General features: G+C 42.4%; 4 protein-coding genes and 2 long non-coding RNA genes across 9 annotated transcripts; 4 read left to right on the top strand and 2 right to left on the bottom strand.

The window, feature by feature from the left end:
- The first annotated feature begins 1,243 nt into the window (after positions 1 to 1,243).
- Positions 1,244 to 5,454, top strand: commd6 (COMM domain containing 6). The gene is made up of 7 exons (XM_022195231.2): positions 1,244 to 1,495; positions 2,282 to 2,340; positions 3,095 to 3,160; positions 3,259 to 3,335; positions 3,490 to 3,658; positions 3,755 to 3,907; positions 3,987 to 5,454. The coding sequence occupies exons 1-7, from the start codon at positions 1,474 to 1,476 to the stop codon at positions 4,035 to 4,037; spliced, it is 597 nt and encodes a 198-aa protein (XP_022050923.1). The 5' UTR covers positions 1,244 to 1,473; the 3' UTR covers positions 4,038 to 5,454.
- A 1,656-nt stretch (positions 5,455 to 7,110) lies between these two features.
- Positions 7,111 to 42,051, top strand: tbc1d4 (TBC1 domain family, member 4). Of its 4 annotated transcripts, none has more exons than XM_051959099.1 (23): positions 7,111 to 8,155; positions 15,334 to 15,462; positions 15,544 to 15,775; positions 16,445 to 16,689; positions 18,551 to 18,640; positions 19,078 to 19,182; positions 19,262 to 19,394; positions 19,528 to 19,619; positions 19,804 to 19,914; positions 22,177 to 22,299; positions 22,762 to 22,821; positions 25,551 to 25,765; positions 26,181 to 26,333; positions 30,699 to 30,850; positions 32,065 to 32,277; positions 33,534 to 33,695; positions 34,190 to 34,348; positions 34,557 to 34,657; positions 34,779 to 34,922; positions 35,950 to 36,109; positions 36,216 to 36,385; positions 38,581 to 38,757; positions 39,396 to 42,051. In XM_051959099.1, the coding sequence occupies exons 1-23, from the start codon at positions 7,775 to 7,777 to the stop codon at positions 39,624 to 39,626; spliced, it is 3,738 nt and encodes a 1,245-aa protein (XP_051815059.1). In that variant the 5' UTR covers positions 7,111 to 7,774; the 3' UTR covers positions 39,627 to 42,051. The 4 variants fall into 4 exon arrangements, with proteins under 4 accessions (XP_051815059.1, XP_022050921.1, XP_051815060.1 ...); XM_022195229.2 differs by having other exon boundaries at positions 25,548 to 25,765; XM_051959100.1 differs by lacking the exon at positions 26,181 to 26,333 and having other exon boundaries at positions 7,112 to 8,155; positions 25,548 to 25,765.
- A 20,484-nt stretch (positions 42,052 to 62,535) lies between these two features.
- LOC127537198 (uncharacterized) lies at positions 62,536 to 64,289 on the bottom strand. The gene is made up of 2 exons (XR_007946815.1): positions 64,189 to 64,289; positions 62,536 to 64,089 (listed from the first exon to the last, which is right to left on the bottom strand). It is a non-coding gene; the product is annotated as an uncharacterized LOC127537198 (long non-coding RNA).
- Positions 64,290 to 71,606: 7,317 nt separating this feature from the next.
- klf12b (Kruppel-like factor 12b) lies at positions 71,607 to 114,353 on the top strand. The gene is given in 7 exon segments (XM_022195227.2): positions 71,607 to 71,631; positions 86,619 to 86,701; positions 94,492 to 94,699; positions 94,702 to 95,043; positions 98,240 to 98,375; positions 105,782 to 105,939; positions 110,050 to 114,353. Coding segments are annotated over 6 exon segments (1,092 nt in total). The 5' UTR covers positions 71,607 to 71,631; positions 86,619 to 86,635; the 3' UTR covers positions 110,232 to 114,353.
- A 1,455-nt stretch (positions 114,354 to 115,808) lies between these two features.
- Positions 115,809 to 120,048, bottom strand: klf5b (Kruppel-like factor 5b). The gene is made up of 4 exons (XM_022195225.2): positions 119,706 to 120,048; positions 118,068 to 118,977; positions 117,899 to 117,958; positions 115,809 to 117,523 (listed from the first exon to the last, which is right to left on the bottom strand). Exons 1-4 carry the CDS (start codon positions 119,883 to 119,885, stop codon positions 117,345 to 117,347), a joined length of 1,329 nt encoding a protein of 442 aa, XP_022050917.2. The 5' UTR covers positions 119,886 to 120,048; the 3' UTR covers positions 115,809 to 117,344.
- On the top strand, positions 117,395 to 122,764 carry LOC110951948 (uncharacterized). Its single transcript, XR_002595760.2, has 2 exons — positions 117,395 to 117,509; positions 121,000 to 122,764. It is a non-coding gene; the product is annotated as an uncharacterized LOC110951948 (long non-coding RNA).
- Positions 122,765 to 135,675: the final 12,911 nt, after the last annotated feature.

Genomic DNA, 135,675 nt, shown 5'->3' with positions numbered 1-135,675 from the left:
TTTTGTGTTTCAAAAGGTGTGGCTGCAATAGACACAAATAAATACAAACTATATATTTTTTGTTTATTGTTTACAAGAAAAAAAAACTAATTTCTACCAACATGACCATTGTCAATTAATGGCTTTTTTAGGTTTTGTTTAGGACAATGGCTGTGATTGTCCTAAAAAAATTGCACTTGAAGACCTAAGAGTGATTCTTAATGCAATATTTGAAATTGCATGGTGTATGAAAACTTTTTCTTTTACTATTGTTCGTAGTTCTCTTGCTTACATTGGCTTTCTATTCTGGGGCATAAAATGCATTGCTTGCTTGCCCATTCTCTAGATTTATTCTGCACATATTGCCCATATCATTCATGTAAAACAGTGTTCACGTAATCCTGCATTTTTTATATGCTTTTTTAAAAATTTGAATTAAAAAGAATCAAAACTGAGAAGCCATTATAAAACAGCTGGTATTAAAAGAGTTTCTAATTCCTGAATTATATCTGATATGATTGTCCAGTCATGCTCCTTTTTAGAATTTTGCTACTTTCCCTAAACCTATACAGAACATTTCCAGTATGTATATCCTGTAACGGATTAATTCTTTTTTTCTTATTAATTTAAAAATGTCTGCCTTTTCTTCTTTCTTTTTCTTGATTATCAGCTCTTGGCCAACACCTTATCAAATGTATTATTGTTGCCATCTGCTCTGGAATGTGTGAGATTAAATCCTTCCCATGAACCCAGTTGGAAGCTTTCCTATTATTCTGTATGTGTTGCTGTTTGAATTGGAACGGTGAGTTCTTAATCTGTTGCAGATTATCTCTTATTTTCTTGCCCCATACATTATCTATTGACACTGATTTAGGAATAAAAACCTGGTTGTTCATCCTCATTCATTCATTGTTCAGCTGTCCACCTATTTGGAGTTGCAGTGCATGACAGAAGTCCTTTGCAAAATCACTTAAATGTGATATTGCACAAGGCCTGAAAACAACAAAAATGTGAACTATGACACCTGTCAACTGTTATAAAAAGTCCCACAATTATATATATTGACCCATGTATTCACTTTTGCTGCATTAAGCTTCTATTTTATAGGCCACATTGCGCTTGTTATTTGTTTTTGATTGTTTATCAGAGGAAATGCTGTACTTGTCAGCTGGGAAGTGATGCACTCATTATGAAGTGAAGAAGAAGAAACCTGCAGGGCAAGAATAAAAGAGAAGAAGAAGAAACTCCAGTACAGCAGGTGGCGGTGTGCACCTTTGGTTTACCAAAATAAACACGGAAAAGAAAAATATCGGCGGCTCTTGTTAAAGGGTGACGGCTTGCCCGGTTAAAGTAGTACTTTACTTATAACCAGCCGTCCTGAATTCAATAATAACATTGTTTTTTAAGTTGTAAAGTCGCTGAAGGAACCCGGAAGTTGGACGTCGCTAAGTTGTCAACACTGCTACGGCAGTTAAAGGCTGACAGACAGAGAAGATGCCAGCAGCAGAGTCATGTGGTGGGTTTAACCTGCATCCTACAGCCTTATAGTGTTTTCAGCTGCTTCTAGTTTAATTATAAATAAGATAAGGCTAGACTTTTCACGTTTGCTTTTCATGTGCACAGTCCAGTGAATATGTGCTAATTTAGCCGCTAGTTAGTATTAGCTCAACGTAGTAGCTAACAGGAGACGATATGTTTTCACTTCCCTAAAGCTGAATCAAAACTCTGAGTATCTCTGGGATACTCAGCCTGAATGATCCCAGCCTCAGTTGAACCCTGATTATTTACCCCTGCTAGACCTTAAAGCCCCACTTTGTGTCCCTGGTGTATTAACATTAGCATCTATGTTCATCACTGCTGCAGCCGTTAGTTGCTCTAAAATACTGCGTTTAAAACCTTATTTTCAGAATCCTTTAAGCACTTTTAGACGTCAGATTGAAAAGTCTTCCCTCAGTTGCACGATAAAATGGATTTTAAGCCCATTTCCCAGGTTCTACTAAGGTTTCTGTAGGTCAAATGGCTCTTGTATATTTGACTAATGTATTTACTAACTGTGTTGACATCAATAAATAATTCATATCACAAATTCCTTTGCAGTTGCTTATGCTTGGGGGGAAAATGCAAAGAGATACCATGATTACCGTGGTCTTGCATCGTTTTTCCAGCCAGTTCTGTCGTGCATGATGACCACAGTTAGACTCACATGACTCTGTGTCTATTATGCATTTTGCCACCAGTGGGTCAGTCCACAAAAGACTGGGAAATCTTGTGGTAAAGTAATTGCTTCACTTCTGTATTTCAGCCGCCAACAATGTTGTGGACAACATTTGTAGGCTTTCTCCGGATCTGCTGGCTGAAACAGTGAGTGTTCTCTATCTTTAGTTGTCCCCATGCAGGTCAAAAACAGGTTACATAAAGACAGCTAAGCACACAGCGCAGACCTTGATTCTTATTTGAGCGAGTGATATTAGTGCTTACAGGAGAAGTGTCACACCGGTCGTATATCATGCTGTTATTATTGGTCTCCAGTGTGCGAACTGCCGGGGAGCTAAGGACAGCTTTACATTCTTAAGAAACCATTAGGTCATCTGAAAACATCATTAGTGACATTTGAAGGGGCGGTGTAGTGTTGGCATGCTGTTTCTGCTATGTATTTCTATTTTTCTTTATGCTCGTCGTCATGGATCATGCGTAAAATAAAGTAAAAATGAAATATAAAGCATTTTTTTCTTGTTCCTCACTGCTCTACACACCTCTGTGGTGCTGAAAGATGCACAGCGCTGGCTCATTTTCCTATTCTTATTATTCATAGTAAGGATAAACCAAAAAATAAAGCTCAGTCAAAAGTGGGAAAAGGTGAGCTTCCCAGAAAGCCATGGCATAGCTGGCATGCTGTTGGCCTCTTATTGCTTTGATTGGTACAGTCACAGAGTGAACTTCTAAAAGAGTAAAAATGCAATTTATTTTCAGATTTGCTGCAGAGCAAAGTTGGATGTGAAGTACAGAGTAGAAGCGTTTATTTTACAGCACACTCTGTTCGAGTGACACAGGATGTGGTGCTGTTGCCATGGAGGTTGAACTGTAGTTCTGATAACTAATCTTATAATCTCCACAGTGTCAGCACATTCTGACTTATCTGCAAGGGCAGACGAGAGGAGTAGATTCAGCTGAAATTTCTGATGTGAGTCAGTATTTCCGTAGATGTTTTTTTCCCCAATATATAGTAACGCATTTTCCCAAGTTCCTCTTTCGTGACCTTTTTGTTTTTGTACTTGGCAGAGATTTCAGAGCGCTGGGGTCAGACTTGACCATGACGCTCTTCAGGACATCATTAGGTTTCTCTTGCTGACATTCAGGTACCTTTGATGCTCATTTTTCTATATGATTGAAGTGTTTTTTTTTTTCATGTTGCAACCGTTTATTCCTGTTCGGCCTATCAGAAACCAAATCACACATGAAGAAGCACATTGTTCTGCTTTAAGGAGCGATAGCAATGCTTTATATCGGCAGGTCAGGTGGGAAAAGCAACATCTCTGGGGATGAACTTGTGTCGAAGTTGGAAGAAGGCAGCAATAAATGGTCCAAAGCTTCCCTTCAGGTGTTGCACAAGTTGTGGAGTGAACATGGAGCGTTGGTCCACACTCAGCAGGACGTCCAGGCCATGCTCAGCATCGGCCAGGTATGTCCAGTTTTATTTCTCACTTGAACATGTAATTTAATCTAATTTTCTTCTTTGTCAAAGCCTATGAGACATCCCTAGTTTGTTTTGCTCTAGTTAGTGGACATGCAGTGGAAGCTGGGCATGGCAGTGAGCTCAGACAGCTGCCGATCTCTCAACTCTCCATATGTGACCTTACTGCTAAAGATCGTCGAGCCCTCTGGACAGATCTGTCAGAGGTCTTTTGAGATGACTGTCCCACAGTTCCAGGTTCGTACCGGTCAATGCGAATTCTGATTTCATTTGTTTCCGGCTAGATTTTGAGTTTCTTCTTTGTTTCCCTCTGCAGAACTTCCACAAGCAGTTCAAGGAGATTGCCGCCGTCATGGAGACTGTATGATGGTTGCAGGCACACTTAAGTGCTCATCACAGTTATACAACATTGATACTGAGCCAACGGAAGAGCAGTTTGACACGTGTTTGTTTGCTGGCTGTCTCAAAATGGATGTCCGTGGCTGCAGATGCCAATTCTCAGCTTTGTACTTGTATTTTTCCACAGATTGCATAAGCTTCTAGATGGTCCAGCTAGAATAAAAACAGCTGAGAGAAAAGCTGTCTTCAGTTTGAGTGCAAAGATTTAACTGTACCTCCTCCTGTTAACGTATCCAGGTATGGAGATTTTTAGGGTTTACTCTTACGCCACATCTGTTGCAAAATGTCTACGATATGGTTTAGGTAATCACAGTTCGTACTAAATTGCACTTTGTCGATGCATTTGTACTTTCAGGCTGAATGAGAATGCAGGTCCACAGTGAGCACATCCGTTGCTGTATTTTTATCTCTGCTCTGAGACTGTGATTACCTTCCACTATACAACATTATCTGCACAGTTACTGATCATATTTGAAATTTGTGTTTACTCTGCGCCACAGCTCTTAGTGAGAAAAGCTTGTGGAGGTAAACGGTCCATGTGAGCTTTTCAGGCGTTGTGTTTGCTTTTTTTAACCTTAAATACATTCAATCAAAAGCTGTGCTAGAATACTTTTTCGTGTACTTTATGCATATTTAACTTCAATTTTAGGTCATGTTTTGCTTCTGCTCCATTACAGTCAAGAGGATAACGTTATACTTTTCACATCAGTGCATTTTATTTAACAACTAGAATGACTGGTTAATTTGTCCAGTTAAGGGTTTACAAGAAAACCTCACATAATACAACACATTGTCAGTGTTTTTGGTTTGTGACCCGTTACAGTAAAGCGATTATGTGTTGTAATTGTGGCTGCTTGACTTGTTAGTAGTTTTCCCTTCTCAAATGGTTTCATTTAAAGAACAGTTCAAGCTGCAGAGAGGTGAAATGATCTCCTATTTACTCATCTGAAATCATCAGATTCATGTGGGGATCCTTTGGAGGAGATCAAAGTTTACTACCGAATCAAATCTCTACCTGCCTCTTATGCATGAGTAGTTTAATGAGTTTGTATTATTTTTTGCAGACTAAATACGTTTCCTTTTGATAGTAAGGGGGGTAGGAGTTTTATAAGTTTTACACTTCTTCCTACTCCTTTTCGGACATTGCTGATTTGTTTCTTTCTTTTTCTCTCTTTTTTTTCTTTTTGTTTTAATCAATGTTCGAAATAAACTTTTCATTCATTCATTCATTCATTCATAGTTGAAGTAAATTTTGCTAATCGTTATGTTATTCTGAACACTTCTGCCTGTACGTTGTTATTTTGGTGCTTCAGTCATCTGTAGACTTCATCCACAACTGCAGTGATGCAACAAATAATTAAACATGAACTTCAGTTGCATGGTTATATGCTCTACGTTTGTTGTTTTTGCAGATTAGTTAATAAAGCCTATGAATTAGTAAAAGTAACCACATAGAAATTAACGAACAAAACTAATTTTGGGCAATTTTATAGTCAATTAGGTGGAGATTCTGAAGAGTCTGTAGGACTTTCGGGGATGTTTTAATCACTCTGTCAGGATTATGCATATTTTAACAATGGATTTCTATATTTTTATATGTATGGTTTTGCATGGTAGTCATTGGATTCAGTATAATGTGAACAATCAGCTCACTCTGATTTCATTAAAATAAGGGTCTGGAGCAGAGGTGTCAAACTCATTCTAGTTCAGGTTCCGCATTCAGCCCAATTTGATCTCAAGTGGGCTGGACCAGTAAAATCACAGCAAAATAATCGATAAATAATGACGACTCCAAATTTTACCCTTTGTTTTAGAGCAAAAAAAGTACATTGTGAAAATGTTCACAATTCAGGAATTAAAAAACAAGACACAAAATGTCAAAAGTGAGAAACAAAATGACAAAAAAATGAGACATTAAACAAAACAAAGACAAAAAATTTGACTGAGAAGTTAAAAATCAACAAAAAAGTAGTCAAATGACAAGCAAGACAAAAAATGACAAAAGTGAGAAACAATGCTAAAAAATATGAAAACACAAGCGAGACTAAAAACAAAATGACAAAAATAAGTCAAAAAAACACAAGTTAGACAAAAAGGAAACAACATAAACGAAAAACAAAATGACAAACATGAGACAAACGACATGAAACAAAACAAAAAAGGCAAAATTTAGACAAAGTTTCAAAACAACAAAAAATAGACAACACAAGCGAGACAAAAAAGCACAAAACGATAGAAATTATACACAAAATAAAGCAAAACAAAAAATGACAAAAGATAGTACAAGAAACACAAGCAAAACTATAAGGAAACACAAAACGGCAAAAACATGAGACAAAAAGGCAAAAAAAAAAAACAAGACAAAATATTACAAAAATGAGACACAAAACAAAAGAAGAATGAGCAACCTAGGATTTTACTTTATGATCAAAACAACTTGCCATGGTCTAGAAATTATTTGAAACGTATAGTTGTACAAATTTAAAATTTGAAAGTAATGTCTTCTCTGTAATTTTCACTTTGAGGGCCGGATTGGACCCTCTGGAGGACCTGCGGGCCGCATGTTTGACAGCCCTGGTGTAGAGTCTGATGTTTAGTGGCCTTCCTGTAATACGAAAGTTGTTTACAGCTGAAATGGGTGCGGAGCAGCACTGTGAGGTTCTCCAGGATGGAGGTCTGCTGGCTGCTCCCTCACCCATGAGGTTATATATGGCTAAGGGTCTATTCTAGGGACAGGCGGAGTGCATTTAGTGGATGGGAACTCCTCAGTGCTTAAAGCATCAGATTACGGCTATGATTCAGCACTGCCTGCTTGTAAACAGCCGTGAACTTCCTTGGTGAATTTCGTAAAGCCCCTCGCTTTAACCTGGTGGTTTTGGGGATTACACCCAGCGCAGTTTGGGGCCTGGAGGATCCCGCAGGAGCTACAGGGGCTGCCAACACTTTCCCCACTGTCTGCCATGGAAGATACTTTTCCAGTTTGTGTACCGCGGAGAAAGGCGGAGCCACCTCCTGTCACGTTCCGTCCAGCAGCCCTCCCTGCCCACTCCTCCAGCACATGGGATGGTTGGGTAGTTCGTCAAAGCGCGCAGCCGCTCCGCCTCCAAGACGTCGTGGAAGAAAGGATCCCAGACGAGAGGCTGCATTTAAAAGACAATCAGTTTATGTATTTTATAGTTCACATGGAAGAGATTTACCGTAGAGCCTGCTGAGCTTATGCGTTTCTGGATTTCGGGGCTGGGACGGTGTGAACGCGCCGCCCCGTGTGCGCAAAAGGAGCAGCGCGTCAAAGAAATCAGGTTTCTCTGGGCGGCTTGTGTTTACACAGGAGCCATCCAAAGCCACGTTTTTAGCCAGGAACAGTGCACAGGAGTGTTCAGCGTTTGACTCTCTGTCCGTGCAAACATCGGAGCCGAGCAGGGACCCCAGCTGCGAATACGTGGCCTTATAAGTCGGTTTACTTGAAGCCCCTGAAGGAAAAGCTGCCGTCGGAAGCGTTTTTTTGGGGGTTTATTATGGAGAGCTGCAGCTGATCGAGGGGGTGAGCACATGTCCTGCATGTAGCTAAAGCGTGTCGTTGTGTGAACTTTAAGAATGGAAACTGTTGCAAAGTAACCACAACTGTCCTCGGCAGCGGGGAATGGTATACGAATAGCAATATCTTATATCTGAAAGTAGCATTTAGTCGCTGTCATCGAGTGTGACATGGAGATCCAGGAGGAGAAGACAGAGCGGAGGTTCGCCCTGAGTTACATCGGCTGGTCGTCGCTCGACAGGCGGGCCACCCTGCCCATGCTGCCGTGGCTGGTGGCCGAGATCCGCCGGAGGAGCGAGAAGGGCGACTGCGGCCCCATGATGCAGCCCAGAGAAGTTCAGCTGGTCCTGTGTCCCCCCTTCGTCCGATGCGTCCCGTCCAGCAGCAACAACTCCTCAGTGTTCATATTCGAGCACAAAGCGCAGCTCATCACGCGATTCATCCACAACAGCAACGACCTCACCTACTTCGCATATCTGCTCCGGGGCCAACCGGACAATCCCGAGGCAGAGATGTCCTGTCACGTCTTCAAAGCTGCAGATCCCAACCAGGTAGGCCTGCTGAGGGGGAAAACATCCTCCTGATACACAACAAGCAGAGCAGGAACAAGAGGGGCAGGAGTGTGGAGAACAGACAACCAGTTAAAGAAGAAATCTGACTTTTGACAGAGTTTTCTGTGACCTGCTCAACTCAAAAGTCCAGTTTAAACAATAACTTTCAGCAATGTTTTCATAATATCCCATTGAGATTAAAATTTAATACTCCTGAGAGTCCTTGGCTCTAAATTATGTCAGGTTTTGCAATAAGGCACACCTGTTTAAATGCTGTTATGATGGACCGAGTTTCTCTTTTATAATAAACAAAAGACAAAGGAGAGTCCAGCAGCAGCCTGATTTTCCTTAAGGTGACAGCTCTGTAATTTAATCTCAGACACACACACTCACAGTATTAGATTAGTCAATGGTCCAAACATGTTTGTTTTGGCATTAAGTATTTAGGCCACCAGTTGGTGGAGATGATAAACCAAGCACACTGGGTTTTTTTGTGTGTTTTCATTTTGTTACAGTTAATCCATCGCTGTTTTCCTCCTTAGGGCATCAGTATTGTGTCCCTGCAGCTCAATGCACTGCAGTTCACCAAAACTCCATGCAATGTCACCAACGTGGCTGCACAAATGTAATGTGTTTGGTTGGATTTTCAGTGTTTTCCCACTTTGCAGCATCATGGTGTCTGTGTTTTCAGAGGTAGCCGTGCCATGAGCCCTCTGGGCCGCCGTAGGTCAGACATCTGTCTGGTGCCTGTGCTGTGACAACAGCTGGATAGGCACAATATCGAGTCAGCACATTTACATGCTGATCAGCATCCACCTCTTGAGTAATAAAGCGAAATGTTGTAAACAGTCAGAAAAATCAGGAACATGGGAGTCAGTGTTTGGATCCCAGCGTGCAGTCAAAGGCGGTTCAGGTCCGAAGAAGCTGCGTTCAAGAGCTCACCTCAGTGCCACTGATGTGTCTGTGAAGAATTTCTTGCATTTTTTGACAAAATGCTCAGAAACATATCAAATGCAGCACTCACAGTTTCTGATAAAATATTAGGAACAGATATATAAAATCATTTTCCAGTTTTAATCGAACCTGCCCCCACTCAAAACAAACCTGCTGATATTTTTCTTTATTTAGCTCCTTAAACCTGTCCGATGCGTTTTCCACTTCCCATCAATCCAGTGTTTTACAAAGACCGAGCCGTTGTCGCTAGCCTCTCCTTCAGTGTTGTGTTTCAGTTAAATCGATGTTTGGTGGATGATAAGGATTTTTCACTTTGACGGTTTTAGATGCTAAACTCATTTGCACCAGTCGTACCAGTGTCCATGGCATAAATCAGCATAATTCCAAACAAGCCTATGTGCAGCCCCAGAGGTCACATGATCCACGTTAAAAAAACAGTTTGAATTACCACCAACCTGTTCTTCATTTTACAACATGGTCTTCATTTCATCACTATAGAAAATTCCTTCATAATCACAACCAATAAAGCAGCAGCAACCCACAATCTTTTAAAAAGTGAAAATAAATCATGCACATCTATGATAGGTTGGTTTTTTTTTCTTCAAATCCAGCTGATATTGGTTCATCATGTGAAAACACTGGGCTTTATTAAGCAATAATGCATGGAAAAATTAATATACAGATAAGAATTAGAGTAAGTTCCTAATACATGCTTTTTGGGTTGCGCCAGCGTCACTCTGCACTCCCCTTTAACACAATCTGAAGTCTTCCACTGGCTCATGTTATCGTCGTTTCCCCGGCGACCGGGTCAGGAATCCTTCACAAATAGTGTTCACAAACAGAAATCCACTTATGCTCACATTTTGCATTGATCTAAAGCACGCCTGGGTTGTATCATCTTTCCCGTGGCGTGCACAGAGCCTGAGCACACTGTTTGTCTGCTAGTGAAAGCTGAGAGCAGAAGAGGCTACGAGCTCGAGGCAGGCGCTCTTCGAGGTCCGTGGCCTCTCTGCAGCAGTTAGAGAGGCATCTTGAACATTCCTCGTTATTACACAATCAAAACTGGTTTGGCAGCCAGCAAGCGACTTAGCAACATGTGCAAGGTGAACCATGTGGAATGCATGGGTTGTTCTGTCAGATGTCGTGTTCAACACCCTGTTGCACCGATTGTTAACTACGGGCTCGGTATAGTTCTGCGTTTTAGTTCAGCCGTTCTCATTGTGCTGCTGTGGATCTTCTCTTTGTCACAGCGGAGTTTGAAGACCTGATAAAATACTGCTTTATTTTTGGGCGACGGGAATGTATTCACATCTATTCTTAGCTGCAGACATGACAGGGGTACATTGTGCAAAGCCTGAGGAAGGAGCCCTGGCATCTATCAGAACGATGTGAAAGGTGAAAGTGAGAAGACGCTCGTGGTGTCTTGAAGAGCGGAGAAGCTCAGTCGGATCAAGTTCAGTTTGTCAGGTTTTGTGTGCGTGACATGAAAAGAGCTTCACGTGCGGAAATGCCAAGAAAATCTGTACATTAACATGACGTGTCTCTATGAGTGTGCTGCTTAAAATCAGGCTTGACTCCCTGAACTTGAAATACGACTTCAGTCTTTGTGTGCATAGTAAATTTTATTTATAGGCTTTAATTAGTTACACGTAAGGTATAGCTGTTCAAGGCTAGCACATGCACACCTAATATTTTGCCAAAAATGAAACCAAATGTAGGGTTACACGTGAGTTAAACATCTTTTTGAGCTTTTCCTGGCTCAGAGTCTGTGATGCTCATTTGTGTTTTCGGTGAGATGAGAAAAAGCACCATGGTGTCATTATCAAGCCAGTTATAAACAGTCAGAGCTTGCACTGTTTAAACTGCAGCACCCTTTTTGTTTCCCACCTTTGCTCTGACTTGGAACGGAACCACTCTCTCACTGGGTGACCCTCCGCTGTCTCACGGGTGCTGCTCATCATTCTCGGACAGTTACGCATAACAATGATGAGCCAAGTCAGGGCACAGGTCATGCATTTTGCTCAAATTATAATTCAGACTGTAACGCCTTTGTGCTATAAAGCCAGGTTTGGACAGAAACCTATTGTCTGGCTACCTGCTTTGCATCAGGTGTCACTATAAAACATGGACATCTTGTGTTTCCATGTGGAATAAAACACATCTTTTCCTTCTTGTGTCGTAGAGAGGCATGAAAAGGTTGTTCTTTGATTTACTCGTGCTTGTTGCCCAGTCACTGTCTGTTAAAATGATCACATTACTTGCAAAACAAGACAATGAAGACCTCAGATTCATATCTGGACATCATGGTGGATTCTGCCAAAGTCAAGAACAGTGAATGGGAAACTACATTTATTCACATTTACAAAGTTGTATGTCATACCCAAGCACAGTAAGTAGCGTTGCAGGCCTGTCGATATTGCGTGCATTTTCCGTTTTAGTTCTTAGCAGAGGCACATTCAGCTGTTGTTGTTATTTACATCGTGTTTAGCTACATTGAAATTTGGCTTCACGGTCAAATCCTGTGTCAACTCGCACCAAAATAAGTTTAACTCCATGATAGTTTTTCCCCAAAATGAAACTCCAAACACATAATTTGCTGCAACATGTGTACAAAAAGAAAAGGAAAAAACACTTTGTGTTACTGCCATCATTGACATGACTCCCACTTTATGTAAAGGTGACACACGGACATTTTAGTTTCACATTCTAGAATGAACTGTATTGAACTTTGCTGCCCAGTTTGCCCTCAGGCAGGTGGAAAAACACTGGGTGTAGTGAAAGCTACTAAGTGTCATAAGGACCAATCCTTGGAGAGCCTCAGCAGCATAGAAGCAGATCCACATCCACAGCCCACTTTACTCTGTCCACCTGTGAAATCTAATGCAACCCAATACAACAGCTCTGCCATAAATTCTTCTTTTATGACAGCTTTGCTATTTCAGGTTACAGTAATGTTGCTAACATGGTGATAATTCTACTGTACGTTTGTCATTGGGTGCATTGTGGCTGTGTGCTGGACGACATTACGCTTTAAAGTAGTGCTTTTCTCTCATGTATGATAGTGGAGTGGACAAAATATTCAAAACACACGGACAACAAGCTCAGTAGAGACTTCATCTTACCTGACAATGTTGACAAAAAAACTGAAAATGTCGAAGAAAAGTAGAATTTATGAGAGCTGTTGTTGTGGATTAGTTTTTACAGATGTGCAGTATATTTAGTAGTGGGTGTGTCCATTAAAGCAACAGCTTTTCTGTAGGGCTGCAACTAACGACGCATCGACTAGTCGTCTGAGCACGATACGTCATCAAAAGCGGAAGTGAGCGCGCAATGCAACAGAAATCAGCGTCCGACCGGAGCGCGGAACACGGACGGACGTCAGCGCTGCATCGTGCATGTATTATGTATGCACGATATGTCCGCGTTTAGATACAGCTGTATAGTAAACGCTGACATCCGTGTTTACGATAGATGGCGGATGTCCGCGCTGTGTCGTGCATACATAATCAGCCGATTCCGTCCGTGTTCCACGCTCCCGTCGGATGGTGATTTCTGTTGCATTGCGCGCTCACTTCTGCTTTTGATGACGTATCGTGCTCAGACGATTAGTGGACGCGTCATTAGTTGCAGCCCTGCTTTTCTGCAGGTTTATGATTGTTACCTGATAAACCACATATTTATTTCAGTTTCCTATGTTTCATGAAGTGTTTCACTGATTCACTCTCACTTTTTTTGGCTCCCTAAGTTGAAAAGGAACGTTTGCACAAGTGAAATTCAGCATTAATTGCTTTTTGGTCTTTTATTTATTTCTCTTTTGTAACTCTCCAAGAACTAATTGCTTCCAACGTAAAAACCATGTAATCTTCGATTGTCTCTGGTCGGACACGAGGAATTATCTTCCATGTCTCTGATGTTTCCACTCTTATCTTGTATTGACACAATGATAACCCGTGTGTCTCTAATTAGTCCGAGTCTCAGACGCTGTGTGTGCTTGTGCAGGTCCCCACTCTTTCCCAGTGGTTTGGCTTAATGGTGTCGACAAGAGCAACCAAACTATGTGCCAGCTACTGTCTTATCTGATATTATTGGGGCCTATTGTGCAGAGGTTGGACACTGTGTGAGAGAGCTCAGGACTCCACCGAGCTCGGAGAGGACAATCCTCGTGTTTGTTCTCCTCTAAGCTCTAAAGCTGCGCTCGGCTGCTGCTGTGTATGCAGACAAGCTCCGGCTCAGCACCGGTGTCACTGAGATGGTTTAATAAAGCCAGGCAGCGATGGCTAAACCAGTTTGGAGAGGAGTTTTGGTGGCTGGGTATGTTTGAGTAGGTTTTCGATGGAAAAACCCATCGGCTTTCCTCCGTTGCCCAACAGCTCTCTGCCTGTCCGAGCCTGCCTCCTCCCAAGGAATGAGCACCTTTCCCAGCTCTGTATTGGGTTAACTACAAATAATTAATCAGATCAAATGGTGCCCTGGCGTCATCTTGCTCATGTATAATACAGCAGTTCCTTTAAATGTTAAGACGGCTCTGTCATTTTTTTCCTGTGTGACAAAGTGGCGTGTGAAGCCGACATTGCAGCTGTGATTCTCAGTCAGGAAGGCCTCTGAATTCCCTTGACCTCGTAGTGTCAGCACCGTCTTTGCCAGTGCTGAACTCCCCTTTTTTTTTTTTTTTTTTTTTTTTCCCCCTCCGCCAAGGTATCCTGTTTGATTTCTGTTTGTTTTTTCACCCATGGCAACTTATTCCAGCAGGTTATTTTGTGCAATTATTTACAGTGCATTCCATTTAAACATCATTTTAAAGCCTTCAAGGATTCCTAACGCATAGAAAATCGGTTACACTGGCCACATTTCTGAGTAACTATGTGTGACCAGCCAGCCTCCACCCCTCACCACCTGCGCTCCCCCTCATCTCAATGAAGCCCTCTGTCACCAGCACAGGCACAGTGCAGCCCTTGGGAAAGCAGACGCTTGGAAAATGGGACTTTAAAATAGCTCGTGTAGCCGCACAACAGCAGTGATCTTTGTGTCTTGTATGTAAATCAGGGTAGACTTTGCCAGGATGTTTGTCTGCCCTCCTGCTTCTCTGCTGTTGTTCTGGTCACACCTCAGGACTAAAACTGATGTGTTTGGTTGCATAACTTCCCTCCCCTGCGTACATTATAAACATATTTGCCCAGCGGTCAGTATGCAGCTCTTATCTGCTGTGATAGATGTGTACAGTCAGTGTGTTGGAGCCTCAGTTTGTTTTAGCGCTCATTGTTGTCTTAAACAGAGTGTTCGGCTGACCTTGGCTGTGGCACTAGTTAGAGGCCCTCTGTTTTATTTTTTTTTTCACAGAGCTGGAACTCGGAGGCTGTCGGTCAGTTTTTCTGCCAAAATTTCAGAATGATTTAGTGCTCCCTGAGTTCAGAAGTTTTCCTTCAGCCTCGATTGTTAAAGTGTCTCGAGCCCAAAGGATGATCAGGCTTCATACTGCCAAGTGCTGCTCATGAAATAGTGTGGAAAGACTTACAGTTTCTGTCTTTTGTGTAGTTTTTTTCCCTGGATGCGTGTTAGGAAAGCATAATTTAGTGGCACTGGCTGCTTCTTGCACGTGTTGAACGCAGCGGAGCAGAAACAGGCAGAGTGACCTTCAAGTCTCTGATTTCTACCAGTTCTCTGTTTTGTCTTCAGTCCTATAGAGCGTGGGCGTTCCCTGGCTCCATGCCTACTTCTGATACCATTGTAGCATTTGGTCTGTCTGTTGTTGACTCGCTTTTGTTCAGATCTTATTCTGTTTTTTAGCCTCAAGCTATTTGAAGTCGCAGCATGAAGTCGGATTTTGTTATTTGTCAGTCATCTGGAAGTGTCAGCTAGACATGGTTGTATTTGTTCTGTCTTGTTTCAGGTTGTTTTCATTCTTCATTATGCCTCAAACAGCTGTTTTGATGTGATGCCACTGTTCTCTGTGTGAGGGATCATGACCTTCAAGCTGCAGAGGTTATTTCACTTCTGCCTTCAGGATATCTGGATTATCATTGCAGTTTTTGAGGCTGAGTTTAACATGAAAATGACGTTTTTTATTTCAGAAGCAAGTTATGCTATGTAGTTTTAGGTATTCGGACTAAGCACACTTTAGTTGTGGGAGGAGATGGGGCTCCATGTGACTTCCCAAGCCTTTTGTTTTCCTCATTCGTGTCTTTCCTATCCATCATATCCGTCCATTCCGCTCTCCTTCCTTACAGGTCCCAGAGGTAATCACCAGTATTCGCCAAGTCTCCAAATCAGCCCTAAAGGAAGATGCCAAGCCTAAACAGGAAGGAGACGAGGCCTTCTACAACTCACAGAAGTTTGAAGTGCTTTACTGTGGCAAGGTAGACACCAAAACATCTGCCTCAAATGTGGTGTGTTTTCTCTCAACAAGTAGTTTTTTTTAAAGTAGATTCTCCTGTTAGGTGACAGTTTGCCACAAGAAGGCTCCGTCCACCCTCATCGATGACTGCATCGACAAGTTTCGTCAGCATGAGATTGAGCGCAAGCGCCTGAGACTGCTCAACGGTCAGCGGGGCTCCACAGAAAATGCCCCGGTGGAGATTCTAATGGGGGCAGAAGGAGACCCGCTGTCCTCCGCTCTGAATGAGAGCACTGAGGACTCTGCAGCGGTGGAGGACTTGACCACAGGTGGAGGTAAAAGTTTTACTGAAATGATGCACATGTTTACAGCAACGGCCATAAGATGGTGAGTTTAGACCGACTTTTTTTTTTAAGGAGGATTCCATTTTTTTGAAAGAAAAGCAGTTTTAACATTAAATGAATGCTAAATCCAGTGTAGACATTGTTAATGTGGTAAATGACTATTCAAGCTGGAAACAGCTGATTTTTCATGGAATATCCCCATAGGGGTACAGAGGAACATTTCCAGCAACCATCACTCCTGTGTTCTAATGCTACATTGTGTTAGCTAATGGTGCTGAAAGGCTCATTGATGATTAGAAAACCCTTGTGCAGTTATGCTAGCACATGGATAAAAGTTTGAATTTTCATGGAAAACATGGAATTACCTGGATGACCCCAAACTATACTGCACAATAATGACAGATGGTTGAAATGATGGTAAAAAAAAGCAACTGTCAACATTATAAGTTTTAAATGAAGGCCATAAATTTACATTCAAGAATTAAGCATCAAACAGAATTATGTATGATCACTAAATAGTACAGTTAAACTTGTCTGATTGGTTCCATGGTAAGTCTAATGGCAAGAAACAGAAAATGTCCAGTTTGTAACAAAACCTACAAGTTAAAGTCATGCTATCTGAACAAACAGCTGAGTGTGTCTTTTCTGTGTCTGGTCCAGGTCAAGGCCTGACCAGCAGCGCCAGTCAGAGCAGCCTGCGAGGAGCGTTCCCCGAGTGCATCCTGGAGGACTGTGGATTCGAGGAGCCTCAGGAGTTCCGCACTCGCTGCAGCAGCCTGGCAGGGAGTCTGCAGAGGAAGCCAGGGGAGGGGGTCATCATGGGTCCCACGCGACGCAGACATGCCAGCGCTCCGAACCACGTTCAGCCGTCTGACGCAGACAAGAACCGCACTATGCTCTTCCAGGTAAAGCAAATGTGATGGAGAAAGCCTCACCTGATATCCATGTAGAGTAATCTTGCTGTAATGATGTGGTGCGTTGGTTTGACAATGAGTGTAGCAGCTCAGAGGATTCTTATCTCTTCGTCCAACTGACTCAGAAAGCTGGTTGGAAATAGGAATGAGGAGCACTAATCAGAACAGTAAAATAAAAGTTGTGGTTTATTGTACTCTGAAGTGCCAGGGCCGGGCCAAGAGATCGCTTATATGTGCATTAGTCATACTTAAAGACATGTCTGCTATGTGTGATTGTGGTATGGCTGATCAACATGTAACGTACAGTTATGCTGTCTGGATTTACTGCGCCCTAAATACACTCTCTTTGTCAATGAGAAGGTTGGGTGTTGTTTTTGTCAGTTGCTACCAATAAATCATAATGTGTCTCGAAGAGTTTGATTCCATCTGTCACACCAGAGAAGCCCGACGCTGGCCAGCTCCAGCGCTGTTTGTCATTGAAGCCCCTCTTCTCTCCGTTCATTCGCCCGAGCTCCGTGCTACTGCAAATCATTTTTATGTGCTCGCAGCTGGCATTTATAATGTACCGGCTGGCGCGGCCTTGTGTAACTGCTTCAGTTAAAAAGGCTGTAACTGCTGTGTAGAATTTGTGAGTGCAGCACTACTCCCGTGGAAGTGCTTCATGAAAAACATGCGGGCGGCAGCGAGAGCCAGCAGCCATTCCTCACACACCATGCCCGTTTCCTCATGAAGCTAAATTTAAAAACTAGAGCACAACGCTCAATATGATACTCCACATAGCAGTCAATTATGGGAAAAATCATTGCTGCCGACTAGTTGACCTTGATTTTGAGCGTGGATAAGTGTGTTTATGTCAGTGAACGGGCCTCAGAGTAGCCGGTCTTTGCTGTGAGATACCTGACAGTGAAGGTCCGTGCGGTGCTTCATAGTTCTTTGTTGAATTTGGACTTTCAAAATGAAGAAAATGAAAAATGAGTCTGAAGCTTTCACAAATGGATAATTCTCTCTCATCTCTGTTTTTAAGTGTTCCCATGTGGATTTTTGCCTCAGAATTTAATGATTTTTTTTTTATGAATAAAATAAAATGACCGGTCGTTCTCATGTTCCAGTTCTGTTTTGTGCTTGTGGTTGGACTGTACCATCGCGCCCGGGGGAGTCCACAGCTAGCCACAGACCCAGCGTTGTGTTTAAGGCACATTAGGCCATGCGATAATTAATTGGCTACACTGTTTTGAGGATATATGTTAGTATTACTTGTAGACCGGAGCAGGAAGCAAATATTAGACTGAACAAAGAGTAGCAGCCCAATCCACTGCAACTGACCCACATGGTGTCTGTGTTTATAAAACAAATCTTTATATGCAGCCAGGAATGAATAAATACATGAACTAAAGTAAAGACAAGATTGTTTTGATAATATTAGAAGACAGCATGATGTGTATAGAATTTTATTCATGCATAACTAAATCTGTGGCTAAATGTAGACTCCCAGAGGTGCTAATGGTACAGTCCAACCACAAACACGGAAAACACAGTAATTTAAAATTACAATATCGATTTTTTATTATTATTGTTGTTGTTGTTCAAAAACATCTAATTCTAGAGCATCAGCTTAAATGTGCATCATTATGATTTGAACAGAGAGGCAATTATTTGTGATTTTCGATAATTAAAAAAAAAATGAGATGACGTTTTTAAGTCACTTTTCATTTGATGCAATTTAACGATGCAAATTTAACATGGCTACACATTTTACCTGCGGTTGCATCCATGATCCACAGACAGTATGAAGATGTTCTGGTTCCTGTGAGCAAATTTCATGCATCTGCTTGTGTTCTTTTGTGTTTCCCAGGTTGGCCGTTTTGAAGTAAACCTCATAAGTCCTGACAGTAAAACAGTGGTGCTGGAGAAGAACTTCAAAGATATCTCATCCTGCTGTCAGGTTGGTTTATTTTTACTGGCTGTATTTACACTAAAAGCTTCTCTCTGGTGTCTTGGTTGCAGTATAACCGGAGAATAAACTCAGAGAAACTTTGTGTATTACTTTATCCGGACATCTAATGCGTTATTGCCCATCTTTATGGCAACTAAAATCTTTATCGGTCATGTGAAAATACTGTCCTTTTTTTCTGCTGCTCAGTGCAATCCAGTTTCCTCCAATAGACACCCGGCAAAAAGATAATGCACTGTCTAGTGGTGGTCGTTTACTAATTGAATGGAGAATTGAAATGGAAAAAGAGCCATTATGGCGTCTTAATACTGTCTGAGCTCTTCTTAGTTGCAGCTTTATCATCTGTAATTCTCAAATGAACATCCTAGAGTGTTCTCATCCTGTCCTGTGCTTATTCTAGTCTGCTGTGTGTCTTGTCTTTGCCTCAGGGTATCAAGCAGACCGATCATTTTGGATTCATCTGTCGGGACCAATCGGAGGCTGGCCCCAGTCACTACATGTGCTTCGTTTTCCAGTGTGCCAGTGAATCCTTGGTGAGTCACAGAAGAGTAAAAGTCATTTTCATCTGCATCAGTGCAGAAGCTGAGGGTCTTGTCTTTCTCCGTGTGCCAGGTGGATGAGGTGATGATGACCCTGAAGCAGGCCTTCACCACCGCAGCAGCCTTACAGAGCAACAAGACTCCTGTCCAGCTGTGTGAAGCCTGCCCCATGCACGACCTGCACAAGCTCTGCGAGAGGATTGAAGGTAGGCCGCGTGAACGGAGTCACACATCCAGCGCTTCTCCCCCGGCTCGGCTCACCAGTGCACCGATGCGTGGTGTGTTTCTCAGAGTTAAGACAAGATAAAGGAGGACTCTTATTTCCTCTTCTGTTTCCAGGTCTCTACCCACCTAGAGCGAAGCTAGCCATCCAAAAATATCTCTCCCAGCTGACTGACAATGAGCAGGCTGAGATTTTTGAACGAGTTCAGGTGAGGATTGGCAGGCTCTTCTGAAACAAAGCACTCTGTACGCTGGCAACATGAGGGACATGCTAATGTTTTGGGTTTTTTTGGTGACTGATTGGGAGGTTTATTTTTCAAGGATGTTACATCTGCTTTAAAGCAATGTTTTTTCAGGCTTGATGTTTGTGTATTTGTGGGTCCATATCTGCAGAAACTGAAGCCTGGGTCAGACCAGGAAGAAAACGAGCTGGTGATTCTCCAGCTGAGACAGCTCTGTGAAACCAAACAAAAGTCCCACCTCCACATTGGAGAGGCCCCTCAGGTGAGTGCTTTACTCTGCAGAGGATGAGGAGAAATCACAGCCAAAAAACAAGAACAGAGGTTGATTTCTGAGGTTTATTACGGAACTGATGATGCAACATTTTCACTGAAATTTCTTCAAAGTCAAGTGGTGTAGTCTAAGGCCTCTGCATATTTTTGCCTCCAAGGCCTTGTAATTCTTGTTATTCTAAGATCTTCGATTTTTGTATCGATACAGCAGCAGTTTTAAATAGACAAGGCCACAGAAAAGACCGATCAAACCAGGACACTTTGAGTGCCTTTGTTTTCAGTAAACACTCTGTCACACTCTGTCTGCTACTGATGATACTTCTCAGCAAAAAATCAGAAGGGTGTTTTACAGTTTAGTGCTTTGTCATGGCCGGTACTAAAAGAGCTGTTTTTCAGGCTGCGGTCTTAAACGTTCAAAACAGTGAAAATCCATTTCAGACAGATGTCGGCGCTGCATCGTGCATGTATTATGTATGCATGAGGCAGCACGGATGTCCGCGTTTAGATACAGCTGTATAGTAAATGCTGACGTCCGTGTTTACGATAGATCGTGGATGTCCGCGCTGCATCGTGCATACATAATACATGCACGATGCAGCGCTGACGTCCGTCCCTGTTCCGCGCTCTGATCGGATGCTGATTTCTGTTGCATTGCATGCTCACTTCGGCTTTTGATGAGCACGTATTGTGCTCAGACGATTAGTCGACGCGTCATTAGTTGCAGCCCTAAAATGGTGAAATAGAGCGAAAAGTAGAAACAATAGTAAGTCTATACTGTCAGATGCAGAGAGAGTCTTCTTCCTGAAGGGGGTGTGGCAGCTTATCTGCATTTAAAGCTACAAACACTGAAACGAACCTTTAAGAAGAGGACTAGAAACACACGTTATGCAGTCATGGTAAAATGAATCGTCTTTGCCGCATTTTGAGATGAAAAATTAAGAGACGTATTTTGGACGCACGTAAGACTGAAAAGGGAACAAAATAGGACCTTTTAATGTAAAGTTTATCGCTTTCCCTTTGTATGAATAATGGCTGTGGTCCAAAGACCTGAAATGAACCACTTGCATACATTCCATGGGTTGCTGAGGGGAAAACTTGACATTTAAAGGGTGAAAGAGTTGTGAATTATTGCTTTAGAATGATCCAGCCTGGGGGGTTGTATGTTAAATATTATCACTAAAATGGCAGAACTCCAGCAACGGTTCCAGTGTTGTTGGATCAGTCGGCAGCCTTGGCCACGTGGTCAGACACTGTATGGCAGGGGTGTCGAAGTCGTTTTAGTTCAGGCTCCACATTCAGCCCAGTTTGATCTGAAGTGGGTCGGACCAGTAAAATCACAGCATAACAACCTATAAATAACCATAACTTCTAATGTTTCCTAATTCAAAAATGCGCATTCTGAAAATGTTCACATTCAAGGAGTTATCATTTTACAAAACATCATGAAACACCTGAAATTTCTTCAGAAAAATAAGTTCAATTTCAGTAATATTATGCCTCAGTTTATCATTTACACATTGCAACTTACAGATCACAGTGTTTCTGCAAAGGAACAAAACATTTAGGTATCTGGAACTGAATGATGTAATATTTTACTTTATGATCAAAATGACAAAAGTCACACAAAACAAGACAACAAGGCAAAATATTACAAAAATGAGACGCAAAATGACAAAAATGAGACAAAATTACAAAAAAATGAGGCCAATGACACAAAACAAAAAAAAAGACACAAAAATTGATCAAAAAGTTACACAAATGACACAAACAAGAACAAAAATAACAAAAGCGAGAAACAAAACAACAAAAATTAGACTAACAACACAAGTGAGACAAACCCCGCCCACAAAATGACAAAAACGATAAAAAACATCGAATAAAGGAAAACACATAATGACAAAAACATGACAAAAAAACACAAGTGAGACAAAAAGGAAACACAAAACGACAAAAATGAGACACAGAATGACAAAAGAACAATGAGCAAGATAATACTTTAAGATCAAAACAACCTGTCTTAGTCTAGAAATTATTGTTAATTTATCATTTTACTAATTTACAATCAGCAGTTCATGTCTTCTCTGTAATTTTTACACTTTGTAAAGTCATCCTGCAGGCCTCTCTGGAAGGTCGGTTTTGGCCCGCGGTCCACATCTCCCCCCCCCTGCTGTATGGGAACACTGAATCTGTATCATGAAGCTGTGTATTAATGTGTTAATTGCTTAACTCATTTTCTGGTTTTTCTCTCTAACAGAATGCCGCAAACAGCTCGTCGGCAGGAGACGGCACAGCCACCAGCAGTCGCTTCAAACTTGATATTCTCAAGAACAAAGCGCGCACCTCCCTCACCAGCTCTCTGGAGAACATCTTTGCAAGGGTAGGTCAGAGCAGAAAGAGGTTGTTTTTTTTTAGCAGGATTCCTTTATCATTATTGAATTCCCTGCTGTTGTCTTATCACGGCCACTTCTCTCTTTCTCCAAGTTTATCCTCGTCTCTGTGTCTTATTTACCCCAGACAGAACGTAGCCGCTGTGCTGTGAACCCTTATTTGTCTCGCTGCTCAGTCCTTGTGTCACTTGCTGTTTCTGTGCCGCTGTCATCCAGGGGATTTGGATTGACCCATATCTGCCAGTGAGACAGCAGAATAATTCCTGAGTAGAAGGATCCGGGCGGTCTGAGAACACTGCCGCCATCTGCTATTGTCTCACAAACTGACAGTGATACTGTAAATGTTATGAAGCCAACAAACAGCTGTCTTTTTCATTCCTTTTCTTATGTCTGTCAGTAATGGGAAAATAACGGTTGCATAAGGCGGTTCTAATCACCTCCTCTCTCACCAGGGTGCCAGCCGAATGCGAGGCCGTTTGGGAAGCATGGGAAGCATGAGCAGTTTTGAAAGAGTAAGTGTCCTTGAGGAAGAACATGAGAATTCCCAAAGCCTCGGTCGGGGGACTCTGAGAATTCTCACTTTTTACCCCGTGGCTTTTAAAAGCATGTTATTTCCCAGCTCCGTCCTCAGAAAAGGGAGAGTGTGATAAGTGTGCTTTCACTTTCATCAATGTCAGTCGCTGGATGAATGCTAACACTCCTGCTATCACTTGACTTGACTGTTATTCCCACATTGTTTTATGCTGAAGGTGAATGTAGCAAAAGGCAGAACAGTACGGCGTGTTTACCGAGCTGTCAGTTAGCAGTTTGAGGTTGTTGGCGTCGGTGTGTCACTGCCGTGCAGAATGTGGAGTGAACGTGTGATGCAGTCCGTCGCACTCGGTCATGTTGGAGTTAAGAGCGCTACGCCCATTTAGCATTTAGCTCCTGTAGCATAATGACTCATGATGGATGTTGAGAAGGAAAGGATGAAAGGAGCTGTAGGCAAAGCAGGAGATATCACGTTTTTTTTAATTCCAAGCACACTTTTTTTCTTAATCTAGCACTTAGATTTCCCAGAATGCAACTTGATTCACATGAATTTGGTCGGCTATTTGGATAAGTTTTGCTAATGAGCCTCGACTCGAGATTAAGTGCAGACTACAGAGCTCACATACCTTCACCCCAGATTTTCTACATTTTCAGACTTTAGCTCCTCAGTTCCATTACTTGAGATAATTTAATGTAATGTTTAAATGTAGTTTTACTACAACAGTTACTCTTACTACCTGTCAAATCACTCTAGATCGCTTAAATCACCTTTTAATCACTGTGCCTTTAATGTGTAAATACTGCATATTGACTCTTAGTTACATTTAGTATTTCTATAGATTTTATTTATAGTATTGCTTATAGTATTTTACAGCAAGTTTTTTAGAGTTTATACTGACCTTAATGTTAATCTGGTTACCAGCCTGCCTGTTTTGTCTTCTTGTATTTTTGTTAGTATATGTAAGCAGCTGAACACTTGAATTTCCTGCAGGATTGATAAAGTATCTATCTGTCTAGCTAACTAGCTGGCTAGATTTTGCACAGCAGCCTCTGAAATCCACTATTTGTTTTTAGTTTTCCTGCAGTAGTGTTTCCCAAGAACTATAAACTGCTTTATTATACCTCTGAATGATTTGGGGAGGATATTTAACAGTGATTTGTTGACCGATATTACACTTTGCGATGTATTTATTTTAATTTCAAGCTTCTGTATTCGCTGTAAACATCTGATAGAGTATTACCAGGAGGCACCATCAAAACTGTGACCGTCACACAAGGAGAACGGCATGAATCTGTAACAATCACTCGCACGACGATTCAAACTCCCGCTCAGCCACATTACTTCGCTTCTGTCCAGCAGCCTTTTGCGATTTGCAGATTTGTTTTTCTTTTTCAAATTGCAATTTTGTTTTGAAATCGAGTAATTGCTCAGCTCTGCTTTGATGTGTGAAGTCGGTGGAGTTTCCCTTTAGAGATCTGAACATGTGTGAAATAGAAGCTGCTCCTATGCTGTCATATGACCTACTTTGAATGTTGCATCAATCCTGTCATGTCAGATTTACTGGAAATGTGAACTGCCAAGTGAGGAGAAGCAGCTCCAAGTCCTGCTGTGTGTCTTACCTTCTACCAGCACTGCCTGTGGCTGATTTTAAACAGTCAAATTGATCATTCATAGCCACAATCACACAGACTACCTTAGTCTATGAGGTGCACTGAAAGGTGTTTTCAAAAGCAAACTTTGCTACATTAAGAGGCCTTCCTGTTGTCAAAAGATCAGCCATATTATTTCTATTTTTAACAGAGTGAAATAGTTGTTTGCATTGTTATTATATGAGTAAGTGGTCTTGTGGGGATTCTGCCAGCATGCGATGTCCTGGCAAGCAGGAAATCCCAGTCAGGATGTCCAGTTATGCATCTGCTGAGCCACGCTTGTCCTGGCTTCGTCTTCTCAGGCCGGAGAAAATACTACAGGAGTGTCAGATCTGAGACACTTTATCTGCTCGGTGTTTCCCCAAAATCACGATTAAGCCATTTAGTTGGCAGAGATGTGATTTACATGGCACACAAACCTTTTGCTGTCTCCAGCGTGATCAGCAGCGTCAGGACTTTTTAGATAGTGGCTGTAACTAGATCAGACCTCTGAGCACACGTATCGCTGCATGTCCCGTGTTGTGACAGATTCAGAAGAGGGAGGTCTCCAGAAGCATGATAGGAGGAGATTGGAGAGTTTTCGTGTGGAGTTGTGTCACAGAAGTCCTCCCCGCCAATTGTGTGTGATGCAGTGAGTCACAGGACATTGTCCATTAGAATACAATGGATGTGGGAGTCGTACCAGCAGGCATGAGGCAAAAAGGAGTGCAGGAGTGTCGAGTCGGAACGAGTCTCGCTGTTGGGTTTTATTGAATAGGTGAGTGCAGATGTGTAACTTGAGTCATTGAGTGTTTTATGTGGTTTTGGGCTACTGGAATAGAGTTTCTAGTTGTGTGTGGACATTAACCTGATTGCCTTTTGCCTGCTTAAACTCACTTTATTGGCCTGTGGAGCTTTGACGAATGTTTATTCCTTGCCATTCTGCCACCGTTTCTTCCTGTCCTTACATCAGGAAATCCAAACATCTACATACAAAGCTTTATACATGTGCATTACTTTAAAATGCTTTTACATATGATTGACATCTTTCTCCGCTTTTTCATCCCGCCCTCCTCAGCAGGATGAGGAATCTCCTGGACACTCCCCTCCAGGTTCGCCTCCGGCCTTCCCTGACGACGACCCGGAAGACGGAGTGCAGTTCCGTCGGCGAGCCCACACCTTCAGCCATCCACCAGTGAAGAAGCGCATCTCCTTCGAGGGCCAGTCGATCAGCCAGAGCAAACAGGCGCCTCTTCGTAGACAACAGTCTGTTAACCCCGAACTGCTGCAGAACAGGTAATTTAACCAGTCGCTGCATTTCTGGTTTAAACTTTGCGAGAAATGAATGATCAATGCATCTGTATTAATACTGCAGGAGTTAATTTTGCAATATTTCTTTTGATTTTGCTTCGAGATCAGAACTTCTTGCTTCCCATGTAATCACTTTAACACTGACTAAATACTCCATTGACCTTTTGATGAATGCACAGGCAGTGTAATCTATTTGCAGCCCTTTGATCAGCCTGTAATCCCTTCACCTCCTGCTCCACTGTCCTCACACAATAGCATCATACGTTTCCTGTCACTGTTCTGATCCCTCATAATTTCCTCAGTGTGTTTTTTTTTCTTTTCTGTGCTCTGACCAGAAGCTCTTTCCTTTTGTGTAACGTTTGTTTTTATTTGTGGGCGTTTCATGTTCGGCTCGCCCCAGTCCCGTGGCCGTTTCGAGAACGCGCAGTGTTTCCGAGAGCGAGTCGTCCTTCAGCGTCCCCTCCTCCTTCTCTGCCCCCACTTTCCTGAAAAGCTTTTACCAGGGCTCACTGGGCTCCCTCAGCTCCCTGGCAGACAGTGGGAGCCTCAAGAGGTGAGAGGGGGTAGCTCAGATCACCCCCCGTTTAGACTCAAGGGCTTCACAGAGGGAGGGATGAGGCGGGCGGGAGGGTAGACCTAATGTGTTGGCTGTCGAAACCTTTTAACACCCAGCTTTAATGTTCTGTATCTTTCTACTTTCCCCCTCTCTGTCAGCGTTTTATGAGTGAAAATATTTTCCAGCTATTTCTTTTTCCCCCATCCTCGTGCAGTTGGACCTGCCCTCTTCCTGTTTCTCTCAGAAGTAGAAGGGGATGCTGATACACCCCTCCCTTACTGTATTTGCATGTGCATTTTCAAGCTTTTTGCACGGCAGACTATATCTAACCCAGATCTCTAGCCTTTATTAACCACATTTCACCCTTGGACCGTCTTTCCTGACTCATGATGCCTCAGGATTGCTGTTCTGAGCATCATGCTAATTTACTTCAGTGATGTATTTATACTCAAAGGTTGCTGTAAACGCTCAGCCTGCTCATGCTAATTAGCTAATACGATGTGTTCAAGAAATCAGGACGTACTGCAGAGTGCCTGAGAGTCTCCTGATTTCTCCGTCAGCGCTGTGTTGACATGGTCTGGGTGTCCGGATGGCAGAAAGCAAAGGTTAACATTTGCATTATGAATGAGATTCAGTGGAGCGGATCGTCGTGAAGTATCATTTCCACAGGAGGCTTTCTTACCCCGACAGCAGTCCAATCCTCTTAGAGAGTGCAGTGAAAGGATCAAGGCTAGTTTTTCTGCACAACTTGCCCCGAGGTTTTAAAGACAGCTCGCTGAGGAGCCTTGACCGGCCGGGTATTTAAATCTGAATATGCCAACATCCCCGTAGGCAGGTTTGTTTTCTGCAGCACTGTGAGATAACTTCACCCAAGTGAGACTTTTTTTTTTTTTTTTAAATAAGAGGTAATATGCCAAGTTAGGAACTTCAGGCTGTTAAGGAGGCAGAAGCTGTCCAGAACTGCTGTACGAGCAGAACTGCTGTCTCAGTGACATTTGTCTCAATCTGAGGTCCCTTCCTGTTTTTCTTTGCCCACATGATCAGGCAGGCTCTTGTGTGCTGACGAAGCTTATTAACTCCTGTAACTATGAAGAGATCCCCCATTACAAATACTACAGGCTTCTTCTGGCTGCTTTTTAAGATCGTTTGTGGCCGCAATATAAAGTCCTGCATCTCTATGAAAACAGCTCAACCATGGCTAAAAGTAGAGAGACTCAAAATGTCTTCTGTACAGTATAAAAAGTTAGAATGCCATAAATCATTTGGAAAATAAATAATTACATTTGAATTCCATTTCAAAACAAACTGAAACAAAATCAGCATGAACAACAAGTGTCCACAGGTAGAAAAACAGAAAGGTCACTGTACGTGTTGTAGATATTTAACAGCTTTTAGCATGTTTCCATACTTTTCTCCTATCCACTCAATGGAAACACATCCTGCAGTTCATCCTAATTGAGTCAAATCATCGACTATTTTTTGTCACATGATGGTTGCCTGCAGCTGAGTGAGTGATGGCTTCCTGGTTTTACCAAGAAGTGCAGACATTTTCATTCTTTACAGGATCTGACAAGTGCAAATGCTACTTTTTTGGGACATTTTTAATTGACACACATAGAATAAAGTGAATTCAATGAAATAGTACAATTGTATGCTTAGTTTTGGTAAAATTTTTTTCAACAAATCAGCTCAGATGAGTTCCTCAAGGACGACAAACTTTCAAACAAGTTTAGGGCTTATGAATGACGAAAGTATCAAAAAAGTTATAACGCCATAAATCATTATATTCAGACTTATCAAATCTGAATTTGATGAGTCCACAGGAATTTAGATTTTATTTTTACTTTTCATGACTTTGGTCTTTTATCGACAGGGCTTGAAATACAAGTTAAGCATCCAGTCTAATCTTTCAGTTACGGCTGGGACTTTTACGTGCTAATTTTGATTAATTAATTACAGACAAAATAACGCGTTAAATAAATTAACGCATTTAATCACATCTTTCTCAGTTCCTTTTTATGTGGCACATCGGTCACACTGATGAACACTCCAGCCCAGTAGGTGGCGCTAATGAACCTAAAGTCTGTGCAGCATACGGTCTATGGTCTGCAGTGAAGAAGAAAGACAGGAGTGATGTCAGAGCATAAGGAGGTTTGGTGAACAGTGAAGGAAGAGGAGACTCATGGTGCTTGTTAGGAGGAAAGTTTTCTTTTAAAAATTGTCCCATTGTTAGCTTGGATATAAGCGTGGTTGTTTGCAAATTTTCTGGTCACTTCATCACTTCAAGCTGACGTCATCACCTCAGTGTAAAACATGTTGCTGTTAGCACCAGAGCTAATGTTAGCTACAACGTTAACGATGTAGCTATCCCATAGTAGACCACTTTAGAAGACACTGAAAGGGCTTTAGTTCACAAAAAGTCATAAACTGTTTAATATAATCACTATAATTGGATTTTAAGTTTGCAGTAATCTGTGAATGTAGCAAACAGATGAAAAATGCACATAAATAGAAATTAAATATTTTTGTGGTTTTACACTGCCAAGGAGGTGGAGCAAAAACTAAAAAAAAAAAGTCTGTCTTTTGATAACTTAATTATAAACTTTTAGTTTATGAAAAATACTTTTGTTCATAAATAAAAATGTATAGCCCTTAAAAAAAGAAACGTGAAAATGACACCATTTATCAGACCCAGAAACTATGAAAACAGAATGAATCTGTGGCTTTTCAACTTTTTGAAGGTCCTTGAACTACTTATGCTTTTGTTATAGCCATACAGTGGGAAAATCAAACTAAAGCCTAGCCTTAAATCATCCAAATCACTTTTTTCTATTTGTCCAATTTTCAAAGTGTAATAATTTTATACATTTTGAATTATAGAGACGTATGTCTATTCATTGATTCAACTGTCAATCAAAATTGATTTGAATTGAAAATAATTACTTATTGTGTCAAATATTGTTATTTGAAATGCGATTAATTTCGATTAATTACAAAGCCTGTAATTTTTTTTTTTTTGGGGGGGGTGCGTCCTACCACTACTTTAAATATATGTTTTAAAATACACCAGGTCATATATGTGTATTTCAGTATTTTATTTGTACAGATACATACTTACTAGATATTTGTGTAATACAGCATCTAAAAGCTGCATGACAGCTTATTTCTCGCAATTTATGAGGCAGAATATTGCATGTGCTTCTATTCCTGTATGGTGAAAATTGCTTTTTATTTTTTTTTGTGATTGTTAAAAACTTGAATGTGTGCCCACATTTACTGCATTTTAACAAAAATGCTCTTATTTACATAATTAAGATTATGCTGTTTAATTGAAATTTCTGTTACAGCAGAGCAAGCATGAAAAAGTGATTAAAAGGCAGAATGTTCAGTCGACATTTATCTGGCAGTCACTTCGAAGCCGTTTCCAAGCTGCTTCTTTAGACTGTGTGCTGTGAATGTGGTCGCATTTCCTCCTAAACTGATGCAGAGAGAGTCTTCTTCCTGAAGGAGGTGTGGACAGCAGCGAGTTAGTGGTTTTCAGAGTTTTAGATGCCGGCTGGCCTGAACCAGGGGTTATGCAGTCAGAGCAAAAGGAAACCTCTTATTTTGGAATGAAAATTGGAAGACAAATTCTAGGAACATCTGAAACTTCATTAATTTGTTGAAAAGTGACACAATGTTGAACCTTTAAATCTATTTGAATGCCATTCTCTGAGAAAACAACCAAGGCTGCAAAATGTGGATATTTTCTTCCATTTTACTGCTGCTACACTCATTATATTGTGCTACAAAGTTAGTGATTGAATGATTATTTAGAAAAATGCCTTCTGTACTTGGTTCAGCAGCAGCTACGTCTTCAGCATCAAGTTAGTTTTTACACTGTTCGCTGGGTTGGCAGGTATGACTTTTTCAGCCGGCTTTTTATGACTCTATAAATGTAAAACACAAGTAACATGAGGCCGTGAAGTTTTTAAGTACCTCTATTAACCATTTGTTCTTCTTCTTTGCTCATTAAAGCCACTTCTTTTCCAGAAGATGAACGAGCGTGCATGCGCCTCAGCTGTAGAGGATGTTTGTTGTCACTTTGGACACTGACTGTGCTTCATTAACACGGACTCTGGGAACTAGTCAGCGGCTGACACATGCTTTTTTTTTATCAGTATGTTTAAGGTTCATCTTGACATTTCTCATCAACCCGCAGTTTGTTGATGAGAAGCTCGTCTGAGGCTGCCACTGTTGGGTGTTCACGTGCTGAAGGATGCGTGTGCCTGCATTTATAGAAGGGTGCTGAAAGAGTGTTGGTGTAAGTCGACACCCGGGTCTTTAATCAGGTGTCTCTGACGCTGCTGTCGTCTCTTGTAGCAATGGGGAAGGCAGGAAGAGGACCCTGTCCGGCTGCAGCAGCGACTCTTTGAGCCTCCCTCCCACCCCACGCAGGGTCTCCTGGAGACAGAAGATCTTCCTGAGGGTGGCGTCACCCGTGAACAAGCCATCTGCATCCATGCAGCACACAGGTCTGGTAACACAATCCTGCAGGCAAGGCGCAACGTGATGCACAATGAGTAAGCTCTGAATAATCCACAAGTGCACAGGAAATGAAGGCAAGGCAGGAGGAACGTTCTTCTGGTCAGTTGTCATCCTGGAACTGATTTTCTGAAGCAGGAAGGGTTGAAAAGGAAAAGAAGTGTATCTGCTTTTCAGATAGAGACTGACAGAAGGGCTTTTAGAAGTGGTTTGTCATGGATGGATGTATTTCTGGCACTAAAATGTACGGAATACTTAAAGAAAGGTAATAAAAATAATTGTAATATGTAACATGCAAAATTAACAGCATAGAAGATATAAAGTGTCACTGGGGAGAACTTTACCCTCAATTCAAGGTGTCAATTTATCAAAAGTTACAATGAGGTCATTGCTAAACATTTTCAGGATTTATCCCTTAAAATGTTAGTTTGTTTATATGATAACATAGTTGTTAATGGAGAAAAGATAAAAATGATTTATTTTGCATATTGTAATTGTTAGGTGGAAAATTCTTTTTTTTTTTTTTTTTTTTTTTGCTCATCTCAGCTTGGGATGTGTCAGTGATTACCCCCAGCATTGATTCTGGTGCACTTTTTTATGCACTTAGTCAGAACCTCAAGGACAAAAATGTCCTCATGAGGGTTAAAAATGTAGCTAGCATTACAAAGATCATGGAAACAAGGATCCTGACATTGTGCTCTTTTTTGTTGTTGTAAGTATTGCTTTTGTTGTAGACAGATTTTTTTTCATCTGCTTTGAGTCCAGAAACAAAACAAGCTCGTGGCAGCAGCTATTGTGTTTGCAAATAAATTCTGGCTCCAGCAGAGACATTAATTAACAGACTTCTTTCTGATGAAGGAAAATAAAAGTGCAGAATTGTTTCTGGCTTGGTCTCCGACTCGGAAGAACAATGTCTGTCTCTTTAGCTGTGAAATGCTTCCCTTTGTTTGGCGCTGGTCAGTTACAATGGGTTTATTGGAGGTTTTGTTGGTGCGATCAGCTGCCTGCTGTGTTGTCATGATGAGAGCCGGGAGACTGAACTGCATGCTAAATATGCCATAAATAAACAGAAACTGAAAGAGTCTAAAGATCCTGTTGAGCTGAAGTGTTGGCGGATATTACTGTGTGGGCCATTAATTGTTCAAAAAGTGACTTGCATCATGTATATTTTTCACATGTATTTTTCTTGGATGTCGTGTTTTAGACCACTCTGATGCCAGGGAGCTGCTGCCTCTCTCACCTCGTGCCTTGGACTCAACTCTGGACCATTTGGGGCGCCTGTTGCCCCCAGCAGGTGACCCCCTGTCTAAAGAGAGACCTAAAAAGATAGCGGCTGAATACCGGGCCCTCTGGAAAACTGCCATCCACCAGCAGATCCTGCTGCTGCGCATGGAGAAGGAGAACCAAAGACTAGAGGGTGAGAATAATTTACTACTGTGCATATAAAGAATGATTCTCAGCCTAGAGCGAATCCTTTCTTGGTCACATGAATGACAAACAGAAAGAACACGATGTCTAAAGTCCTGTTGCTGTTCAATCAGAAAGTACTCTTTGATGTGTGGTGCATTTTTCTCTGAGATCACTGGTAGCATTTATACATTTCTCACGAGGATGTTGCTGAAATCTGCTCCTATAGATTCATCTGCCCATGAAGATTTTTGCTCCAGTAATAAATCACCCTTCATTAAAGTTTCACACTCACCGCATGCTCTGACACGTAAAGTCTTGCCTTGCTATTCCTGACAGGAGTTTTATGAGCGTGGACAGAGATGAAAGGCTCAGAGTTAGCGGCTGCTTAAGCTGTCGGTTCAGTTTTGAGAAGTCAAATGTTGCCGTATTGGTTTGGGGATCTTGACCGCAGCTAAATTTAGAGGTTTTGACGTTGCAGCATATGCAGATTCACAAACGTGTGTGGAATGAGTGGAGCTAAGTGTCAAAAAGCAATCTCTAAAATGAAGTTAAGCCCACATTCAAAATGTTAAAGGACTGTCAAGTTTGTATGCATGTGTAGCTCAGATCATAGACAAAACATGAGTAAAAAGGAGAGATTCTTTTTCTTTTTATCCTTGGGATGCGTCTGCTGTGTGTATCCTTTTTATTCTGAACACCAACACGTCTTTCCCTTTGTCTGTTACTATGACATCAATGCTGGTCTGAGGACCTAACTGTGAATAACTGTTTTCAATAGAAGGTAAGCACCACAAAGGAAGCCTTGGGATCAAGGCAGATGTTTTGCATGATTTTGGTGGCTGGTTATTATCCTCATTCAGTGCAGCTTCTTTTGTTTGCATGTTCAGGGACAATCATACTTGATGGTGTTTGTGTTTCTTTTATCCTTTGTCCATCTTCCCACTGTGTTGATGTAGCCTCTACGTGCATCTGTCACAATAAAGCTGGATATTTGGTGTCAGTGTGGGTATTGTGGCCTGTTTTTATGTGCTGTGCTTTCCATGGTAACTAGTGAGGAAAAGATTAAAGGTGCAAGGGTCTATCTCTCAAATGTGACCTCTTTTATTCAGCTACATTCCCTCTTACAGAAGCAAAAACAGAGAGGCTTTTTTCTATTGTTGGCCTTCGGTGTTGATTTTCCTGGTGTGAGAAAAGAATTTGCATCGACAAAAGGATGTTGAATATGCTCTCTCATCTGTTTTTACGCTGGCGATTGTGTTGCAGCGAGCCGAGATGAGCTGCACATCCGCAAGATGAAGCTCAACTACCAGGAAGTGAGCCAGTGCTCCAAAGATTCACAGGCATTGTGGGAGAGAAAACTGACAGCCCCAGGCCGAACGACGGTCCCACAAGACCAGGAGGAGATGTATCGCGCTCTCTGCCAAGGTAGAAGATGAGCAGAGGACACTGAAGGCAAAACAAAATCAAGTTTGATGAAGGAAAATAAGCTACATAAACAGAACACAAACAGAGCTGTATGAATAAACACGACACAGTTAACTCTCTGCTGTCACTTTTTTTTTACTCACCGTGAGCTCATTTTTCACTTCAATATCAAGTCTCTCACCTCTGTGGAATTAGAGAGAAATAAAAACAATTGAAGAGTTTATTTGCAAAAAACAGATAAATCAGAAAACTTATTCTTTATTGTTTACTTGAGATAAAAATAATAACAATCGTTTATTTTTTTCTCTATTTTCTCATGTATTTTTCTAGAGTCAAATCCACTCAACTTCAGTTTTAATAAAAGTTTAATATTCAAATAATTGTCTTTATTTTAACAATTTCTGACTTTACGACAAGCAGCCAATGCATTTTGTGAATCATAGACTTTTTTTTCAGTCCTGATGAGTGCATGTCATTTTAATCTTTGCCTGCAGGGGTTCCAAAGAGCAGGCGTGGGGAGGTCTGGTTGCTTCTTTCCCATCAGCACCGGCTGCATCACAGACTGCCTCAGCGGCAGCACGCCCCCGACACCCCCTACCATGACCTGCTGAAGCAGCTCACTGCACAGCAACATGCCATCCTGGTGGATTTAGGTGAGTACGCTGAAAAAAAGGGCTTCCCACGCTCACTGAGAACAAAGAGGAGTCATGGTGTTTGACTGGTTTTTTGTGTCTAGGCCTGTGAAATGTGCTTCTTCAAATAAATGGGCTAATTTCTCCCTACAAAAAAAATCTCCCTAATGCTTCTTCTTGTCATGCTGAAAACTCACAGATGTTAAATCACACCTGTCTCCCTCATTAGGCCGGACCTTCCCCACTCACCAGTACTTCTCAGCTCAGCTCGGCGCTGGGCAGCTTTCCCTCTACAACCTGCTGAAAGCCTACTCTCTGCTGGACACAGAGGTACATGCTGTAATCCTCTTTGCTTTCCCCGCAGTGCAGCACTGTGATGATCGTCATGGAATCTGCAGTAAATGTGTGCTCTTCCTTTTTTTTTTTTTTTTTTTAAATTTGCGCTGCTCAGGTCGGCTACTGCCAGGGGATCAGCTTCTTGGCCGGGGTGCTGCTGCTCCACATGAGCGAAGAGCAGGCTTTTGACATGCTGAAGTTTCTCATGTATGACCTCGGCATCAGGCGGCAGTTCAAACCCGACATGGTCTCCCTGCAGGTCAGTACACGAGCGGGTGGATCGACCACTTTAAGATGTTATTAGAACATAATTACTATGTGGTTGCGTTTTGGCTACAAATATCTGCTGTATTTTACTCCTAAAAGATAATTAAAGGCTCAGGATTAGACTTAATGACTTGTTGCACCAATATTGAATTTCAAAAAGGTCACATTAGAGACAAATTACACCTTGCACCAGACCAAAGTGGTGTTCATTTGCACACTTGGTGCTTCCTGGAAAAAATATGTATAAAATTTGAGCATTTTAATCTGTGGTTGCATCAAAAGAGACGCTGTAGACGGTAATACATGCAGATACCCTTCTGCACGCAGTGGCTTTGAATTTACATAAATGTAAAACTTGTTTGAAACAGTGTTTGAGCAACAAGCAAGCCAGAATTCACTGTGCCGCTGTTATCTACCTGCTGCTATTGTGAGTTTTATTAGTGGGCCACAGCAAACAGCAGTTTGAGTGTCTCCACCTCCCAGTGAAGCCACACCTGCTCTGTTAGCTTCAGTTAAACATCAGCTGACCCCGGTCGAGTTAAAGCATCAGCAGGCGTGGTAATGTTTAATCTGCATCGGGCAACCATTTAGCCAAGCCCTTCACCGCAGTTCCGCTTCTCTTGAGGCTAATCCAGAGTTTGCAGACGCGAGAGGAATCTGTGCCGTTTTCTTCAGGAGGTAAAGGTGTTGCGTGTCTTCTTTGTAACTGTCAGGAAACTGTTAGAGTGATAACAGTCTAATTTTAGCTTCGGCTAACTTCTGCTTCTCTTTTCTGCCTGCTGTGCTTGCCACTATAATATATTGCTAGATAGTTCATCAGATGCCTGGCCTTGATGCGTGTCTGAGCAGGTCTGTAACATAGCACTATTAAAGGAGCTGGATGAAGGTTCATGTGCCACTTCTTAGACTGTGCTGTGATATCCTGTCTGCCACAGATCCAGATAGACCAGTTTGCTTTGCGTGTTTTGACCTGAGTTTGTGTTGTCTTCTTGTGCGTGCTCACGCTGGTTCATCCTCAGATTCAGATGTACCAGCTCTCCAGGCTGTTGCACGACTACCACCGTGACCTCTACCACCACCTGGAGGAGCACGAGATCTCCCCGAGCCTCTACGCGGCGCCGTGGTTCCTCACCCTCTTCGCCTCGCAGTTTCCCCTCGGCTTCGTGTCCCGCATCTTTGGTATGTTCTCTCGTGTGCTTAAATGTACCGTTCTGCTTTGCGTGGGTGACATTTAGTAATAATTACAGCTTATTTATCGATTGTTTTTTTTGTGTGTCTTTTTCAGATTTTGTGTTTGCACAGGGGACCGAGGTGATCTTTAAAGTGGCCCTCTGCCTCCTGAGCAGCCATGAGGGGGAAATAGTGGAGTGTGACAGCTTTGAGAGCATCGTGGACTACCTGAAGACTACACTCCCCACCCTCACTCAGACACAGATGGAGCAGACCATCGCCAAGGTACAGAAAAGAAAGCTATCTAAAACACAGTCGCAGGTTTCCAGATTATGAAGTACTGTGGTCCATGTAAAGCTAGTAAACCTCAGCTTTGATGCCACTACTACTGTGTAAAGTGCGTTTAGAGGTGCGACATTGTTAAAGGTCAACATTCTTACTTTCCATAACGCAGCAGCTCAGTGAAACCCAACAAAGTTTAGCATTAAGCTGTGAAACTGCTTGGTCAAGGTACAGCAGACTGCCAGTTCCTCACATGATCTGGAAGGGAGAGTAGAAAAGTCAAGCTTTTATTGTCAGATTTATTGCAAATGTTCAGATTTTATAAGTATTCACACACCAGGAGAACTTCAACCTCATTACAGAAGAAGGTGCTGCTTCATGTTTAAGCACAGTCATGGATGATAAATGTAGGTTAAGTGTACGTTTTAAAAAAAAAAGTAACATATTTGTTGTCATGTTGTGATGTACCTGTGGCTCTAAGAACAGCTGGCCTTGTTACAAATACTATTCTGAGGACTAACTTCTCTCGTTTCCTCAAGCATCTACAATAAAACACATCAGTTCATTAAACAGTCAAGCTCTGGAAATTATGGATAAAAAATCTAATTGCTGGCATGACTGTCTTATTTTTTTTTTTTTTTAAAAAAAGGAATTTATTGAGTTTTGAAAGCTTCATAGATCTTTGTATCATCAAATTAATCTCAGTAAATCAGCGCCACAGACAGGACGGCAGCAGAAGCTCCACCAACAACAAATGCAAAATATCTTACATCTGGACCGACAGTCTTTCCAGTCAAAGGCTGTCACATCTGGATACCAAAGGAAATTAATATGTTAGTAGATTTAAAAACTTTTACAGCGAAAGCTACGACATCTCTAAGGTCCGACTGGCTGTGGATTGCGTCATTATGTGTGTTATGCCGTTTATAATGTTATCTGTGCTGTTTTTATCTGTGTTGTTGGTCCTCTTTGTCTACCTTTACTGAAAAGCCCAACCAGGGACGGGAGTTGAAAATCAGCTTAATGCTGTACACTCCATACACATGACGTCAGATGTTTTCTGTTGCAGAAAAAGTGCATGGTTCCTGATCAAATAAGTAAATAAATAACATTAACCCTTTGCGCTTCAGTGTCCCGCCCGCGGTACACTTTGAGATGCGCTAAAGTATTTCGCTTAATTGACCAAAGCTGCAAACTCGATTATACAAACACTATAGGCCGATGGAAAGCTTAGATTCTCATGAATCCGCCGGTATAAACCACTTTCAGATGTGATTACCACAGCGGGTAATATAAACACATTTGTCCGACAAACAACGAATATCCATCCATCCGTTCTCTATACACGGCTTCAACGCACACAGCGCGACTCACATTTCCGGGTTCATTATTACACACAGATGAAAATATTCCACAAAAAACGGCCATAATCCAACCTTGGACATCCAGACGACACAAGCCAGTAAACTGTTTTGTCCAAAACATGTCTTGAAGTCGGTATAAAATCCACGAATAGGTCGTTTTCAAGGAAATGCACCTCGTGATGTGCGTCCAATATTCCCTGTATTTCTCGTCATATTTTTATTTGCAAATAGAATATTAGCGATTTTTTGTACTGAAAATGGCTGGAATTGACTGCAGCTTAAAGGGTTAAATCATGTGGTTGTCACTGCTAGTATTTAAATGTGTTGTTTTGTCAGGAAGTCCAGTGAAAAGACCAGAGGTCAACAATGTGTTGTGTTTGTGTGACATTTTGGTCAGCACTGTTAGGAAAGCCTGCGTCTTTCTCCTCAAACGGCTGAGCATACATGTCTGTTCAATGAAGCTGCAAATGTGGTGTTTTAGTGAGTGTTTCCAGCCCCAGGTTTGGGCATGTCAGACCAGCTCAAAGCTTAATCTAGAGCTAATGCTCATTGAATGAACTTGTCATCCAGTGCAGCCTTGTAGCTCACTTGTGTGTTTTCTTTTCACTGTTTTCTTTTTTTTTTTTTTTTTTACTTTTTTTGCAACAGTGCAGCCTTGAAACTGTTTGTTGAATCAGTTTATTCGTGGTTTTGGGCTTTTCATTTTGTCAGAAAAACACAACTTCACCAGCATCCAGTAAGCGTTTCATGCTGATTTTGCTGAACCTTGAGACAAAAGATAACACCATAATAAACCTGTCATTTGTCGGCACCTGCCTCACTGTCGATTACCAGGTAATGGAGATGGACATCTCAAAGCAGCTGCACGCATACGAAGTGGAGTATCATGTCCTGCAGGATGAGTTATTGGATGTCGGACCGCTGCCCGATGACTCCGAACGACTCGACAGACTGGAGAAGACAAACACACAGCTGAAGAAACAGAACATGGACCTGCTGGAGAAACTTCAGGTAAGTGAGGGAAGGACCAAATTTACACTTTAATCTACAAAAAGAGGACCCTCCAATGTTTTACTATTACTATAGTGGGAATAACTTTCCAAATATGATGTTTGGTGTCTGATTTATTCGATAAAATCCTGGGGAGGCTTCATGTGTAACTATGGAAAGAAATCTTAAGTCAGTGGTAGTGCCTCAGTCTACCCATAGATGGCACTAAAACCTAAGTTAAAAACACAATAGAAGTGCTAATAAAACAAAGGGATTGAGAGCTGTGTGTTCTCAGAGTACTCCTGTCATTTCAGTAATGTGTGAATCTGTGAAGAAGGGTTAGTTAAGTCACATATGGTAGCACCTATATTAATGAACGTTAAAGAGCTGTGGAGCTGCTCTGATATCTCATGTAATGAAACATTCTTTTGAGTCTTTCACCTCATGGTGTAAGAAATCTGCTGCTGCAACATTGGCCAAGTGGTTTACAATAAAACCTTGGTTCTGTGTGAAATGTAGGCATATTTGACTGCACTTTTTAAAGGTTTGTAGAGTTGATTTATCAGAATTTGTAACATCTGTGTCTCTTTGTTCACCCTGTTTCCAAGTGTCAGACTCTGTATTTATTGCTTCACAACGTGTGTGTGTGTGTGTTCCAGTCTGCACGGCAGAAGATTCAGACGCTGGAGACGAGCGTGGAGAACTTCCTTTCTCGGGAGAGCAAAATGAAGCACATGATTCGCTCTCTGGAGCAGGAGAGGGCAGCTTACCAGAGGACCATTGAACGCATGCGCTCGTGCCTTCCCCCTGACGCCCTGACAGATGTGGAGATGACCCAGATCAAAACAGGACCCAACGGGAAAGCCAAAACTGCAGCCAAGAAGCCCTGATGGTAACCAGGGGGCCGGCTGCTCTGGGCAGACGCACAGGCAGAGACTGAAGTGAACAAATGGAGACGTGCTTTGTGGAAGGCTGAGGAGCTCCTCTGCATTGTTGTACTGCTGTACAAGAACATTTTGTAAATGTCTGGACTTGAGACGTGCAGGCTGTATGGGGAAAAATCTACGTGATATTTGTCAGCAGATAACAGAGTGGTGGGAGGATGGCTTCGGTTATATTAGCAAACAGACTGTTCCCGGAGTGCATCAGAGCTGCTGTTTGTTCTCATCCGTTTCACTGCCGCTTTGACGGTGAGATCAAGATGCACATCATCCTTCACCATTCAGATCTTTTAGGTAATCACAGGGGAATTTTTCTAGATTGACATGAGTGAGAGATGTGTCTGTCTCTGCGAATCTTTTTCGAGCACTGCCTTGATGTGTTTACTACCAGTAGCACCACAACAGTAGTGAACAGAAGGTGCCTGTTGGCAAACAATCCTTTGGACCTCAGGGTCAACTTATAGCCATCACCAGTGTGTGTGATCCTGGAGTGGAGCCTGCATTGTTTGTGTTTTTTTGAACTCGTGTCTGCGATGGAAGCTTGGCCTCAGGCTGGTTACGTTGCTTTGTTATTTCCCTTTATTCACTTGAATTTCTGTGAATGTAATTTCCCTCCAAAGATCATTGTGATAGGATTCTCCTTTTTTTTTCCACCGCAAAGACGTCTGGGCACACGTCTGCCATATCAGGCTTTCGTTTTCAGCAGTACTATAGTATCTCGTTGCTCATCTCTCAGCACTGCCTTTACGTGAGAGATCTTTAGTGCTTGCACTTGCCGCTTTGTGAGGAGGAAGTGTTTCTTCCAGGCAAGCTAGGGCAGGATGTGAGGTTGTCTGCCTTCTCTGTTTCCTGTGTGACTGACCGCGGTGGCGCCTCCTTTTAGCGCTATGTTGAGACAGTGAGGCAGAGTTCAAGCTGCCCAGGAGGCACCCAGTAACAGACTGAGGTGGGGGAGTGATCTGAATGTACATCACATGCTTCTGTTCCAGAAGCCTGCATGACAATGTTGTTTTTGTCAGAGCGGGCAACAACCTCTGCTGTCATTTTGAAACAGAAGTAGGTGTTGTTTGGCTCAAGATTTCAAGACAACACGTACCTGCAGATGCATTGCAGTTAAATAGCACTTGAGTTTCCTTTTTTGAAGCGGGGGGGGGGTCTCCTCTGATATCGGTGTTAGCAAATACAGTATAAGCACACGGTGTGCAGTGAGCTGGCTCCATACAGTAACTGTATGGACAGACAGTGTATATGAGTTCAAAGTGATGTCCCTGGCTCCCTCCTCAGTATTGTTTTTGTACCACCTCCGTGTCTGAGTCACCATCATCGTTTCTGATTGAAAGCAAACCAGTCCTGAGCTTGACTTCACTTTCAGAAAACACCCTTACAATAAAACCAAGGTGATGTCGTCTGTCAGGAAAAAAGTACTTACTTGCAGAGTCAATCAGTCTTCCTGTCCTTGGTGACAAGTTGTGGTGACACATTTGTGTCTGTTTCTGTGTAAAGTTTTTATTCCCAAACTTTGGTCCAGATGGACACATCTTTCAGCAGACAATGCAATACGTTTATGTTTATCAGTCCTGTGCCGTTGCGCATACCCGGAGCACTTGTCGACTTTTTGCTAAGCTACAATGGCTAATTCACACAAGACTTGATAGGTTGATAAATCCAGCCTGACGTTCCCTGTCAGTGGGAAACGTTCTTCTGGTAATTGAGGTGACATTGTTAAAGTTTGCACCAAACTTCTCATGCATAATAGAGAAATAGTCACCTCTAAACAGCAGGGATTCTCGCAGCAGTTCAGCAAATGCTACATATCATTTTAAAAGCTGCTGACGGAAACGTAGGATTCAATTCTACGCAGCTTTCCTGCCTCTCTTTGGCTGTGTTTTGCTTCACTCCAGTATTTGTGCATCTTAGAAACAGACCGTTGAACCAAAGATGTGCTTGTTTTCCCAAAAATCAATGAATGAATGAATGAATTTAACCCAAAATGCAGCGATGTATTACACCTTATTTCACTACGTCTGTTCAGCTTTCTTTAGGTTTCTACAAAGACAACAGCTTGAACCGATACCAAATGTTGGTAGTTAAAACTTGACCTGTTTTTTTTCCTCATGATGTTGTGGTGTTTATTTCTTGTGCCAAAACTTTAAGATAGCCTTTATATCTGAGTTAAAAGACCATTTTTTTCACTGTAAAGCACATTGGTCGGTAAAGAGTCTTTATTTTACATCAGGTGCTCTGATTCCTGACTACTAAGAAGTGCTTGTATCACTGTGTTTCAACAAAAGGCTGTCAACATGAGGGCTACACAGAAACAAAGGAGCTGTCATGAATTCTTCAATAAACCTCACCTTGCCTTGTTTTCTGTCTACTCATGTCCCAGTGTCTTTCCTGCCCGGTAAACGCTCATAAAGAAATCATGTTCCTCTCGCACTCCAAGTGTAGGATGTAGCCTCAAGCTGAAGTGGTCTGTGTGTAGACGTATTTTATTGCGTAAAAGGCCAAGGTAAGCTTCGACAGTTTTAGAGAGTCTATTTAAAGGCCTTTCAAGAGTTGTTCTTTTGTTAACGCCTTGGGCAAAGAGAAGTACGGGTCTCGAGTGGGGGGGAAATAAACCCTTAGTGAAATTGTCGTCTGGTGAGAAAAGGAAAAAAAAACATTTGACCTCATGTACGTTTCTGAATTAACAATAATAGAGTGAATGGGGTGGAAATTCATCAAATGCTTGACTTCTGATGAAAGAAATGCGAACAAATGCCCTGACAGCTGAAGATGTCTCTGTTGCAGACTGCTGAGATGATTTAGTGGAACTATTTAGATGTACAGAGCAGTGACAAGGTAAAGGAAAAAGCATCATAAAGTGGTTTAATAAGGTGTCACCATCAAAACAGCTTCAGTGCGCCTTGGTATTAATGAACCACCGTTGTGCTCCCTCGTTTGGTGTTTTGATGATCGTTGTGGAGATCTCTGTCCAACACTCTGGTCCGAAATCTTTGTTTTTGTCCAGCTGGGTTGAGATCCGGTGACAGCGAATGCCATAGCCAATGATTTAAATAATTTTCATACTCATCAAACCATTCAGTGAGCCCTCATGTCCTACGGATGGGGGCATGGTCATCCTGAAAGACACCACCCATTACATCAGGATAGAAGTTTTCATCACAGGATAAATATAATGTTTTTATTGATTTGCAGTGACTATTTCCTCTTCACGTCCCAAACAATGCCCCTGAGAGCAAAACAGAGCCACTGATTGCTACCTGTTAAATTTAAAATCATCCTCTAAACATGCAAAGCCCTTAATAACCAGGCTCCATTGTATCTTCAAGGTCTTATTGTACCATGTTGTCCCAGCAGAGCACTTTGCTCTCAGAGTGCACACTTATTTGTGGTTCCTGAAGTTCCAAAAGTAGAATGGAAGGCAGATCCTTCAGCTATCAGGCTCCTCCGCTGTGGAATCAGCTCCCGGTTTGAGTTTAGGAGGCTGGCACCCTCTCACCCGTTTGAGATCGCTCTTAAATTTTTCCTTTTTAGGGTTATAGTAAAGGCTGGTGACCTTGAACCATCCTTTAGTTATGCTACTCTGGGTCTAGACTGCTGGGGGACTTCCTGTGATACGCTGAGCACCTCTACCTTACTTTCCACTCTTTCTCTCTCAGTGCATTTATGTGCCGTCGTTACATGTCATTAACTTTGTGTCTTCTCTGCAGGTATCTCTGGGTACGGACCTCACCACATCACTCTTCGCTGTTTGCTTCTTTTTCTGCATTGTTTGTCTGATTTCTATCTACCGTCCTGTTGTCTCTCCTCTTTACCTCCACCCCAACAAGGCGAGGCAGACAACAGTCTTCTCTGAACCTGGTTCTGTTGGAGGTTTCTTCCTATAAAATGTGAATTATTTCTTCTCACTATTGCAAAAGAGCTTTTTCTTTATTTTAAAGGGAATTTTTGGCTTTTAAATGTTTTTTTTCTACAATTTAATACTCGAAGGTCTTCATCTGACAATGTGAAGTGCCTTCAGATGATTTACGCTGTTAATGGGCACAATTTAAATAACTTGAACAGGTCACTTGTTTGAAAATATCACCTTGCCACTACTCACTTCAATATAAACAATATCCAGTTTAAGACCAGTTTGAATAAACGCATTTGGAACGTGATGGGTGGCATCTGCGAGGGGGCACTTGAGTTCATTTGGCAGCTCTTTAGGGGCACATCCAACCATAAAGGCTGGCATCCACTGGTGTAGATGCCTTCCTAGCCTTTTGTTTAATGTGTAGTTTGCGAACAAGAGCCACAGGGAGAGACCAGCAAGTGCTCCGTCAGCCAAGGAGGGGCTTTGAAAGATAGCAGCCATAACACCAGTCATTGTTTTCCTAGGAGGGTCTTACCCAGAAAGGACTGTTGCTCTGATCAGCCTCTGCCAAGCCTGGAGCTTGTCACACATAAGACACACAAATGACCGCCAACCAGGAGCCTATCACACGCTAAACAAAAGGGGCTGCATTCCTTGTGTATTCCCACACGAGGACACATCCTGCAGCAGGGGGAAGAGTGGGATACTGGGAGTCCACGGGGGATTGGCCCAGAGCGACGCTTCCTCTGCCGAAGGTCTTATCAGCTCTGTTTGTGTTTCTTTTTCCCTCTCTCTCCATCTTCACTATCTTCATCCTTCAATCCATCTCTGCCTCCCACTCTGCTTCCCACTCTCCTCATCCCTCCCATTGGATTTGGGAGGCTTGATCTGCAGCTTTGGTGTAATGATTGCTGCACCGTGGAGAAGGAAAATGCAGCAATGCGGATGGCCGAGCAGGTATTTTTCGATGAATGGAGAGACACAAAATGACACAAACCGAGAGAATCATCAGTGCTTGAAACAGGATTGTTGTTCTCTGACAGTTCCTTATAAGATATTTGTGTGTATAGGGCACCAGACCACAGTCTCAACAGAAAGGGGGGAGTTAGCTGACGGCATGAGCTAGTCGTACTGAAGGAGTAAAGGGGTAGAAGAGAGACATGGGAGGAGGAGGAGGCGGTGGAGGAAAGAGGTTAAGAAGGGTCCTCCTGCCTTATATGGGAAATTATACTGCTCTGCTTGTGGCGCAGTCTAAAAGCTGGAGCCGTCTCAGTAGAAAACACCGGGCCGCAGCCCTCAGTGCAAACCATTACATGTCATGGAACATCTACGCAGTGGCTCGACTTTAACTAACCAAAATTCTAAGCAATATTGTGGTTCGCAGGCAAAAACACCAAGCATCGCACTGCTGCAGGAAAACATGAGAAGCGTTAAAAGAGAGGCTCCAGGACTGCAGATACAAAGTTAGTGGATTTGGAGGACAGAGGTTGGGGCGACAAGGGAAGATTTGGGTGTAGTGAGGGGAAACAGCTGGAGGGGTGGGAGAGAGACTCAGGTGGGCTCAGTCTAGTCCAGAGAGAGGAGCTGGTTCCCCTGAGGACACAAACACACACACACACGAACACACACACACACTCGCAGACGTGATACATTTTGGTGTGTCTCATAGTTCAGCTGTGCCTTGATTTCTCTCCACATCTTTCCCCCCCTATTTTCCCACTTTTGCAGGAGCACCGGCTGTTCCAGCTCTTTCAAAAGCTCCTTCCTTGTCTCGAAAGCTATGAAATAAACTCCTCACTGTAGCAGCCCTGCATTCCAATCAGCTGTCCACACGGCACACAGGCATGCACACGGGCGCACCGAGACACAGCACTACTACGCTGACATGTTTTAGTTAGCACTGTGACAGATTTGCTTCCTACAGAGTGCTTTTCTCTCTCTCTCTGTACCTGTCATAGATGTCGCTGCCAGAGGGGGTGATGGTACACGGCCAGAGCCAGGAACGACAGAAGGAATAGGGAATAGGGCAATAATGAAGCGGCACAAGAAACACAGAACTAAACACACTGATGCACACACTTTTCCCTATTCCCACAGCTAGTCCAGTCCACTCCTTTGGTTGGTTCCATTCGGAGCAGGTACATCCACAAATACTGCCTGGAGAATCTTGTGATTAATGACACGCCTGTCATGTCTAAACCCTCTTCATCTTTCTCCTGACGAGAGCCACTCTTACTTCCCTCACCTTCTCCCCTAGCGGTCCTGCAGACGCACTATCAAAAAATTCCCCGGGGCCAGCTGCTGCACATGCTGGAGAATAATGTCTGGCTTACCTGATCCAATGCTTCATTCATCTGTGAAGCCTCTGGAGGCCTCCAAAAACACACGCAGTATCCTTAGGACGCAGGGGAATCACAGATTTATATGTATGTACACACATATGCACTTTAAACCGCAACAGACGCGCTTGCCCATGCCCAGCCCCCTCCCTCTATATTCCCTTTTGGCTCGGGCGCTCGCAGACATCTCAGGCCGAGCTGGTGCACACATACTGACACATTTAAAAACAAGGCTAAAACGAGGTGAAATTCACACACCATAAGTAACATGTCTGAAGATCTTTGCAAGGCCGTTTTTCCGCCTGGAGATCCTACGACAAATGTAGCCGAAGTCCCAGGTGACTGAAGTGATCAGTGTAGAGGCTTTACGCCTGAGCCCCCTCTAATCACATTATCCAGTGGCTGTGCCAGACCCACATCACCTCAGCAATGATTAAGACAAACACAGGAGGCAAGAGAGGAGGAGAAAGAGACAGTGAGAGACACAATGAGAGTGCTGGCAGGCTGGAAGGAGGGGGTGGTCAGACAGACAAGGAGTGAGTCAGACAGGCAGATATCCTCCTACATGTAGGTCCGTCAAATAAAAGTGCAGATAATATGTGAGGATCAAGCACAGCACCAATAGTCCTTGAAGCGGGCTGTTTATGTCCTCGGGGGTTAAGGCCTGTGAGGCCTTGGGTGTATGGTGTCAGCGATAAGTGACTGGGCGTGACATGAGGATGGAGAATCACGTCTGACATCATGCCGTATGTGTGTATGTACATCCTCTTTCACGGGGCCACAAAGGGCACAAACACAAAGACTAGTTGGTGGGCAGAGCCAGCATATGTGTGACTCACTCCGAACACATTCTGACGTCAGCCCTTTGGAAACTCGATGAAAGCAAAGTTATTTGTCCAAGAGGAGGCTGCCAGAAATTTAAGTGTCCACGACCCCCTTTACAAACTGCAGCCTCTCCGGGTGTTGCTGGGTTGTGTTTGAGAAACTCAACAAGTTCAGTGCAGGGATGATAAGATCTGCTGTTGCACACTTCCCTTCTCCCTTGTTCGCTTTTTCCCCCCCATATTTTTCACCAAGCCACCCAGCTGTTCCTGTGAGCACAAACCAACACACTGGGTTTTATTATGCTGATCTGACATTGCTGAAGTTGGGAGGGGAGACAGCTGTACTTGTGTGGCCCTGGGCGCACCCGTCATTAGTGCCAGCCTCCCTCCACTCTTCCTCCATCCCTCCCTTGTTCCAGAGATCTCTCTCCCTCCCTGACATTGTTTCCAAAACAACACCACACCCTTTTATAACATTTTCTGACCTCATTTCTGCCCGTCTTCCCACCTGTCTCTCCATCTTGCCAAGACTCTGCGCCCTCGCACGTCTTCACCTCCCCACTTTCTGCCACCGAAACGACGGCGAAAAAAGCAAAAAAAAACAACCTACATTGTGTTGGTGAAAGGCTGAGTGCTGTGTGCCTTCCACTCAAGATTTCTCTTGAATAGATAATTTTGAAATTGATTCAAGCTGGGCTCACATCTAATGGTCTGTGTGGGCTCTAATGTGAACAGGAGATAATCAACACCCTGCGTTTCCGAGCTGTTTGTCAGTCATTTATATTTCTGTGACTGTCTCTCTCTGCCCATACCTTCTCAAGGCTTCCCTTCGTTTTCCTTTTTATCATCCTACCCGTTCTCTGTCACCTCTATACCTCCCTATCCATTTCCTGTGATGCTCTGTGTGATACTTAAAGGTTGATTTCCCAGTGTGCATCATTAACCTTTTCTTTCTCCTCTTGGTTAAACCCGGTGAGTGCATTCTGCAGTTGGAGTCGGAGGAGACTGCTGTGGTTATTCGAGTGGGATGGAGGTTTCGCCAATGATCAGATCTACATCCTTATTACACAGAAACACAATTTCTCTCAGAACTTTATTTTTGCATCTGTGTGTGCAGAGGAGATACTTCAGAGGTGTCAAAGAAAATTACCTTACGTGACACCGATATCACCTCCTTCTATGTGTGTTGCGACACAAGAATGCAGTCACATGATATGACCCAGTACTCGATAAGATGCTTCAAGCCTCCGGGGGAGAGGAAGATCATCTTTGTGCATACAATAAAGTCTGTCATCCTCCTCTAAAAGTGTGTCTAATCACGAGTGAGGTGTAATTGTGCAGTAGGTGTATGTGCAGTCGAGGACCGTGGGTGAGAGGATGTAGTGTGCGGTCTCTCTAACAAGCTCCCACTCACCCCAGTGGAGGCAGGCAGGAAAGGCTGGAGTGACTGCAAGGCTGTTAGTGCAAGTGGGTTGCGTTGGACGTGTCCATGTCTGTGTGTGTGTCTGTGTGTGTGTGTGTGTAGATCTGCGCGCTTGTCACTGAATGTGTGTTAGCGTGTGAAAAGAGTGCATGTGTGTCCTTTTGTGTGTGCTGTACTGGGATGTGGAAATTGAATGGAGCCTTTCAGTTCTACTGCTCGTCTCCCCGGGGGTGAGAGACTGGTTGCCATGGTTATCCTGGAATCCTGCCGCTAATGGGTGGGAGTTTGTGTAGCTCTGGCAACCTGGCCTGTCTAGGTTGGAATACGTGTGCGCTTGTGAGTGTATCTATGCGTACGTGTGTGTGTATGTGTGTCTGTGTGTGTGTGTGCGCGTGTGTGTGAGTGTGTGTGTGCACCGGGGGGTGTGGTTGTGTTGGGTGGAGGCAACATTCTAGGACACAGGAGGTCACACATGTGAGAACACGAGCTTTCATTCCCTTACGGTCCTGCATGTACAAACAAAGAGTCTTGTCATGTATACATGCATGTTCCATACTGTTGATACTTAGCATGAAAAAATATCAAACGAAACCTCCATGTCTGCTGACAAGAGACAGATCTAAATGAACAGCGCAGTACTGCTCGAAGTCATAGTTTCAAGATGAACATGATGTGTCTGCCAGTAGCTGTCCACCATTGCTACAATCTTTGATTTACTCACTCTACAAAGTGAAACTACAAGCACGGTGGATATCATAATCATGCCGTGATGAAATTATCTTCTTCTTTTACAGCATTATTGCAAGTGTAAAGCATAACGCTGTGAAACAGTTAAGCTCTGCTCTCTTGTCATCGCCATCACCATCCTTTTACCCTCAGGCTAGTGGGACTCTTAACTGGGCATAGAGACCCCACTGAACAGAAACACAGTGGATAGTGGATAATGAGAACCTCCACACAGAGTAGATTAGTGTGGGGAGACTGTCACTGAGTGCTCCCCATCCTTCACAATATCCAGATATGATTATATATGCTTGTCCACGACAAGATCCACCTCACAAATGTGTGTGTGTGTGCGTCTAACAGTACGTGCTAATTGGGTTGTATTATTGAAATTGCATTATGAATTTGCCACAGAGCACTTGGATCACTTTGAGGCAGGGCATGTACAATTGTGCTGAGAATATATGCCCATGATATGCAATGTGACCAGATAATCCTGGTTTTCCTATTCCCAGTGTTCTGGTAGAGGGGATCAGTCCCTGCTAGTCACACAGATGTCTTGGCTCCTGTTCCTCTTGGAAGACTGATCCATGCGCTGCATGAACCCCTGTGGATTTAAAGGAACTTGGCTTAGGAATTTTCTCTCCTCCATTCCAGTCATTATGTATGGCCAATTCACTGTAGCCTGGAAACATTAGGAGAAATGTGCCTTTTGTACAGCATCCAGCATGCACAAAAATAGAAAATAAAAGCTGTTGTGATTATGATCACGGATGATACTTTCAGTGTGCGTTCTGGATGAGAGACCTGGGGGCCTGAGATCATCTGTCAGGCCGCTGACAAGGTCGATGTGGTTTCATTCATTTTTTCATGTTTTGTGAAAAGCAGACAGATCTCCTCAAAACACAGTGAGCAGAGGCTTAAGAATGTGGGCTGGACTTGTGGTCAAACCCGGCGAGTCATGGGGGGTAGATGGACCCTGTAGATCCACCCCTTGCTCCTTCGCCCAGATTTATGCTGAACAGTTACATAATTCAATAAACACTTCCAACTCTGTCGCTGAAGTCCAGCCATAGGCCGTCTAGCACTCAGACGATGACACGATCAGCATTTTCACTTGTACTACGACCAACTAATTATAGAGCTACTGGAAAAAACGAAGCAACCATGACAGATTTTGGCTGATGGATGCTGTTTTTATACAGGAGTTGGATAATAACTGGAGATATTCTGCAAACTATGTAGCTACTTTCGGTCTCTACTCTGTTCTAGTTTAGATGACCACTGAACATTCTTTGTGTATGTCTTGTTGAGTGAGTATCTTATCGTCTTATGTAATGCATTCCTTCCCACTGTGCTGCAATAGCAGCAGGCAACGAGCAGTGACAGTAATTGTAATAGATTAGCAGTACAACAGAAAACACCCACATCTACTTTGTTCCTTTCACTCAGCAAAATCCCAGAAACCTTTTAACCAGGTCACTAAAATAGTTTCCTTTACTCCGTTAGTTTGTGTGTTCCCTCCTCCCCTCCCCACCCCTTTAGTCTTTTTTGATATTTCCACTCACTAGTCCAGACAGCCTCAGTCTTGACTCGGGGCCACCCCATGCTCTCACTGTCCAACTATTTAACTAACCACAGTGAAACAGCTTTAATTTCAGCTTGCTGCTCAGCCTGGCTGAATGCAAGATCGCTTGGGGGTCTTTCTGGAAAGCCGTGGTATGGGGTCCAACGGGCCAGGCAGGCAGACGAGGGAGAACAACGGCCCTGTGCAGTCAGGTCTCAGAGACCCCAGAGACATATATCGTCTGTCAGAGCAGCCTCCTTCAGGAGTCGTTCAGTTAGTTATGGCTCTTTTAAATGCTTCTCCCCACATCTGCCCCGTACATGGAGGTGAGAGTTACTGGATAGCCAGTAAGTGACGACTGAATGAAAACACACACACATTAAGGTCGTCTATTGAGTGAGCTGAATGCTTTGCCTGCTGTGCTTTCTGACAGGGTAACTTTAGTTTCCCCTTGTTCTGTGGCATTGTGGCTAAAAAATCTTGGGTAAAAAGGCTTAAACGGAAAAATAGAAAACAAGACATGGGCCTGTTTTCGCAGACATGACCGTCGTTCTTTTTAGTTGTTGTGATGTTTCGCTCACCAGATTGTATTGCACGGACACGGGCACATGGTGGCATTCCTGACCTGGCATTGGTCAGGTAGCACGAGTGTTCAGAAAACTGGACAGATTTTAAGCAAAATTTCCACTTCTTTAATAAGAGAACAACAGTGAATGAACAGAAATGGTTAGTCATGATCTTCAGTTGCATTAAGAAACGTTTAAAGTTACTTGAAAGTAAAATAAAAAAAAAAAATCAACATTGTGGGAATTATGCAGTTTTGTTCAGTCACGTGTGTGTGAATAAGTTAGTCAGTTAGCTTAGCTTAGCATAAAGATGGAAAACAAGGAGAAACAGGGAAGCCTAGCTCTTAACAAAGGTAACTACATTTGCCTACCAGCACCTCTTTTTCTGTTGCAGGACCAGGAACTTTCTCTGCCGGTTGCTTGGCAACTGGTTCTGGGCAAGCAATGTTTTAGCACATTACCCCCTGTAAAAATGGTGAGTTTTATTCTTCATTTTTTTGGTACATATTAAACAAATGAGACATAACGTGTTAGTGAGCTTTCGAGGTGCTGCCTGGTGGGCGGACTCTGTTGCTTTTGGACAGAGTCGAGCTAACTGTTTCTTCCATTTCCAGCTTAAACTAAACTTACAGCTGCTGACTCTGGCTATATTTATCGTACAAACTTGGTGGTGTTATCTTTTCATCTATCTCCCAGCGAGAGAGAAATAGATTTACTGCCCAAAATGTTTACCTATTTCTTGTTTCATTGCCCTCATTTTAAATGGAAAAAGACCACTGGGGGCCAGCAGAAACAAATACCTCATGTGATATTGCTCTTTTTGAATAATTTAGACTAGTTTTATAATCTGGCAGTCACCGTTTCCACGTCTCTTATCCATTTAGAGATTGAGAAATCTGTTATTGTAAAAACAATCAGGCTGAAACTGTAATTTTTTCCCCTCATCTTATATTCTAAATTGCGAAGAAGTATGAATGTATAACAGAAAGCAAAGAATCAAGGTTCCAGCAAAGGTATGTGTGTGTGTGTGTGTGTGTTTTTGCTGACACAGTAGACTTTGGATTTGTCTGGATGAAGGGGAATACATTTATGGTCCCACACCAGCCACCCTAGGGTCTTGTTATCCTCTCCTATGCCTGTGCTCTTGGGGCGACTATAATGAACACTCCTGTTCCAGGCCTCTTCTGGCTCCAGTCAGGCTATCTACAGGGCTGCTCCCCTCCTCCCCGACTGCCTGTATGGCAGAGCAGGTCCTTCTACAGCGAGAAGAAATAGTAAGATGGAGACAGCGAGGAGGCTAGGTGATCCAACTGAATAATTGATGTGCAGAGTTCGCTCGGGAACACCTCAAGAGTTTGTCTGAACACCACATGTGTCCCTGTACAGATTTGAAGGAGACGGTGTGTGGCTTCAAACTTTTGCATGGCTCAAATTTATTGTAGTAGTCCAACATTAGGTTTTGCTTATTGCACAAAACACAGGGTCGCATGAGAATATGAATGAAAGAAGAGCGCTAGTAATTAATTCTGTCTGTCTGGACTGATAAAAGACAAAGAGGATCTGAAATGTGAAGGCCACAGCTGATAGGGCCGAGCAACAAGTTCAGGCCCACCTCCCATCACCTCACGGATAATAAGAGTTGACAGTGTAAAACCACGAAGAAACGCAAGGCAGCAACACGAACTGAAGAAATGTCTCAACACAGCATCTCCCTCTTATGATGAAAACAGCCAAAAGCCACTTCACAAAGTTTTGTAGCTCGTGTGTGTCAAGGAAACACTTGATTTGTGAAGTCGAGTGATGGATGAAGCAGCTCGTAAATGTGATGTCACGGGAACACTGATCGGTGAATGATTCACGAACATCTTGTGCAGCACGATGCAGAACCAAAGCCGAACATTTAAGCTTAAGTAAACACCTCATTTAGTTATTGAGCCACCTGCACTAGCTCAGCACATTGTATCTTGTGATTAAATCAAAAGAAATCGAAAGAATCAACAACAGCAACAAATAAAAAGATTCATTTTGGTATCATTTCCAACAACTGGTCCATCCATCCATCCATTATCTAAACGCCGCTTATTCCTCATTTGGGTCATAAGGGGGTGGAGTCTATCCCAGGTGACTTGAGGTGAAGACAGGGGACACCTGGACAGGTAACAGTCTGTCACAAGGCTATGCATACAGACAAACAATCACACTCGCATTCACAAGTACAGACAATTTAGAATCACCAATTAACCTCAGCATGTTTTTGGACTGTGGGACGAAGCCGGAGAACCTGGAAAAAACCCACATTTACACAGGAAGAACATGCAAACTCCATGCAGAAAGATCCCAGGCCAGGACACAAACAGGGGATCTTCAAGCTGTGAGGCAACAGTGCCAACCTCCAGCCCGCTTTAACAACTTATATTAAAAGAATGCGCTTAACTATCCTGATCCCCAAAACTCTCCGTCAGGTAAAAGCAGCATCAAAACAGCACCGATAAGTCGAGGCAGTAAACCAAAACTGTCAGATTTTCAACTTTCCATGAACATGTCATTCGTCAGCCGGTGTGCTGTTCCTTTTGGAAAAATAACCAAATCTGAGCTTGAAATTGTGATATTTAATTAAAATCCAAATTATTTTTCATGGCTCTTTTAAAACAAAAAAATGAAAAGTTCTCTGTAAGTGGATTTTTAAAAAAGCAAAAAATTGTGCTCTCCTCAGCAAAGTTGGGAGGATATGATTGACTCAGCTGCAACCAACAGTCTCCTGACAAAAATTCTGGGAATTTCCAGCTGAGCTAGGTTGAACTGCATGCATAGCAGAGAGGAGACAAGTATGCAAACAACTGCAATGTGCGAGCAATTTAAAAACAGAAGTAAAATGATTTTTTTTCCAGTGTTTGTAACAGCTGTGACACTTTGAAAAAAAAAATCCTTAATAATAATAATTTTTTGCACAATGTTTATAAAATCGATCATTAAAGACATTCAACTTTAGTTTTTCCTTTTCAAAAATGATTTCTAGCAGTATAACTTTGATGTACTGCACATAACACATTTTTGAATTCTCTCTTCTTCTAAAAATGGTCGTGCTTTTTCCACAGAGATGCAGGACTTCATTTTGCAGAAAATATGTAAACACAAAATGCCCCAACACTGTTTGGATTTCAGAGGGTTAATACATGTGTTCTAATTGCTCCGTGTTTCAAAAGCAATAGACCCAGATAACCACTTTGGTCATTTCAATTTCCCTTTAGACCTTTCTTGTGACCACAGACTCGAAATTTTGTGGAATATTTTTCTCTATTTTGACAAAATTAAAGCCTTTCTAATGGTAGTGCTGTCTATCCCCTACATATAACAAGCAATATGCACATTTTAGCGTACAAACGATACACCTTGGGCTGCACAGTGGGCTAGTGGTTAGCACTTTCGCCTTGCAGCAAAAAGATCCCCGGTTCAAATCCTGGCCTGGGCCTGGGATCTTTCTGCATGGAGTTTGCATGTTCTCCCTGTGCATGCGTGGGTTTTCTCTGGGTACTCCAGCTTCCTCCCACAGTCCAAAAACATGCTGAGGTTAATTGGTTACTCTAAATTGTCTGTAGGTGTGAATGTGAGTGTGATTGTGTGTCTGTATATGTAGCCCTGTGACAGACTGGTGACCTGTCCAGGGTGTCCCCTGCCTTCACCCGAGTCAGCTGAGATAGGCTCCAGCACCCCCCATGACCCTAGTGAGGATAAAGCGGTGTATAGAGGATGGATGGATGGATGGATGGACAATCCACCTAGTGGCAAGAGAAGAGCATCCTATCAAACTTTGTCCTAAATGGACGATGCCTGCACTCTTTAGTGAGCCTGTATAACAGGGAGATTTCCAGTCATCTTGGACTTTGGAGCAACTTTTTCCATCAGAAGAGACTAGCACATCTTTTAGTTTCCTGCATCTCTTATATGCAAGAAGAGGCAAGTGTTTAAGCAAATTCCCAATTTTGTCTTCAGGATTCAAAGACTGCCAAAAAAAACATGGACAAGTGATGAGCGTATAAAATTAACCCAATTTGAGTTCGAATGATTCCTGTTCGAATGGTCTGTTGCAGTGTGTAAAGCGCCAGTGTGTTTTTCCTTTTCCTATTTTTAGGGCAAGGGTAACAGCACAGTGTGTGTGAACGTACTGTATATCTGCATGTGTGTCTTTGAATGTGCAGGAAGGCTCAGAAAACTAACACTTCTGGAATGCCCCCTGCAGAGCGAGGACTTCAGGGTTGGATGTGTGTTTATGGGAGGGCTTTGGCAGGAAGAGGCAGGGACCCTGTCCAGAATAACGGAACAACAGTGGAATGTGGTGCGGCGGGGAATATCCTGAGTCAAACACAAGGCAGTCCCGGGGTCTGAGGAGGAGCACTTTGTGGCAGCACTTTTAGAATCTGTGTTTTTATATTAAGACAGATGACACCAGGCGCACTATTCACTTGTGCGACTGACAACGCAACATGGATGCCTGCAATCGGCATTCATTTGACTCTTTTCATTTCACACCACAACTAAATTAGAAGACCATGTCCCATGGAATATCTTTCAAACCTGTGACTCATTCACTGAAAATCTCTATCCAAATGTGAGAGCCTCAACTGTGGCGGTGTTGAAGTCACAGTGAATATGAAGTGTTAGTATTTCTCTTCAGGCTGTGCATTAGGCCGGATGCCACGCACCTTCGCCCACATGCCTCCCACAACCCAGCACCCGTATATAGAGGGCAGAATCTGAGCCCAAGCTGCAAGCAGGCAGATAAAGACAATCTCATTGATGTAGGAGCAGCTCACTGGTAAAAAGAAACATCTCTGACACAACCCTGCCTGCGTTACCCTTGCTACAGAATCAGATTAACCACCGCAAAAATATTGTGCTAAGGCTCGAAGGCGTAGAGTCAGCTTTTACATACATTTTAAGCAGTTATGGTGTATCTGTATCTGTGAATATGTCTGTGTACGGCGGCATAAACCTGGTGGTTGAAGGGAAATACCTTTAACTGAAACACTGACAAGCAGCTCAAGCCATCAATTCCTTCAGGAACCATGTCCTTGCTTGTAACGACATAAATATGCACTGCAGAGCCGGTGAATGACATGTTCCACCCACAATGCAATCCGAAAACTACACACATTATTACTTTCTTTTCTTACGTGAGAGAGGAGGGATTTACAAAGAAAGTTAAAATGTGAACGTTTCTTTTGGGGGATTCAAGGTGCATTTTTATCCTACCTGGTTAGCGCAGTCACGTTTTTATATCATCTCCACAGCACCACCCACATCACACCAAACATTCCACATTCTTTTGCTGCCTCTTTCGCTAAAAATGCTCTCAGTAATGTTTCACCTGCTTTGTCTGTAGTCTCTCATCACGAACACGATTCGTACAGAGTGTAATGAGTAATGGTTGAGTGTGAGCCGGGGCTGGACTTGCTTGCCTCTCTCAGTTTGCCTCTTTCTCTCCAACTCATATGCTTTCCATCGTACACTCTTTTTCACCTCTCTCTCTCCTGCTCTGCTTCCTCTCACTCTCTTTGTCTTTGCAGTTTTCTCTTGCTCTGTCTCTGCCAGACCTTTACTTTACACTCCCTCTTCTTCCTCGCCTCCTCCCTGAAACCAACTCCTTGGCAACCAGTTGCAACGTCTCCCAGAAAGGTAGACAAGCCTCTCTGTGGTGCCACAGCAACCCAATGCAACATCAGACGGTGAGACATGCTACATTATTAAGCAGAAACAGCCAAGAGGGGCTGTCGAGGAGCGGATAGTGGACAGGAGGGAGCGAACGAGAGGGAGTGGGTTACAAGTCCCCAACCGCTGCTCGCTGCTGTATGAACTTCAGAGGGGGAAACAACACTTCCAGCTTTGGCTTGCCATGCGTGACTGGACATGCATGACCACACACATGAGCAGAGAGAGGAGCACACTTGCACAGAGTGTGAGCATGCAAAACAGAGAAAAAGGGAAGGAAACAGAGAGGAAGAGCGAGAGAGAGAGAGAAATTTTGGAGCGGTTACATTCAACCAAATCCACAGGGGGATCAATAAGGAACATCTGGGTCTGGGGTGGACAGGGCGGCTTTTGTTTGCAGGCAGTACATTGGCCTGACACCTCACCCAGATTCTCTCTGGGTTTCTACACAGGAGGAGGGAGGGCGGGAGGGCGGGAGGGAGGGTTTGATGGAGGGAGGGAGGTGAGGGGAAGCTGTTGGGGGTACAATCGGGGAGGGAAAGGTGTTTGCTTTACTGCAGGCTAAAATTTGCCTTTCCGAGGCCAAGGATATATTACCACGAGCGCCCCTGCCCATTGTGTTTGTGAGAAAATTGGTTCTATTTTTAGGGAGAAACAGCCGACTCTGTTTTCATACGCAAATGTCTCACTACTTCGGTTTTTCACCAAACATAATGAAATGAGGTTTGAGCCTCTAAGCAGAGCCATGTGTGCGGGCTTTGCGATGTGTCAAACTAATATCACGACGGTCAGTTATTCAAAGCAGAAAATACATTTCAGTACGGGACACGGGCTTCACTGCTAGTTCTGTCAGGCAGAAATTAGGCACAGCAGCACTTTGAGGTAAATTCGCAGCATTTTAACATGATCACAGTGACAATGCTAAAACGCTAAGCAGGTGTAGTTTACCATGTTTGCATTCTTAGCATGTTAGCATTAAGCCAAATAAACACAAAGCACAACAGAAGCTGATGAGGAGTTTGCATTAAACGGTGCAAAATGAAAGTAAGATGATTAATAAAGTTGCTTTTTTAACCTCATCCCATTGATGTTGGTAGCAAATTTTATGGCAAATTGTTTTTTGATAGTTAGCGAGACATTACATGTAAAGCCAAAAACTGGAAAATAAGACAAAGGGATCGCCAAAATCACTACGATTCATCCTCTGAGGACCATGACTTTCTGTATGGAATTACACAGAAATCCATCCTGAATTCACTGCGTTATTAAGGCAAACTTTATGAATAAAATAATGTTTTAATGTTGGGTAGCTGTGCAATTAGAACTGCTGCAGCGACCCTGGTTGGAATAACCTGCTGGGGGCCACTGGGCTAAAATGAAACTGTTGGCCTCAAAGTTCCCACCACTCTCCGTGTGTTTTATTTATCTGAGTTTGCCTTTAAGCAGCCAGCGCACATTGCAGACTACACATAGCAGTGTCTGAAGTCACACTGTGCCCTACATTTACCCTTTGTGTGAAATTTATGTACTATGTTATACCTCAAAAGGCACCCACAGTGGAACAAGAAAGAAGCGTAGATGGCAAGACACGCAGTTTTCTGCTCACAGTCCAAAAACACAAACACAGACTGCGTTTTAGAGATGCAGAAAATCTATATTTACGGCTCACTTTTCAGCAAACTATTGAGTAGCAGGAATAGCATGAGTGATTAAAAGATTTGATATGATTAGACACACTTTGATTTCAGTACTATATGACATTTATTAAGAGTAGCTTTCTGACAGTGTCCTGTTTTCAAGTCAGGATTTGGTTTGAATACACACGTCACCTTGAGTCTGTTCTAATTTCAATTAATATTGTGCTTGAATGCTAAATGTTCCCAAAAGACTTGAGGTCGGTCAGATTATAATTGAGCTGTCCAAGAGAGCTACAGATACACAATCTCCAGGAGTCAGAAGTGAATACATCTCATTTGAGGAAATTCATCAGTAAGACATGCAGTCAGAGTATAAAAACTATTCTGCAGCGCACGAAAGAAGTGTGATGGCACAAACAGCATAGCTCGAAACAGTTTCACGTGCTTCATTGTTGACCACAAACAGTTAATATACATTGAAGCGAATGTTTCACCAAAGGTCTGAATAAAAGTAAAGGGAAAGCTGAAAAGGATTTCTCTGTTGCATTTACATGAAAATTCACACAGTATCCTTGACTGCGCTGAACTATAGAGCTCCGCCGAGTCACAGCGACAAAAGGGAAACATCATCTATTCTTCATCAGGTAGTTGAGTCTCTCAGCCGTCCCCCACATCATGTTCCTGGAGATGAATACATTCTCTCCCTGTCTGCTCGGCGCTTTAAACAGGAGGAAAATACACAAATGTTGAAACGGAGAGACAGACAGAGGGAGCACAAATAAAGGCTGGGGGATTGAAATGGAAAAAAAAAAAGTGGAGGAGATGAGAGAGGCTGAAGTGGAGAGACAGAGAGAGAGAGAGAGGGAGAGGGAGAGAGGGGAAAAGTAAAAAACACAGAGAGAAAGAGTTGCAGGAAGGTTTAGTCACAGAGAGACAGAAAGGGGGAGAGCGAGAGGAGGAGAGAGGAGAGGTAATGAGGCCAGTGACTGGCTTTACACCTCGTCTCTGTGGAAACTAATTGGGAGAGAGCTGGAGGGCACTAATTTGAGCACTCTGCTGGGTAAATGTAGTGCAACGAACTATGAAGGGTAAATCAATGTACTACCTCTCCATACACCTCGCTTTCTCTCTTTCTCAACCTGCACCCTCCCTCCTCCCTTCAACTCCCCCATTAATGTTTCATAATAAAAATTCCATCGACTTCAACAATGGATGTGTGCATAAAGGTATTGACCCGGATGGATATCATGCGCGCTGATGAGGTACAGCTCACCAGAGAGGAGTTCAGCTCGTTACCCGTATAGAAAAAGAAAAAAAAAGGCAACAAATCCATCAGCTCAATCCAACTGGTGCCATGTGGTGTCGACATGTGGGAACAGCGAGCTCAGCTTTACTGTACGTACCATAAGGGTTGTAGTACTGTATGATCTACAAATACACTCCTTTCGGCCTGAAGATACATTTTCTTCCCACAGTGGCTGAGTGTCAGTGGGAGGGAGTGATCGAAGCTGGAACTTGGAGAGTATTACGGACAGCATGTGTGTGTTCTCTCTCCCAAGGAGGTATGGTGTCTGATGGGAAAAAAAGGAGACAGAATGTATAGTTACCCCCTGTAGTGAGCCCAAGGGTGATTGAACAAGGAGCCAGAATTTGGGGGGTCTTAGGGGGAATTATCCTCACCCTCAGGCTTGGGGATACAGCGAGCTTTTCAGCATCACATAAGAGAGGAGCCCCGCTCTCGTCGACAGTGAGATTCAACAGAAAGAAGAGGAAAAAAAGCGGGGAAACAAAGACAGAGCAATGCCATTTATTAGATACAGACTTGGTTGTTTGTCAGACACATGTGTACAGTTGTTTGTTTTGCTTTATGTGCGGGGAAATTTAAAATCAGACGAGCCAAAACGTTGCCGCCGTTGAGAGCGATTGCACTAGACTGAGTGATTATGTGTGTTTGTCTAACTCCACCTTTCATTGTGGTACTTGGAGTATGCTGATCTGCTCCGTTCAGCACCATCTGCCCCCCTCTCTCGGCGACAGTGCCTTGCAGCTCGGCCCCCTGGGAAATAGCTGTGGATAAGTTATTCAATTAGAGGGGCATTATTGGCCCGCTCTCTCAGAGGACAGAGCTGATGATGCTGTGATTATACCGCTCTGCATTCCTTTATGGCTCGGCACCCTCTGTATGCATGTGTGTGTCTGTGTGTGTGTGTGTGTGTGTGTGCGTATTTCAGCACACACACTTTTGCGTGCGAGTTTCTGAATGTATGTGTGTAACTGTGAATCAACAAATAATGCTTGTAGGATGAATGGATGTGGAGAGGAGGTGGGGGGTTAAAAATAGAGGTCTATCAGAGATGCTTGGGTGATTTTAAATGAGCCCATCTAAGTTTGAGTCGAGACACACACACACACACTCACTCACACAACACATATGGGCTGACCACGCATCGTCTCAGAGGATGGAGATGTGCTCCCATCTGAGTGACTAATCAGTGCGAGATGGAGAGCCTCAACAACTCTCTCCGGCTTGTAATTATTCATTTATTTAAAAAAAAAAAGATCTAAGTTGCAGTGTTTCCATACAACCACTTACCACTATCATTACCAGCTGACTGGGAGTTTGCAGGTTCATGTCGGAGTCGGGCGATTTCTTTTGTCAACAGAATTGTGGTCGGAAAAAGAAACAGCACCACTTGAGACAAAGAAATGGAAGGAGAGACATCTCAGCAGGCATGCACAGAAACCCCCCCACACACACCCAAATCCAAACACATTGCCTCTCTGCGGACCAGTGAGGTGGTCTTTAAAGCGCTGCCATGATGGGTCTGCCCTATCTGCCCAGTGCAGACCCACAGATGCCCTCCCGAGGGGACAGGCTAGAGGGGAGCAGGGCAGTGGGCCTGGAGCCTCATCTGCTCTGCCCAGAATACAAATAGGTCAGTGTGTGGTTGGAGAGGAGGGGCACGGGGAGGCTCACACACACACACACTGACCACGAACAAGAAGGGGTCCTGCCAACTGAATTCCTCCATTGGCCGTGATGGGAAGGGCCATCTGGTATCAATGTGGGGAAGTCAAGCAAGCTTGTGAAAGAGCACACATTCAGAGCCACACACGCAGCGAACATGACTTTGTTTCATCTGAAAGAGATTCGTGGCGGAACCTGAACATCATGTCAGTGACCTCTCATTGAAAGTCTGCAGCGTTCCTGACAGAGCGAGAACGTCTCATCATTAACAGTAGAAAGAGTCAGGATAGATAGATAGATAGATAGATAGATAGATAGATAGATAGATAGATAGATAGATAGATAGATAGATAGATAGATAGAAATTCAGGGTATCCAATCGCTCACATATGTTATATTCAGTATAGACCAGGCGTGAACTAACCGTGACGTCACCCGTTGGTTTCAATGCCGAGAAAATGAAACCCGGATTTTGCTACTTCCTGGTCACCATTTTGGATTTTTTGGAGCCAGTGACGTAAAAAGCGTCATCAAACAGACTGGACCGGAGAGCAACTAGGAGCAGGACCAGTCAATGGGACTGTCAATCAAGTATAGCCACGCCCCCTGGCTCCGCCAACTTTAACGATTTATTTAAAATTCAGTATTGATTTATTTTAAGATCGGCCACCTGATCTCTCATTTTGACCATGAAAACTAACAGGAAAAAATCCTGAGCTGTAGAACATCAGTCTATCAAATTTTATTTTTTCCAAAAATGAATTGGGGTCTATGGAGCAAAAGCTTTTTTGGAGCCAACCCTAGGGGACGGCGTGATATTGCAAGTTTTTGACACTTCCAGGTGGGCTTCAATTTTGGAGCTAGATGCTACATCCATCTTTATATACAGTCTATGGTATAGACAATGTACAATTGTGCTGGCAGAAAAAAAAATGAAATAAAGTGCCAAAAATGCTGGTATTTGCAAAAAATGGTTGTTTGTTTTATAACAAAGTACAAAAGTACTATCCTTGTACTGATGTCATGTATTTACTTCTACATTTGTAGTTGTCTTTGTGGCTAATTTATTTATTTTTATCTGTTCAACCTTTATTTAACCAGGTAAGTGAGTTGAGAACTGATTCTTATTTTAAATAATGACAGGACCAAGAGGCAGCACACGAACAAGATGAACAACAAAAACAGATTACATGTGCAGCAAACCACACAATACTGCAAAACAAATTACGCGGTGACTTGTACAATAGAAAGGCTAAAAACAGGTGCAGTGGTCCTGTTTTCTTTATTATTCGGTATGTACAGGGATAAGGTAATTATCAGTAGAATCAAACTAAACCAAGTCAGTATCAGCGAGTAATTACACCTGAAGTTATTTCCTTTTTTACACAATAGGCCACAACTTTAATATTACATAAATTGAAAAACACTGATCATCTTGTTGCAGTGAAATGTTCTGATGGGATCCTTTGCGCTCTACATTCATGTGGATGCTGCACCATCCATTTAAACACTGATGCAGACCGACCACAACCCCTCATGGCAACATCAGCCTCACGAACTTGCCACACTGTTTAAGAACTGCTCGAGGAACACGACAAAGAGCTCCAAGTGTTGATTCTGCCTCCAAACTCTCCAGATCCCCCACGGTATCCCAAAGAACCCGAAAGATTTGCTGCGATCGTCCCAGCGCCAGGGACCTGTAGAGGTTTTGTGTCCATTCCCCGACTGTTCAGAGCTTTTTTGGCAGTACAAGGTTCACTTACACAATATTAAACAGGTGGTTTCAATGTTGTGGCTGATCGGTGTATATATCAATGTATTACAACTTCTTCAGCAAGACGGATGTCTGAGACAAAAACCTGCAACTGGTTACCTTTACGGGGACTCCTAATCCTCAAAGATCTAAATTCCAAACGCCGCTGGAAAACGTTTAATCCTCGTTTTGACCCTGCTTTTATGACTGCAGTTTAATTCAATTTTTTGCAGCACTGTGCTCAATCTTTTCAGATTTCTCCTGTTTTGGAAATTCCTGGATGTAAGAAAAACTTTAGCCGGGGTAAAAATAGACATTGTTTGGCTGTGATGTAATCCCGTGGCTGTATCCTAAAGTTTTTCTTTCTGCAGTTGGTGCAGGCTCAACATACCGCTGAAAAGGGAAACTGATTTATTTTGGCTTAATATCCAAACCCTGACCTGATGAGGGAAGGCTTGCACGGAGTAAATCAAGTAGAAAATAAGCAGGGTTGAATTATTTTCAAAAGCCACCACGCTATTAAGCCAGAGCAGGCCCGTGGCAGCAGCTCATGAAAAGAAAACATTTCAGGCTTTTCCATCATACACTTTCTTATTCTTAATATCAGCACCTCTTTGTAGATACATAAACTTTCAGAAGGACACCAGGAGCTTTACATCAGCCTGCTGCAGAAGCCTGTGTGCTTCATATACAGTGTGCAAGACCTGCAGTATAGTATATCTGCCAGAGGCAAGGTATGAGGAAATGAGAGTTGAAGAGGTCTGGATAAGCACTGCTGCTCATGTGCGTTGTGCTGATGTTTCAGACATTAAACTACAAGTTACAGAGACGGATCTGGAAACGAACCTTCAAAATCACATTAGCAGTGAGCTTGGAACAAGGAATTGATTTGTCTCCCAGACATTTACATCCCCTCACTAAGATGCTGCAATTGAAAATATTACAAGTTGAGCCTTCTCCTTTGCACTCGCATTAGCAAGATAAGTTCTGCACCATGGTTCGCAAATATCTCAAGCATCCTTGTCTCCACCCACCACAGTCTTATGTCTGGAAAAAAAAGAGAAAAAAAAATCATTTGTTGTGCAGCAATCTGCCTCTTTTTGATTAACACCCCCATTCTACTTCCTTGGCATGCCCCAGCCTCACCTCTCTTTCTTCCTCCTTCTCTCTCTGTGCACATCCATCTCTATGATTATTTAAACGGGTGCCAGAAAAACACTGTGACCCGTCTAATTTGGGCTGTGTGAGAGCGAAAAGAGGAGAGAGGGGCCCTGCGATTCTCCACACTCCCTTTTTACCGAGCGGGGAAGTGGCGGGTGAGAGAGAAACTGTTGCCATGGCTACCTGCTGGCAGCTTCTGTCCTTGTGTTTGGAGAGCACTGGCTGTTCCCTCTCTACCCAACGCCTGGGAGGGGAGGAGAGGGGAAGGAGGTGAGGAGGTGGTGGAGGAGGAGGAGGTGAGCTGGTGGTGGTGGTGGTGGTGGTGGTGGTGGGGAAGATGTCTGGGAGGGGTCCAGCTGCCAAAGGGGAACAACACAAGGTCTTTCCGCCACAAAACCAAAGGGCTGCTGGCTGGGAAAAGAGCAACAAAAGAGCAACGCTGAGGGCTCTGGTGGCTGATCAGCCCCTGGTAGTTACAAACACACACACACTAGTGCTGATGACAGGGTTGACAGCAGTGGGGGATGTGGAGGAGTGGCAGCGGATAATTGCCTTGGTGCTTCCATACAATCCAGGTGTCTCAATTGCAGCACGAAGAGGCTAATCTGGGCACCGATACTTAAAATTCAGTTAAGATGTCTAAGCAAGCCAGATCATTTCAATTTCCCATCATCATCATCATCATCATCATCATCATCATCCTCATGGCTCCTCTACAGGTTTGATTCAACAACCGCACCCCCTCAGGTGTCAAACAGTCTCGTTCTCACTTTGGTTTTGTGGATGCCTGATATTTTAATTACAGCCTCTTCATTGTCTCCCCTTAGCTGAGTTTCTTGTGTGTACATAAGTGACTCAGGTATTTCAGGGTGGCTTCGGTATCGCAGGCTCCACCCTCGAGTCTAGCCGCCCCAGTAAGCCGATCCAGGTAATGGATAGCTGTGGAATGGACATAATACGGCAGCGAGCAGTTTTAAAACACACAGGTCTCCTTGTTACTTTCCTAGCCACCCTTTCATTCTCTTAAGCTGGGAGAGATATGGTTACTTCATCAACTAATCCAACCTGCCTATTTCGTTTGTCTTGTCTTATTTGCCGTGTTTCTACAGCCCTCTACGCCTTTAATGTGTCCCTCTCAACTTGTTTTCTGCTCCGGCAGTATCGGTGTTAAAGTTCACTCTAGGGGTGTTGTGTGTGTGCGCGAGGGCTTTGCGGTTGCTATTAGACACAGCGTGCTGAGGCCCCGGTGGCCATGCTGAAGCTGAAGCGTCCCCCTCCCTGCCCCCCCCGCGTTGCACCGACACCCCCCCCCCCCCCCCCCCAACCCACCCACCCACTGGCAGGCAGCTGACCTTGGCAGGGCCTGACAGAGAACTGGCCTGGAGGGGGATCCACGGAGCTCCACGCCAGCCCACTGAGCCAGCCCACTCAGTCTGTGCAGGTGTACGGACGCCTGGACAAACACACACACACACACACACACACACACACACACACACACACACACACACACACACGCTCACATGCATGCATAGCCACTAGACCAGGGAAGGCCCCTGAGCAAACAGATGTCCTAGCGCTCCATTTCTCTGTGTTACCTTTTCTTCTGGATTTCTCATGGTCGTTCTCCTTTTCTTTCACTTTCACTGCCCGTTCGAATTCGTTCTCATTGCTCATTGTTTTTCTGTGCTTTACTGTATGCTACATCCTCTCTGCTTACCGTAACAGCACGAGGTGGAACAGTAAAGGTAATCTGTCGAACATTATAGTCCTATAGTATGCTTTATTTGTAAGCACAAGATCATTTCAGGCATTTCCATCTGTCTTTTCTGGCAGTTTCATGAACCAACCAGTGACACAGACCACACAGTGCTACATGCTTGTAATGAATCTATTAGTTGATGACAGATGCACATGAATAAATATATGTAAAAATGTATGTATGAATCAATAATTCCCTCCTTATTGCACTCTTCACCAGCGTTCATTATTATGGCGTTCACACAGCAGACTACTGTTTGACTTCAGAGAAGTTTGGAGAGGTGTCAGTGAAGATGGAAATCTAAGCTCAGCAACGCACTGACGCTGTACAGTATCGTGAGTTATGTAGTCTGCATCCACTTCCACATCTAAATCCTCATTTGGCATCATTCAGGGGAAAATCAGCAATCTGTTGAAACAAATCAACAAAAATTACACGCAGTTATTTCAAAGGCACCGAAGCACCGCATCGTGTGAGAGCAGCACTAAGAACACAACTTAAAGCAAGAAATATTAAAGGACCAGAGCAATTCTTGGTCTCATGAGTAAGATGTTTGCAAGAAGGACAGGTTAATACTCCTTATCATAAAATGAAGTGTACACATTTCACTAAATGTCATGGAAAGTAAATGTCAAAAACACCTGAAGGTACAAGAGAAAGGATAGAATGTAACAATCAGTGAAAAAATATGGTGTACTAAATTATTTCAATCATAAAAAAAAACTGCAATGCATTCCATTAAAAACACATTATCAGAGGCAGAAAAGATAAACAACATGCTGGCTTAACTTATTTCACTCTCAGACGACAGTTTTTTTCAATTTCTGATGTTCTCCTCAACTTTTTTTGTGTTTAGCTAATTGTTTTTCCTCATTAATTGTTGGTTTCGCTGCTGTAACATCTTAAGTGGTTTGACGTCAAATATGCAACTTCTACTAGCGTGATGTGAACCTTAAAATCTCCGGTGCAAAATATGAAATTTGCACATTCATGGGTTCTGTCATTTTCAGCGCATGTAATTACAAGAGTTTTCAACCAGGATATTTAATGCTTTCTTTCTTTTTTCTTTAACCATGTGATGGTTATTTTTCTGTAGCATCTTTAACCTCAAGAGTTACGATTATTTGATTTGATCCTACTTAGCAATGACATTAATACCACTGACCATGCCTTTTTCTCTCCTTTTTTCTCCTTTTCTACGTAAATAAAAAATCTGGCAGGCTAATTATATGGGCAGCTGAACATCCTTCACTGTGTCTTTTTTTGAGTGACAGTTGCAAATATTTCTATATTTTGACACACAATCGTGTCATGTTTAGAAAAAATAAGTGACATTAAACATGTTTCCTGTTCCTTGCGCGGCAGCAGGAAACATGACATCTTGTCATGAAAGGTAATTATAGGTGAATACTGCTGTGTGCAGCTGTGAAAAGCTGCATTTAATCTGTTTTTCTAAATAAAAAAAAATCTGGCAAAATTGAGGGACAGATTTCAGCAAAGAACGAACGGGAACACAAACACTGTCAACGCAGTTGAACTGAATGCCAGAAAGGAGCTTTATTGTGTCAAAAATATTGTTTAGCGGGAGCATCACCTTCAGTTCTGAGCACACGAGCATCACTCCCCAAACTTTTGTCAAAACTGCAGACAAACAGACAGAGGTCCATCCATTGTACTTGGCAGATTTTATTTCTGAAGGATGGAAAACCTTGACTTGTGAAGCTGAGAGCGAGCACTTCTAATTTTGGGCGTTTGTGTTGTGCATTCACAGTGGGAAGAGAGTGGGAGTGCAGGGGATAAAGGGAAGCTCCGGAGGTGAGCACTTTATTGCCTCCAATCCAGGAGTGGTCTGAATAAATATTCTTGCCCGTCTCAGTTTTCAAGGTTTCCTGTTGATTCTTCCACTTGGAGTTTCCTCACAGCCACTTCTTCTATTCTATTTTTCCGCCTTGTCAAGTTTTTCATCGCTCCATTTGAAAGCCTGTTTGAAAATGAGCTAGGAGTGGTCATTTACAGCGTGCTCTTTAGCTTAAAAGGGAAAGAAAGGAAAGAGAAATAGTATATATTTGTGGCTATGTATTGATTGTAGTGATATCCTCTATCTCAAGCAACAACAACAGACCGTCCTCTGTTCCCACTCCCTCCCTCCTCCCTCCTGACTGTGCAGTAACAGGTTGTGTTTAGCTTCTCTGCTCCCTACTTCCTCGTCTGGCACGACTGTTCTTTGAGTCCAGAGTCTAAAGTTCAGCCAGAGACAACAGGAGGGGAGCATCACATCGCTCATTCGCAGCATTTCACAACACACACACACACACACACGCACATAATTTCCCTTTTTTTCAGGCTTCCTTTGCACAGTGAGAATGCCCGCCCCCTCAGTGTAGACATTTTGTAGTGTGTGACTAAACGGTGAATGGTGTTACAATAATTTGATGAGATTGGGTCAGATGATGCAAGCAGGAAGAGTGTGATGATAACGCTCTTCTTAATGTCTTACAGCTTTTATTTGCTTTTTTTTTTTTCAAATGCCAATCCACAAAATGATCCCCCGGACGCCCACGTCGTCTTTGAACTGCTCCCACCCCGGGGTGACACATTAGCAACCTGTCTGGAGCTGGCATCGCCGTGGGAGAAGAAGAGGCTCGTGTCTCAGGTGTTTAATAAGCCCCTGCTGGTGCACCAGGATGGATCTGAGCACCCTGACTCAAGCCCCCGACGCCCTTTCCCTTCGCTCGCCTGATCACATCCCTACAGTGACCCCTCCCCCCATGTCCCTCAGACCATCTCCCCATTATCCTCCCTCATTTTTCCCTACAGATCTTTGTGGCTTCCTCCCCCATTTTTCCTTTTTTTCCGTCCACACTCCCCCTTCTTCCACCTCGTTGTTTTGCGCTGCCTATCCTTCCTTCAACACATGCCAGGACTCCCGGGGCACCAGTTACACAGCGAGGATTTCATTTGAAAGAGCTCCTCAGGACATCATTACAGGGATCATCAGCGGGCCTTACGGCTGATGTTACATTAGTGTTCCATCACTCACGCGGAGCCATCAAAGCGGCTAATAACCCGTCAGCCCTCTCATCACACAAATCAGAATTCTCTCCCTGAGATTGGTAATTTCTCATTAATCTGTAATTGACCATTCTTGCACAGTCAAGAATGTGTTTTTTTTCCCTGCAGTTGTGCAACATCACTGAAGTCTTGATGTGTAATGAGATAGCACTGGGTCACATTATGCTGAGAGTGGAAGAAGTTAGGTGTGTTTTACAACTAAGACATGATGCGCTGGATTGGAATTTCAGTTGCATTTTATCTGTTAGTCAGCAAAATGCCACTTTATTGAGTATTTCTTTAACAAAATGTGCATGTGGGCTTGTGTTTCTGGCAGCATCTTTAATCTAGTGGTATCTTGTTCTGAAATAATTGGTGTGCTTAAAGAAAGAAGACACTTTTGTATCCACTTTTGTTTGTTTCTATCCCCCGTAAGAGCTGTTCTTATCAAGTGGTTGTCTGGGAGGTGGCTCATGAGACAAGACACAAAAAAGCATCTTTTTCGAGGTTTACAGATGACAGAAGTTGAGTAAGCAGACAGTTTTACACTTAGGGTAAAACTGAACTCTCATTAAAATGAACAAAAACTGCAATATAGTATTAGACATGCATTTAAACATGTAATCTTTAAAAAACAACATCCAAAATCATTGTGAGGCATAAAATTTGTCATAAAAGTGATAGAAAAAACACCTTCAAAGGACCATCTTCACAGCTGAAACACATCCATAATTTGCAATTATTGACCTGTACAGTTTACATTACATCCCTCCTCTCCATCCATCCATTATTTTACTCTGCAGCTCCTCTTCCCACTGGACACCTAGAGCCACCAGCCACTAAATTCACCCGTACACAATCACCCAGCCATTCCTGTGTGCAGCCTATTCAACCTTATTAATCCAGCCTTTCTTTCTCTCCATCCTCTCGTCTCCACCCAGCCATTTTATCCTCCATTGATTGCAAACAGAAGACACAGAGTATCTGAAGTGAAACAGAATGAATATTAAGTGGGGGAGCATTTGGATGAGGCTCACTGTACTACTGTAAATAGTCTTTTTTTTTTCTCTCCATCATCTCTGGCTCTCTCAATCAGCTCCAATACAAAGCTGGCCCCATGTAAAGTGGTACGAGCGCCATCAGCCATGCAGATGAGTCCTGCTTCCTTTACCTTAATTAGAGCTCCCAGGGGAGCGAGCAGCATCAGCACCAGCCTCTCATACCTCAGAGATATTTTGCATTAAGCACAGAAACGGCAGGAGGGGAGCCGATGTGAGAACAGAGGCAATATCCAGATGACAATCTAAAAATGTGGGTAAATGTTTTTTAGAGAGTCACTTGAACAGCAGGCAGAAATGTGGCATTTTATTCTAGGAGCAGAAACTACATTTCCCACAGAGGTGAAGTAAATAGTATTGCGTTGCACATGCAAATATCTGGTGAGAAGTTGTGAATTCAGCAACTTTAAGTGGAGTTGGTTAACTGACAAGAGAATGAACAATCAGATCCATAGCAATTTGGAATAATATTTGCTTCTTTGGGTCATCTTCTTGAGCAAAAACGCCCAAAGAAACAATCTCAGAAATGAATATATTCTGTTTTCTTCAGTCTTAAGCTTATCAATCAGTTAAAAATACAGATACATAAGCTTGAATTTAGTATTCGTCCAAATTTGTGACATTATTTGAAAATTTTATTGTATCAGCGAATTGGACAAGAACATAATCAACATATGTGATGAGTTAATGCAGTTAAAAGCACAATTAAATGATTCATGTTTATGAATTTAACTATTTTTCATCTACTAAATTAAATAAAAATCTGTTTTTTCTTCCACTGCACATACTGTATGAGTATGTGACATAAAATCTCTTGAATCCTAATCATTATTAAGCTGTCAGTTATATCTTATTGATTAATTACTTAATGAAAATAAGAGAACAGTGAAAAATGTTCATGTAATTTCAGAAAAAAATTGCTTTTTTTTGTGCCACAAAAAATCCAAATATATCCAGTCGAGTGCAACATGATGAAGGAAAGAAATGAACTGTGAAGCTGGAACCATCAGAGAGTTATTTTTCAGGAATTAAAAATGACTGAAATTGTCCATTATTTATCAGAATAGTTGCCAGATAATTTGAATGTCTTCTGATAATTTATTCAAGGAGCCATTTCAGTGTTAGGAATTGTTGTTGAAGCAGAATGTAGGAAATATTTAAATTAAAAAACGTCTTTACATTTTCATTTCTATTGACAGTTAGTGTGCGATTTTACTACAGGAATAAGAATAATCATAATATTGTACAAATGAAGTGGCTCGTAAATCGAACTAAGTTGAAATAATCCACAGCTTCCTCCGGTTCTCCGTCCCCTTTAAACGGGGAGGTGCTCCGGTGCTCACCCCCAGCCCCGGGGCTCTCCGCTGCGCTCCGGGAGGCGGGGAACAGAGACGGGAGTTCGGGCTGGTTGAGAACGGACGCGTCGGAAACCTCCCCGGAGGGGCCCCATGTAATTCGATGCACGCTGTTAAAGCTTAGAGTATATTGTCTTCCCTTTTGCTTATGAAGCCTCCACCCACCGGCCCACCCTACATTTAGCGGATCATGTGACTCGGGGTAAGTCATTTGCAAGTACAACAGTTCTCTGTGCGCTCCCATTCATTTCCTGAGAACTGCCTGAGCCGAGCAGCTGAGAGGCAGAAGGGGAGGGAGCTGCTCACTCACACACACTCACTCACTCACACACACTATCACAAACACTCACACGCACACACACATACACAGAGTGAGAGGAGAGAAGAGGAGAGGAAGGGGAGAGGAGGAGACGAGACAGAGAGGACTGTAGAGAAGGAAAACAGTCTCCTAGTCTCCACGGCTCTGCAGCTTCTGACAAGGTCTGTGCGTTTTTCTTGTCCTGTTCCTCTGCTGGCTGCTGCTGCTGCTGCTGCTGGCTAATGTGTGCTTCATTTGTCACGTTGCTGGGGGTTTGTGCTTGTGTTCACTGCGTTTTCGTTCAGCTGTCATTGCTCTGTCAAAGCAAGATGACAACTCAGATCACCTATGGCATTGTGTTTGGTGTCTGTCAGTGGAGAGGAGGGGGGGGACAGGAGACCCTGCACGGTGCCGACCGGACACCTAGTCTCAGTGCAGATTCATGAGCTGTCATGTGTGTGAAAATGCCCAAAAAAAGAAAAAGTGATTGTACTACTTGAGCGGCTGAGCTGCCGGTGCGTTTGAAAATCTCATCCCCAAGTCCAAAAGCAACTTGAGAAGAAACAGATCAGCTGAGCAGAGATGGTGCTGCTGTGGACTGAACGTCTTAGCGGAGGATAGGAGAGAGTGGGAAAACACACACAAAAAAGTTTGCTGCTTGTCAAGAGTTTGTCTTTGGAGACTTTAAGTGTGTGTGGGTGTGCATTGGTGCGCTTGTGTTGCAGCCTAATGTAGCAGTGCAGAGACAGAGGCTGTTAGCAACGGGTTAAACATTAGGAGGCTCGGGTAGCGGAGGAAGGACACTGGGGTGTGTGTGTGTGTGTGCGTGTGTGTGGGAGTGTTGCAGGGGTGGTGTCTTGGATGTCATCGGCAGCGCTCTCACTTCCAGGGTAATAGTCATTGGTATTGATGGGTGGCTGTCACAGAGGCAGAGAGCCACCAGGCTGGGGGAGAGTGGCCGGGGGCTGGCCCTTGGCTGTTATTTTCAATTACAGGGGACCAGGGCTGAGCTGACAGCAAAGGCATTTGTACATCCAGCGAAGGGGAGGAGGAGGAGGAGGAGGCGGGTGTGGAGAGGGTGGGGGGTAAAAAAAGAAAAAGAAAGAGAGAGTGGGAGGGAAGAGGAAAGAGAAAGGTGGGAGGGTGGGAGAGGAAGAGGAGGAGGGAGGGATGAGACTCTGCTCTCTGCTCCTGGGTTTGATGTGGAAACTAAGCACTGACCTCTGTGACTTTACCCTGGCGGCGTGGAGGGGGCCCTGCCTCGCCTGGAACTGTGTGTCAGCCAGAGGGTGTTTGGTGGTGTTTAAGTGAGGTCTCATTCACCCATAAATAGTAAATACATACAGCATAGGAGGAAGCAGGAGGGGGTGGGCGGTGGGTTTATGTTCGAGTGTGCGCGGATGAGACCCCCCGCAGCTCGTGGATGTTCAGGGAGGGAGATTAGTGCCCATTTAAAGTCTCGCTCTCACTTAAATCCATTTACAAAAGGGGCCTTCTGCCTGTGCGTCAATGATATTATCACACGTGTGGAGTCGACTCTACCCTGCACATTAACAGCGAAGATGGATCTCCTCATAACATACATGATATTTGCACTCGCTGGTGACCAAATCGGAGAAGCCAGCGAATAGCATCAGACTACATATTACCACAACAAGATACAAAATACTGAAAAATACTTTCACGTTAATTGCAGCGTCGTTGAACCACATCTGAGGTCAAAGCGTCGTAGTCAGCGCTGGATAATGATAATGAATAATCACTGGGACTGAGAGCATCACTGACAGCTCAGCAGTGATGCAGAGTACATTATTTCCTCATTGAAAGCTTATTAAAAGACAGTGAAAAGCTACAGAAACAATATTTTTTGGTGCAAATTCTCTCCCCCGCCTGCCGCTATTAACTTTAACAACAGCACTTGTATTATGTGTTTTTTTTCCCCGACTTCAGTGCAACAGCTTGAACCAGTAACGGTTTCAGTGATCTACGTAACCGAAAATAGAATCGCACAAGTGTGAGAGGCGCTTATGAATGATGATGCAATTGCTTGACTTGGAAAAAAGTGAGCAATCTTACCGAGTCAGTAGATAGAAATCTGTAAACAGAATTCGACAAATCCATTTAAATCAGCGAAAGCAAATCTTCGCTCCCTCCTCAAACTATTTCTTCACAGTATTTTTGGTCCTTGGTTAGGTTGTGTGAAAGGTCACGTTCTGTGTTGAAATGACTGTTTTGTCAAAGAGGCTGTCCGATGTTATGTTTACAGTAATACCCACCAGGTTAAAGTTACACAACAAATGAGTCAATTTTCACTGTAAACAAATGTCTTTCTTTTGTGTTGAAGTCGTTTTGTTGGCCTCTCCATCCACCCCGAGTGTCTCCCTTTACAGACTAGAGCTGCAGAAACAAGACTTTTTTTGGTGCAAATTCTCTCCCCAGCCTGCTGCTATTAACTTTACTACCAGCACTTGTATTGTTAGAGCAACAGCTTGAAGCAGCGACGGTTTCAGTGATCTACGTAACCGAAAATAGAATCGCACAAGCGTGAGAGGCGCTTATGAATGATGATGCAATTGCTTGACTTAGAAAAAAGTGAGCAATCTTACCGAGTCAACAAACCCATTTAAATCAGCAAAAAGCAATCTTTCATTCCTGCCTTGAACTAATTCCTCACAGTGTTTTCACATTATGAGCTGTTCTAGTCATTTTCATGTGTTGGAACCAGCCTCTTCAGCTTAAAAAAAGACTTGACCATTTTAGCCATTTTATACATGAATTACCTTTTCAGTGATTTCAATAAGTTCCCCACATTAAATGAAAAAATAAGTTGCAACATGCCTCTGTGCTAAAATAACCCTCGGCTAGATTATGTGAAAGGTCTGTTCTGACTGTTTTGTCATAGAGGATGTCCGTTGTTTTGTTTACAATAATAGCCACCAGGTTAAAGTTACACAAGTGAGCCGATTTTCACTAGAAACTAGAAAACAAATGCCTTTCTTCTGCGTTAAAGTCATTTTGTTGGCCCCTCCATCCACCCCGAGTGTCTCCCTTTACAGACTAGAGCTGCAGTTGTTAATCACTTAATCAACAAGCTGTCCGCCATTAAATGAACTGCCAACTACTAGTTTATTAGTTTGAGTAGCAGTTTTCCCAAAAAATAAACAAAGTAGATCCTAGTTTCTTTACTCCTCCATGACAATAAATGGAACATTTTTAAGTTGTGGGCAAAACAAGCCCTGTGAGGACATCAAATTGGGGGTTTGAGAATCACTGATCAACAATTTTTCTGACACTTTATAGACTAAACAACTATTTGATTAATTGAGAAAATAATCAACAGATTAATTGACAATAAAATAAACATTAGTTGCAGCCTTAGTGCAGATTTTTTCCACTTTCTGATAGCATCACACTTCTCCCTTATTTGCTCCTGAATGACCACAGGCTTAATACTAAACAAACAGCAGAGAGTTTTGTCACTTTAAAATGATTGCTTGTTGTTTTTGGGTGTTTTCTGTTGCATTTATGAGCAGTTTACGTCTCACACCTCCCCGCCCCACATTTCCTGCTTTCTGCTGTCGCTCTGATTCCTCCATGGCTCAACCCCCACCTCAAGACACGGTCCAAGGGCTTACGATAGAGATCAGTACAGGTGGGGGAGACTCAATTAAAAAGCCAATCACCGACGGATAGACTCTATCCGTCCATCAATGCGGCTCTGCCCAGGACACTTAATTGCCCGGCAGGATTCCCCGACTAAAGGCATCTCCTGTCAGCCACAGATCGCAACGTACAAATTGGGGTGCGTGTTGACAGATTGAATCTTTCAGGAAGAAGCGCCGCGCTCCGGTTTGTTCACGTTAACGGCGCGTAGGCTCAAATTCTCATTCAGGGGGATGAAATTCCCCGCATTACCCCCTAATCAGCTGGGTTAACTGCTGCTGTATTGACTGACTGCTCATTGATCCAAGTGGGTGCCATGGAGTGTATCGTCATTGATTGCAGATAGACTGCAGTGCACCGTATGGCTGGATTCATGTGGGTCCCTGACTGTAAGCCAAGGCCAAAGAGGGGGAGAGAGGGAAATCAGAGAGTCATTTACTCTGTGGGTTTGTGTTTATGAAGGTGGCGTCTTTCCTCTCTAGAGCTGTCAAACCACAGTGGACTGACCACGAAGCACACATTCATAGCATGTCAGCATCACATGTAAAAGATAAAAATATGACCGTTTCACTCTGGATAGGAGTTGTGTTGAACTTCTTGTGGGTGAAAAAGTACATATAAATAATAATAGCGTTTGTAGGTGATGTTTGCGAGCTCAATTCCCTGTGCTGTTATTTCATCATGCCAGAGGATGACAAAATGTTCTTTCCCCCTCCCGTTTGCGTTTTCTCTTGTGGATTCAACCTTCGACCCGAGTGTCCAAGCCCACGTTTGTTTACCAGAATTGAGTTAAGGGTGTACATGGAGCGCTGGAGCATGTGTGTTTAGTGATGGAGTGAAATGCAGAGAGAGAGAGAGAGAGAGAGAGAGAGAGCACGGAAAGTATTGTGCAAGAGCCAGTGACTCTGAGGTTGATAGTGTAAATAGTGAAAAAAAGACCTACAATGAGTGATTACAGCTTATAAAACATGATTGTATTTAGAATTTTTGCCGCATTGCTCTGCTGAATAAGGAGTCTATTATTGTTAAAGCTACTGCAGAGCAACCAGGCTTTTTTTTCTGTCTGATAGAAAGAAAAACTCATCAAACTAAACAAAATAAAGTACTTATTGGAAGTCTAACCAGCAGATTGATCCAAGTTTTTTTTTTTTTTTTGAGTAATGACACCATTCCTAGAGTAGCACACTCAGTGCTTACTGGAAGTGACTCATTTAGCAGATCTTTGCCCCCAGACTCCGCTTTAACGTCGCTCAGTGTGTTTCCATGGCCGGAATGGAAAGGTATGTCAAGGGGAGGCCTGTCTATCTGCGATGACGTTTCCTCTCTCAACCTAGTGTGTAATTTTACTTTAGCCAAATATGGTTGGTTAACTGAAAGTAGGAAGCCAAGAAAAGAGGATGGAACAGCATTCGAAGTCAGCATTTTCACAATGTTTTGGACCATTTCTGTGCATTTTTTTTCCCCTTTTTGTTCGACAGAAAGAGTTTCCCTTTGCAGAATCTGTGGGGAGCTGCTTCTCTTTAACCTCGGTGCAGATGGTTTCAGCAGACCTGCGTAAAGATGCCGCACGGATCACTGTGAACTTTGTTTACCGTTGTACTGTAGGTCAACTGTTAGGAGGGGGAAATTATGCAAACAGCATGTGGAAGCCATTTAGGAGGCCTGCGGCATTCCATGCAGCTGGATTCAGGCTCATGGTATGGGCCTAAACTCCTCTCAATTAGCCGCTGCGACCAGGTATCAACATGGCACAGTAACGGTTTAAAAAAGAGAGGAAAAATAATCGAAGTGAAGTAGATGAGTAATAGAGGTAAACACAGCTGCTGGCTTTTTATTGAGTGGAGTTGGAGAGCCGGGATGGGTCAAACCAAGGGGAAAAACTCGGCGAGCAGAAAATAACTGCTCACATTTGATGCAATAAGTGTCAGTGTGTTGGAATGTTTTGGTTGGTCCGTTATTGTCTATTTCCATGTGCTGCGCGTTGGGGCGGATTCGGTTGTGTCAGCACAAAGTAAGGTTAGATAGGGTTGGCTCTTTGTGACGCTGCATCAAGAAGCGAGGCTATTAAACATTAAGGGAAAAAAGCTGCCGCTGTCTGTATGACAAGAGATATCAAGTGAGAAAAAAAGGGCAAAGAGAAAAGAAAAAAATAAGTGTGTGTTTAAGTGTTTGAGCTGATATTATTTCACCGTGAGTTGTTTACAGTAGATGCCGTAGATGAGTCAGTGTGCCGGTGCCTCTGCATTCTTGCATTGTACAGTTATTGTAAAAACATCTAGGTCGATCTGCGAGAGTGCATGTGAGTGCACCAGTGCCGTGATGCATTCAGGAGACGAGCCATTGTGAGGAGCATGTACACAGTGCATATGTTGGGGGAAGGCGGGGTGGGATCGCATTCAGGCGTACACGCCAGAACACAAGCGCTTACACATATAACTGAGCCTGGGGGGGGGGATAAAAGGCTACTCAGAGAATCCCCCATTAGGGCAGGAGTGTACTGTCATCCCTTAGGGAGAGAGAGGGGGGTGAAAGTATGTGGTTGCTGGTGGTAGTAGTAGTAGTAGTAGTAGTAGTGGTAGTAGTGGCGGTGGTGTGAGGATGCTAATATAAAGCATCCCACCTCCCTGTTAGGGCGGAAGATTAGAGCAGGGTTTCACTCTGACCCTCGTTTTTCAAAATGTAGAAGCAGCTGTAGAGGAGCAGTGACTGGATCCTGTGATTCAGCTGCTGGTTATACCTTCACAACATGCTCTCACGGGCTTTTATTCTGCTAATTTTCTCTGTTTTTACCAGTTTCCAGCTAGAAATAATCACCAGTTTTTCTCTAAATTGTGCCCCTGATGCAGCTTTGAGATGACTACCAAGTCCTGCGGTGTGGTCACCTCAACCTGTGAGCTCAGACTAAATAAGAGATCGGTACAGAGTCGCTGCGTGTATATATTTTTTTATTATTGATCTAGCAAACCTCTTTCTCTCTCTCTCATGTGCAAACTTCACATGCAAAAGAATATTTCAGTATCTTTCTGAGCGGCTGTGCCAAGTGCTCCACACGTTTATCCTGGTTCGCTCGGCTCCACCTCCCCCTCCTTTGGTACAAGTGAGGTTTTTGTGTCAGAGGCTATTTTAGATGCACAGCCACTGACCGTACTGCATTTACTGTGGCGAGTGACTCTGCGCGCGTGTGTGTGTGTGTATGTGGTGTTGCTGAGAGGTCATCGGATTATGTTGAAGCAAGAAGACCTCATAGTAAACCGGCTCTTCAGGAGCTGCTTTGCGGCGTGTGTTTGCGGTTTCCCTTAACGCCGATTTCAATCCAGCCTTTCTGCTGAATATTTAACTTATTCTTTCCCATAATTACATCAAAAATGATCTTCAATTGGACATAAAGTGTCTAGAATGGTGTCACAAATTGCTTTGACTTCGAAGTCGGAGCTCACTTGAGTAATGCCACCTCACTTTAGAGCTGTCACGGTCACAGCTTGTTTAGCTGTTTCTCTGCTGCATTTGAGGCACATGATGCAAGAGGATGTCAGACTCTTCTGTTTACCTCTCTCTGGAGCACTGTGGAGGAGTGCGTGCGTATTTGTGCATGGTTTGTGTGTGCATGCTGTAGGTGTATGTGGGTGGCTGTTTGTGTTGAATGGGTATCCATATTCCTCTTTCATGGGCAGAGCTGCAATATTGAGAGAGAGTTTATGTGTATGCGTGTCTGTCTCCGAATCTAAGATAAATATCGCTCATTGCGAGTGCACTCAGAGGTCACGAGGTGTGTGTGTGTGTGTGTATGTGTGTGTGTGCGTGTGTGTGTGTGTGTGTGTGTGTGCATGTGAGTGTTAGCCAGATTGTAGAACAGAGCCGGGGCTCAGGAAGTCAGCTTTATAAGAAGTGCATTTGACACACAGACGGAGACACAGACGAACCAGACAGCGACCGACTCTTCTTTTCGCTTTGAGTGTTTCCTCTCAGAATAAACAGCTTCTTCATTTCCCACAGTTTCACAAGACCTAGAAGGGACGGAGGTGGTGATGGTGGAGGTGGGGATCTTTCACAATGACAAAGTCACAGAAAAAAAAAAGAAAAAGACAAAATTCACAAAAGAGTGATTGAAAACCGTGTATTTTAGAGGGTGGTGATGTGTTTTTTTGGTAACATTTGACACACTTAACAAGAGACACCAGAGACATACAGTACAGCGTGTGGTTAAAGTATTGTTAGTTGCATAACTTGTTTTGGTTTGTCATGTAGTTGGGTGAAATTAATGTGTTTTAGTGTGTGACAGTCCCATTATGTCACATGACGAGATGTTTAAGGCCACTGCTTGAGCATGTTTCATTTCGAACTGTGCATTTTCTGTGGTGGCAAACCACTGTCGTACGTGGTTTCTGCTCACAAACATGCTCCTGCAAATCATTTTTTTCACATGCGTGTATTTGTATATGTGTGCTTGGTGAAGGCAGTGGACTTGAGCTACATCCGGAGACCTCATCCCCCTCATCCTGACAGGATTACTGACACAGGATCCCCCTGCCCCTGGCAGAAATAGCAAGGACCCAAGGGCAATCCAACAGAATATGGGAATATGGGAACTTCCGTGGGCCTTGCTCGTGCTTGTGTTGTTTGTGTGTTTGTGTATGTGTGTGTGTGTTGTGTGTGTGGTCTGTGTATTTACATGGGTGTCAACTCTCTATAAATGGAGCTGGTTTCCTCTCAGGTGCTGAGCTCCCTGGCACAGGCAAGAACAACACGAGTTCACCGCTCTTTCTCTCACACACAATCGTGTTTCCATCGCTTCAGAGGACATCGCCTTGACTTCCATTCGTTTTCATGGAAACTTCCCCAAACAAAGTCTTCACGTGATTTATGTTTTGGGGACTTGTTTTTCGTCCCCAAAAGGGAGGTGTGTGTCCACAATGTGACAGCGTGAACAGATTTATGTCCCCCTCCGCCTGAGTAATACAATTACACACACACACACACACACATTATGCCTTACTTATCTGACTTTGTTTAGTTGCTCCTGCTGTTAGAGAGAGTCCAGGTTGAAATGTATACCGTATAAAAAGGAACATTTTTGCATTTCATATGTACAGGAACTGGGATAATGAAGTCATTGTGTAGGGATAAGAAAAAAGTTGGCACGCTGCGTTGTTCCACATCAGATATCGCATCAAACCCAATGAACTCGGGCTCCCTTAACCTTAGCGTTACACAATTGCACAAAATACTTCATTTGATTAGAAGATAAGTTATTAGAAACCTCACAGAAGACCGTAATAGTTCAGTGTGGCTCTTCTTCTTCAAACACACACTGGGATGAGGTTTTTCTCGGAGCCGGCTTTCACCACAATGGAGCTTGACATGTATTCTGACACAGGGATCGATAAAATCAATACTCATCCCTTTGCCATCTGCATTCAACCCGTGCACATGGTTTTGGTGTCCAGTCTTTGGAGCTGTCTGTTACACACAGTATCTGCTTTTGTTTTTTTCTTGTAAATAGGTTTTATTTATTTTTTCATGAGCATTTCGTCAATAATATTCTCTTCACAACAAGCCTCAAGAATGGTCGTACAAGGCATATTCATTAAGCGATGAGTCAGTATGAGAGAGAGAGTGTCAATGCCATATTTTGTTGCTGGACAGATTCAGTCCTCAGCTGCTCCCCTTTATGGTATAAAAGTAGTTTCCGCTCGTCATTTCACTGAATTTCATTTTTGAATTGACAAGACCTGATAAGTTCATCGAGGTTCGCTGTACGCCCCAGAGATGAAGTCATGCAACATATAAGTGCGTTCTGTCTATTTATAGCTGTGTTCCTAAAGAGAGCCGCGTTTTTCCTCTGTGGAACTGATACGTTCTCAGAGGAAATGGGCAGGGTGTTTTGAGGTGAAGCGTCAGTTGAGTGCACTTTTAAGGGATTTTTCACCCTAAAGGGAACTTCTTTTCTCCCCCCTCGCTCCTGTCTTTATTTTTTAAGGCTAGTGCATACAAGCTGCCTGTCCGATGCCATCGTGAATGTCGGCAGTTAGAGAAAGTCCACGCTTTTATGAGCAGAGAGGTAGCAGCACTCCGCTCTCTTGAGCTCCGTTCAAAAATGTCCCAGAAACATCCAAAAAGACTTTCGCTTGCTGTAGTTGCCAAGGAAAATACGGCTTATGAAATGGAAATTCTGAGACCATTCACAGAGTGCCAGGAATGATTAAATACAGAAAAAAAAAGAAGCAAGACTATGTCCATGACAGTACATCCAGGAGTGAACTCTGAGGGGAAAACACACATCCCCACCTTGCCCACACAGACACACAACAAAACAGCATCCACACTGTTTACCTGGTACGTGCCGCTTGGCTGTAGAAAGTGATTAAAGGGGAACTCCGCTAGTTTTATTTTTAAAGGTCAGTTAACTCATCACGGGGACTCACCCAGTGAAAGCAATTGTTCTGTGCCCTCTGTGGGAATTTTGCCACGGCTCACAGCATTTGCCTTGATCATATGTTTCGGTGTTTTAGACAAATTTCCGAGCTAAAGCCTGTTTCAAATTGCAAACATAGATTTATAAGTTGCAAACCTAACAGATAGGTAGGGGCCGGCAAAAAATGCATTGGTTGCATCATGGGAAACGTATGCTTTAGTGGATAGGGACTTCAAGTGAGGATACTTGGTACTTTGGTGCTTTGATTTTCAGTGTTCCTTTCGCCTCAAGTTCACCTTAGGTTTTGTGTTAACAGAGGAAGTAAGAACACACTGTGGCAGCTCAAGTCAGCCATATTTGGAGTTTCCACTTGCTCCTCTTATAGAGCACCTCCTCATTAAATCTTGTATGGAGAAAAACCCACTGCAGCGCCAACTAACAACTTGTCAAAGCTACATATGAGCTCTAAAATCCATAAAAGTTATCTTTAAAACCGCCTGATGGTACTTTTTGTTATAGCAGGCCTTGTGTGTTTTTTAATATATTTTAACAAACTCTGACTCTGCAGATGAACGCTGAGTGGGCTGAAGATTCAAACCTTTAAAACCTTGAACCAAATCGAGTGCCATTATTTGCCTGGGTGCAGTTACTCAGCTCTCAAAACCAGAATTAGGCCAACGAGATGAGGTCATGAGCAGACACAGCTTTAACATGAGGTTTAGATTGAAAAATCAGCTGTGATCCAGCTGGAGCTCTATTGTGTCTACACTGCTAGCAAACAAGATCAGCATAGGTTTTAATAAATATATAGGAAAGCTTTACTTTCCAAGGACATACTAAAGTGTCACTCAGCCAGCTGTCGTTGTCTAGCGAGCGCTTTCTTCATTACTTTTCTAATGAGAGTGTCGTGAATGTACTCGGCTTTCACTGCTCTTCAAAAAGTGACTCGAAAACAGAGGAAATGGAGTAGTGTGTTGGTGAGTCGCAGGCTGGTTATCAGGCCAATGTGTCACATTAGGGTGTCCAGGGGCACCGAAGAGGGAAGTGAGCTGCAGCAGAGAGGCCAGCGACAGACAAAACACAGGAAATGCTCATCTCAAATCACCTACTGCTCGGTCCTTTCTCATTTTTTTTGTCATGCATTTTGCACTTGTGGCACCATTTGTTTCTGATTTGCAACATTTTTAAATGTTTTCCTTGCTGCTTTCCTCTCTTGCTTTTTTTTTTTTCTTTCTGCGCTCTCTTTGGTTAGAGGACTGGGTGGGAGGGGGTCTGTTGGCATTCTTGCACCGTGTGCTTTGCGCTCGACCGGGCCTTGGCTCGGGTCCATATCCCCTCTCTACCCTCTCTCGCTTCTTTAACTCCCTCCTCCTCCCCCTCTAAACACCACCTCCCTCCCCCCTCCAACCCCTTGATTGCTTCCCCAACCGCTGCTCTTGCCAGCAACTCTTCAACAAGCCACCACCCCCACCACCCTAACCCTCACTCACTTCCATCGCTATCACCTTCCTTAATCCTTCCTCCTGTATCTCCCACAATGCACAGCGCCCTCTCCCTTCCCTTCGTTTCCTCTTACCCCTTTTTCCGTCCACAGCCCGTGGCAGCAGGTCCAGCCTCTGTGACACAGATGCACCCAGTTGCTCTGGGCGCTCGACATGGGAACAAAGTGCTGGCGGGGCCCGTCTGTTGCTTTGTGTTTCAGGGTGTTGCGATGTTTCCGTGTGCATATGTGTGCAAGTATGTCCACATACAGTAGGAGAGAGAAAGCAGGGGTACTGCACACTGTGCAGTACCCCTGCACCTCAGTGTGCAGTACCCCTGCACCTCATGCACCTCATGCATCCAGATACTAAATCTGGATGCATGAGGTTGTTTAAGTCTAACTTCATTTGAACAAAAAGTGCGCTTCGCTAACACCTAGAGACAGTATTAAACGGGATCTGTTTTCACACTCGCATGTGCTGAGAGAACATGAACTCACCACCCACTACACCAGCTCACACCTTTGTGCTTTTTGTTTTTTTAAATTTTTTGCCAATCAGACTGCTCGGTACATCTCAGTACTTAACAATGAACTTAAATGCAGTCCATCCACATTTGATTCATAATGCTGTCAGCGTACTCGGATCTTAAAAGTCATGTCATGGCACGGCCTTGTTAGAATTTTTACAAGCTTTTCTTTTGATTTTTTTCTGTTTTTAGTTGTTTTTGACATTTGTGAGTCAAATGTATGATGCCACCAGTCAACATTCGGTCTCAGAAGGTCAGAGATTTTCTACAGAGGTTTCTCACCTCTGTTCGATCCAGCTCAGTCCATCTGGCCTTTATCCCTCCTCTCCAGCTAGCCGCTGTTGCCTCCATCAGCCATCAGCCATCGATAGCTGTCAGCGAGCCGAGAGATGCCGGGCTTGAGGTCATGGATGTGGATATGTGGTGGGAGTTTCAGTTCATGCTTTGAAATGCATTAACAGACACACAAACAGGAAAACAAAGAGAGCAGAAAAGACTGAAATATGTACATTTGGAGCTCTTTTTTTGTTGCTGTTAGAGCTGGCCTCAGTCCTCACCTGCTCCCTTTACTGTCCTTTATGTTTTTGTTTTTTTTTTTCCGAGGGATTTTGGTGGGGGACGGGAGGGTCTGTGGGAGGGAGAAATGAGATGCCTCAACACTCCACTGCCCTCCTCTCTCCATCTCACTCCCCCACACACCTGGGATGGCCATTTCATTTCAGAGTGCAGCAAATGGAAAGGTGATCTTAATCTACCCTGTTTCCTTCTAACCCCCCTCCCTCTCTCTCCGTCTCCCACACACAGTGCCTCATACTGCTGATGGACAGCACACTGCTGGTTGCCTGCCGCCAGCACACCAAATTTAGTGATAGAGAGAGCTGGATGCACATCGGTTCATCATCTCGAGCAAATTCCCGTCATTTCAGGCTCAATCTTTGTTCTTATTTTTTAATCTTCTTGATTTGTCGTCTTCGTGTGCTAACCGGCGGAGGTGATCCCCCCCGGGAGCAAATGCGTTTGACAGTTGACCTCAGTCAAAGCATTTTCGACACGAACTCCTCGATGCACAGCGCTGCTCTGTTGGGCTCATTACTCAGCGTTAGGCCCCTCGCTGCTGGTAGCTCTTTGGTCATTACAGTCGCAAGCAGAAGTACGCACTAGCCATTGATTTCCTTTGAATAGCCTCCTGCAGGCCAGTTCATTAGGTAGGTGATCACAGACCTGCCGGACTAACCGGACTTCAGTAGAATGGGGGGGTGGGGGGGTGGGGATGGTGCTACTTTCAAGAAGTGTGAAAGATAGAATTGAAATGTGTCGTTCAGGAACAAAGGACAAATGAGCTTGGAGAGGGTAAACTTTTTCAGGCTCCTTTTGACAGTTCAGACTGGACGTGGAGAAATCTGTGTGTTTTTTTTTTCCTTGAATTTGCCAGAACGATGGTCATCCTGAAGGAAAACAAACCTCACTTTTGTGCCTCTCTCGGTGCACTCGTCTCTCTTCTTCTCCTCAACACATGGCTCGAGGCTGGACTGAGGCTGCAACTCCACCCGCCCAGCCGTTACTATGGCAACGCTATCTGGGCCTACCAAGACCTGAAGCCGAAGGACATCCTGGACAACAATACAATAGCAGCACAGCCAGGGTACCTGAGGGACTTAGACCTGAGAGGCGAGATCTGGGGGGTTGCAGATTGAGGGAGTAAATCCTCCCTTCTCTCTCTGCCTCCCTCACACACACAGTCAGGATTAGCTTTTTTTTTATTTTCCTTCTTTTTGCTTGAGAATCTGAGAGGTACAGGAACAATAATGTGGCATTAAATGAGTTTTGCTCTGACAATTTTTAAAGAAATGTTTGCTTTCTTGCTGAGTAAATAAACAAAACAAAGGCCGTTCCACATACAGTAGATGCTTGTCTTCTGATAATTAGACAGTCAGGCATCCAGCTACATGGAGATAATAAATGTCATTCATCACTGGCTCAGCTTTTTCTTCTCCTCAGAATAATAACGGTCACGATGGTCCCGGTGCTGCTGACTGCCACGATTGGGCCGCAAACCCTGGCGCCGGTGCCAACAGCAGAGAGTAATGGAGATGTTTAGAATCTATTTGCCTTGCTTGCATTCCTCCATGTACTGCTGCTAAAATAATAAGAGGGGAGGGTTACCTCAGGTCGGCCCCAGCTGAGGGATACGGAACATGCATTGTTGTCATTGGCTCCGTCCGACTATCCCTCTTAAAGCCACAGCACGGAGCTGAGGAGACGGGCACCGCTGCCCACTTCACAGTACGCCGTCCTCAGATCTAGAAGGAGGGAGGGATGAATATTAAAAAGTATCCAAAGTGTGGCTGTGTGTTCTCACAAGTGTAAAATATTCCAAGTGACATTTCTTTTTTTCCTTGTATTGGTGGTCACAGTGGAGACTCTGGTGTCTGTCTGGCTGTTCTGAAGCTGTTGAGTAACTGTATCAAAGCGCGTGTTTGTGTTCCATTGAAGTCTTAAGAGGATTTTATTCAGCGTTATGAAGTGTTATTAGCCCCACAGCAGCCCACCAGGCAATTGAAAATCTTTATTATGGAGAGGAGGGAGTCATGCTGTGCGCTCGCTGAGTTTACACAGTTTATGCGCATCTTTTGTCTGTCGGCTTCTGACTATTCTGAAACATGAATTCCTGTCTATTTCCGACGTGTTTACTTCTCAGTGGGTGCAAGCACAACATTGTAGATGTCCGTGTGTGAATAACTGAGTGTGGGACCTGCTTAGTCATGCTAAAACACCCGTCTTACACCTCCTCTGTGTTCCTTTACAGGCAGCCTAAGAAACAGGATGTTAATGCTTGACGGAATGCCTGCAGTCCGAGTCAAAGCTGAGCCCCTGGAATCGGAACAAGGGGTAAGAGAGCAGTTGTTTTCCAGACAATTCCCTTCTCTTTTTTTTTCTCCTCCTTTTCCTTTCCCTTCCTTCTTTCCTCCTCCCCGGCAATGGGCCGATAATCACTCCCAGGCCTGAGCAAGTGAGTGACTGAGAGAGTGAGTGTTGGGGGCTAAGAGGAGTGGTCGGAGAGCATGGTAGTTAGAAGAGAAGAACCAAGAAGAAGAAGAGGAGGAGGAGGAGGAGAGCCACAGCTGGAGCAGGAATGCACTGGGGTCTTTTGGGGAGGTGACTAGGGCCAGCGGAGTCCAATGCTGGCTGGGGGTGATTACGCAGATGTAGTCACTGCTCTGGGGAAGGAGGGTTGCATGGGAAACTCTAAATCTTATCTATCTCTGTCTGTTCCTGCTTCGTTACGTCCCTCCATTTCCCTTCATCCTCCCTTTTGCCAGGCTCTCGCACACAAACACAAACGATCTCCCTCTTGCACACAAATATCACAGATTCTCCTCTTCCTCTACTGTATCTCACGCGTGCCTCTGCTCTCTCGCAGATCTCGGCGTCACCTCTGTGCTGCTTCTATCACTCTGTACGAATTTGTCACACAGAGGAGCTCGTCACTATAGCGAGTGGCGGTTAAATTTCCACCGGCGACACTCGGAGTCTGATGAGTTTGTTTTACCCAAAAGGCCACGTTGCGTAATTAAAATTCATGTTGATTTTTCTAAGTTCAACGTCCAATAAATCTGCGTGTGCTGACCATGTTAGGTATAATAGATCTACCTCATGCGAGCTTTTCATGGCCCACATACTGTATCAGTGCTCTCTGGTCTGACGTACCTAGAAATAAAGTGGTCTTGTTATGGTGAAGCTGTTGCTAGGTTACAAGGGCTCTGTGTTCCTGCCACAGCTGTGTGTGCAGTGGGTGCAGGCCACTTAATATTTGCAATCATGATGAATTAGCGTTCACTTATTATCGATTTCCATTCATAACGTATCGATAATATCTTTGCCCCCTAATGCATCACCGAGAGCACTTTTTGTTGAGATGAACCCTGAGAGCATTACCCCGTGATGGATGAGAGAAATACCAGCCGCTGATAGCCTGCCGGGTTATCTCAAGTCTTGTAGAGAATTGTTTGGCCGTGGAGGTTGCTCTGCGTTGATAAGAATCGGTCTCCTCGCGTCTAAGGGGGCTGATGGTGAAGGCAGCAGGTGGTTGCTTTCTGGGCGTCCTGCTCTCAGCTGTGGCTCCAGGCTTCGGGAGCTGTGATCCTGCACCGCTACCTAATACCTGGGGTTTGAAATGGTTCTCAGCGTAGTGATGTCAGTCACAGACAGGATGTGAGCGCTGCAGCCCACACAGCTTTGAAGTGCACCGAGATCCAATCTCGCCCTAACAGACCGAGCTTCCCTTTCAGACGGCAGACAGACAGACAGACAGACAGACAGACAGACAGACAGTTTAGGCTGCTGCAGAAATGTGGTCTTCATTTTGGGTGGCGTGGGGCCAAGGGCTTGCTGGAAATGGTCCGCCTCGTTAGACAATTCGCCTGCAAGGGGTTGGAAAATCTGCCCCGCTAACCAGTATCCCCTAATAAAGACAATGGCACGAGGACAGAGGCAGGCAGCGGCTCTTTCTATGTGTGTCAGTGTGTGTAGGTTTGAGCACATATCTGAGTGTTTGTATATGTCAGAATGAGAGTGGGGGTGGCTTAAGTTTTCCATCTCTGCTGGGTGAGATGTGTTTGAGAACCTGACCCCAAAATGCAGCTCGGCTTCTGTTTTGCATTGTTGTGTAACTCGATTCATATCTGTAGATTTGACCTTTCCACACAAGTGTCCCCCCCCCCCCCCCCCCCCCCCCCGGCCTTTCTTTTTATTTGCACAGAAGCCAAAGAGAATGTAAATGACTAATTTTGATGGTTGTGGTGTAGCTATGAAATTGACTCAACCCCTCTGAAATAAAGAGATAGCAGATTGTTTTTTTTACTGAAATGAGAATGCACAAATCAAAACAGCGAGTCGTCTTTAAATTTATTTACTGAGGTGCTTTGCTGCTGCACGTGTCACGTCTCCATACGGTTAAGTTCGTGTTAACTTACATGTAGCTTCAGTTTGACTATTCTTGATTTTTTTTCTCCCCCATGGTGTTATATCAGAAAACGTTTCCTCACATTACTTCAGACTTTTTGGTTCATAATTAACTGTCACTGCTTGCTTGGTCAGTGAAACAACCTTAACCTAGTTTACAGCGTGGGTCAGAGAGGCCGGCCGTACAGGAAGAGGACATGTTAAATGTGAACAGATTGTTACACCAGTAATATTTATTTTGTCCCAATTTTAAGAGAACATTTAAATGTGGTGCAACTCTATTTGTACAACCTGGACAAAGTAAACGAATGCTGTTTGTTTTGGGTTTTTGCTGTTAACCTGATGCTTTTGCTTAATCAAATTGAAATTGCGTTTTTTTTTCGTGGTTTAATCACTAAGATAAAACCATGTTACTAGAGTGTATAATTGTAGAATTGGTTTTATTGCGGTCAAATTCTCCGCCGTTCTGCAAAAGTGAATCACTCCTTAGTTGCACATAATAATTCTAGTATTTACTGGGTAAAGACAAACAAAAATAGTTTACATTTTATAGCTGTATTTTATGTTTGAAAAAGAAGCTAATATTAATAGTTATTTTTATTATTAGAGTTTGAAAAATAATCTAATAATAATTTAATAATAATAGTTTATTTATATAGCATATATTAATAAAATATTTATAATAGTTTTCATTAGTTTATTTTTCAAGCTTAAAAACAGATAAATGTAAACTATTTTAATAATAATAATAATAACAATTATTATTATTATGATTATTAGTGTTATTATTACTCTTATGTGTGTTTATTATTATTTCTAATTTTTCGTTTTGCTTTTAGTTATTGTTTATGGTTGTGAACAGTTTAGCTTATCTGCAATAAATAATAAAAATATTGCACTTAAATTCAAAATTCAGTTTCAAACAGTTGCGTCATTTGATCCAGCCAATCGGAGTTCAGGACTGGGGCAGCACATCTGTTTTGTTAATCAGAGAATATTATAGTACTTCAGTGACACTTGTGGTCGACACATGATGTATTTTCATGTCTCTGACCATCAGGGAGAACTATTAATGCAGCGTACACACTTACTGAGAATGAGAGCATTTCCAAAGCAGTGAGATTAGCCTCAGTGGATCTAATGGCTTCAAAGCCTTCAGGCTGTATAGCTCCAGGCAGACTGTGACACTCACTTCCTATACAGAACATGGAAACACAGAGATCATGTGCTAAAGCGGTTGGACGGTAGCCCGAGGCTGTGTTGGGAGAGAATGCATCAGGAGTTGATGCAAGAGAAGCAGGGAGGACATTAAGCTTCACAAACTTGCATATTTACAATTACTGGATGCAGTATTTCTTTTGAAATGTTCTACTTAAATTGATTACTCTAAATTGCCTGTAGGTGTGAGTGTGAGCGTGATTGTTTGTCTCTATATGTAGCCCTGGGATCAGCTTTGATACACTCCTGCCCCCCGCGACCCTAATGAGGATAAATATAGATGACGGATGGATGTTTCTCTTAGTAGATGTTTGATTCAGCCAACAGATGACAGAACTGTTAGCTCTATAACATGAAGATAATCTCAGTGTTAATTATATAGATTCTGCTAACAAGGAGATTCAAAGGAAATACATCCATCCTCTATACACCGCTTTATCCTCACTAGGGTCGTGGGGGGTGCTGGAGTCTATCCCAGCTGACTCGGGTGAAGGCAGGGGACACAGGGCTACATATACAGACACACAATCACACTCACATTCACACCTACGGACAATTTAGAGTAACCAATTAACCTCAGCATATTTTTGGACTGTGAGAGGAAGCCGGAGTACCCGGAGAAAACCCACGCATGCACAGGGAGAACATGCAAACTCCATGCAGAAAGATCCCAGGCCTACCCCGGGATTTGAACCGGGGATCTTCTTGCTGCAAGGCGAAAGTGCTAACCCAGGAAATACATCGATATGCATTATTAAATTGCATTAAATTCGGTTTCACTCTCACATGATCATTAACTTAATGATTAAAAGTCACCCTTAGGTGTGATAAAACCTTTCATTCACATTTTTTTGGCCTTACATGTGTTTAATGGAGAAGATTTGATTTGAATCCTTTCAGGTGTCTATGCAGATTTTGTGCGTGCATGGAAATGACCCGATGCACGTTTTTGTACTTCTATAAAATCTTCAAGTTCGGTTCTTGCTGGTGATACCAAAATACTGGTGAGCTTCGCCTGACCGCGTCCTCCGTAGACCCTTGTAAATCATTGAATCTGCTCTGCTTCTCATGCTGCACCTCCTGTGTGGACTGTATGAGCGGATAAGTAACTCCAAAACACAAAAAGCTGCAGCATTGCGTTGGTTCAGGCAGAGCAGCAAAGTAGAGCTTACATCAGCTGATTGGCATCAGCTGCTGCATTCATGCTTTGCCATCAGTGGCTCATTCATTAGCTGCTTGGCTGCCAAATGACAAATAAAATCCAATCATACAGATGTAGGAGGCGACCTTTATAACCTGACACTTCTCGCTGTTACTCTGCTGACACCCCTTATGCCATTTTCCATTCCCAGCGCTCCCAGCTCCTCCTATTCAAGCTTGTCCTATTATTGACTTTATTAGATCTAATAACCGTGTACATATGTCTTTATTAAGGGGGATTAGTTGTCCCAGCAGATTCCCTATTGTAGCTCGGGTTCTTTGAGAGCAACCTCAAAAGGCTTTTTCTGGTCAATATAACTTTATAACTATTGGATTTAAAGGGACAGTACGTAAACTGTACTGTGCAAACAAAAGAAAATATGAGTTTTGATGAGAAAGATGTGATTGATTCGAGGGATTGTCAGTGATTTTCTCCACAGTGACCTGGTTTGAGCTTTTTCGAGTTACTGTACTGCACTTTAAAGTTGTGTATTGGATTAAAAAACCTTATTTAAACCACTTAAAATGTTTTCCCCCTAAAAAACAGCTACACAAAGTGCTATAAGACCCCTACTGCAAATGCATGGTGGGTGGCAGATACAAACCAGATCGTAATGTGCTGTGAATCCTGACATGACACCATCGACCCTGACCTGAACCCCACCAAGATCCAGGGGTCATCAGAGGGCGTATTTCACGGGCCTGGGTTTGTTTTCCAGCCGAGGAGGAGTTGCACAGTGAGAGGCTTCTTTTCTTTTTTTTTTTTTGAGTCGTGGGGTCGTAACATTTCCTGTAGGCTGAAAACGAGTATACAAGTCTGGAGTAAAAATAGTAGGCTACTACATAAAAGAACACACACATACATGCGAGTCAGAAAAATTGGTAATTCACCACAGATCGAGTCTCGGTCAGCATTACATAAGGGGGAAGAAATGTGAGGCTCAAAAACAAAAAGTGAGGATGAAAATCCACAGTTTGAGTTGCTTTCAATTCTGCCTCAGCTGCTGTTTGAGTTAAAGGTTTTAACTTTAATGAGCCTTCCCTCTTTGATAAGTAAAACTCCTGGATGTGCTTAGTCCTCGATGGCCCCTAACAGTGACTCAGCCTCTGAAAAACTCCACTGTGACTGTAGCACCCCTCCCACAGTGAGTCCAGATCGGCTACGTCGCATGCAAGTCGGCCAATTCGACATCAGAACAGAGATCATTCTATCAAACATGGGCCAAAGTTTGGGAGAAACAAATAGTAGCAGCGCCCCTTTCTCCACCGTGTGTGTCCTCTATTATCTTTTCCGAGTAAACAGGTTCCTGAAACTTGTGCGGACAGATGGAGCGGTTGTGTTACAGTCTGCTTGGTGTTAAGTGAAAGATGTGTTGAGGGATACGCCGAGCCACCAGCGTTGGCCTTAGGAGGCCCATCGCTGAGAGACAGAGAGAGACGGTCAGGAAATTGAGCCCATATGATGTTTTTCCACCGTCACAAAGGAGATTTAGGAGAGATACGAGGGGAGCCAAGAGAGCTGCGATCGTGTGGGAGTCATGGAAAACAGCAGGAAAAGAAAAGAGAGAGGGAGAGAGAGAGAGAGAGAGAGTGTGCAACCCACGCCAAAAAAAAAGAGAGTGAAAGGAGGCGAGTGTGTGAGACACTATCTTTACTCCTGCGTTTCATCTGCGTATGACATCATGCTAGCTGAGAAGAACTTCATAGGTGGAGCTGAATGCTTGAATGAACACGAAGATATTAGCTGGTCTTTCTGTATAAAAGTCACTGTGTTTACCTCTGTGGCAGGGGTGTCAAACATGCGACTCGCGGGCCAAAATCTGACCCTCTGGGTGACTGTAAAGAGCAAAAATGACAGAGAAGACATCAATCACAAATTATGAATTTGTAAAACTATAAATTTGAAATAATTTCTGGACCATAACAAGTTGTTTTGATCATAAAGTAAAATACTAGATTGCTCATTGTTTTTTTGTCATTTAGTGTCTAATTTTTTGTAATATTTTGTCTTGTTTTGTTGTTTTTTGTCTTTTTCTATGTCATTTGTCTCATATTTTTATTGTTTTGTGTTTCCTTTTTGTAATATTTTGTCTTGTTTTTATTGTTTTGGTCTGTTTTTGTCTTTTTTTTATGTCATTTGTCTCATGTTTGTTGTTTTGTGTTTCCTTTTTGTAATATTTTGTCTTGTTTTTATTGTTTTTGGTCTGTTTTCGTCTTTTTTTATGTCATTTGTCTCATGTTTGTTGTTTTGTGTTTCCTTTTTGTAATATTTTGTCTTGTTTTTATTGTTTTTGGTCTGTTTTTGTCTTTTTTTATGTCATTTGTCTCATGTTTTTGTTGTTTTGTGTTTCCTTTTTGTAATATTTTGTCTTGTTTTTATTGTTTTTGGTCTGTTTTTGTCTTTTTTTATGTCATTTGTCTCATGTTTTTGTTGTTTTGTGTTTCCTTTTTGTAATATTTTGTCTTGTTTTTATTGTTTTTGGTCTGTTTTTGTCTTTTTTATGTCATTTGTCTCATGTTTTGTTGTTTTGTGTTTCCTTTTTGTAATATTTGTCTTGTTTTTATTGTTTTTGGTCTGTTTTTGTCTTTTTTATGTTGTTTGTCTCATATTTTTGTTGTTTTGTGTTTCCTTTTTGTCTCGCTTGTGTTTTTGTCTCATTTTTGCATTTTGTGTTTTGTCTTATTCGCTGTTTTGTGCACAGTTTTTGTCGTTTTGTGGTCTTTTTTTGTCTCGCTTGTGTGGTTTGTCTACTTTTTGTCACTTTTTTTCTCGCTTTTGTTATTTTTTTGTCTTGTTTGGGTCGTTTGTGTAATTTTTTTGTCATATTTTTGTCTTTTGGACATTTTTTGTCCCTTTGCAACTTTTTGTCGAATTTTTTGTTTTGTTTCATGTCGTTTGTTTCATATTTTGCTATTTTTTTTCCTCGCTTTTGTCATTTTGTGCCTCATTTTTGTGATATTTTGTCTTGTTTTTGTTGTTTTTTTTGTCTGACTTTAGTAAAACACTGTTATTCAGTTCCAGATACCTGTGATTTAAATTTGTAGTTGTGGTTATTTTCTGTTTTGCTCTATGGTATATCTCTATCATGGAGTATTATTATTTCTAAGGCTGAATATTTCCACATTCATTTTTGACCTTAATTTCTCACCATATCACCTCGTAGAATAAGTAGAACATTTAAGTGACAAAAATCTGTCTGATTTAGGCATGTGGTTTCACTTTTTCTGGCTTTTTTTCTGTGTTTGTCTGCCATTAAAATGATTAAAATCTAATGTGACTCCTCCTTCTGCTCCCACAGTCACCCAAAGTGCGCCCTTATTCTGCGATGGACGGCGTCCCTTTCTTCCTCAGCAGAGTTAAACCTGAACCCCCAGAAGACCTGCTCGCCCACGACCTGCACTTCCACACACAGACCGAGCCGGTCGACCTGTCAATCAACAAACCCCGCCCCTCCTCCTTCTCCTCCTCATCCGCCGCCCCCACCGCGACCTCATCATCATCCCCCTCAGATCCGCCTTCTCCCCGTCTTCGTTATCGTCGTCATCCTCCTCCTCCTCCTCTCCGTCGGTTATCACCTCAGCCTCATCGGTGCTCACGCCAGGCCCTCTGGTCGCCCCTGGAACCGGGGTGAGAGGTCAGCCGTATTTGCACATTCTGCACTCTGTGCCGCCGCCTCCATCCAGCCCTCTGAGCCTGCAGGGAGCAACGAAGCTGGCCAGCCATGTTCACCGAATCCCAGTTGTGGTACAGTCACTGCCCCTCATGTACACCACTGCCGTTCGATCACCCTCCAGCCTCAACAACGCCATCATGCTACCTCTGCTGGACGAGGCCAAAAGCCAGGGCAAAGGTGAGACGATGCTCTCAGAATTCACTCCATATTCATGAGACTGACTTTGCTCTTTGGGGATTTGTCTTAAGACATTATTTTCAGTAAGAAATGCTGTTATTTCACAGATGCCCCGGCAAACATTCATGCCCTGAGAAAGTTAAGGGAAATGATGATGCAACTGTGCTCCTGTCTTATGATTATATTCATGTTTTTAGCAAAATTAGCAGTCTGATGTGTCTACTAAGGAGCTGTACCTCCCAATTTTAAGACACTTTTTTGAAAAATATCAATTAGAAGTAAATTTTCTCTCATAGAATGATCATCTCAATCAAAACAATCGGATGTTTCAGTCACGCAATTAAACAGTACTCTTTCTAATGTGTGTATGAAAGCCTCTAAAAGGAGTCTCCACAAAAGTTTAAGTGGGCATCATTACAGAAAATTAGCGAATGTCTTGTTTGGCTGTTTGTGGGTTGAAATCTAGCGATAAACCTGGCAGGTATTAAGCAGTGAAGAGCTCACAGCTGCAACACCTGTGTGATCTCAATGACAAACTGTGATGCCCAGATGTTCTGCAGTGTTTTTCGTAAAAAACAACTTCCAGACACCCCGCTGTGCAGCCTGACAGAGTGCATGTTTGCAGAGATGACCCCGCCGGCAAAAAATGTTGCCGCTTCAGAGTGAGTTTAAGGTTCACAGATTGAATGCATTTCCCATCTTTAATAGCCTCCAGTGCAGGTACCTTTCCCTCTGTCGAGGAGCAAACATCTGAGGTAGTTTGAGCGTTAGAGCTCTCTGGCCTCGCCTTGACTGTGTTATTGGTTTTCTCTCTGGGTGTGGTTTTACTGCCAACCACTGGAAGAGAGCCTACAGTAGGTGTTTCTGTCCAAGTCTGAGCTGTACACAGGGCAACTGTTGGCCGTAAAAGAGGTTGCTTCTTGTCACTCCCTGCAGAACGGATCGACACATTTAGACTTGCACTCAGACCTGTGCACGTACTGTACATGCGAACAGGCACAAACAGGGATGTGTAATTAGAGCATGTGCTCAGAGAGACACTTGGCCGGCTGGGCGGGGTGGTCCTCAGAGATGGGCGTTTTAAATGCTGGGATGTCTGCTCCCGAGGAGAGGAGAGGGAAGAAGGAAGGACAGGAAAAACAAGACTTGCATAAGAGGGTGTGGATGGATATTGAAGATGGGTGGCACTTAAACAAACACATGCACGCACATATGCACGGTCCAACATCAGCTCTGAAGGCACTGAGCACAAAGGAGACAGGGTGAATGAGTGCTGGGTGTGGTGGATGCAGTTACTTTTAATGAGAGAGCAACCAGTCGACAAACAGAACGTTTTGCTATTTATTGCGCTTCATGCAACGTTTCCATGAAAATTCCCAAGTCAAATAAAAACAATGAAGCGCTGCAAGATATCATGTTTCGGCATGAGATGTTTTGTTTTTGGTGCTTCCTAATCTGGAGTTTTCACTCTCAGGTGTGACTACTAAACGAATAAGTTGTTGACATTAGACCCAAACCCAAACTAAATCCCCCTGAGAAGTTTAATGTGGTTTATTGAAGTTCTCGACATGGATGCGAAAACACTTGCATGGACACACACATCCCCGCTCCCATGTGAACACACACACACACACACACACACAAACAGGTTGGCCATCCTCTTTAAGAGAGGGCGGGTACCCTTTCTTTCACTGCTGTCTCCCTGTCTCCGGCAGGAGGTTGCCATGGAAACAGGGCTTGACTGGAAACAACAGGAGAGAAAGAAAGAAATCCGGTGCTCTGCCCACCTCTCCACCACTCCTCCTTTGTGTCCCTCGTTCAAAATACCCCCTTTTTTTCCAACACACGATGCATTTCTAGCTAATTACAGGTTTTCCATAGGGTGGGCGAGCTGGTGACCACTCTGCATGTCTTAGTCTACGACAACAGTAGAAACCTTTAAAAGCAAAAGCTCCAACAGAGTTCCAGCATTATTTCTGTGCCCCCTCCTCACCCCTCCTCAATAATAACACCATGTCTGCTCCTAACTCTAGACCATTATTATGGGCCATTATGGCCACAGTCTCAGCTGAGAGGGCAGAGGAGGTGAAGTCCTGATGGCTCGTAAAAGCACCCAGCATACAGTAGACAAAGATGCTGCACATCTCAGTGGAAATTGCCGTATGTCTCAATATATTCTGTGTTTGTGATAATTTCATCTCCAGAAACAAGAGCAGTCATTAGAACATCTCAGCCATATTGGTCCCATGTTGTATATTCTTTATTGTCTTTTCTTTTAAATGTTGCCCCGGCTAATTTGTGTTTATTTTCACGCTATAGATTTCCAGCACCTTTTCTCTGACAAGCAGTCTCCAGCAGGTCTTTGTTTTTTTTTTGACATCCATTTCTTGAGTTATCCAGGATGTTCGCAGCCTGTGTCCATGGAGACAGCAAGGACAGAATGGCTTCAGGCTCTGGCAATATATCCAATGAGTTGTCCAAGGGAGAAGTTGTCACAACTTGTGTAATGGATGTAACTTTGCTGTGCAGCTCAAGAGACCACTGAGCTCAGCGGCTCAGAGGGTCGTGGTTCAGAAACATGCCGGACAGTCAAACCTTTAGCATGTTTTTCTTTCTTTTCTTGGTTACTGTGCAAAATAGAGGAATCAGGTGCAAAAAGTCTTGCTTGCTCATTTTTGGGAATTTCCAAAAAACAATTCTGCATTCAGTCGATGTGTTTTGTGATTACTTAAGGCATTTTACTGTGAATGTTTTGTTGCTACTGTGAATATTATTCTCCGTCATGTGGGGGGAACTGATGCACTCATGCATGCACATGTACTTACAAGTTGGACATATCCAGTATTCACATAAACACGCACAACAACAAATGTTCCCACACGCTGCTCAGAGACTGCAGTCAAACAGCACTCCACCCAGATTCTTATCTCGATGGTTGGACGCATAAAAACTACGTGTGCTCCTGTGCATGTGTGTCCTTTTTCATGCTTTTCTCTGAGTGTGCAGCTATTGTGTACCCTGTTTGGAAAATACAAGTTTTGAGGCCATTTTGCAGATTAATTGGATAAAAGATTGATATATGATTGCTTCATTACAATTGGAAACACTTACCAATGCACACCATGTGATATGCCTTATAAGTTTACAGCTCCAGTGTCATGTGTCTGACTCCCGTGTCTCTGTACCATCCTCGCAGCACACACGGACCCCAACGGCCTGTCGCCAAGGCAGATCAAGAGTGACAGCGACGACGACGACCTGCCAAACGTGACCTTGGACAGTGTTAATGAGACCGGCTCCACTGCGCTGTCTATAGCTCGCGCCGTACAAGAGTGAGTACCTCGGTGTTTGCAAACCTCCACGCTGACTTTTTTCTGTTTAAGTGATTCTAAAAGCTTTTAAAAATATGCATCACTCTCCAGAACTGTAAGTTTTGGTTCAGGCTTCTGGCAGGAAAGCTCCTTATTGGTGTTAAATTTGGTGAGATGGAAGTTTCAGTTTGTTCTACTGTGAAAGGGAGTTTTTGCAAACTAACCTCCCTTCCATTATTACTCATCCAAATAGTAAATAATTACACTATAGTGTGGCTGTTCACATCTTGCAGTTACTCAGCAACCACATGGAGAAAAACCTGAAAGGGGTTTTAAAATATCACTGCTCTTAGAAGGTGAATAGACGCTATTTTTTAGTATATCTTTGGAAATGTGCAGATCTCTACTCAGAGGATTTCTTCAATGGTTGTAGTCTGGGCTCATGATTCTAAGTTTTTCCTTTTGCTGTGAGTCACTGTTTGTGAAACTAGTGAGGTTTCCAGCCTTTACATTTTAAAAGTAAAGAACAGTTACAGCAGACTGAAATGTTTCCCCTATTCCCCAGGCAGGAGTATTGATATCAAACCCATTGTAAAGCTTCACATTGTGCATTTCTGTGGTTTTGTAACTGCTCTTCCACATTTGGCTGTTTCTGTGTGGGCGTGCATCTATATGCCTCTATGCATATGGCTCAGACATACTTAATGCCCTGTTCGGCCTACAGACGTCAACTCCTGTGGTGCCAGCCCATCTGTGTGGAAATGAAAAAGACTTCCTCAACAGTGGATGACAGCATATAGTGGTCTGATCAGGAGAAAGGAAATCAGATGCAGAGAAACATTTGGTTCGGCCCTACCCTCCTTGTCTGCTGCCCATAAAGCCAGAACAGTCGTAACTACCAGCCTGGCCAGACTCAAGTTTATACCCATAGGACTGTTATTTAGACTAACTGTAAGGAAAGTATTCCAGGACTGTGTGAGAATCCTGTTAATGATGCCACGGCATTAAGCAGGCTGAGGCTGGTGGTGGCACAAGTCGCTGTGTTTTGGTGCTAATTCTGCAGCTTATAGTGGTTGACATTGTGTACAAGGCGTCGTATTGTTTGTTTGTGCGCTGTTGGCTGTGTGAACATCCACGGTAATTAAACCAAATGAGATGTTGTAGTGCTCAACACATATGGCAAAAAGCTAGATGTGTTGCTTCTCTTATGCAGCAGCAGAAGTAGAGGTTGTATGTTTCAAACACACGCGCACTCGGTGGAAGACTCAGGTTTCGGTGCAGGTTATTGAAAGGGACAGGCGTGCCCCTGAGTGCCACACGTGGGCACCGAGTGGTCAGAGGAGAACAGAGGTTGGCAGGGCCCAACCTTTCACTGCCCAAGCTTTCACTATGGAGATAAATCACCAGCCAGGCTTAGCTATGCCCTGCCAGGGTCTGCCCACACACTCACTTCTCTGTGTGCAAAGTGCAGACTGTGCTGTGTGGAAAGTGTGCGTGCGAAAAACTATGTGTGCGCGCCTGCAAGTATTAATCCGCCGGTGTGTGTGTGTGTGTGTGTGTTTGTACTGTATGCATGCACGTGTTTCTGCGCAGTGGACAGAACAGCTGGTTCCAGAAGGAGGTCAGCCATTGTCAACAGGAACACAGACTTGCATGTTTGTCTGTGAAAAACAAAGCAGTCTGTAGTCTTCTTGAGTTACACGCCGGTTTGGCCGCAGAGAGGAAGAATGTGCGTTCTGTATTGACACAACACATGCACTCTATGGACATCTGCACTGCAACAGAAGCCGACTTATGAACATATCAGTGCACCGTGTTGCTATATTCCTTTTCTTTTCATTTAAATGTGTACACTGCGAGTGTGGAGGGAAAAAAAAAAGGGAAAGCTTTATATAATTTGGCACCGCATTTACACAAGCAGTCATCCAGTGAGCATCAGAGAGGAGAAGGGCGGAGGATGGGAGTGCCTGCAGCCTCCAATCCAGGTATCCATATATAAATAAATGAGTGAAAGGAGAGAGTTAGAGTGTGTGTGTGTGTGTGTGTGTGTGTGTGTGTGTGTGTGTGTGTGTGTGTGTGTGTGTGTGTGTGTGTGTGTGTGTGTGTGTGTGTGTGTGTGTGTGTGTGTGTGTGTGTGTGTGTGTGTCATGTGCTTCTTGGGCAGCCTCCTCCATATTCATGCGTTTCCCTGGGGACCGGTGGATAGGCTATTGTGGGAGAGTGCGGGTGAGAGAGAGGAAGACAGAGAGAGAGAGGTGTGTGTTTTTGTGTATGTATAGGTGTGTGTGCTGGGGGCAGGGGCTGGTGTTGGAAGGGTTTGTCTCTGCTGAAGTCTGGCCGGTCCCCAAGGAGCCGGGGGCACGGAGTAGAGCAGGTGGAGGGAGGGGAGGCGGGTGAGGTGGGGGGCAGTATCCTCGGACAGGTACAGGAATGCCCAGTGGGCAGTCTTCCAGAGCACACACAACCTCACACACTCGCTTTCCTGTTTTCTTGATAATTCCAAGTATTACTGAGCAGCCGGTGTTGTTGCTGCTGCTGCTGCGTCGTAGCTGATGTTATGACCCCGCTGCCGCTGAGAAGTCAGAAAAAAATGTACTCTGTTTGTTTTGTGGGAAATCCCCGTTACAGGTGACACAGATTTACTCCCCCCTCCACCTCACCCACCACCACCACCGCTTCGTTCTTGACGGGAAAAAGAGAGGATCAAAAAAATGAAAACTAAGAAAATAAAAAAAAAAAGGGGAAACAAAAGGAGCTAAAAGAGAAGTCTGTTTGAAATCGGCCTGAACTTCCCTTTTCTCAGTGCTACTTTGGGAAACACAACCAGACACATTCATACAGCCATACTGCTGCGGTGACTCAGGGTTCAAGGCAGAGCGAGTCTGCCTGTGGGCTTTAAAGAGAAAATACAACAAATGTATTGTCATACAGCAGCTACGATATAGCAGAGACAAGCTTAAAAGGCCTGTGGAGACGCTGTGTTCACTGTTCTCTGTGGACTTTATTCCATTTCTTTCTTGACACAACAATTAAAGCTGAAACTTTAACAAAAGGATAACCCTTAAATTGAACCTTTCTGTCACAGTTATTCACAGGAATATTTTAAGTGTGAGCCACTTGATCTTTACATGCACCTTGCAGATTTTGTAAACAGCTGTGTTGTGTTAGCGCACTGAACTTTAGCTATGTATTTTGCACGTACAGTTAGACTGATGATATAAATAGCGACTTTCGCTGCTCGTAGCATCTTCAGAGATGAGCAGAATACACGAGTGGCTGTGGAATTTTCTCAACCGGTGGGGAAGCGTGAGGATGTGCAGAGATGTTCTGCATGACATCAGCAACATGGCGGATCATAAAGCAGATTACAGCTAATAGTCATTTTCATTCACACGTTATTCTTTGGTGAATAATAATGAAAATTCTCAGGTTTCCGAAGGCTGAAGTGACATTTTCACATGCAAAATCATGACCAACAATCCAAAGCACAGCACAGAAAGTACAGTAATACATTTAAATAAAGAAAGAAATAACAAATAAAGTAAGAATTTATGTGTTTAACCTTAAGCTGTATGGGCCCGAATACGGGCCCGCTGAAGTTTATCTGCAAAAGCATTTTAGCTGCAAACGCGATGATAGAAACACTATACATCCATGGAAAGCTTAGATTCTCATGAATCTGCCGGTATCAACCATTTTCAGATGTGATTACCACAGCGGGTAATATAAACACATTTCTCCAACAAACAACAAAACATTTAAAGGGCAGACCTCACCTTTGGACGCTCTATTACTGGTCAACGATGAAAATAATCCACAAAAACCGGCCATAATCCAAGAGTAGTCATCCAGACAATACTAGCAAGTATCATATTTTGTCCAAAACATGTCTTGAAATAAGTAAATAATCCACAAATAGCTCGGCTCCGTGCGCGTCCACGCGGCGCATGGTGGCGCTGCGCGTTCCATATTCACTGTATTTCTGTCCATATTTTTATGAAGCATACACATATCCACGCGGTCTTGGACTCAAAATGGCGACTGAAGTCTCAGCTTTCGATTCCAACCGCATTTCAACCAATCAAGTGAGTCATCGCTGCCTCCGAAGCCGGAACAGCCAATCGTTGCCGAGACTGATGGATCCGGACTTACCTCTTTTCGTCAGTAAATTCTGAGCAAATCACGTCGGAGGAAACGTTTGACTGACAGGCCATGTAGCCAATGAGCTGCTGAATAGCCAAGAGGCCTCTTTTGGCGGCCCTGTGTGATTTTTTTCACATGGCTGCGGGCAGCAGCTGCAGCCTCTGTCTGTGTCCCTCTGTGCCTCTGATACTGATCAAGATCCACACTGAAGCTTATCTGAAGTAATTTTTTGACTTTTTTATGAGTTTTTTGAGTGAAAATAATGTGAAAACGGGCTGAAAAACGAACATATACCATTTTTGCCCAGGGTGTACAGAGGGTGTCCAAAATTGACAGCGCCGGGGCATAGCAGTACAAATACATGTGTGAAACACTCATTTCTTGTAGTATTGCTCTGAAATTTTGACCTGAACTATGTAAGACCCCAGGCTGTTGCCTTTTTGTGTTTCAAGCTCTCACAGTGCTGCCACACTTATTTTCAGGTGTTTTATTAGGGAAAAAATTTAGGCGAGAATAAAATTCATCCTAATTCTGTGTCTTCCAACATAAAATGCTCCGTGCCAGTAGCACCTAGAGTAATTCTGACTGCACTGGGGGAAAATCCAGGTTGTCAGCTTTCAAAGGACACCTCAACCATGCCTGTACTCCAAACAGTTCAAGAACAGCATTCAATTTACTTTCTGTACATCTTCAGTAGAAATTTCAGGCGAAAATTGACTGAAGCTTATAGAAATTATTAAAATTTAAAGAAATGCATTTCTTCTTCATTGCTCTTGATCGGTGACTTTTCTGAAAAAGCATTTTCTGCCGCTCACAAATTGACTGATTGGATAATTCTTCCAACTTATCTTGTATGCCTTCAAGCTGTCAATACCTTAGAGTTCAATTTTACGATTTTATTGCCGTATTTCACTGCTCAGTGCTGTTTTATTCTTTAACACTTCTAGTTATATTTCATTTATTCATGCTGAGTTCTGTTATTTCTCTATTGTGGCCTGATATCCTCACAGGGATCATTAAAGTGTCATCTTAATAGGCTTAGAAGTTTGTCACAGTTTACCAGTGTTTCTGCCCTTCTGCGAGGAATAGAGAGTTTCTCACTTTCCTCACTTTTTTGTTCATGAATGCCCAAAAGTCCATAAAAACGCCTAATTAAATAAAGCAGAAATCTGTCACTGAGCTCTTGAAACGGAGCAGCGGCGATGACAGACGAATCGCCGCCGGTGGAAAAGCAGTGAATTGAATTTATGATTGTTGCTTGTTCTTTGTTTTAGAGGCTCTTGTAGTCAGACCTTCCTAAATTATATCATAATCATGAAGTCACTTGGTCGGATGAAGTCAGAATGTAAACATCCGCCTCATCTGCTCGCTGCCTGAGCTCAGAGTCTTTCCACTGGCTCTCCTCCTTCGCTTTCCTCCGCACGCAGAGGCCAGCATTATCTCAGACGCCCGATGCTCGTCCACATTACTCCGTTAGATTAGAGTAATCTCATCAATCACCGCCTGAATCCCCCGCTTTGTCTTAACGCTCGATTTTGACATCACGACGCAGCGAGAGGGGAGAGTTTGAAACGAGAGGGGAGCTGGAGTTCACTTCATATCTGACCCGTGTGCTCATTTCCTGTACAGCTTCAGATTGGCAGGAAGCCAAGAGTAACAGGTGATCTGTATGTATGTATGTATGTGTGTGTTGTCTTCTGTGTTTCTGTGTGTTTGTGTAGCTGATTGTACACCGCCTGACGAATCGAGCTTTGGTGAGCGACACTTAGACAGGAAGTGGGTTGAGTGTGGTGAAGACAGTTCACTGGAGGGTCTGTCTGGCAAAAAACCCTCCAACATGACTGCAGCTCTTCCTCCTCCTCCTCCTCCTTCCTCTTTCTTTTCCCCTTTTACCTGTTTCTCACTGCCCACACCAGAGACTCCACGGCTGCTGACAGAGCCCCATTAAATAAATCCCACAGATATTCCTCCTCCCCTTTAGTCAACAGAGATCCTCTTGTTTTCTGCCGTCGTATCTCCCTTTTCTTGCCAATTTGCTGGGTGTGTGCAGCAGTCATGTGTTTAGGTGCACCGTCAACTAGCCCAGGGTGAGGCATGAACTACTCGACCCGCTACCACAAGCCTTTCTTTTAGTTTGTGTGCAGCGTTATATTTAAAAAGAGTGATGCAAATTTAGATTAACCGCAGATACGATGCTGCTCTGCATAGAAACACACACAGATGCATACAGTGAGCTGCAGGGCTTCACTCAGAGAAGTGACAAATGATGTTATCAACAGTGATATCGACTACTTATTGGAGAAGGAAATGCCATGCCAGAAATGTATCGATGACAGAAATCATTCAGGAGCCGTTAACCTCAGTGGGACGCATTGAGAAATAAAACTCCGTCATCCCTCCACTGTTGATTAATGAAAGTAGCGGAGGCAGAAGAATACCAGCTTCCTTACCTCATCTGTGTCCTCAGAGGAACTCAACAGCAGAGTTGCACTGCCATCTTCTGGCAAAGCTGCTGTTCTGCCGCCTCACAGAGTAATAATCTGTGTGTACAGTCTGGTGACCTTTTACAGTTTTCTCATTTTGCGTTTAGAGTTGCAGTAATCAAGCAATCAGCACACTTATAAGTTGATTTATTTTTAGGAAATTACTATTTTAACCAACACAAATTAACGTGATATTTGATGTATCGTATTGGATAGCAATTATTCAGTTTTTTTCCCCATATTTTTCTATATAGTGTTCACTTTTTCACAACTTTTTACAGTTAATCTGCAATACAAAATGCAATTAAGTGGCTAAAAACTCAGGAGAGACCTTTTTGGTACATATTCTATTCTATTCTAGCATCATTTTTGCATTGTGAGTGGTTTTGAAGTAGTTTTTCTACTTTATGACTATGTTAATTGTTTGCCATACATTTACACTATTAACTAAATATCTAAAACAAAACCAAGGCTTTACTGCCCGGATTATGCTGTGTTACATTGTACTGTATGTTAAATATCTCAGAAATTAGTCCCTCAATAGGTTTTCTTTCCCAAAAGTACCATAAACTATTATTTTCCTATGACCCATTATACACCCCCTGCCAAAAGTTTTGAGACGGGTTGTCATTCATTTGAATGAGAACCCGTCTCAAAACTTTTGACAGGGGGTGTACTTTTCCAAACCTCCGTTCTGCAGAATTACTATTCAGATCGGGTTTGGAGCACAGTGATGTCAGGCAAAGTCACCGTCACACTCTAATAATGCTTTTGTGTTGCTTCTTATTGTCCCTCTTGCAGTTCCATGTCCCCGTTCAGTATTGACAGCATACGGCGCCCCCGGAGGTCAGAGTCGCCCGATTCCAAAAAGAGAAGAATCCACAGATGTGACTTTGAGGGCTGCAATAAGGTGTACACCAAAAGCTCACATTTAAAAGCACACAGGAGGACGCACACAGGTCAGTGTGTGTGCGTGTTTATGTGCTGTAATTTTATTTTTTGCTAACAGTTTGATGTCCGCTCAAGTCTAAGTGGGATGACATTTGCATTTTGCAGAAAGTCACACTCTTTGTTTCTGTTGCCCGCCACCGGCTTGCAAATTTGTAGCCCGGGTCATGTTGTGCTGAGGCCGCACAGAAAAGCACTTTAGAGCCGGAGTCACTTTGAAGAACTTTGAATGCCAAAACGAGACTGAGACCAGGGGAGTGTGAAAAACAAACCAAAAAGCAAGGAAAGGACGGTGAAGGGCACAGAATCCATTTCGAACGCAAAAAATAAACACTCAAAGATCAAGTGAACTGACCGTACATGCTCAGCGGTCTGCAGACACTTTCTCATAGGGATTTTCTCCGTACACCAATGTGTAATATACAGATTTCTATACATCATGAGTGGAAGAAAAAGTCCAATTATGCTCGGTAGAAACAATTCCTCATACTAAGAACTTTTCCTTAGAGATTAAAGGGAGCCATGGGGTAATAATCTGATCATGCCTTTAAGCCAGGGGTGTCAAGGGCCAAAACCGTCCCTCCAGAGGGTCCAATCCGGTCCTCAAAGTGTAAAAATTCCAGAGAAGACATTAAGTGCAGATTGTACATTTGTAAAACCATAAATGTAAAATAATTTGTAGACCATGACAAGTTGTTTGGATCATTAAGTAAAATACAAGATTGTTCACGGTTCTTTTGTTGTTTTGTGTCTCATTTTTGTAATATATTGTCTTGTTTTTTAGTCTTTTTTTTTTTGTCTGACTTTTGTTGCTTGTCTCATGCTTTTGTTGTTTTGGTTCTCATTTTTGTCATTTTGTGTTTGCTTTTTGTCTTGCTTGGATTGTTTTTCTATATTTTTTTTGTCGCCTTGTTTCTCGCTTTTGTTGTTTTGTGTCTCGTTTTTGTAACATTTTGTCTTCTTTTTGGTTGTTTTTTTTGTCATTTTGATCTTAAATCATTGTTCTTATGTTGTTTTGTTTCTCATTTTTGGAATATTTTGTCTATTTTTTGTCTGACAAAAATGTTTTTTGCACCAAAACAAAGGAAAAATTTGGAGTTGTCGTTATTCAGAGGTTAGTACTCTCTGATTTTAGTGATCGGGCCCGCTTGAGATCAGATTGGACTGAATGTGGAACCTGAACTAAAATGACTTGACACCCCTGATCTAAACGTACTTGTACTCTGATTATGAGCAGTCACTATGACAAAAAATCACTTCTGCACATACCGCATCTGTTGAATCTCAGACACATGCAAAGAAACATCTTGATGCAATCTTATTAAGGATGAACTGTCTGTAACGCGAGTTCATTTCAGGGGAAGCGCTACTAGAATCACCACTTTCTCTAATTGTTATGGATGTAGACTGTAGTTACGACTGCCTCCAGGCCGTTCAGATGGCTCACTGTCTCCTCTAAGTAGAAGCTGTGTACTGATAGTCAACTGTATGGCAGAATATTTTAGCACCAAGCTAGAAATGATGCCTTATCAAGCATCATCAAAAGGGAAGCATATTGCCTTTATGAGTTTAGATTTAAGGTGCTGCCGTTGTGCAAAGTTATAGCATATTGTGTGAAACCAATGGCTCAGGTAATTTACCACAAATTAGGCATCGATCGGCTGATATGTTTTTTTTTTTGCTATTTATTTATTTACTGTTTAGGTATTTATCTACTTTTGTTGGGACCAATACCGATGCTGATATTGGTAATCTAGTAACCGATATTTGGAGCCGATATACACTAAATGTAGTGATTTGACAACTTGTGACGAAACCTGTCATTCGTAGTTAGACTTCTTCATTAATAAGGATGATTATAAGTGAATGTATAAAATAGAAATGGCAGCGATGAAATTAGGAGGCTCTTCTCTGGTTGTCTCCTGCAGTTACGTCTGATATTCTTCTCTATTTTCTTAATCTTTCACTGTTCGATCACTTTTATTGTCCACTATGGTCCAAATCTTAAAGCTTTCTTAATTATCGTTTTCCAGTTTTGGTTTCAGATTAATTTCCTTCTAATTTAGCCGTTAGCATGGCCTTAGCGTACAGCCAAGAGTGCAGATTTTATAAATCAGTCTGTGATATTGCAGCATTGACAACAATTGTTGCAGAAATGATGTTCACAGGGATGGATCACGCAACTCAAGCAAGTTTCACGTTTGCTAATTGATTTTCATACCAAACGAAAACTGCCATAAAACACGAGATGCTGAAAAGTGTTTAGCCTGAAGGATGGATTGATTATCAACTTGGCTGATTATCATGGCCGATATTTGGCATTTTCCGATTCTCATTATTGGTATTGACCAATTATTGATAAATTAAATGCGCTACTTCTGGTCAAGCAGCCTCCTCTCTCTGAACAAGAAATTCAATCTGTTGCCACAAACTAGAAACTTAGCTTCTCTTACAAAGGCTAAGGCTATGCTAATGGCTAGTGGCTAACTTAAAAAACAAATCAAACAAATACAGGAAAACAATAATTAATAGTGATTTAAGATCTGAACCTTAATGGTCAATAAAACTGACAAAGCAGTGAAAGATTAAGGAAATAGAGAAGAACAGCAAATTGGTCAATCTATAATTTTGGGACTTTTGAAGTCCATGGGAAATATCTTGCATAAAAAAAAACCAAAACTAATGCTTTTCTGTTGATTATGATCACGTCTTTACGAATTCCATAATTATTTATTATGGAAACAATCGATTATTAATAAAAAATGACTGGATATCACTAAAATGTCAACTAAATAACTGTCCAATTTAATACCAACCACCTTCTAATGAGCTAAACAATAATAAAATGAGCTGATTCAGAAATAGTTTGGATTGTGTTCTTTTTATTAAGTTGAGAGAATCATGACAGATATTTGTTTTTTGGCAATATATCAAATTTTATATTGAATATTACACATTTAATCACTTTGCACTAATTTCCCCGTTCCAAAAACACCTCTCCAGGAAGTGTGTTAATTCCAGATCACATGACCTGCTCCACATGATGTCATTTCCTCCTGAAGAAAAGAGTGGCCAGACTCCAAGGCTTTCTGACTTATTTAATATAAAGTAGTCAACAGGTTTACTACAAGATCTTAATAAATAACTTTCAATTTAAATTTTACTCAGCTGTATATATAATATTTAGAAGAATCTTTCCCTAAAAATGTCATGTAGTCATTGGTTATAGGCGGCCATGTTGGTTTTAGGCCTGAAAATAGCAAAAATGTCAACTTTGGTACAAAAAGTCCCATAATTAAATATTGACCCAGATATAACTGCAGGAGACAAACTGATCAGAATCAGTCGATCCCACATATACAGAGGACAGCGTGTTAATTTAATCACTGCTATTTCTATTTTACATATTCAGTCATAGTCATCCTTATTAATGAAGAAGTCTACAGCCATGGCCATAAGCTTGGACACAACATGACTTATGTCTGTTTTGATGTCTATTACAGAACATAACTAATATTTTTTGACAGCGCCAGTTTAATTAGTCAACAAATCAACAAGGGATATAATATTATCAATAAATTCCAACAATTGGAACAACTTTGTTCCCAAAACATAATATAGAAGAAAATAACAAAAAAAATGCAGTACTTTCACAACCGAATTTGGTAAGAATAACAAAATCACACCAAACTCTTTTGATGTTTTTTTAAATATGAAACTTAATATAGTTCTCAGGAGTTGTGTATTATCACCCAAACACTTCAGTATTTTGTGGTATTTTCTAAGATTCACATGCGTCATGGTACTTGTGTCCAAACTTATGGCCATGGCTGTAGCTATGAATGACAGGCTCTCTGATATCTCATGCTGTTAAATGGTTACATATATCAGCTAACGGGCTCTCTTGGTTACCAATAATTGGCATTGACAAAAAAAAAAAAAGGAAAACTAATTGGTAGATCTCTACTAACCTGTGTTCATAAGCAGAACATAAGCAGAGATGAAAATATGTGTGTATTTGTTACATTTCAAGTGCGTTTAATTGAAACCCACGTGTGTCAGGTATGGAGTGAGATGAACGCGTGACCCTGTGCAACCCTGTTTCCTGTCCTCCTCTGCAGGGGAAAAGCCATACAAATGCACCTGGGACGGCTGCACCTGGAAGTTCGCCCGCTCCGACGAGCTGACGAGGCATTACAGGAAACACACGGGGGTGAAGCCCTTCAAGTGTGCAGACTGTGACCGCAGCTTCTCCAGATCCGACCACTTGGCCCTGCACCGACGGAGACACATGCTGGTGTGAATCGGACACGGGGTGGCGAAGAGAGGAGAGGTCAATGGAAAGGACATGCACACACACATGCACACACATATACAGGCAGCCGGGGGAGCGGGATCTCCCTGTGAATTTTTTTTCAGCTGGCCTGGATCGCACATACTCACACACATGCACACACACACACACATACATAGATAGATGCACACACACACACTCTCATCGATGGGAAAACGTGGAGACAGTGAAGACGGATAGACGGACGAAGGTGCACAGAGCTTGCGGAGCACAAAACAGGGTCACTTCTGGATCCTCTTTGGGTTGGAAGGAACGGACGGCAGGATCTTTTATCGTCATTATTTGGAGTCTAATAGGGAACTGTCTTTTACAGCACTGTTCTTAAATGTTTCACTTTGATTTTTAAAGATAAACTCGCACTCTTTATTTGGACAAAAAAAATCTATATATAATGCAATTGCAACGTTCTCTCTTTTTTTTTGGTATCTTCCTTTTCATTATTGTTCAAACGGCTGCTTTTTTCAGCGTTCATAATGTGAAAGACCTCGTTGTAAGGAATGGATGTCCCTGCAGGAAGGAATCAGGCCCGGACTGGATCACAGGAGAGGCGTAGATGGACTGAACAGGCAGTATTGTTTGCCTCCCTGTGAGTCTGATTTGCGACCAGCAGAGGGCGCCATTTATTCACAGATGTTTTCTTTTTCTCCCCCCACTCTGGAGTCTGCTGTTAGATCTGAGGAACCCCTTATGGAAGCTAAAAGAGGGCTGGACTTTCACCTTTTATCACAGCCAGCAAGCAACATTTACTCACATAACCACGACCTGAATGGATCAACCTCATCAGCACATCGTTCTTTGCTTTATTTCGAACAATGGAAACTGCATATCATCGCACCAGCAAATACCATTAAGGATCCGCTCCCTCGGCTGGACAGACTCCCCCGAATCTCATCAGTGCTATTCTTTATGTTGAGCCTCTTGAAAGCATTTTCTTAAATACAAATCTTTGGTGGATTTTGAGCTGTGATTAGCAATCAGTCAAGTGCAATCTTAAAGGATAAATATACTTTCAGTATGGAAATGTTTTGTTTTATTGACTCTTGCTTTTTTTTTCTCTCGCCTTTTTAAAAAAAATGCCTGCTTATTGCTTCTGTTTAAAAAAATACAAACCCCTCATGTACAGTGAACTTTGAAACAATCAGAGGAGAATTTCCAGTATGTGAAGAAAAAATAGAGGCACCTTACAGACTCATGCTTTCATTCTGTCCAATCTGTTTTTATTTTTTTTTAATACATTCGACTCTTTCTTTTCCCCTCAGTTTAAAAGAAAAAAAAATGGAATTTGTGTTGTGGTTTTGCACGGCACAGCAGCACTTGACCATAAGCTGACATCGATACCGACCGAAGTGTTACAGGGATAACAGTGTGGTACCCGGTGTACAATACAGAAGAGCAATACGTTCTGAACAAAGTGACGAGGCGGAAACGTCACCCTCCTCTTTGTTCTGTTTGCTGATGTCAATTCCCGAGGAGAAGTTTCCGGCTCGGCCGACTCCTCGTTCTGTATCACGACTCCCTCTGTTACTGACTGGGCTTGTAGCTCCAATCTGGCGCGTCTCAGCTGGTGATTTGCTCCATTTTTTTGTTTGTCTCGAACACAGAAAGTCACTTGAAATGTCTTCACCTCATACCAGAGTGTTGTTAAGATTATGATTTGATTTGCCTGAGATTTGGTTCAACAAAATGCTGAAAAAACTAATGCAGGAATTGCACACATGCATACACACATAATAATATATTCTGTATTTACAGCGAGAGGACGTTTTAGATGCAGTTGCTGGCAGAAATGTCTCTCGGTGAGCATCACTTTACCTTAATCAGGAGATTCAATTAGAAATATATTTTTATAGTCCTAATAAGAGACGTCTTTGCAAGTATTTCCAGCGCTCTTTATGCCGTGTAAAAGCTTCTGACATAAACCCGGAGCATCAGGCCAACCTCGTGCTATTTGATAGTGCTGCCAAATGCATTTATTGGACACAAGCCAGTAAAAAGAAATGGTAACCTTTGTGATTATCCTACCTTGAAATCCATACACTCCCACACTAATGCACACAAAAATATTTGGATTCTCACTTTCACTCAAATAGCCAAATCCAGGAAGTAATTTTCCACACACAACCTTCGGATGTAATTAATGAATGGTAATGTATGTTATCATTATTTATGTATATTTTCTTGTGCACATGTCATTATGCCCGGTTGTATTATCATTCTTGGCAACAAAAACAAAAAAAGAAGCATATCAGCACCTTGTTTGTTTATTAGTATAATTTTATTTCAGATGTCAATTTATAAGCGAATAATCATCATCATATTTTATCATCCATATAATGTATTAGAACATTTTTATGATTGAGGGGCACTTCGTCATTGCATATAAACTCTTTTTCTTCTGTACAAAGGATCTTTTGAAATGTTGTAATATATGTGATAGTGAAGATAAAAACTTATTACAAAGTTCTACATCCTGTATATACATTGGAAAAATAGGGCTTTTGATCAGTAGATGCAGGAAATACATTTATACATGTAAAGTCTTTTTTCAGAGACTGTAATTTATCTAATTTGATATACAGTGAAATGGGGCTAATGGTATCCATCATGTAAATTATCATATGTGATGTTCTATAACAGGTTGCTTTGTTTTTTTTTTTTTTTTTTTTTTGTTTTTTTGGGGGGGGTTTGTGGTTTAAACAAGTTCATGATCAAATCATTTTTATTCCCAAGGCTGAACCAGTGTTTGCTATAACCAACAAATTATTTATATACATCGACCGTATTAAAGGTACTCGATTCCCTGTGTTGCTATTTTGCTATAACCGGACAAGAAATTCTACGGATCAAGCACATATCAACAACACATGTACTCTTGTATTCAGTATGTGATGTTGCATGCCTTAATGCACCAGTTTTTTGGAAAAAAAAAAAAAATTAATTAGACTTGAAGATGGTGTCTCCACAGGACAGGGTGTATTGTACTTCCCTTCAGCATCTCTTTCCTCGTTTTAAAGCATAATTTTGTTACGGTAACCAGGGTCAAAGTTATGCAATAATAATGAATAGTGCCTCATATCACACACTTGTAATATCAACTGCTCTGTGCAGAGTTTCGATTTCAACACGCGTTGCTCCGACTAATAAATTTCAACCGAGAAACCCAGAATTTTGGAGGACAAAAAAAAAACAAACACAAAAGCACAGACAACGTTATGCAAGTCGGACCTCTAATGTTGAACTTTGTTTTCGCACTGAGCCTTATACCATTGTGTCAAATGCAGCATCCTCCCATAACACTCTGACAGGCTGTTTATAGCACACATTATTACTTTGCTTGCAATAAGTCACCTCCTCCAAGGGGAACAAAACCGAGTTACAAAAGGCCTCTTGATGTTTCGGCTTCAGCACATCAATTCAACATAGTGATTCCATGGAAGATAATGAGGAATCGTACTCGCAGGAAAACAATCCTGTGGCCGGGATTCCAGCGGCGGTAGAGCGACGCCTTTGTTAGTGATTACTGATCTTACACTTTCTATCAGTTGGATATATATTTTACTTTCTGTGTAACATCTGCTTTTGATTTCCTGGTTTTGAAGATTTTTAAGTAGTGAAGCCAATGCCTATGTTTCAAGTTTGCTGATATTACGTACAGTAATCGTTGTTTCTGTATTTATGTAAAGTGAGTGTAGTGTAAATATATTCAGATCTTTTCATTCTTACCGTAAAAGAAGAAAAAAAAATGTGATATTGCTCAGCATTTGCTTCAAAAGGGAGATTCTGCTCATGGAATTCCACATCTGTAAAAGAAAATTTTTAATCCTGATATTTTTCAAAACTTCAAGGAAACAGGTGTCCTTTTCTTTTTTTTTTCTTTTCTTTCTTTCTGTTACACTTTTTTTTTCTTTTCTTTCCAAGAGTTGTTTAAGTATCCAGTCAGTGTTTTGCCTTTTTCTCTGTATTTTTCATATGGATGGAGCTGTGAAATTAAAATAAGTTCAAACATATACATGTATATTAATATGAATGGAGGCATGAAGGTTAATAAAGTTGCATTTTGTATGTAACAGACTGCGATGGAGCGAGTTGCTATCTATGACTGAGATGGATGGTATGTGGTTTCGATGTCACTTAGACATGTGAGCGCCGTACTCGCATTCAGTGGCATTCAGAAACCTAATCTTGGTATTAGTGAAGCCATTTTAAATCATAGCTGATGTCCAGTACAGTAGTATGCAGACAAAAAGCGCATGTGATCGACACCAAAAACCTGATTTGCCAGGTGATCCGTTCACTTCGACACACGGCCTTTGGTAGCCGAGTATCGGACGTAATTCAAACATCCAAGTAAACCGTGCTCCTCTGTGTAATTTCAAACCGCTTTGTTGTCGTCTAAAAACAACAGAGAGTATTTTAAGACCTGGTATGTTGTAACACAGCTTGAAGTGAATACAGTTTCTGAGAACAGGTTACGCTTAAAAGAAAACGCCCTGCACTTCCTGCACGGTGCTCTATTATAACTGGATCTGGATGAATGTTTCTGTCAGCCAGCAAAAGGATTCAGATGATTACAATCAATTCCCACTCCACTAAGCATTTTAGTGTGTAGTGTATCACCTGCATGATTTATCACTCACGGGAGCCTATGCTGTGTAGGCTGCACTGTACAGTAAGTAAAGTACAGAGAGAGAGAGAGAAAAGAAGAATAAATAAGCGTGATACCCACAGGTAACTTCCCCTGCACTCAGGACAAGCTCAGACTCCTTCTGTGGTTTCTACAGCATCTCTTGGCACCTTTTGTCAACACCTTTGCCATGACTCACGCCGATGATACATTTCAAGAACAATAAAAGGGACGTTTTGCTTTGTTTTGAGTACGCACAAATGTGAATACGAGCGGATTTATTTAAGGGTGTGCTCCTAACTAATTACTAAATTCCAGATAAACCCGAATGACTTAAGCAGAAAAGGTGATTTAGAACGGTGGGAGGTGCGTAGGAGGAGCAGAACTTTCTGCCGACGTTTTTTTTTTTAATGTAAAACTGCGGCTTCGGCCTGTTCCTGTTTCCCAGTGGTTGTCTGTCAGCAGCCATTTAAAACCACGTTTCTGAATGGATCTTTTCACCGCATTTTCAGTGTGTAAACAGTAACTGTAAATCTCTATAAAACACCAATGATGTTACTGAGCAAGGAAACAGGGAATCTTTGCCTTTCTCTGCTGCTTTCTTGCAAAATGCACCATTCCTTGGGCAAATATCGCTACAAAATCTATTTTCCACATCATCACTAATACTTCCAATCCACTTCAATACCACCTACATTCACCGGAAAACAAAAAACTACAGTCTAAAAATACAGATAATCCGATGCATTAAAGGTGCGTGACCCTTTCCGTGCTAAAGATGCCTTTAAAAAGTAAAAGACTACTGCAGAAAATGAACTTAACCTGTGTGTTAACATATTTCAGAGCAGTTTACATGGAAACAAACACAATGTATTTCATTACATGTTAAAAAATCAGACCTGTTCAACACAAAAACTTTTATTTGCACTGTGAGGGTCACATGGCTCCATTGGACATCAATTTTCGGCTACATGTTTATGTTAAGCTTTGACACAAAATATTGTAATACTCATATTTTAGCAGTATTGCAGTAACTCATTGGCTTATAATCCACTGAGCCGCTCTCTTGGCTGGATAACAGTTTAGACTGTAACAGCATCCTGTAACGCCATCTTTCTTGGACTAAAATCTCAATTTAAAAAGAAAAATAAAGATAAATCATTGCATCCTTAAACAGCCGATACAAAATATATACATCCTAAATTACAGAAAGAAATAATTTTGCTCAACCATATTGAAATTATAAAGAAATTTGGTCATGTAATAGAGACGGCTATATCGTGGAAATAAGGAGAGAGAGCCAACAGAGTACCTGATAAGAGAACATTGTCCCAACGGGGGCAGCTTTGTTTTTCATTCATCCAGAAAAGCAGTTAAAGGCACATGTGGAGAGTAGTTCAGACCGGCAGGTGCTCAGTCTAAAAAAACGTCTTAAATATAATAATAAAAATATTAATTTGCAGCCAAAACAACGTCTTGATTTGACCATGATGACAATAAAAAGGAAAGAAAATAAGTTCACAAAGCTGCAAATTATGTTTGCTGTGAATATTGCTGTGTGGCTGAAGTTATAACAACAAGTTCAACCTTCCAGTTCCGAAATTAAATTGTACAGTGTTAACAGAAGTCCTGAAAGACCGTTAACGCTCTTTGTTGTTGACATATCTTTGCTACGATGCTGGAGCATAGATGTAAAAAAAATAATAAGAAGAATGCAGTCCACATAAATACCATTAACATGTCAAACCCATTGTCTTCCATTTATTCCAGTGAAATGAGTAAATATAGATGTTAATTTGAGTAAGGTTATCTAACTCATAAATCCGGCTCACCACATGGCTCACTCCAGTATTTATCCAGCTGCTGCATCTTTAAAGAAACCCACCACTTGTTCACTTTAACTTACTGCTGTTACTTCCTAGAATACACACTTACACTATCAGTCCTTTGACCTGCTGGCTAAAACGACACACTCTTCCTTCCAGTTAATAGCATACCTACATACAATATCTGCACTTAGCAGTTTGCTGTATTAAATATATGAGTGTGTGAGACAGTGTTGATATGATCTGTACAGTGAAAAACTGAAATATAAAATTGATATTTGATGTTTGTAATGAAAATAAAAGCCTAAAAAGATCAAATATTCTTTCGTTATTACATTTGGCTATTGGTTTTTGACTGACACCTTTGCAAATATCCTCCACCCCGTGTTGAGGCATTTGTGAGGAAATAAAATAAGGCAACAATAATATTTAATCTTTTCACAATAAAAGAAACAATTACTTGTGGGCCAGCACTGCTACAGATATCTCCACTTGGGAGAGAGTGGAATAATCCACAGTTTTTAAATTTTGTTTATTTGCTGATGTGTACGTGTCAGTCCATGTTTAGTGGAAAAATAAAGAAAAAGACTGACTTGATGTGTTTTTTTTTTTCTAGCTCTGGTGTCTCTTCATGTGGAGGGCCAGGTGGTCAGAGCGGGAGAAGCAGCGGCTGCACACTCCGCACTGGAAAGGCTTTACGCCGGTGTGTTTCCTGAAATGGCGCGTCAGCTCATCGGATCGAGCGAAGCGCCACTCACATCCCTCCCAAGAGCACTGGTACGGTTTCTCACCTTCAGCAGAAAGAGAATCCAAAATAAAGCCACGGCAGGCAGACTTTTATGATCATTTTTCCTCAGTAAATAACAATAACACAAAGAGCACACAACCCCTTCTTCCCATCACAAATCATATGACTAATTCTGAAGTTCTGATACTGGAAAAACTGATACAACGCCTCAACTGTGAGCCATAAATCACAGCGCGTCCCGTCCTCCTCCCTGCCCCCCTTTACGAGAGCTTCAGGGTTTATGTGATTTGACAGCAGCGAGATGTGGGCCAGGACTGTCAGCAGGCTGAATGCATCTGCATGCCGAGAACATTTTTCTGCCTGGCAACATCGCAGCTTTTACCCCAAAATAAGAAGTGCAACTCCAAACATTTTTTACCTGTGTGGGTCCGTAGATGTGCTTTTAGATGAGAAGACTTTGTGTATACCTTCTTGCACCCTAGAAAAAGAGAAAGAGATCATTAGTTACATGAATGTTATGTCTAGTTTTAATGTAACCAACATCTAAACTCAACTTCACTGTTGTGGAAACTAGACTGAAGTCTTACCTGGGACATCACAGTGGTGGATCCGCCGTCTCTCCAGGTCTGGATTATTCCTTCGATTGTACTTAACAGGAGCCGACTGGGCCAACACCGGGGACAGCGGGCCGATACCTGGTGTGGTCTGAACTGGTGTTCTGGACTGCTGGACTGGCCCAGTGCCTGGACATTGGACGAATCCAGCAGTGGAGTTTTGGTCTTGGTTTTGGATTGGAGCTACGCTGGAAGTTTGTCCAAGATCAATGGAATTATGGGTGTGAAACTTAGAGGCGATGCTGGCTTCGTAGGAGGGAGGAGGGGAGAGTTTGTGAAGGAGCTCTTTGCCCCTGTCGGGACTCGAAGGCTCAGAGTTTGGCGGAGAAGGCGGCAAATAGGTGGATCTCAGCTGATGGCCTAGATGTCGGTTAAATGGGAAGCATTCATTCTGCAGGCCACTTGTGGGCTTAGCAGGATTCTGCGCGTGGACGTTCCCAATGGGAAGACTCAGCGGGGCTACGGGGATGGAGTTCACCTGCGATCCGTGAACGAACTGCTCCAAATCAGAGTTCAGGAGCTGAAACAGGGGAACGTCCTGGAAATCTGGCACTTCTTGTTTGATGTAAAAGTTACCGCCAGCGCTGTCGGCAGCACTGAAAACACCGGGGTACTCTGGGAGAGCTGGTGGTGCCCCGTTGCCCTGGCAGGTGGGGTGCATCAGGGGGTGTGTCGGTTCCGTTTTGATCTGCCTCACGCTCCTACAGAGGCCGGGGTGCAGGTACGTGACGTCAGGGAGGAGCAGGCTCATGTTGACGCTGTATGGGGAGGTGAAGTCCTCGGTGAAGGGAGGCTCCAGCGTTAGAGAGGCGTCTCTGCACAGCATTTTGGGATTCACTTCCTGTGGGTGAGGGCACAAATAGCTGTCCATGTCTGCTTTACCCTAGAAAGTGAAAAAGAGGGAAATTATCAGGCCAGTGGTCACAGATATTAGGAAAACACAAGTGTGCAGCGATGGATTCAGGCTCTTGCATTAGTCTTTCCAGCAAATCTTTACATTTCTAAAAGCAGTATTTAGATTTAAAGTCATCCTCACTCTTTGTTTTGATATCATTTCCTAGTTTGACTTTGATTTTTAATTCCAGGGCCAAAGAAAGGCCAGATTCCAGATGCAAAAACCAAAAGGCATGCATAAGGATGCCAGGATAACCAAAATTAACCGGGGTGAATAAATTTGGGGGGATGCGTGTAGGGCCTACTTGTCCTCCTCAACTGCCCCCTCCCCCTTTTTACAAGCAGCAGACGCCCTTCTGAAACGCTCCAGCCCGAGCTGTTTCGAAATACATGGCTGAAATTAGAACATCCAGTTGCTCTGCAGCGCTATGCATCTTCCTCACAAGTTTTCTGGAGCGGGCTGCACGCAGAAAAAAAGCCGCTTCTCATCCCCAACCATTACACTGATCCACACTCCCAGCCAGTGAAGCATCCGAGCTGGGACATTCACCGTAATTACAGGCCCCTTTATACCTTCACTATTAGGCTCACATCTTATTAATGAAATCAGACTGTTCTGCTTTGATCAGCAACGTACAATATTCCTGCGCCAAACCTGCGCACATCAGTGAAAATGCTGTGATGCTGAGATGAGGGGAAAAAAATGCAATCTCCTACCAAATTGTAATCATGAAAGGTGGAAGTTCCCGGGACGGCATCCCTCGTGTTGCAGAGCACTTGTCCATGATCTTCACCTCTCAGACCGTCGGCTGTCAGCGGTGCGGCGGCGGTTTTGTGGAGAAACTGCGCGTCCTGCCCCGGAGCGACCCAAACATTATTCCTCACGGCAGCGGCCATCCACGCAGAGAGACTGTCCCAACTATCCGAAATCTGTCGCGAATAAATCCTGCATATGTATTCTTTTTTTTTTGTTTTCGAAACAATCTGGAAGGAGCAAAGCGGCAGCTGTCAAACGCTCATTCTCCCCTGTTTTTTTTTTTTTTTTTTTTTTTGCGCTGGCTTGTCAAATTACGCAACTGCGTGATATCAGCGCGTCTGCAGGGCGGGGCTGAACATGTACAAAATAAACAGGGCAACCAGGCGATCGGGATACACCTTGTGTAATAAATACTGTGGTTTGTAATGATGCTGGTGGAAATAAGACAAAAACACGTGGGGGGCTTTGTGGAGGATGAAGGAGTAAAGTGTCCATAAACAGCGGTTTATTCGCAGACTTTTGGGATAAAGTGAGTCACCGGTGTTAGTCAGTGCAGTTTTCCTCAGGGTGATGCTGGAAAGGCTGGGTGGCTTCTTCACCTCACATTTGAGATGTGTTCAGATTAGACACGTTTCTATTAGTTTGGAGATAAAAACTTGAATTTTACGCACTCTGTTCCAAATTCACCCTTTTGACCTCCAGGGTCACATTTAAACTTTCCACTTCCTGTCCCCTGGAGTTCAGTTTTTCCATCATTTTTCCATCATTTGAAGTTTTGAATTTTTCTTTCCAGGACGCTTGGATCGTGGTGTGGCATGTTAGAAACGCCACTGCAGTGCAGCTGTCTGTCAGGACTGCATACTTGATGCCAACATTCCTGAGCCAGCAAAGAAGCCTGCATGCACACATATACTGCCAGCGGATGTTTCCATTAAAATAGCTCAGCATTTCACTCAAACACGGTGTGCCATGCTTACATTTAGCACTGATGATCTTGTGAAGTGGCCTGCAGGTGTTTGAACCTATAATAAACTAAACTGCACTGATTATTTGCTCCACTCTTTGTTACCTTTAGACCTGACCTTGTAAGAACTTTGACATATGGTGTTTTTTTTTGTTCCTCATATATTTGGATTTGCCACAGCAATGAAAAAGAATCTAAAAGCCCTTTAGAGATCACAGTGACAGCAGCTTTATACCTCAGCTTAACAACACAGAATTGACCTGTCAGGATTCTGCTTTTTTCCCACACAGGTGTATGAAGCATTAACGAGCCTCATGTCAATAATGGTGCCAGTGCAACAAGCTGGAACTGGAAACGCGGGTGTGCCACAACACTGGCACGAATGGAGACGAGGCTAAGTGACATTTTATCATTTAGAAAAAAAGCTCAGTATGTCTAAGGATTTTTTTCCTAATGTGACATTTGCAGCCACTCCCATCCACATTTTTCTTCAGGCAGTTCTTGTCCTCTTATTTATTTAAATGCTGTAACTGCACCCAGCGTACGCTTGACTGAACCTGTTATAAACGTGAGTATCACTGAGGTTCAATGGGGTCAAATGTGAGACCTAAAAAACTGTTGATGCAATAGAAAAAATGGATTATTTTCAATTTCTACACTGGAAAATTCACTAATTCACTTTATTTGACAGTACCAAGTGGCAGGTTGTTCAGCTGTGAATCTCATGAAGGTCTTTCTGGTTTAATAAGTTCTCAAAATTCCTTTTTTTTAATTTCACAGCCTTCTACAAACTTCCATTACTTTGAAATATTTGCTTTATTAACTGATTTTACATCTTGTATTTTTAAAATCATTATTAGAGGTTATTATTGCTTGTATTTGTTTCACTTTGTGTGCCGTTATCATTAACATTTCTAAATATTAACCACCTGTATTATCAGAGTGCGTCTTCCCCAAGAAAATGTTAATATATTACTCTACGTTTTTCCATGATGCAGGACAAAATCAAATCATCTGAAACGTATTCAAGTGACTGCTGATCATCCAATTGGGAGCTGACTGATTGCCTGTCATGTGCTGACCTTTCAAAGTGCAATTTAAATCCATGGATGTCTCAGATCCAAGAGGAGCAACTGTCATTCTTGGCCGTGGCTCTTCCTGTAACGGTGAATGTGAGCCGAGCCCTCCTCCATATCCCCCCGTATTAAAACCTCACAATATGCCCAACAACTGCACAGCGGAGGAGAGAGAATGCACGGTATGTGCTTACAGCATCACAACTCCTCTCTCCTCTCGCATGGACTAATATGGCCAAGCTAAGAGAGGGAATGGACAATAAACACTTGCGCCACATTGCTACAGTGGGCACCAGGCTTTTGCTTTTTCTTCCTTCAAAAGTGTAAATTAAACCTAACGAGGATTAGATTTTGTAAATGTTTTCTTCTGAAATTGATATTACTCGTGTGTATTTGTGTGTATTCTTAGCTTTGTTTAGCTGTGAATAATATCCACATTTGTAACACAAGAAATACAAACAAATCTCAGTTCTGATCTATATTTAGTCGTCTTCCAGCAGGTGCTTGGCACTCCCACCAGAGGGCAATGGTCAGCTGCAGTTGGATTGCTTTCTTCATTTGTGCTTTTCCATGCTGTAGCTTTGCACTGCTGCACCAGCAGAGCCAAACTGCTTTGCGGGTTTTCCACTCTTATATTGTGTATAATTACCTTTCATAGCCAGTGAGTGTAAGCAGCAATGAAATGCATTTTTCTGCAACACTCTGACAGTTTTGTTTAGTGCCACTAATTTTGAAAGTGAGGTTTTGCTGTTTGAATGTGTGACACATACAAGTTAATTATAAAACACTGATTATTTTTCATTATAAATTGACTTACGAATTGATGCAAGGACAATTGTTTTTTAAAACCTGCATAATGCATATTTTGTTTGACTTTCTGTATTCCCTTGAAAACATCAAGTAGGCAGTCAGCATTATAATTCATTTGATGTCAGCTTTACAAAGCCTGCCCTTGAAAAAATACAATCAATAATTTCTTCTTTGGCTTTATTGTTTTGTCTCAAGTTTGGCTGTGTTACAAGCCTGGCTTGTTGACTCTGTACAGCATTTATCTGATCTGACACAGTTTCATTAGGCATTAGTAATCATTTCCATAGCACACAACATTAGAGTACTCCTGTTTGTAAAACAGCAGATGAGGCTAATGCCGTCCTCTGGGGAGAAATTCAATATAATTCGTTAATTAAATGGAATAATTTAATTACAGTAACTTAGAAAGCATTCATCAATATAATTGTTTCTGGAGCCACCATTATAATTGAGGTTTAAGTGAAAACAAGTCCGTTTCTAATGTTGGTAATGTGCTGACATAGTTCTCCCACCCTCCATTTGTTCCTTTCTCTGATCTTCCACCATGCCGTTTCTCCACAGTGTTTTCGTTTGATAGCCAGCCATACCACATCAGCAAGACCAAAACATTTATTACAGCCATTTAATTTAACCTCTCTACAGGCACGGACAAGAAGACAGAGATGATAGCACAGCCGCACTGAAAGACTCTCGCTGTTCAGCTTCTAATCTGATCCTCTCTGCTGCCCTTTCATAAAGACACCAGAGTATTACCCCGACTCCAAACATACCTCTGCCATTTAAACTGTCTTAGATTTCACCACAAAGACGGCCAAATAGAGTCCAATTCATTCTTCAGGGCCCAAATAATAAAACATAATTTTAGTCTAATCTGCCTAAAGAATGTCCTCTGTTTGAAGTTGACAGTGCTCTATCTTCTGGGAGGAATAATTGCCTTTTGAGTACAGCAGGAGAGGCCACTGAGGTAAGCCTGTCGAGGGTCTGCACCTTACAGGTGTGTCCTTGGACAGACAACCTCTCCGTTGTTCTTGGGAGCGAGAGAGAAGGAGAAGGGGGGACGGCAGACTGAAAGAATTCATCTGCCAGTTGAAACTTTACAAGGCACCGGCAGAGCAGCAGCAGCAGCAGCGCTCTGCATTCTCCGATCACTGTGTGGCCGAAGCGAGGGGAACAAAGACACACTGATCTGCAGTAATTCCTCCTGTCTGATACAGCTGACAAATTCTTGTCATTAAAGTTTTATCATGTTGTTGGACTAGTTTGTGAAATTGACCTGCTTGTAATCTATTTAATTCTGACGACCGCACAGTGACAAAGTTACTGACAGTTATTGTCCAGAAATGTAAACGCCACTCCTCACATAGTGCAGGCTTTGTGTGCTTCCAGTAGCAAAAAAAAATCTCAACACATCCTCCCCGGTTTGCCCACATGGCCCCTGAAATCCTGAGCGACCATCGATTATGAAGTTAAACGTTAATTTTCCCAATAATTCCAGTTAAAGTTTAGCTATTCATCAGCCGAGTATGAGGTAGACAAACTGAATCTCTGCTTCATTTGTCAAACTTCTCCCTGATTTTTAATGGGGCCTATTAATTGAGCTGAGAAATCTGTCCCTTTCTGAACATGGCACTGAAAGCTGCTGAACAGCTGTCCCAGCTCTGGAGAATCATATGGAAGAATGCATTATCGGCCTTGTTTGAATATTCCCTTAGATTTGGAATAATCAGGCAGCTATTCAGCAGTGAGATGGCCATGCACAGATGCCAAAGCACAGCTGAGGGAAGCACAACGGTGTAATGCCGCCCAAACACACACAGAACCAGCCGCACGAAAAACGTGAATAATGCAGGTGTGCTTTATTTCTTTCTGTATGGTGTGCTTATCATACATAATAGCGAGACACTTTCTTTCAGTCTTTTTATCTCCCCCTTTTTTCTTCCCTTTCCGTCTTGCCTTGTTCAAGGTGATCCGAGCTTTGCATATGGCTGATTAATCTTATTGCACAGCAGCTAACATTGATCACAGAAATGATTAGAAATGCATTAGTCAGCAGACTGTTTGGAGTGGTTCGGTTTAAGTGCTAGTGCCAAGCCATTTTCCATAGGTGTCCATGTTTTTAATTTTGTTATATAGAATTTTGCAAATGGATGCATGCATGCCGCCCAAATACAGCATCAAAGCTTTAATGCTTGCAGACATAATTTAATCTCCTAGATGGCAGGCCTGATGGACTGTGTAGAGAAGGCATCCCTGCTAAATTCATTATGCTAAAAGTTGCTAGATCTCACTAGCTGATGAGAGGGAGACGGAGGAGCACAACCTGCGTTTGTATTTAGTGCTTTGTGAGAAATCCTGACTCTGCATTGCGTTGTTGGAGAGAGAACACTCTCTTTTATCAGTGTGTTTCCAATTGTGTGTTTTTTTTTTATTAAATCAATAACGTTAAAGGAAATTTTACCAATAGTTGCTTTAACTCCTCGGTTGATGTTTAGCTCTGATTTCCAACGTTTGTTTGAGTTTGTCTTGAAATATAAATAAGTTTCATCACATACTGTCCAAAGTTTTTGCTATGGCTCTGTGCAACAGCAGCCTCATCTCTGTTTTAATTTCAGCTGGTTTATGTTATTACAGAGAGAAAACTGTGGAAGAAGCTCCTTTGGTTGTTTTGGCCGTATGTTTAGGAGCATCACCCTGCTGAAGTTTTGATGCATTTGGCTGAATCTGAGCACACACAGCGATCGAGTGCATCGTCCTGCTGCTTCCATCAGCGGCGAAATCATCGGTGAATGTCATTTCAACTGGAAGCCACACATGCACAAGCCATAACAGAGCCACCACCATGTTTGACAGAGGAGGGTTTCTTATTTTCCACGGTTTTTATCGGGGGTTGATTTCTGTTTCATGAGTAAATAGAACTCTTCTAGTTTATTTTTCAGTGTTTTTGCAGACGGTGACCCGGCCGTTCCGTTTTTAAGGCCCACCAGGGGTTTGCATTTGAAGTTACGGTTATTAAATCTTGGAAACATACACAGCTACATCCTGGAGAGTATTCATAGCCCGCTTCAGTCATAAAAAGGGGTTTTCTTCCTCTTGCAAATGTTTATTTTCTCCCCGGTAATCAACAACACTAATTTTCTTCTTTTTTGACTGTTAATATCTCTGACAGATTCTCGTGTCTTTTAAGCTTCATTTTTCGCCAACTCCACACCTCAATCTAAATGGCAAACCTCCATCAGCTTTGAGCCACATGTGAGCTCTCTTCTTCTTTCTTTTTTTTTGCAACACTGAAGCAACACTCAGCTGCCAAAGAAACATTCAGTAGCCAAGTGTCCAATTACTTGTGAACCTTTGCAATATGTTAAAAGGGCTATATCTCACACAAACTTCTTTCAATACTGACATTAACTTACTCAAATCAAAGCTGGGATTTGGCACTTAAACGCAGTGTCCCTTATTTCAGACTGCTGAAGCGTGGCGCTATTGTGTTAAAAAAAAAGTGACACTGCCACCTAGTGAATCAGCTTGAAATGATCTGTTGTTTCACACTTGAGAGTAACATTAAGAAGAAACAAGCAACAAGGACGGCCGTTTGCTTTAAAGACGACGCTGTTCCTTAATCCCCAGCAAATAAAAGTTAAATGAAGAATACGCTGCCTTCATCCCAACATGCTTTTTGAAGCCATTCTTCATTTTCCCCTGACCTCGCTGACAGCACCTCCTCCTTCTCGCACATGGCTCAGATGCCTCCTTTAATCATTAAATAAAGTCTTTCTTTATTCACAGAATTTCCTTTCTTCTTCTGATTTCAGAGATACTGGAAGTTCAAGTTCACTCCAGATGACTTTTAGCTTTTAAATTGACTGTACTTCGGTATACAAGAGGGGTTGCATGAGGGTAGTTATGCAACATACTTGACTTAGATGTCAAGAAACGGGGAATGTATAAATAAAGATACTAGCTTCTAATATTATGTACAAAAACTAAAACTAACCGGTTTCCAACAACAACAAAAAAATACTGACATTGTACGGTATCATTTAAATCGGTGCTTTTCATGGTGCAGTGCTTGAATAAATTGCTTTGCACAATTTTCCAAACAATAAAATGCGCTTGATTACTTAGCAAATGGACACCTTTACAATTAACAAATACAGCATCCTTCCAGCAGCAGAAGTGCAACTCGTAAGAGTCCCACCAAGACAACTCCTGCCACATGTTCAACACTCCCCATTAAAAACCTGGGGAAATTAATGAGCTTCCATTGGCACCCTCACAACAAAGGGATCTATAAAGCAGCCTTAATGTTCTCGGGGAAACTTTACTCTTCAGTAGTTCCCAATCAACCGGTAGCAGCAGATTTTGTTTATTTCCCTTGTAACCTACAACAGGAGCTAAAAATGCAACTCACTGCAACTTTACATAAATGTTATCCTTGATTGAAATTGCTTTAAGCTCATTCTTAAACAACCGTTTGCCAATAATTAACCATGTTGGGCTGTCAAATTCTAATTAGGTATGAGCATACAGTATATTTTTAATTAACAGCTAAGCAAAAAAAAAAAATCTATAAATCTGCAAAATATTGCTAAACAACATTTTATTTTGTTGTTTATTCTCAGTTCAGCCGCCAGGATTATAAAAGAAAACACAAATGGCGTACACGAGGAACAAAACCCTTTCATGTTGTGAGCATTGATTTGTACTTTCTACCTGCTTGTACACAATTAAGAACACTTAGGAATCAAAGAGCGCAGAGGTTTGCAGAAAGGTATTAATTAGAACTTTATTTATGCAGATGCTTTGTAAATTTGCATAAAAAGCAATTCCACAGATGGGTTTATGGCAGTAATGACTGTTCCAGTCTGCAATAAAACATCTGCTTAATCACAACAGAGACAGTCAATGGCTGCTGTGAAAACAGGCTGTCCAAGTACGTCTCAAAGAAAGTAGTGAGGTGAAGAGCTGCTGTGGACAGGTTATAAAAAAATAGTAAAGCGATTTAAGTAAAAAAAAAAAAAAATGTTCAAAAGCAGACTTAGTTAAAAGAGACACTCTTCTCCCAAACATTTGCTGGTCGTACTTTGAGTGCTCTGATGTTGAGAAAAATACCCTTATCGTGTTGGCAGAACAATCCACTTACTGTGTTTAAGAGAAGAGCGAATTTTGTTCCAAGTCAAGCCAAGTCTTTGTCTATGTGTGCCAACTATTTTGAAAATATTCCACTTTGTGTCTTTTTTAATCCATGAGAGCCACACACAGATACAAGCGTGCGCACAGTCACACACACACAAACACAGTCACACACACACACACACATTCTCTGCGTCTCTCTCACACACACACTCATACATACACACACACACACACACACAACAGTGTGGCTACAAGGTCACTCCAAGTATTGATAAATCACCCAGCTGTGATTCCCTCCTGACAGCTCAAACTAACATCAAGCTGGATGGGGGAGAACAAAAGACCATCAAGCGGCCCTTTTCCTGACACTTTTATTCAATCACGGCCAGATTGCTTACGACAGCACCAGCAGCTGTTTCGTCTTCATCTTTCCCCATTTGATAAAGCGTGTCAAGTCATATTTCTGTAAGTACTTCACCTCACCCCATACTGTGCAGATCCACAGCGATTCGGCATATGCACATTCCACATGAGGGGATCGTCAAATGGGTCAGGGAGTAATGACACCCCTCTGAAGGTCGCAGCACACTGGCGTTGGGTGGGTGGGTGGGGGGGAGTGGGAGAGCAGGTAGGTGGGTGGAGGAGGAGGCGGGGTGGGGTGGGGTGGGGTGGGGTGGGGTGGAGGGGGTGACGACAAAGCAACAAGCTGAAGGTCAAAGATAAGAACAGCCGCAGAGATATCTAAGATAGCCGGCAGAAATTAAACAATGAAGGAAAAAGGCAGTAGGGCTTTGATTGTGTTTAAGAGAGAACAGGGTGGGGGGTGGCGGTGGTGGGGGGTCGGGTTGTTATTTTGGGATCCCCAGCCCATTCGGAGCTCGTCTGTTGACCTTGTTCCTCGTGAGAGGTGGAGGGGGGGGGGGGGGTGGGGTGGTTGATAGGACGCAGAAAATTATTGCAGATGTGTCTATTGTTTGTTTGTGATCAGACGTTCCCGTTCGGCCGCTGCCTTTTCATGTTTACATTCAGATGGCCTTTTACTGCTCCTGCTTTCCTGCGCGAGTGTCTGATAACAATTACAGGTGTTTCGGTTTATTGTAGGGGAGGACGGACACGATGTCTGAAAGCGACGATGGCACACAGCGATAAAATATTTAACATTGCCTGAGCTGATTGTTTTCATGCAATTATTTCCAATCATGAGCTGCTGACTTTATCCTTTCACAGACTGATTTTAAAAGTATAGCAAGATTAAAAACGACAAAATAAAACAAAAAAGTTTTTTTTAAAATATATTTACTGTACAGAAGTAACAAAACAAATGAACTATTATTGTTGACCTTTTGACCTTTGCTTTTGGACCCCTATAGACCTTTTACTCTAGCGCCACCTAAAGGCTGATTTTAAAGGTTTTGAGTTAAATGTCTGGAGCACAAATTCATGACTTCATGGGGGTAATTTCAGATTTTTTACAAGTTTGACGGGTGCAGCTTGTGCGTATGTTAAAATTCCACCTGTACAGACATTTTACTTGATATTTATTCTCTGGTTTTGGTCTGTTTAAGGTTGTACTGTTCTTGTTTTTTTTTCCCCCTATTACTAATGTTCTACTTGTTTTACTGTTTAATGCACGATACAGTGGTGGAAAAAAAAGTTTAACACCCCCCAAAATTTTACACAATGTCAAATATTGTCATGAAATACAGACACAAACAAATACAAATTATATATATGTTTTGCTATTGTTTACAACAAAAACAAGTAAAACTAAATTCTACCAAAATGACCCAATACTCAAAATGTCTTATTTTTATGGAACCAATCAATTTAAAGTTTTTAATGGCTTTTTTAAAGGATTTATTTCGTATTATGGCTGTGATTATACTAAAAGAAATTGCACCTGAAGACAAAAAACTTTTTTCCATCACTGTCTTTACATATTAATGTTTTGAAAACCACTTTGCAACTGTAGTTTTCAAAGGTACAACAGGAATAAAGCTTAATATTATTATTATTATCATTCTAATTATCATCATGCTCCTTAAGCACTAGGCAATTGGGATGTCTCTCTCAAAATTCATTTTAAAATCTTTTTTTTAAAAAACTTTTCATCTTGCACCATCATCACGTCAAAATGACTTAATTTATGATCAAATAGCGCCAAAATAATTATATTGTCATCAGAAAAGTTGTACTATGTTCCACGCAAATTAGCAAGAATGATAACAGGCTAATGCTAACAGGCTAATGCTAACAGGCTAATGCTAACAGGCTAAACAAAAACGGTCAAAATGGGAAACATTATACCAGCTAAACATTAGTGTGTTAGAACAGAAGTACGTTTTTTTCCTGCTGTTTCTTTTAGTTCTAAAAAAAAATCATAAAAATAATCATTTGAATAAAGTTTCTACAGCTGTTTCCATCTTCTGCTTTTCACCCGTCCCAAACAGATGTAGTTTGGCCTCACTGGATCGTCTAGCACATGTCAAACTTCCCCATACATCATTACAGCCAACAGAACCTGTACTGCAGCTCCCCAAAACTGTGCCATTGGGAAAATACAGTAACACAGCTGCTCACATCACCTTATGCCTTATAACGCCTCATCTGAAATATCTCCAGAATCACCTTTTCAGCATCTTTGGGCCGAGAAAAATGAGATCTTCTAAGTCAGGTGCATTCCTGGCCCGAGGAAATCGCCGCTCATCCTGCGCAAAAAGAGACATGTAAATCAGGTGGAACGCTCGTATCAAAAATGGGACAGCTCACTCCACTCAGACTTGGCCTGACTCCCAGGAATGCAGTTAGCTAGCACACAATCACTGCCTATTCATGGTGGCACAGCTGCTGCGGACATATGTTCCCCACCAAAGAGGAGGACATCAACCAGGCACACCTTGAGCAGGTTAGCAGATGAATGGCGTTCAATCCTTTGACAGTCTGCCCTCGTCTCGTCGTTTTTTCCCTTGCTCAACAAATAAGTTCCACTTCGGCGTGGCCCAAACTTTTCCCATTCGTTCATCCATGACAAACTGAGGTAACACTGCTTTTCGATTGTATGCTGAATATCACAAATCAGCCATAACTTTACTTCTGTAAATAAATATCTTAAATCAGGGACATAAGTCAATCATTTATGGCGCTTCAGAAGGACAATGAATCGCAGGGAACAGTAATAAAGAATATTAATAGCAAAAGCGCATACAAAGACTTTTTTCCGAGCTCTCAGCAAATGACCAAATGTGAGAGAAAAAGATTACATTTATTCATGGCTGTCTTTCATCAAGAAGCTTAAAACCCAAACTTCAAATGTAACCCCAAATCATATGCATATTGAGCTGACCTCTTTCACCCTTTTTCTTAAAGCCATAGAGGAGGTGTGATATGCAAAAACCCACAGATCCTTCAGCTCATAATTTAGACGATTTCAGCACTTTTGGTTTTCCAGCCGTCCAAGGGTGATCACGTTTGTCGCTAATAGATAAAGAAGAAGCTCCTCCATTAGCATGGAGGTCACACGTGTGATGTCAAAAATCGCCAAACCTTGCTGTGACTGCAGCCAGAGGGAAAAAAACAATGTGAGTCACACTTAAAATTCACTCGCTGCAACGTAAAACACTTTGAATTGCGAAACCGAGAAAGCAGCAGATAACCGCAATCCATTCTCACATTATCCATTGTTAACACTCGCGCTTTTGTCACCCATCTCCACTGCTATGACCTATTAGCTTTAGTGAAGTGCTCTGAGGCCACGGAACCATGTGAAGGTTGTTCACCCATCGAACGGAGCCATTTACAGGAGAGAGACCTCCGAGCCGAGCTGCAGCAGCTCTCTAATGACTCTATCAGCTACACTGATGGGAGCAAATGGCACCCAGAGATTTGAACACATTCCCTGAGCATGCATTATATTTGCTCTATGTATTTTCGTTATTGTGTTGTAATGGCGGCGCATAAGTATGCATGTAAGGGCATTGTAAAACATTTAGCAGCGCACCATAACAATACCGAATAGATTTTTTCCCAATATTCACCCCATTTACACACGCAGTAAGTAAATGATGCATTTACTGCCGTCACAAGTTTCGTCTTCAAGTGATCGGTTAGCTCTTTAACCTAAAACTGCAACCCCTAATTATTATGATTTCCAAGGGATGCAGCGTTGATCTAGCACTTCAATCCAACAATTACAGGAAACTATGTGTAAGACAAAAACAGAATATGTGCTTTCCTTAGCGGGAGATAGTGAGAAGTCACAGGAGTATTCATTAAGGCCTTTGTGTCCTGTTTGAAATAGTGCTGTTAAAGGCTTTGGCTGTGGGCATCTCTCTGGAAGAGATATAATGATCCTCCAATTAGAGACAGAATCATGAGACCTGTTTATTAGTCCTAATTCATCTCCTCATTGTGCTGAGCATATCAAATACCACAGAGGAAGAGAAAAAATCAACAATTTTCCCACCATAATTACAGATCTATTAATAGTTTCACAACAATGACAAGCAACGCTATTCACATCATTTTCTACTGTCAAGAACAATAGCGCAGCGCTGTCAATGTATCCATTAAAAGCCACATTTATGCCAGCTAAGTGACATCTTGCATTTCAAAGACGACTCGGAGCCTCTTCAGATAAATTACAATTTTTCATTAGCAAGAACGGTTTTGGTATTATTAATTCTAAATGGATTTTCAGACACCTCTCTACATTTGCTGCTTATCGTACAATAGCAGGCTTTTGTTGCTGTAAAGGTATTTTCCATTAAGAAGAAGAAATGCAACGCATGCTTGAGCTTTTTGTTTGAGGAACTGAAAGGTAAAGAAAGGCTACAACAGAGAAACACAACGAATTAAACCTTGTTCACATCTTACAAAGCTTGTTGTCCTATACTTCTTTGTGCGTTATTTACTCTGCACCAGAATGATGACAGTAAAAATAAAGAAAAAGGTGAAGATGGCTGTGGTATTTTAATAACTAAGGATGACCAAGTGAACATCATGTCTTTAATCTCGGTAGTGTTGTGTTTATTTACAGAAATGTACTTGCATCAAATGGCAAATCGAGAAATTTTGATTAAAATACAAAAAAACTATTCCTGAATTAAGTAATGTTTTACCATTAGCATTCATTTTGCACAGTTTTCTACACACTGCAGCAAAAACAATTAACCAACATGCAACAGTTTAATTTCAAACACGGCCAAATTGCAGCTTCTTTCTTGTTCTGTTTGCTTTTATAAAATGGTGTTTCAGCATAAGTGCCGTGATTATCTTAATTCTAAACCACAATAATATGTCTGCTATTAAACTGATAGTAAAACTCAACAGTTTCACTTGATTAGCAGCAATTATCTAACCAACCCATGGTGATTTAAAGTGAAAATGTGTGTATTTTTTTCAATTTTTGGCATATTACCGTTGATCTAAGGTAATATTATGATACCAGAAGGATCAAGCATGCACTTATCACCTTGAATGACACTTTTTTTTGGTCCATTTCTCTCTTCCCTGTATCCTCACCCCAGCTGGACGAAACAGATGTCCACCCTCCTTGAACCTGGTTCTGCTTAAGGTCTCTTCCTGCTGCACTGAAATTCTGTCACTCTGCTGTTACCATTGCGCTCGCTCAGTGAAACTGTTGGATTCTTTGGGATTCTCTGTGTAATATTGTAGGGTCTCCACCTTAATTTTTAAATTAGTCAGACAGTTTAATACAGCACATATGACTGTAGATTCTTAAACTCCATATTTAAGGGTAAATTACAGTGCATAAGGTTATTTTTGTAATGATGCAGTTGTGTTTGTGTCTGCAGTGACACCACGGGGGTCTATGGGGGTTATTGTGACTCACCGGATGTGGGCTGCAGGTGTAGACTTGCCATTGGCTGTCATTTCACGCTGCTTTCTTCTCCCCTATCTATGTGTTACCTTTTTTCAAAATCTCCTTCACTGCAGGAAACAAAAACAACAACCTCTAGGCATCAACCTACTGCAGTGAAAACAGTCCTGCTATTTTTGTTGTTTGTTTGTTTGTTTATTTGTCTGTTTTTGGTGAATTAGTCATTCATCCTGAATCTCAGGACATGGGACTGAATACTACACTTCCCAGAATGCACCTGGAAAAGACTGGGGGAAGCTCAGTCATTCACACAAACAATCTTCAGAGGAGAAAGAAACAAGGAAAGAACGAAGGAGATCCAAGTCCACCCATGGATTCAGTCCAAAGACGCCAGTGGTTGGTGAAATGCTTATTTGCTTTCTTGGTGTTCTGAAACGTTTCTTGATGTGGTCAAGTTTATGCTAACTGCATTGTGATTGGCTGATGAAAGCACTGCAGCATTTCCTTCACTGATTTTATGTCAAATGAGTTTGAATTAAGATATTTCATTTTGAGTTTAAGTAAAGTCAAAATATAGAATATCTATGTTCTGTTAAATGTTAAAACTTTTCTAAACTGTACTAAAATGTTGGTTATTTGCCATTCAGTTTAAAAGGCTTAAAATGTGGACACTTAATAAAAATTACATTATTCGTTATTTGCTTTAAAAGGCTTCAGTGATTGACATATTATCCATTTAAATGACTCAACTTTTTGGTTCTGTGTTTGATGGTGTTAACGTTGTTTCTCTGTCTTTAAAGGTTTACAGCCTATTGCAACAAAACAACCAACCAACTAAAAGGAAAATAAAAGTTTGAGTTGGAAACTTGAGTTGAGTTGTCTTCACGTCCTTTGAACGGAAAGAGAGGTGGACTTGACAGCGGTAAAGGTAAAGTTGTATAATAAATACTATTGCAGGGCCTTAACCTTTAATATTGAAATTAGTTGTAGAGTCTTAATATTTAAATTAGTCAGGTAAATTTGTATGCTAACCACCTGACCGTTCAGCAGTAGCAGAACATTTAACAGCTGAGCGTCTTTGTGTGACAAGGTAAGTTTTATTACTAGAATTATCGCTAAAATGAGTGGCACATATAACATAAAGCATTTACGTCATGTTTCAACTGCTGCAAGTAAGCGCACATTAAGATGCCAAACTTAATGCTAGCTGTTCTGTCCTTTGGCTTCCACGAGAGCTTAAATGATTATTTGGCCGTTAGCAACTTCCAAAATAGCATTTTGATAATTGATTGTTTTGATTCAGAAAATATTAAATAAAAAAAATCTAAATTTCCTCAATACATCTTTTTAAATTTCTTTTTTTTTGTTGCATAGTTTCCTTTCTCCTTTATGACAATATGCTGAACATCTTTGAGTTGTGGATAAAACAAGACATCTGAACATGGCATAATGGGCTTTTAGAATCACTGATCAACATTTTAGCCACATTCTGACTTTTTATAAACCAAACAACGGACTGATTAATGGAGAAAATAACTGAAAGATTAATTGACCATGAAAACAGTCACCAGTGGTCGCTCTAACTCCCTTAAAGACTAACTTTGATACGGCAGATCGTCGTGTGGAGGACCTGTCATTTCACAATAAGGAAAAATTCTGTTACATAGATGGTATAGATTCCAACATATGTTTTTTTTTCATTATTTCTTGCGCTGCATTGTTCAGAGAAGAACACTAGATAGCAAGATAATTAGATATTAAGAAACATGTTGGTCCAGATGATAAGATGCAAAGATGATTGTTCAAAAAAATAAATAAAATGCACCTGAATACATACAGCTTATTGTGCAGATACATTACAACCATACAGTCCCTACCTAATATAATGTTACCCTGCGTGGCTAAAAATCTCATTGATGAAACTTGATACAAACTGTCAGAGTAGTGGTTATAGATGTTGATACTTTGTTAGGTGATTACACTTTTAACTGCAACCAGCCAAAGCGGCGGAGGCGACCAATGATGGAACCCAGGGAACCACAGATATTCAAATCCATATTTCTTTTTATTGTTGCTGTACACCAAAATTCCAGCCAATATTCTAACAT

This window comes from Acanthochromis polyacanthus, chromosome 14 (genome assembly GCF_021347895.1).
Source record: "Acanthochromis polyacanthus isolate Apoly-LR-REF ecotype Palm Island chromosome 14, KAUST_Apoly_ChrSc, whole genome shotgun sequence".
Classification (NCBI taxonomy): Eukaryota; Metazoa; Chordata; class Actinopteri; family Pomacentridae; genus Acanthochromis; species Acanthochromis polyacanthus.
The sequence above is the reverse complement of the archived record's forward strand: the minus strand, read 5'-3'. Positions and strand labels throughout refer to the sequence as shown.

Coding starts and splice junctions, on each gene's coding strand:
- tbc1d4 (XM_022195229.2), top strand. CDS start 7,775: ATGGAGATCCAGGAGGAGAAGACAGAGCGGAGGTTCGCCCTGAGTTAC. Junction 25,766..26,180: donor CCCGAACTGCTGCAGAACAG/GTAATTTAACCA, acceptor GGCTCGCCCCAG/TCCCGTGGCCGTTTCGAGAA. Junction 30,851..32,064: donor TGCATCCATGCAGCACACAG/GTCTGGTAACAC, acceptor GTCGTGTTTTAG/ACCACTCTGATGCCAGGGAG.
- klf5b (XM_022195225.2), bottom strand. CDS start 119,885: ATGGCCGCTGCCGTGAGGAATAATGTTTGGGTCGCTCCGGGGCAGGAC. Junction 118,978..119,705: donor CCTTTCATGATTACAATTTG/GTAGGAGATTGC, acceptor TTCACTTTCTAG/GGTAAAGCAGACATGGACAG. Junction 117,959..118,067: donor CCACCACTGTGATGTCCCAG/GTAAGACTTCAG, acceptor CTCTTTTTCTAG/GGTGCAAGAAGGTATACACA.
- commd6 (XM_022195231.2), top strand. CDS start 1,474: ATGCCAGCAGCAGAGTCATGTG. Junction 1,496..2,281: donor GCCAGCAGCAGAGTCATGTG/GTGGGTTTAACC, acceptor TCTGTATTTCAG/CCGCCAACAATGTTGTGGAC. Junction 3,161..3,258: donor ATTCAGCTGAAATTTCTGAT/GTGAGTCAGTAT, acceptor TGTACTTGGCAG/AGATTTCAGAGCGCTGGGGT.